Genomic DNA, 144,179 nt, shown 5'->3' on the forward strand with positions numbered 1-144,179 from the left:
GTACAATTTAATTAATTGATTGGCTAATCTATATCTTATTGTACACTGCTTCGAGCTTCAATATACAGTATATGGAGATGATGCGGTATATAAGTGGAAAGATTAGATTAGCTCCAAACATTGCACAGCACCACTGCCACTCCCTGTAATTCCCTCATCAAAACAATATGTAGCCCCTTTTGCTCTGATATTAGTTGTGTGTGTAAAGAGAAGAGCAATGAAAATGATAAAAAGGTTTGGGATGACTTCTCTAAGAGAGAAGGCTAAAGCGGATAGGGCTCTTCAGCTTGGAGAAGAGACGGCTCAGGGGTGATATGATAGAGATCTATAAAATACTGAGTGGAGTGGAAAGGGTAGATGTGAATTGCTTGTTCACGCTTTCCAAAAAATACTAGGACTAGGGGGCATGTGATGAAGCTACTAAGTAGTAGATCTAAAACAAACTGGAGAAAATATTTCTTCATACAGAGTTCAATTTAAATGTGCCTGTATAGTCTTTAAAATTTTACATGTACTATTTGTTTCTTGAATGTCTTTATTTCTAAACACCATGAGATCTTCAGGCACGAGAACAACTCCTATATATAAGCTCTCTTTTCCAACATTAAGAGGAATCAAGTCCATTAGTAAAATTTAACACTCCTTTCCATACTTACTAACTGTGATATGGAATGAATTACCTCCTCAAATTAGATTGGGTTTATCTCTTCAGATCCTTTGCAAAACCTTAAAAAAACACTGGGCTCCTTTTACAAAGCCGCGCTAGCGGTTTTAACGCATACACCGGATTAGCACACGCTAGCTGGAAATCTACCATCTGCTCCACAGGAGGCGGTAGTGGCTAGCGCGTGCGGCAATTTGGCGCATGCTATTCCGCGCGTTAAGGCTGTAGCACGGCTTTGTAAAAGGAGCCCTATGTTTCATTGCTTTTTAGGCTATAGCTCCAATGAATGTTAATGGATTTTTCTTTATTTATGGTTTATGGGTTTTAATTGCATTTACATGTGATCAAAATATTAATTGCAAATCAAGGATCACTCCAAGATAGCGCATCTCAGAAAATTGCAAAACAGTATCCAGAATTTGAACAGGGGCTAATGATAACTCATTTGGATTTTTGGATAATAACATCACTTTTGTTTTTGCTATGTTGAGCCTAAGTCTACTCATATCCATTCAATCCCTTATTCTTAACATGATCTCACTTAATCTTTCACAAGCTTCATCCATTGTACTTTCCACAGAGAGTCGCAGGAATTGTCCGAGAAGTCCAAGATATCTTTCGAAAACCTGCAGAAAATATCCTGCCAATGCCTTGAGTTTTGTGCTTAAAGCATTGTGCATTCTTTCATCAGAAGTAAACATGCCATCGCTTTTAGGGTAGCACTGATAGAACCTGCATTTTTGTTTAAAATACTGTGTTTTAGGTGGTATAGAGCCTATATTTCTGGTGCCTGTGGCTCAGGGTGACTAAAGTAGGGAAAATCCTGTTATAAATCCTGTGTTTTAGGGTAGCACTGATAGAACCTGCATTTTTGTTTAAAATACTGTGTTTTAGGTGGTATAGAGCCTATATTTCTGGTCACTTCACAACCAATCAAGTCACTTCACAACCAATCAAGATGACCTTTATTCTATGCAATCACTTTGGTGCTTTAATTCCAAGACATACTATTTGGAGGCTTAAGGCTTGCCCCATCTGTCTTCAACTTGCCAGTATTAAGGAGGAGCTCTGCAAACTTAAACAGGAATTGAATACAATTAAAGCAGCTTCCATCACTCCACAAAATCATACCAACTTACCACCTCTACCTCAAAGAATAAAACAGCCCAGGAATAAATGGGTCACAGTAGGCTCAGGAAGACTGCGACATGTAACACAGAAACATCCACCTTCACTAATATTACCTCTACAGAATTCCTTCGCTCCACTAGTGCACTGCGATACTCAGGAAAACAGAAGGGAGGTGGGACTGGAACCAATGAAGGAAACTCAAGAGAACAAGAGCACCCTAAGTACAAATAAAAAAGCCAAAAACAGAAAACTATTACTGTTGGGGGATTCCATCATCAGAGGCATTAACCTTGGAACACAGGGCGAGGAGACCAAAATAGTGAAATGTCTTCCAGGATCCTCAGCTACCAGGAGTTCCAGGCAAATACTGACTATAATTAAGGAAGAAACTAAGGATTTTAACACTGATGTTGTTATCCATCTGGGAACAAATGACCTGGCCAACAACTCCACACTTGCAGCACAGAAAGCTTTTCGGGAGCTTGGTGAGGGCGTGAAACCTTTTGTAAAGACTTTAGCTTTTTCTGAAATACTGCCTGCATATGGAAAAGGAGAGCAAAGAGTGAAAAACACAGAGGACTTTAATAGATGGCTCAGAGCCTGGTGTCATCAAGAAGGCTTCAGGTACATAGGAGGATGGGGAAATACATGGAAGGACAAGAAGCTATATTGCACTGATGGGCTACATATTACGACAGCAGGAAAAAGAAACCTTGCAGAGAAATTTAGACAATATTTTTCTAGGCATTTAAACTAGAAGGTGGTGGTGGTGTATGTACGAAGGACAATTATAGAGACCACCCCCGGCAAAAGTAAAAGATGTGATAGTAGTAAAGGCTGCAACATAAGCAATATCAGCAACTCATTTCTTAGTATTGCAACGGAAAGTGAAACGACACAAAAATCCATACGAAAAAGGAGATTATCGCTGAAAAATAGCTGGAAAGCGATGACCACAAATGCTCGCAATCTAAGCAACAAAGTTCATGATCTGCAAGCCCTGATATTAGAGGCAGATCTAGATATTGTTGCTATCACAGAGACATGGTTCAGTGAATCACATGGATGGGATGCAAACATACCGGGATATAATCTTTTTAGGAAGGACAGAGATGGTCATAAAGGTGGAGGAGTAGCTCTCTATGTAAAGATCAATATCCAAGCGACCGAAATGCAAGGGACCTGGGGAGAGGAAGAAGCGATATGGATTGCTCTGAAAAGAGAAGATGGAACTTCTATCTACGTGGGTGTAGTCTACAGACCTCCGACTCAATCGCAGCAAATTGATAAGGATCTGATTGTGGATATCCAAAAGTTTGGAAGGAAAGAGGAGGTTCTGCTCTTGGGAGATTTCAACCTGCCGGATGCGGACTGGAATGTTCCGTCTGCGGAATCGGAAAGAAGTAGGGAGATTGTGGATGCCTTTCAAGAGGCTCTGCTCAGACAAATGGTGACGGAACCCACAAGGGTAAAAGCGATATTGGATCTGGTCCTCACAAATGGAGAGAGTATCTCTAATGTTCGAGTGGGTGCTCACCTGGGTAGTAGCGATCATCAAACGGTTTGGTTTGATATAACGGCTAAAGTGGAGAGCGGCCGCACGATACTTAAAGTCCTAGATTTCAAACGTACGGACTTTAATGCAATGGGAAAGTACCTGAAGAAAGAGCTGTTAGGATGGGAGGACATAAGAGAAGTGGAAAGACAGTGGTCTAAGCTGAAAGGAGCGATAAAAATGGCTACGGACCTTTATGTGAAGAAAATCAATAAAAACAAGAGAAAAAGGAAGCCGATATGGTTCTCCAACCTAGTGGCTGAGAAAATAAAGGCGAAAGAGTTGGCGTTCATGAAATATAAAAAAACCCAAGAAGAGGAGAGCAGAAAGGACTACAGGGTGAAACTGAAAGAAGCCAAGAGAGAAATACGTTTGGCGAAGGCACAGGCGGAAGAACAAATGGCTAAAAATGTAAAAAAGGGAGATAAAAATTTTTTCAGATATATTAGTGAAAGGAGGAAGATAAAAAATGGAATTGCTAGGCTAAAAGATGCTGGGAACAAATATGTGGAGAGTGATGAGGAGAAAGCAAATGTGCTAAACAAATACTTCTGTGTTCACAGAAGAAAATCCTGGAGAAGGACCGAGATTGTCTGGCAAAGTTACACGAGAAAATGGAGTAGATTCTGCGCCATTCACGGAGGAGGGTGTTTATGAGCAACTTGAAAAACTGAAGGTGGACAAAGCGATGGGACCAGACGGGATCCATCCCAGGATACTAAGGGAGCTCAGAGAGGTTCTGGCGAGTCCTATTAAAGACTTGTTCAACAAATCTCTGGAGACGGGAGTGATTCCTGGGGATTGGAGGAGAGCGGATGTGGTCCCTATTCATAAAAGTGGTCACAGGGATGAAGCAGGAAACTACAGGCCGGTGAGCCTCACTTCAGTTGTTGGAAAAATAATGGAAGTGTTGCTGAAAGAAAGGATAGTGTATTTCCTTGAATCTAATGGGTTACAGGATCCGAGGCAACATGGCTTTACAAAAGGTAAATCGTGCCAAACGAACCTGATTGAATTTTTTGATTGGGTGACCAGAGAGCTGGATCGAGGACATATGCTAGATGTAATTTACTTGGATTTCAGCAAAGCCTTTGATACAGTTCCTCATAGGAGGCTGTTGAACAAACTTGAAGGGCTGAAGTTAGGACCCAAAGTGGTGAACTGGGTCAGAAACTGGCTGTCGGACAGACGCCAGAGGGTGGTGGTTAATGGAAGTCGCTCGAAGGAAGGAAAGGTGACTAGTGGAGTCCCTCAGGGTTCGGTGCTGGGGCCAATCCTGTTCAATATGTATGTAAGTGACATTGCTGAAGGGTTAGAAGGAAAAGTGTGCCTTTTTGCAGATGATACCAAGATTTGTAACAGAGTAGACACCGAAGAGGAAGTGGAAAATCTGAAAAAGGATCTGCAAAAGTTAGAGGAATGGTCTAATGCCTGGCAACTAAAATTCAATGCAAAGAAATGCAGAGTAATGCATTTGGGGATTAATAATAGGAAGGAACCGTATATGCTGGGAGGAGAGAAGCTGATATGCACGGACGGGGAGAGGGACCTTGGGGTGATAGTGTCCGAAGATCTAAAGGCGAAAAAACTGTGACAAGGCAGTGGCTGCTGCCAGAAGGATTCTGGGCTGTATAAAGAGAGACGTAGTCAGTAGAAGGAAGAAGGTGTTGATGCCCCTGTACAGGTCATTGGTGAGGCCCCACTTGGAGTATTGTGTTCAGTTTTGGAGACCGTATCTGGCGAAAGACGTAAGAAGACTTGAGCCGGTCCAGAGGAGGGCGACGAAAATGATAGGAGGCTTGCGCCAGAAGACGTATGAGGAGAGACTGGAAGCCCTGAATATGTATACCCTAGAGGAAAGGAGAGACAGGGGAGATATGATTCAGACGTTCAAATACTTAAAGGGTATTAACGTAGAACAAAATCTTTTCCAGAGAAAGGAAAATGGTAAAACCAGAGGACATAATTTGAGGTTGAGGGGTGGTAGATTCATGGGCAATGTTAGGAAATTCTACTTTACGGAGAGGGTGGTGGATGCCTGGAATGCGCTCCCGAGAGAGGTGGTGGAGAGTAAAACTGTGACTGAGTTCAAAGAAGCATGGGATGAACACAGAAGATTTAGAATCAGAAAATAATATTAAAGATTGAACTAGGCCAGTTACTGGGCAGACTTGTACGGTCTGTGTCTGTGTATGGCCGTTTGGAGGAAGATGGGCAGGGGAGGGCTTCAATGGCTGGGAGGGTGTAGATGGGCTGGAGTAAGTCTTAACAGAGATTTCGGCAGTTGGAACCCAAGCACAGTACCGAGTAAAGCTTTGGATTCTCGCCCAGAAATAGCTAAGAAGAAAAAAAAAAAAATTTTAAATTGAATCAGGTTGGGCAGACTGGATGGACCATTCGGGTCTTTATCTGCCGTCATCTACTATGTTACTATTTTACTATGTTTCCTGCTAAACGGCCGTTTCGGGCTGTGGGCTTCGGCCTTCCCAGCACCATACACACCAGACCATCAGATGCACCTATGTGTATAGGAGGAAAAACCAAGAAAAAAGAATTCTGAACCAAATTTTTTTTCTTGATTTTTCCTCCTCTACACAAAGGTGCGTCTTATGGTCAGGTGCATCTTATAGACTGAAAAATACGGTAATCTAGATAAGTTAATAATTTCTTAATGTTATATTTTATATATAATGTACTGTGTTTTGTGGTGCAAATTCGCTTTGTTTTTACAGTTCTTACCTTTTATTGTAAACTGCACTGAACCGTGCGGTATTTCGGTATATAAATTTATTATTATTATATACTGTGACAGGGAGAGTCCTGTCATGCTGGAAGAAACCCTTCAGGGCTCTAAAATTATCCCTAAACCTGCTCCTAGAAGCAGGCAGATTAGGAAAACTGTCCTGAATAATTTATCCCCAGTGAAAGGCAGCCTAAGTGACCCAATTATACTTGCCTAGTTCTAGTGTAGGGAATGCTAAAGGCAAAGAACTACAAGTACCAGCAGGCACCAGGCCGGTGATAGCAAAACCTACAAAGGGATTAGCTCCTGCAATCAGCTCTGCTGGGGGCAGGGCTAGTCAGCAGTGAAGCTATCCAGGCTCATTAGCAAAGCATCAGAGAACCACAGGTGTTTCTAGAGACAATCAGCCCAATGCTAGAGAAAAAGGTGTGGTCTCTAAGCTAGGGAGGCAGCCACAAACTTACAGCATACCTGAATCCTTGCAGAGAAGCAGACCTGTGCAAGCCTGGATTTAGAAGGCAGAGACTGGCACATCCCAAAGCAAGCATATAGAAAACCTCAGAACTGAAGCCTCTAATCATTCTGCTGAAGGTACTGAATATGATATGGAAATGCCAGAAGAAATGTTAGTAAATAATATTGAAATGGAGCCTGAGGAATTAAGCATATTTGAAGTCAGGGTCACAGAGTGAAGTTTGAGGGAAGTAAAAGCTGTTTCTAATAATGTGGTGTTGCCTCACAAAACAAAGTAACAGAAAAATTAAGAATTACTGCTTCTGATTTAACTAAAGGTAACAGAAGAGTTAAGAATCCCATGCTCAGGGTGAGAAAGTTAATCACACCCTGAGAATTGCTCCAGAGGCAAGCTGTTTGAAGTTGCCAGATTTTCTTGAACTGTAAAGTGAATAAGCATGGTGGGCTAACAGGCTGTTTAGCCACCAATGAGAGGTTTTTAAAAAAATGTTTTGAATTGCACTATAGTACAAAGCCAGAAAATAAAAACATCTTAAAATTCACACTAAGCACATGTGCTGGACCTTTTATTTGATGCAGACACCCTTGTACCCTCCATGCCTCATTCAACCGCTTGGCTGAGGCTTGGATGACCCAGGTCAGGACTCTGGCGAATCCAGTCCAGGTCTTACCCGGTCACAATACACAAACATAGCATGGCATACGTAACATGTAATGTAATTTATTTCTTATACTGCTAAACTCTGTTAGGATTCTAAGCGGTTTACAGAAAATAAACAATAGGGTGCATTAAAATTATAAGTAATATAGGTTTACAGAGAAATATACATTAAAGGATACAATAAAAATAAGATAAATAAATATAGAATAGGTACTTTGAAATTCCCTTACTGTCCCGAAGGCTCACAATCTAACTAAAGTACCTAAGAACAAACAAATTAGCAAAATAATAGAGAGGAAAATAAAGATAGAGGAAAAAAATGAGATATGAAGCATCCTAACAAGAATACATTGAACTCTCAAAACCATACTGTTAAAAACAAAACGTACATTCCAAAATAATAATGTAATGGAAAGAAACTAATTAAATAGAAAATAATTTTAAGAATTAAATCAAATATAGAAATGTAAAAAGAAAAATAAACATTAGAAGTGAGGAAAAAAGAAAAGGTAGAGGAAGGCATATAAATAGAATGGAAAGAGAAACAGTTAAACAATAGAATTCTAAGAAATTTTAAATGAAAACTAAACAAATAGACATGTAAATCTGTCTTGGGGGGGGGTTTCAGTGTGCTTCGCCCACCCCCCTTTTTTAGCAGATGCTAAAGCTGTTGGTTTTATTCAGGGGGGGTTTGGAAGGGCCCTTCTCCTTGGGGATGGTCTCTCTTCTCCTGCGCAGGGCCGGGATCCAGCATGGCAAATCTAGTATTCCTTTTATTCCCAGAACTACCTCTAACAAACATTGACAAGATTAAATGAGACTATTTGTGTTTACTGTGTAATTGTAGGAATGCTATTGTTAAATATACACAATACAGTACACATACCATAGCCTGTATTAGATAGTCAGTGAACATTGCAGCTGAGCCAGTCATTTTTCAATCTTTATGGACTCAGAGAACTGAAGTGGTTCTCTCATATAGCAGTTCATGTGGTACGTGCCTTGCATTAACCCTTATCCCTGTCTCTACTGAGATCTTTGCAATTTATTTTCTATCAAAATTCTCACTTTGGAATCCATCTTCTCTGTATCGCAGAATCTGATGCTTTTCTTTCACAAACTAAATTAGTGCCTAACCCAGTTGTTTCCTAACCTAACCTGGTTTCCCAATCTATCCAGTTGTTTCCTAACCTACTCAGGTATTCTGCCCTAACCCCTCTGTACCTGGGTCCCGCGCATGCTCTTTGCTTTCTCTCTAAGCTTGGACATTCCCCCATTTTCCCTCTGAACCCTACACCTTCCTAACAAACTTCTCTCCCTCTGAAATCCAAGAGAGAAATTGCAAGATGGTGCTGGTCCAAGATTCATGATGACATCATCAACTATGAATATTCAGAAGAAATAAGGCTAAATAGGTTCACTTGGCTGCATATTAAAGAGCTTCTTCATGAGCATAAAAAAGTCATGCAGTCTCCGACTAAAGTCCACTAGTTTCATGGACAGTATCCAATCTGGGTCACAAGTATCCAGTAGATCCTAAAATATACAGGTATTTCTCATAGCTCATTTCTAGAATGAGCAATGGCTCTCCCAAATCTACAGTATAGGACTATTATGTTTTATGGACTTTTCTTCCAGGAACTTATCCAAATTTCTTAGGAACTCTGTAATCTTTGCTGCTTTGATCACATATGCTGCCAACCAATTCCACTGCATAATTTTGCATTGCCTAAAAACTTTCTAAGATTTCTTTTCAATTTTCTGGTCATTAGTTTTATGTAGTGTCCTCTTGGTCTTATGTTGTTGGAAAAATAACCATTCTCCATTTAAACCTGTTCACCCACAGGCATTTATGTTTCCTAAAGAAATTCCTTGGGAGTCTGCACCTGAAAGCTCAATTTCTGACCGAAGCACAAAGTAAGCAAATATGAAATACATTTTCCACTTAAGATAACTTGTTTAAAAGTTTTAATGACTATGAAAGATATGTGAATGGAGAATAGCCAGAGCTGAAGCAATCACAACTGGCGCTTCTCTTTATACGTTTCAAACATGCTAATATAAACCTGAGATGGTAGCAGATTAACTGAGTGAACCAAGCAGTTGAGGAGAAACCTCCAGTTCAACATTCATTTATAGCCTGAGTGTACAGAAAACTCATTGGCAGGCAATATGGCCAGTAGGAAAAAGGAGGTACTGATGCCTCTGTATAAGACTCTGGTGAAACCTCATTTAGAATATTGTGTACAATTCTGGAGGCTGCACCTTCAAAAAGATATAAAAGGGATGGAGTCGGTCCAGAGGAAGGCTGCTAAAATGGTGTGTGGTCTTTGTGATAAGGCGTATGGGGACAGACTTAAAAATATCAATCTGTATACTTTGGAGGAAAGCGGGAGAGGGGAGCTATGATAGTATCTAGTACCTAGAAGGATTCCTAATACCTGCTCCCCTCCCTATTGTTTCTTTCCCTTACATGTTTTCTTTTTCTTTACATATTTGTAGTTCTAGCCCTTCTTTCCCTCTTGTCTCTGTAATTTTTTAATTTTTAGTCTTTTAAAGCTAGTATTTTCTCCAGTGTTGTGTGTTTTTAAAATGTATTTTAGTTAATAGACAATTTTAACATTTTTGTACACCACCTAGAACAATGGTTCCCAACCCTGTCCTGGAGGACCACCAGGCCAATCGGGTTTTCAGGCTAGCCCTAATGAATATGCATGGAGCAGATTTGCATGCCTGTCATGTCCATTATATGCAAATCTCTCTCATGCATATTCATTAGAGCTTGCCTGAAAACCTGATTGGCCTGGTGGTCCTCCAGGACAGGGTTGGGAACCACTGGCCTAGAAGGTTTGATTAGGCAGTATAAGAAATTTTAAATAAACTTGATAGAGCCATTTTAAATACCTACGTAATATAAATGTTTATGAGTCGAGTCTCATTTGAAAGGAAATTTTGCAATGAGAGGGCATAGGATGAAGTTAAGAGGTGATAGGCTCCAGAGTAATCTGAGGAAATACTTTTTTTTATAGAAAGGGTGGTAGATGCGTGGAACAGTCTCCCGGAAGAGGTGGTGGAAACAGAGATTGTGTTTGAATTCAAGAGGGCCTGGGATAGGCATGTGGGATCTTTTAGACAGAGAAAGAGATAATGGTTACTGCGGATGGGCAGACTAGATGGGCCATTTGGCCTTTATCTGCTGTCATGTTTCTATATGCTATAGCAGGTAAAGAATGATGCATTATTAAATTTCTTTAATGTATGGATGCATGGGTCACTGCTGGAGCTCAGCCTATGGCTAAGAAAACAGATGGTGAGCTTTCTGGGAGAGCGCAGCCCAATTTCCGAGTTTTGGCATTCTATGAAACACTGCATCACAAAGCTAGTGTTGTTGGCTTTTTATTTTTTCTTTCTCTCTCTCTTTTGAAAGCTTCTGCTCTACACCTGCCAGCTGCAAGCAATGCTAATGATTTCCTCTGCGAATTGCCTTTTACATCAAGGTCAACAAACAAAGATGATCCAGGAAACATGTTGCTCCAATTAGCGATGGAAGCACAAAAGGTGCAGCAATAGGCAGACAACAAAATAATCACACGAGTGTAGCTCAAACTCACCACAGCTCTAGCCAGGTTTTTTAAAAGGCATTTGTTAATTAAAAACAAAACTAAAATTGTCAGTCATTTAGTTTTGTTTGCCATTCATGCAGTGTAGAAACATGCCTAGAGGCATCTAAATTGACTTAGGCACCAATATTACATGTTGTATATTATCTGTTGTGATTTTTTTGTAGTGATTTTATATGTACTTTTGTGAACTGCCTAGATATAATTTTTTTAAATAAATAATATTAAGCCAGGGTTTTTTTTGGCCTAGATCATCTAGGTGCCTACCTGTAGATGCCTTTTATAAAAATCAGGGCCTTAGTGCTTGTCAAATTAGTCACATAGGCAGCGCAAGAAATTTCATCATAGAACTGCTGACAATGGCATTACCTTTCTTCTCTAAACTGCTTCGACTACATGCCTGAACCTGTTCTTCAGTAACCATGTTCTGAACTCTCTGCCAGTATGGTTGGCTTTATGACTTCCTTCTGGAAAACTGGCGCTAGACCAGCTCATTCACATTGCTCACCAGATAATAGATTACACCAATCTAGGATTCATTCTCAACTGTAGTCCAGAATACTCTGTCTCACTGCACCCTTGCTAATCTTCCCAACGTTCCAGCATAATTCCTGATCATCCTTGCCCCCAACATGATTGGAGGACTGTGTGGCGCAGTGGTTGAAGCTACAGCCTCAGCACCCTGGGGTTGTGGGTTCAAACCCTGCGCTGCTCCTTGTGACCCTGGGAAAGTCACTTAATCCTCCATAGCCCCTGGTAGGTTAGATAGATTGTTGAGCCCACCGGGACAGATAGGGAAAATGCTTGAGTACCTGATTGTAAAACCACTTAGATAACCTTGATCGTCAACTCTCTGTTTGACATTGATTTACACAAACGTTCCAACTCAGATTCCCCTCCCTTTGCTGCGAACTTAGCCGACTATTTTGCTACAAAAGTCCTTAAATTGAGATCGTCTCTTGTAGGTGCAAGCATAGATTTACCAATAACTCTAATTGCCATAGAAAAAGAAAGCTCACCTGTCGACATGATCTGGAATCATTTTGAAAATCCAAATTGGAACCAATTTCTCAAACTTTATGCAAACTATATAAATTGCTTATTGGACAGTTGCCCACCGACTATTAGGAAATCAGCTCCCACCCCTTTCAAGGCTGAATTTTTCAATTGGGTCTCTTCATGCATGTGCACTGGCACATCCTTGTGACTCCTCCTATCAAAAATTCTAAGGAGTCTGTTTCCCTGACTGCCAACTACAGACCTATCGCCAACATACCATTTTTAAAAAAACAAATGGAAGATCTGGTTAACATCAATCTCATTAAATATTTAGAGAAATTGTACATGATTCCCAGTCAGGGTTTCATACAAATTACAGCACCGAAACAGTTTTAGCTTCCACGACTGATCATCTTTTCCATTTGTTTTCCCGGGGCAAAAGCGCATTGGTACTGCAGTTTGACTTGAGCAGTGCCTTTGACCTCGTTGACCATGACACTTTGCTTAGATGCCTTGACTCCATCGGCATTTCTGGTCAGGTACTAAATTGGTTCAAAGGTTTCCTAAAAAATGTTCTTACCAGGTTTACAGCGAAGGAACTTTCTTTCAGGCTTGGAGTAACCCCGGTGGAGTTCCTCAGGGCTCCCCACTCTCCCCTTCACTCTTCAATATCTACATGGCATCATTGGGAAATATGCTATCCAATTTAAAATTGAAATCATATATATATGTGGATGACATCACAATAATTATTCCCATAACCTCACTGACCCAAGAGACAAAACAATTCATCTCATCTGTCCTTACACGGGTAGAACAATGGACTACGCAATTTAAACTAAAACTGAATTTGGAATTTGACAAGTCCCAATAACAAGATCACAAACACCTCTCTGAAGCTAAATGGGTCAGACTACCCAATTAACTCTATAATCAAAATCCTTGGTGTCATCTTGGAGCGAAGCTGGACTTTTGAAGATCACACCAACGTTCAGGTTAAAAAATGTTTTTTCACCTTATGGAAATTCTGTACCATTAAACATTACTTCAATTTCCTCTCTTTTCGACTGCTGGTTCAATCTTTATAATCTTAAGTACTCTAGACTATTGCAATATTATATACTTGGGATCTTATAAGAAAACTACCAAATGACTGAGAATCGTCCAGAACGCGGCAGTCTGTCGCATCTTTGGCCTCAAGAAATTGGACCATGTAAGCTCATGTTACAAAAAACTACACTGGCTGCCTGTGGTAACAAGGGTCATCTTTAAGTTTGCTTTCCATAGCAACTGAAAAGGTGGGGGAAGGGGAGAAAAGTTAGGAAGAAAGGCAGGCAGGATAGGATGCCATTTTTTCTGGGCTTTCTGTTGGGGTTGGTAGGGGAAGGGCATAAAGGAGTGGACAGGTGAGTGAATGGGAATTGTATGCTGGTTGAGTGATAGGAAATGTGTACATGAAACAGTAGAGCAAATGTAATAGTTGGGTGGAAGAATCTGGAGAAGAAAAGTGAGGTAGGGGAGGGGGCTGATGTCCAATAAGGGATCATGCATGCAGGGAGAAGGGGACAAAGAATTAAGATCCACTTTAGAGGAGAGAGGCTTCCGACTCTTGGCAGCCCCCTTGCGGGGTTGCTCAGGACTCCCCACTCTCTCCAATCTTATTTAATTTTTATATGACTATTTTGAACATCTTTAAGCCGTCAACTTGGGAAACTTTGTTCACTTATGCGGATGATATATTCATACTGATTGAGATAGATCTGGATACTACTGATCTAGTATCTAAAGTAAATCTTTGTATCTCTAAACTTCAAGTCTGAGCTCAGTCCATTCGGATGAAGCTTTAACACAACTAAAACTAAGTTAGTATGGTTAGGTCCAAAACTGGACTATCTTCCTCTTTCTGTAGCCCTGGTTTCTGGATCCTCTCTACAAATCGAGTTTTCTGCTAAGATTTTGGGAGTCTTTCTTGACTCCTACTTTAGTTCAGTCAATTATATTATCTCGTATGGGCTATTGTAATGTTACCTACCTCAGTATCACAGAAACCTGCCTTTATAGATTACAGCTGATTCAGAATACTGCTGCGAAATTGATCTTTGGGAAATGTAAATTTGATCATGTGACTCCGTTGCTCCAGAGTCTTCAATGGCTCCAAGCTTATTTCAGAGTTCAATTTAAGTGTCCTTGTGTGGCTTTTAAAATTTTATATAGAATTCCTACTCATCTTATTCCTTTATCATGGAATCATGGAGTGTGTGGCGCGGTGGTTGAAGCTACAGCCTCTGCACCCTGGGGCTGTGAGTTAAAATCCCACGCTGCTCCTTGTGACCCTGGGCAAGTCACTTAATCCTCCATAGCCCCAGGTACTTTAGATAAATTGTGAGCCCACCGGGACAGATAGGGAAAATGCTTGAATATCTGATTGTAAAACTGCTTAGATAAGCTTGATAGGCGGTAGATAAAATCCTAATAAACTTGAAACTTTATAGATTCTCTTTTTCAAGAGGTAACCAAAAATTTAAATTATCCCTTCCTTCCAGGAAAGGGATCAAAGGAGTTAAGATTTTCAGTCATGCTTTGAGTTTTAAATTTTTACAACTTTGGAATGACCTTCCATCTTTTTTTAAGAATTTCTGGCTCACTTCAACTTTTTCGTAAATCTTTAAAAATTGTTTTATTTGCCAAACATTTTTAAAATTTACTTTTTCGTAATTTGCTTTTATTTTTTAATGTTCTTATTTGTTTAAGTTAACTATATTGTAAACCGAGTCAAGCTTTCACAGAATGATGACTCGATATGTAAAACCAAGCATTAGATTAGATTAGATTCCAAGAAGCTCTTGTTCTGGGAGACTAGAAGGGAGCATTACATCAGTCATATACAACTAGGCAGCCAACCATTTGAAAAACAAGGGATTGGCTAATCTTAAAATACTTACTTTTAATGTAGACAGGGTACTATTTCAAATCAAGCATACCAGGGTAATGAGGTACTTCAAAAAGGAGAGTTTGGATGTGAAATTTTTACAGTTGGATACTTGGGACTGCTGTAACATTTGCTTGACAAATTACAGCTATACTCGCTTGAGGAGCGCAGAGAGAGGGGGGACATGATCGAGACGTTCAAGTATCTTACGGGCCGCATCGAGGCAGAGGAAGATATCTTCTTTTTCAAGGGTCCCACGACAACAAGAGGGCATCCGTTGAAAATCAGGGGCGGGAAACTACGAGGTGACGCCAGGAAATTCTTTTTCACTGAAAGAGTGGTTGATCGCTGGAATAGTCTTCCACTACAGGTGATTGAGGCCAGCAGCGTGCCTGATTTTAAGGCCAAATGGGATCGGCACATGGGATCTATTCACAGGGCAAAGGTAGGGGAGAGACATTAAGGTGGGCAGACTAGATGGGTCATGGGCCCTTATCTGCCGTCTATTTCTATGTTTCTATGATCCAGTGGAGAAAACTCAATTTTAGTGAACTGTTGATTGGGCACTGTGGATGTGGAACTTCACTTCTTCCTTTGTGAATCATATATTAGTCTTCTTATAAGAGATTCACTTAAGTTTAGCTTATAAAAAGCTGCTCTGTGACTGGGTAGGTGAGTTGGCACTTTCTCCTGTAATGATAGAGGGATGAAAATTTTAGTGCATAAAAAGTTATATATTAAGAACATAAGAATTGCCATACTTGGTCAGACCAAAGGTTCATCAAGCCCAGTATCCTGTTTCCAGCAGAGGCCAAAACAGGTCTCAAGCACCTAGCTAGATCCCAAGTAGCAAAACAGATTCTATGCCAAGCCATCTCAATAATGGCCTATGGACTTCTCTTTCAGGAAATTATCCAAACCTTTTTTAAACCCTGCTAAGCTAACTGATTTCAGCACATTTTCCAGCAATGAATTCCACAGTTTAATTAATCTAATTCTTACCCCCTCTTTTACAAAGGTGGCATTTTAGCGCACGCTAAATATTAGCATGCACTAAATGCTAACGTGTCCATAGACTTATAATGGACGCGTTAGCGTTTAGCACGCATGTATATTTAGCGTGCGCTATATTGGCTAGCGCGCCTTAGTAAAAGGACCCCTTAGTCTTATAAATCAAATCATCTCCTAGATCGAGGTAGAAACATAGAAACATAGAAAGATGACGGCAGAAAAGGGCTATAGCCCATCAAGTCTGCCCACTCTACTGTCCCACCCCACTCTACTGTCCCACCCAATTAAGTCAGAGTGCTGCTCGACCCACGTAGAGATCCCACGTGGATGTCCCATTTATTCTTAAAGTCGAGCACGCTAGTGGCCTTGATCACCTGCACCGGTAGTTTGTTCCAGTGATCCACCACCCTTTCTGTAAAGAAATACTTCCTGGTGTCACCACCAAATCTCCCTCCTCTGAGTTTGAGCGGGTGCCCCCTTGTGACTGAAGGTCCCTTAGGAAAGAATATGTCGTTTTCCACCTCGACACGACCTGTGACGTACTTAAATGTCTCAATCATGTCACCCCTCTCCCTGCGCTCCTCTAGAGAGTAGAGCTGCAACTTGCCCAGTCTTTCCTCGTATGAGAGACCCTTCAGTCCAGAGACCATCCTAGTGGCCATTCGCTGGACTGACTCGGCTCGAAGTACATCTTTACGGTAATGTGGCCTCCAGAATTGCACACAGTACTCCAGATGAGGTCTCACCATGGTTCTGTACAGTGGCATTATGACTTCAGGTTTACAGCTGACGAAGCTTCTATTGATACATCCCATCATCCGCCTTGCCTTGGATGAGGCCTTCTCTACTTGTTTGGCAGCTTTCATGTCTGCACTGATGATTACTCCCAAGTCCCGTTCTTCTGAGGTCGTAGCTAGTGTTTCTCCATTCAAGGTGTATGTTCTGCATGGATTTCTGCTGCCGAGATGCATCACCTTACACTTCTTTGCGTTGAAGCCCAGCTGCTATGTTGAGGACCAGTTTTCCAACTTGATCAGATCCTGCGCCATACCATCCGTGAGATCGCTTTCACCTACTATATTACACAGTTTGGCGTCGTCGGCAAACAGCGCTACTTTTCCCTGAAGCCCTCAGGTTAAGTCCCTTATGAATATGTTAAAAAGGGATGGTCCCAGGACTGAGCCCTGCGGCACTTCGCTAGTCACCTCCGATGTCTTAGAGAGGGTGCCATTGACCACCACCCTCTGAAGTCTTCCACTCAGCCAATCATTGACCCATGCCGTTAGTTTCTCACCTAACCCCATCGATTTCATCTTGTTTAATAGTCTATGGTGTGGGACACTGTCAAACGCTTTACTGAAATCCAAATACACAATGTCCAGAGGTACACGATGAGTTGTCAAAACTGGTGTTCCACAGGGGTCATCCTTGTCTGCCGTGCTCTTTAATGTTTATCTCCGACCACTATGTACATTGTTACGTGATCATGGGGTATCTTACTGGTTATATGCTGATGACATTCAGTTCTTTTTCTCTGTGGAGAGTACAATGGATGAAGCTTGTGAAAGATTAAGTGAGATCATGTTGAGACTAAGGGATTGGATGGATATGAGTAGACTGAGGCTCAACATAGCAAAAACAAAAGTGATGTTATTATCCAAAAATCCAAATGAGTTGTCAATGGCCCCTGTTCAAATTCTGTATACTGCTTTGCAATTTTCTGAGGAGATGCGCTATCTTGGAATGATCCTTGATTTGCAAGTAACGTTTTGATTACATGTACAGATGCTGATTAAGGAAAATGTAGTTCAAGTTGCGACTTGTAAGAAATTTACACTACTATTTGTCTGGTAGTGACTTCAAATAGGTCCTCCAGTCAGTTGTGCTTTCAAGTCTAGACTACAGAAATATAGTGTTTCTGGGTTATGTCCACTATATTAACAGTGTTGTAGGTAGCACAGAATTCTGTTATCCATACATTATTTAGGTTATCAAGGTGCGATCATGTATTAGAGTTTTACATCAAGTTGTACTGGCTTAAGGTAGAGTATAGAGTGAGGTATACATTGCTGCTGCTAACCTATTTAGCAATACATAAATTGTCGCCACGATACCTGTCAGACTTCACTCCTAAAGTTACATTCTGCTGGTAACAGTGATTTGATTAAATCATCTAGAAAGGAGTTGCAGTTGCAAACCATGAGGGCTGTGACATTTTCATGTGCAGGCCCAGAAGAGTGGAATAAACTCCCGGGGTTACATATGTCAGCAAGGGAATCTTGGCACATTTAAATGTTTGTTGAAACATCACCTGTTCTGTCAGATGGAGAGAGAAGAAAATGTAGTTTCACAACTTGAGTGTATAAACGATAAAAAGAGACTGGGGTGGGTAATTGTGGCACTGGAGTAAGTATTGTATGACTGAGTGGGGTGGTTTATTTTTGTGATTTAATTTTATGTAGGACAAGGCAGTTAAGATAAGACTATATTTACACATATGTGTGTATTGCATTTTTTTACTATGTATGTGTTTTTGGAACCCACTTTGTGACTGATGGCAGCCAATCATGGAGCGACGCGGGACCAGGCAGGAAGCGCAAAGGTCACGCTCTTGCCTTATGTGCTGCTCTGCAGTGAGAGAGGCTGCCGTCCAGCAGGAGACCGCACTGGACCACCGCCAGTTAAAAGGTACTGGGGTGGGGGGGGGGAGGGAAGGTGTATTCGGTCTATAAGACGCACCCACTTTTCCACCCCCTTTTTAGGGGTAGAAAAAGTCCGTCTTATGGAGCAAAAAATATGGTATAAATATTCATCAAACAGATAAGTTTTTTAAACTACCTTATAAAGGCCTGGTAAAAAGAAGAATTTAAGATCAAGCCACTAAAACATTTGTTCCAAAGTCCTGCCTGAAAGGATAGGGTTATATTAAGAAATCTTTTCTATACACAACCTTTTATTGAAGAGGAAAAAAAATAAAGTTGTGTTTTGTGAAAAATGTCTGTTTTTTATTAGTTCAAAATGATCTAAAAGGTAACTTGGTATAAGACCATATAATGTTTTATAACAAATACAGGCCAATTTAAAAATTATTCTTGCCTTTACTGGAAGGCAATGCAACTTTTGATAGTATGGTGTTAAATATTTTGATTTTTTTTAGAGTGAAAATTAGACCCACAGCTGTATTTTGGATGATTCACATCCTCCTAATGATTTTTTTTTTTTTTTTTTAAGAACCTAGATAAATGATGTTGCAATAGTCTAAAGCAGTGGTATTCAACCCAGTCCTCAGGGACCACCGGGCCAGTTGGGTTTTCAAAATCTGTCATCCATATTCACTGTGGATATCCTGAAAACCCAACTGGCCAGGTGGTCCCTGAGGACTGGGTTGAATACCACTGATCTAAAGTATTCAGAACACAATCAATTTAAAAGACGAAAAGTCAAAATAAGCTTTAATTGTGCAAAGCTTCCGTAGCGTGAAAAAACTTTACTAAAGCATCAAGTTGAGCATCGAACAATAAGTTTTGGTCAAGATATACTCCCCTTGTCATCTAATCCCCCTTCCCAGAACCAAATCATCCACTATCTCCCCCTTCCCCAAAATTCCTCCTCCCTGCCCCTTACTCTCTATCCCTCAATAACATGTCAACCGACTGCACTCATCAGCATATTTACTAAACATATTTATGTTTTTCCTGTTAAAACATCCAAATCACTATTTTCAAAACCCACATTTTAGACATTTTTCTAGGTTGGTCATCTAAATTCCAAGGGGGCATGTTGAAGGTGTATTTTGGGAGGGCTTAGGGTAAACTTGGGATCTAGCTAGGTACTTGGAACCTGGGTTGGCCACTGATGGAAACAGGATACTGGGCTTGATGGAGCTTCAGTCTGTCCCAGTATGGCACTTCTTATGTTCTTATGTTAACATGTGTGTATTGGTGTCATCTGTCAGACAATTTTTGCCATGCTATCTTCTACCACACTATATCTGAGAGTGTGGCGCAGGATTTAGAGCTAAAGCCTCAGCACCTAAGGTTGTGGGTTCAAACTAATACTTTCTTCCCCATGTCTGTCTACATTCTGCAGCCACTTACTACCTCCCATAGTAAAGCAACAATATTTTTTGGTAGGATAAGTTCTCTAGAAATACTGATTTAATATTTCATTTTTGGGGGATTTGTCAGATATGCCCATTATCTTTCAACAAGCCAAATTTGATTTTCTATGCATTATTTGGGCATATTGGGCTTATTCCCCAGAAAGATGGATAGAAAGACAGATAGCAAGACACAACTATTTTACATAATAGTTTCTGACATTTCTTATGTTGGAAAGCACAAAAAGGCTCATTAATGTGGCCAGTTTTTAAAGGTAAAACTACCATACGGTTGAAATGGAATTGAACCTCCTTACTGTGGATAACAAACAAACTTTACACAGGTTCCAAATGCAATTGTCTAAATACTTTTGAATTATTGAGAATTTTTACTCTTGAGAATAGGAGGGGAAGACCTCAGAAGCCTGCACCATCAAGAATATCAATTCTCTAATGATCGTTCAGCAGGACAGGTTTTTAATCATAGGTCTCATACGCCCCTCCACACCGGTTAACAGCTTAATACTCCGATTATATATTTAAATCCTTTGCTCATTTAGACCGGTGAAAGAATGAAATGCACTTATCTGTGGTTAGAGATAAGAGCCCGACGGGACCCGTTTCGCCACACTCTAGGCTTCGTCGGGGGACTTTTTTTGAGAGCTGTGAAACAACACAGAACAAAAAGACAAGCGCTGTAACATTCCATATAAACAATTGTCTTCATTTTTATACGAAATAGTACTCACTGTGTTCAGTTTAGACAAACACTTCAAAAAATGGCGCCGGTGGCGCTAAGGCGTCTTAGCGCCACCGGCGCCATTTTTTGAAGTGTTTGTCTAAACTGAACACAGTGAGTACTATTTCGTATAAAAATGAAGACAATTGTTTATATGGAATGTTACAGCGCTTGTCTTTTTGTTCTGTGTTGTTTCACAGCTCTCAAAAAAAGTCCCCCGACGAAGCCTAGAGTGTGGCGAAACGGGTCCCGTCGGGCTCTTATCTCTAACCACAGATAAGTGCATTTCATTCTTTCACCGGTCTAAATGAGCAAAGGATTTAAATATATAATCGGAGTATTAAGCTGTTAACCGGTGTGGAGGGGCGTATGAGACCTATGATTAAAAACCTGTCCTGCTGAACGATCATTAGAGAATTGATATTCTTGATGGTGCAGGCTTCTGAGGTCTTCCCCTCCTATTCTCAAGAGTAAAAATTCTCAATAATTCAAAAGTATTTAGACAATTGCATTTGGAACCTGTGTAAAGTTTGTTTGTTATCCACAGTTTTTAAAGGTGACAGAATCTAAAGACTGGGTCATATTTGCTTTGCAATTAGTCATGAAATAAAACGTTTGAAGATGAGATTAACTAAAAACTGAATTGTCATTTTGGCTCCTCTACTTTAGTATTTCTCAGCTTTATGTCCTTAGGATCCCCCGACAGATTCAGTGATCAGGATATTTGCAGTGAATAAATATGATGTAGATTTGTATGTATTTGATCTGAGAACCAGGAAAGTTTCCATATGTTAGTTACCCCGAGGTAAAGGTCAGAGAAGAAATGCATTGCCCTACTTGATAAGCCAGAGCCCACAGTATATTAATAAAAAGTTCATACACTGTTTCATAAGTATTAAATTGTAAAACTATAGAACTGCTTCTTAGCAGTGCTGAATGTTGCTTATTGGTTTCTCACAAGGAAACCTGATTATCCTGTCTAACATCATTAGCATTTGAATGTCAGATATGACAGAAACTTGCCTTTCTTGTAACAAATGTTCCATAAAATGGCACATTTTCTCCCTTACTTTTCTTCCAAAACCATGTGTAAAAATGTGATGATGATGATGCCGCTATATAAGACTCTAGTGCAGGGGTAGGGAACTCCGGTCCTCGAGAGCCGTATTCCAGTCGGGTTTTCAGGATTTCCCCAATGAATATGCATGAGATCTATTTGCATGCACTGCTTTCAATGCATATTCATTGAGGAAATCCTGAAAACCCGACTGGAATACGGCTCTCGAGGACCGGAGTTCCCTACCCCTGCTCTAGTGAGAACTCAATTACGCTGGTTTTTACAAAGCTGTGGTGGAGGTTTCTACCATGGGCTGGTGAGGTAAACGCTCCCACCCTCAACAATTTTGGAGTTGCACTTTCAAAAAGATATAAACAGGTTGGAGTTGGTACAGAGGGTAGCTACTAAAATGGTTAGTGGTCTTTATCATAAAGGCCTCCTTTTGCAAAGGTGCGCTAGTGTTTTTAGCGTACGCACCAGATTAGCACATGCTATAGCGCGCGTTACCTGAAACACTACCACCTGCTTAAGAGTAGATGGTAGCGACTAGCACGCACGCTATTCTGCGCATTAAGGCCCTAACACACCTTTGTAAAAGGAGCCCAAAGTGTATGGGGACAAAATTAAAGATCTCAATATAAATATTTTGGAAGAAAGCTAGAAGAGCAGAGATATGATAGTCATTTAAATAGAAATAATTAAGCAAAAATATTACTAGCCAGTGTTGGGGTAGCCCATGTAGATATACTTAACACACACAATGGTGGAGAAAAAGCCTCATACAGTCATGGATTTCAGCAGCAATCCAAATTGGATTCAAGCTACTCTTTTTTTCCTCATCATTGGCATAAAAAAACTATTTGAGGCTTTTTCTCCATCATTGTGTGTGTTTCATATTGCTACAACAACGACACTGGCACTAAAGAGATAAGTGCCGGTTTCAGTTATTAATTTTGCACAATAGCACTTTATATGAGTTTTAACCACAAAGCATTAGCACTTTTTTGATCAGAGGCACTGAGCTCGATGAAAAATACCTCTTTCCTGCAGAGGCTGTAGAGAAAATCGTTCATGATTTTACAGGGCAGGCATCTGAGAGCACAGTAACCTAAGAATCTAACAACGATTGGAGATAATCATTTATACAAATCTTTTGTTTGGATAATCGAGAGATTAAGTTGACTTGTTTCCATTGTGGAGTAATTTAGTGAATTTGTAGAATGGCATCTCAGTTGAGGTGATGGAGATGAAAACTGTATTTTTAATTTAAAAAAACAACTTGGAACAAGTATACTGTATATAGGGGAAACCTGGACATGTTCTCTTTTTAGAGGACTCTCTGGATGCCTGGATGGATTTTTTTTTTTTTTTTTAAATGGGGAGTCTTTCCAGGTTTAGCTGGCTCTCCTGAGTCCCCCCACCTAACTCCTCCCCAGCCGTTGAAATTCAATCTTCAGGTAGCTGGTGCAGCAATGAGGTGAGCCTGGTGCCACTGGCCTGCCCCGGAAGCCGCCTCTCTGCAGGTCTGGCAAACAGGAAGTTGCTGCAAAGAGGCAGCTGCTGGGGCAGGCTGGTTGCAGTAGGCTCGCCTTGTTCCTATTCGACCAGGGAGGAGGTAGGTGGGGAGGGAGTTGGAGACGTCATGAGGGGAAGCAGCGTTGAAAGTTGGAGGAGAGCTGGAGAAACAGCATTGAGGGAGGGCTGAAGAAACCGTATGGAGGGAGGGAGGGCTGGAGAAACATTATGGAAAGAAGAGAAAGCTGGAGAGAAGAGCATGGAACAGAATAGTGCTGGATGGAAGGGGAGAGGTAGAAACAGCAGGAGAGAAGGTTGGATGGAGTGAGAGAAGGGCACGTGTGTGTGTGTGTGGGGGGGGGGGGGGGAGGAATGAAGTTGGGGATTGGAAGGAGAGAGAAATTGAGAAAGAAAGAAAGAAGCACTCATGAGAGAGAGGGGTTGGAAGGAGAGAGAGAGAAGCACCTGTGGGGAAGGAAAGTTAGAGAGAGGGAGAGAGAGAGAAAAGCACTAAAAGGATACAGAGGATGGGAAGGGGAACCAATGAAATGGGTGAAAGATGGGTGGGACTGTGGTGGAGTGTGGGCAGGGATCTGGGTGGAGTATGGGTGGAATCATGTGTCTTCTTTTTTGTTTTCACAAATATGGTACCCTTACATATTTAGCAGGGGTGTCAAAGTCCCTCCTCAAGGGCCGCAATCCAATCAAGTTTTCAGGATTTCCCCAATGAATATGCATGAGATCTATTAGCATACAATGAAAGCAGTGTGTGCAAATAGATCTCATGCATATTCATTGGGGAAATCCTGAAAACTTGATTGGATTGCGGCCCTCGAGAAGGGACTTTGACACCCCTGATATATAGGATCGCTAAGGGAGTGAGAGAAAGAGTAGATGGCATGGATGGGCAGACTGGATAGGACATATGGCCTTTATGTGTCTTTTTCTCTGTTTCTGATGATCCCATTCAAAGGTGATACTTTTGAAAATACATTTATTGAAGAACTGGACAGATATGACACTTGGAAAGAAAGAGGGAATAGAATGGTGAAAAGACGGAGCAGAGAAGAGTTGATCTGTTATTTGCATACAGATGGACAAGAAGGGGTTACGGTGTTAGTACCGATATGGAATACAGGGAATTTCTTACCATGAATAGTTACAGCCTCATGTTTATAATCTAGTTCATTGTTCAGATTTCTTTCTCCTTAATTAAAATCATAATTTATTCCTGGCAGACTCACATAAGATTGATTTCTTTGTTTGGATTTACACTTAAATACAGAAGTGCAACAAGGGAGAGCAAGCCTGCAATTTGCAGCTTACATTTTTTGCATATTTCCTGTAAAAAAATAGGTGCAGAAAAAATAGATAATTACCATCTAAATTCTATGTAATTTTAAGGAATTCATCTTAATGTTCTCTCCCTAATGATACATTTTTTCCATTGATTTTTCTCTTATTTCTCAAAAATAGATAGTAATATACAGCTGGAAAGCACCAGGTAGTTTAAAAATAAAGGAAATGTTATCATTTACATTACATTACATTAGTGATTTTTATTCCGCTTGTACCTTGCGGTTCAAAGCGGATTACATAAGAAGAGAACTGGACATTTCCAGGATGGTACATGACAATAGAGAATACAGTTTGAGGATAGAGACTTAATAACAGAATGATAGTAAAGACTTAATAACATCGGAAGATGTTTTGGACGGCAGTGTTTTGGTTTCTTGGGGGATGGGGTGAGGGAGGTTAGGTAGATTGTATATGCTTTTTGAACAGCAGTGTTTTGATTTCTTTACGGAATGTCTTGAGGTCTGATGTTGTGGTTAACAATCTGGTGATGGAAGGTTCGAGTTTTGCAGCATGTGTTGCCAGGAGGCTATCATAAAGCTTTTTGCGGTGAGTACCCTTGAGTGGTGGGTATGTGAATGATGTCAGTGTTCTTCTTGTTCTGGTTGGAAGGTTACGGTTTAGGCGGTCATTTAGGTAGGTGGGTGCAGTACCGTTAATTACTTTGAAGAGTAGACAGTATAGTTTGAATTGAATTCTGGCTCGAATCGGTAGCCAGTGTGAGTCTAGGTAGGCATTGGTGATGTGGTCAAATTTTCCGAGTGAGTAAATTAGTCTAAGGGCTGTGTTCTGAACAGTTTGAAGTTTTTTGATCATGTTTGTGGGGCATGGTAGATAAAGGATATTGCAGTAGTCCACGAGACCTAGTACCAGGGATTGTACAATTATCCTGTAGTGTTCTTTGTCAAAGAATTTCCTTATTTTTCTTAAGTTGCGCATTGTGAAGAATGCTTTTTGGGTAGTTTTGTTGATTTGGGTCTGCATAGTGCAGCATCTGTCTATCAGCACTCCCAAGATTCTGAGTGAGGTCTGGATTGGGTATTTGGTTGCTTTAATTTCTAGGTCTGTTTTGGATGGGTTTTTGTCCGTTTCAAGCATTAGGAATTTGGTTTTGTCCGAGTTTAGTTTCAGTTTGTGGTTTGTCATCCATTTTTCTACTTCATCCAGAATTATTTCCAGGTGTCCTGTTGAGGTGTGGTCTTGGATTTCAAAGGGGAGGAGAATAGTTATGTCATCTGCGTAGCTGAATGATGTTACATTTAGGTTGTCTAAAGTGGTGCCGAGGGAGGAGATGAAGAGATTGAATAGAATGGGCGATAGTGGTGACCCCTGCGGGACTCCGCATGGATTTGACCATGGGTTAGATTTCGTGTTGTTTGTCTTAACTCTGTACGTTCTTGTTTTAAGGAATCCTTGGAACCAATTGTAAACCACCACACGTGCTATGTGTTTCTTAGCAAGTAAATCTAGTTGTTAACAAGTTCTTATGGAGGGGCTGCTACAGATCTGCTCTGTTTGCCAACATACTCTTTGCCTTCAGAAAACAATATAACCAGGGATTCCTTCCCTGGAGACCTACTGCTACTATTACTATTTATCATTTCTGTAGTGCTGAAAGGTGTACATTTAACATTCAATAGATGGTCCCTGCTCTGAAGAGCTTACAATCTAATTTAGACAGACAGACAGGACATCTCAGACTTAGGGAATTTCTGGGTCAGAGGAATGATTTATAGGTATCTGACAGTGAGTGGGAGTTGAATACAACTTCAAAATGTGGGCTTTTAACTTGGATTTGAATACTGCTAGAGGAGGAGCGTGACATATTAACTCTGGCAGCCTGTTCCAGACATATGGCGCAGCAAGAAAGAAGGGACAGAGTCTGGAGTTAGCAGTGGAGGTAAAGGGTACAGATAAGATGGACTTACCAGATGAACAGAGTTCACAAGGGGAAACATAGGTGGAGATATGTGATGAGAGATATTGAGGGGCTATAGAATGAATGCACTGGTAAATTAGTAAGATGAGTTTGAACTATTGTTTAAAAAAAACAAACTTCTGTTTTGTGCTTACAAATAAATAAAATCCTTGTAAGTTCTATTTAGTAAATTATTTTTATGTTCTGGATTTTTTTTTCTCATTTTTTGTTAAATTGGTAGCCCCACATTTTCCTTATCATATATATGATATATATACACATTATTATTTTGCTGATGAGTGATTTTTTTTTTTTTAGCCTCTGTCAAAACCATGCCATGTCCAGCAATGACATTGAATATCCAGGTATGTGCGGAAAGCTAGTTAGGGGCCAATATTCGGCCTTTTACTGAATAGGTGAATCCAAACAAAGAGAGGACTGTGTTTTATATCTATTTAATTTATTTTATATCCCATTCTCCTCAACAAGCTCAGAACTGGTTACAGGTTAACATACATAAAATATAGACAACGGGCTACAGGCTAACATACAGAGCAGGTTATATGTTGACATTCATAATATATAGACATAGAGTTACAATTTTCCATACTTATAGTACAGTGTGTTTATCCTAATTCGACATACACAGAGGATCTCATTCAGCATACATTTAACATAGAAACATGACGGCAGATAAAGGCCAAATGGCCCATCTAGTCTGCGCATCCGCAGTAACCATTTTCTCTTTCTCTCTCCGAGAGATTCCCAAGTGCCTATCCCATTTCTTTTGGTTAGGTTACCTTGTCAGCAATTAACCACATAAGTGCCGACGACTCCTCAACTCCATTTTCAGACCATCCACAACATAGCTGGTTTCTGTTTAGGTTTTTACAGACCAATGCTCAAAACTTAGCGCTGTTCCATACAGCACTGGGACATACCGCATTAAACAATGGGAAATTAAGGGGAAGGAATTTGCTTAGCACATGTGCATAAGATCTCTGCAACAGCTTTTTTTGAGAACTAGGACCAGATCTACAGAGACATTCTTCAATAGGATTTCTTGGCCATGTTTGTCAACTTGCCGCTCAAGGAGGTAAATTTTCTTAAGTTTTGCTACAACAACTGGTTTATCTTCAAAGGTCATGATAGCATTTTTGGGCACAATGTTTTAGATTTTCTGAATTTCAGAAAAGATGATTCTTCTCTCTTTAAATAACTCAATGCCAGCTCCAAGGGCATAAGGGCAATGCTTTATGAGCAGTGTTTCTCTGAGCATGAGGCAGAATAGCTGATAGCATTAAAATAGATGCAAATGAGGCTATTTGTGGTTGTCTTTGGTATGTGCATTGTATCCAGTGTTGGTGCCTTCTGAATATCCTGTGCATTCTAATGCCAGCACTAATCAGCTCTTGCACCTACAGCCTGTTTTACAAAGCCGTGTTAGTGGCTGCCGCGCGGCAACAGCCCCAAAGCCCTTTAAATCTCTATGGGCTAGGGGGCCGTTACCGCGCAGCAGCCGGTTGCGCGGCTTTGTAAAATAGGCCTCAAGTTTCTCAAATTTATTAAAAATTTGATATACCGTTTAAAAATTGTCTAAGCAGTGTACAAAAGAAGAATATAAGATCATAAAATCATCACGGTGCTGATGACTAAGGCATGAACAATGACAAAATACATAGAAACGTGCAAAGGGGTGGGGGAGATATACAATTTGCAATAGGATGGTGAAATAAAAAAGGTCAATACAATGAGAGGGATGTTGTTTTTTGGATGGCGAGGTACAAATCGTAGACATCTTTGAATAAAAATGTTTTAAAATTAGCTTTAAATTTGTCGACAGTGGTAGCGAATTCCAAAGAGTTGGAGCTATAACTGAGAAAATCTTTTTTCTGGTGGTGTCATAGAAGAGGTGACATAGGGAAGGAATATTCAAGAGATATTGATTGCTAGATCTGAGTGTTCTGGAAGAGCAGTAAGGAATGATTAACCTGTCAATGAATCCTGGGGAATGTAGAGTTTTCATTTTAAATGTGAGTAATAAGATTTTATAGGTGATTCTGTGTGTAATTGGTAACCAGTGCGATTTTATTAGAAGAGATGTAACATGATCACATTTTTTTGCTTTGCATATTAGTTAGATGGCTGTATTTTGGATGATTTGCAGTCTTTTTAATTCTTGCTGGCATATTCCTTGATACAATGAATTGCAGTAGTCGAGTTGTGAGATCACCAGGGAATTACATTACATTAGTGATTTTTATTCTGCCATTACCTTGCGGTTCAAGGCGGATTACATAAGAATTGTCAGGACATTTATGTAGCAGGATGTTGAGAGATTATGGTTCTAGAAGTGTAAAATTTTGAACATCGGCCTATTAGAGAGAAAATTTAGTGGCATAATCTAGTTAAGTGCTGCTGAAAATCCCCAGATAGCCTTTCACAGGTAATTTCATTGCAGCAGGAGCGCTTATCTAAATAAATCAACAAAAACAACATATTGTTACATAAAAATCCACAGATGCCTAAGGCCCCGCTTATGAGATGTCTGGGCCAATCAGACTTTCCTGATGCATCTGGGGAGGGAACTAAGGCTCTGATTAGCCCATAGGAGGGGCCTTAAACACCATGGGCCAATCAGAGCCTCAGACTCCTCCCCGGTGCATCCCAAGTTTAGATGATGCCCATCTCTGTGTTCAGGTAAGGGGGAGGGGTGCGGTGGAGTCTGGGGAGGGGGGTCACTACTAGTTACAGCAGGTAGTTTAGTGCAGCAGGAGAAAGTGGGCATCTCTCCTGCTGCCGGGGGAGGGGGGGAATGTTTGGGTCAGGTCATAGCAGGATCTCTTTATTATTATTTTTTTTTATTTAGTGCAGCAGAAGAGTGGGCATCTCTCCTGCAGCCTGAGGGGGGGGGGGGGGGCGTGTTCGGGTCAGGTCACGGCAGGATTTTTTATCAAATTATTTTTTTATTTAGTGCAGCAGGAAAGAGTGGGCAGCTCTTCTCCTGCTTGGGGGAGGAGGAGGGGGAAGAAACGCGGCCAAGATGTTAGGGAAGGGGTGTTGTGATGCAGCAAAGAGAATGGGCATCTCGCCCGCTTCATAACAATACAGATGGGTTTTCTAACAGTCTCTGACATTGACCGTCACCCCTGGACCAGTTGCATTTTTTTTTTTGTCGCCAAAAGCCGATCTCCATTTTTTAAAATGGCTTGGCCTAAAGAATCCACCGGAGGGCCACTTTATTGTTGAAGAGCCCATTTGTATGTCAGTGTCGGAGACTGCTAGAAACCTCGCTAAAGACGGAGATAATCCATTTTGATAATCCGCCGCTAAACTGTGTACAGGTTAAACCACTGGAAAATAGTTTAGCGAGGACGTTAAACTTTTGACAATCTTGCCCTCAAAGGCTAGATAGTGTCTTGACTGATATTTGACCTGTTCTTCAGTGTGCATTATAGAGGTTAAAGCCAGCAATTATCAAATAGTTTAAATATGTTTTCTATCTTATTCTCAAATTATGATGCTAGGGAGTTGGGTGTGGGGTGAGCTATATTTGAGGCAGTCGTTGCTGTGCAGTTTGTCAGTTTTGTTAAAATTTTGAACAACTTTCTTAAATCTGGTTTGATATTAACTGTTTTTATACTCCCCCCCCCCCCCCATTTAATTTTTAAAATTGTAAACCACTTAGGCCCCCTTTTATTAAACCATGCTAGCATTTTTTAGCACAGGGAGTGCTGAATGCCCTACGCTGCTTCCGACGCTCAGAGTTCCTGTAAGCATCAGGAGCAGTGCGCAGCATTCAGCGTGGCTCCCGGCACTAAAAACCGCTAGCACGGTTTAGTAAAAGGGGGCTGTAGACTTTACTTCTGCAAATATTTGCGGTATATCAAATAAACTGAACTGTGTAGTAATTTTGTTTTTTGTTTTATTTGTCTGTTATAATATGCATGTCAGTTCCTTCATCTGTCTCTAAGCGCTTGATCTCCTGATTTTCTCCAAGCTCTTTCTAGTTTTTAGACTTTTTATTTCTGCTGATTACCATGGTTTATTCTTGCTTCTAGGCAGTTTTTTCTCTACTAGTGGAGCTATTAATTCTAATGTGATTTCTATTGGTTCTGTCCATTTTTTTATGATTTTGTCCGGGATTGGGTATGTAATTTGTAAAGAGGGCCCTAGCTTTTCCCAGAACATTTAGGCATTGATTTTCCCTTTTTTGGGAACAGGTGTAAATGTTAATGTATAAAGTACATGTATACACACCACCCCATGCTGCATGAGGTTTTGTCCTATCGCAAAGCGAATGACACGGTGGCTGTTACCTGCGGCTAGCCACCAGTAGTTGTGGGTAACCCGCTGAAGTGGTGGAGGGGAGGGGGAAGTGCTCACTGCGGGTACCATCCATCACCCTGTGGAGCAGTGAATGGCCTTGTCTCCGCAGTTAAGGAAGGGAACACATGCGGTCCCCTCCCTCTTTCCTATCTACCAGCCGCATCTATCTCCCTCCCTCTTACCTTCATGGTGCACTTTAACTTTACAGAATAATTTGTTTAAGCCGCCGGAGCCTGCCTGAAGTTGCGTGCATCTATGGGCGGAAGCTTCTCCTCTGATGCAACTGGAAGTTGCGTCAGAGAAGAAGCTTCCGCCCGTAGACGCACGCGGCTACAGGCAGGCTCCAGCGGCTTAAACAAATTACTCAGTAAAGTTAAAGTGCACCATGAAGGTAAGAGGGAGAGAGAGAGATAGATGTGGCTAGTAGGTAGGAAAGAGGGAGGGCCCTCAGGCACATGGGCTGGGTTGGCCCAGGCGCCTAAGGCCTCTCCTATGGACGGGACCTTAGACGCCTGGCCCATTAAGGCCCTAGGCCTGCCATTCAGAGAATGGTAGGCCTGCAGGCCGGACAGGCTTGGGATCCATCCATCCATCCAACTTTAAAGTAAGTTGAGGGGGGTGTCAATCGGGGGGGGGGGGGTGCTCCATGGGCAGGAGGGCCTATGATCCCTTCTGCCCGTATTTGGGGGGTGGGGGTTGCCTTCTGGCAGGAGAACTTGGGCTCCCTCCTGCTGGTATTGTCGGGGGGGGGAGGAGGTTCAGGGGGGGCCTGCGCCTCGGCAGGAGGGCTTGGGCTTCCTCTTGCCGGTATTGTCGGGATGGTTGGGGTGCTGGCAGGAGAGATTGGGCATCTCTCCTGCCACAGTTCACAGCAGTTCGGGGGTGGGGGGGAATCATGATCGCGGCAGGAGAGATTAGGCATCTCTACTGCCACATTGTTGTGGTGGGGGTGGGCAAGTTGCTGGGGCTGCAGAGCTGATTGTGACAGCTGTGATCGGCTCACCGGCCCCTATTCCAAATTATACCTGTTTTGACTTGGTCTAATTCAAAACATATAAGTTCCTACTAGGCAATCTCGTTACAGTTTTGGTTATACTTGCTGTAGGACTAAGACTAGGTCGGCCCACCTCCCACCCTTTCCCCTCCTCTAAAAACACCTCTTTTCGCTCTAGGCGTTCAGAGGCAGGGTAAAGGCCTAAGCTGGTTTTAGATACATCTAAAACCAGCTTTGATGATCAGTACTCGGCTGATCTGTCTTTTTGATCGTCCAAGTACCGATTTCGGTCACTTTTTGAACTTTAAAATTTTTTTTTTATTATGAGCCCCATTGCCTTTTTGTGGAATAACCAAAGCAGTTTACATTTATTAAATGCCCCTCCATGTAGATTAGATTTTCAGCCCACCTAGTCTACATGGTTATCTCGTACATGTCATTGCAGACCATACTCGCACTGTATTAATCTTTGGGACTCATTTAAAAAAAAAATAAAGACATCCATAAAGCAGCATAAAATGGCTCTTGGACATCCTAATTGCTAGGACATTCAAGTGCAGATTTTCAAAACCATATTACTAGATGTCTTGTTAGACTTTTTGCCTGCTGTGCATCCAGAGTTCAAGGGAGCATGTTGTGTGTTATGGATGTCTTGCGGGGATTACTGAACTTTTCCTAGGACATCCAGGATAGAACTTAGATGTCCAGAGCTAGACCAGTTTTAAAGCGTCTAAGTGCTAAAAAGGTACCCAAATTGACCAGATAACCACTGGAAGGATTAAGTAATGACTCCCCTATACTTCCCTAGTGGTCATTGACCCCCTCTTACCACCAGCATCTGGTATAGGAAAACCTAGTCTTAAGCAGCCTGTTGGGTGGGCTAGTGAACCATAGAGAGGAGGACCCAGGCCCATAAGCCACTCTAACCATTACATTTATGGTGGAAAGTTTGAGCCCACCAAAACCTTACTTTGATGCCATATAGGTGCCACCTGCAGCCATAAGGGCTATTGGGGTGGTAGACAGTTGGGTATAGTAGGTTTGGGGGAATCGGCATAAATTATAAGGGGTTATAGTGAGATGTACACCTTGCACCCTTTATGTGATGTTTACAGCAGTGCCCTCTATGGTGCCCAACTGCTCTGTTGGCATGTCTGCATGGCCAGTCCATGACAAGGCTGGCCCTTCCCATGTCCAACTGGTTTGGATTTGGATGTTTTGAACTTGGACACTTTTGTGTTTGAAAATAGCCTAAAAAAGTTAGGCACCCTAAGGTTGGACGTCCTGATGGCCAAGACGTCTAAATAGATGATTTTTGAAAAAAAAAAAATACATTGGAAGTCTAGTGGTTTCAAAAATTGATATTTCTTTGCCACAGCTTTTGGATGTCTTGCGAGAAACATACAAAGTCGGACTTAGATGCACTATTGAAAATGTCCCTGATAATCAAGTTTTGTTGATGTTTTGTATTTTACTACTTTTGATGTCAGGCTAATCCAGGAATCCACATATATCTCAGTTAAAAAGCATTCCTTACATTCTTTGCCCTCTTTCCAATTTCACGACTATCTGTCTGTGTACATATTTTTATTACAGCTTGCTAGAAATGTGAATGCTTCCATCTTATTGCCATGTTCTGTCCTTTTCTAGCAAGGGCATGTTGAAGTTTGTTAATAGCAAGTGAAGAGCAATCACAAATATTCATCAGCCAAGGTTTCTGAAGAGCAAACCTAATGGAATGTGCTTTTCTAATTTTCAATGTAAAACCAAAGGAACTACAAGCATTGAACAATTATCATATAATCTGAGATTGTTCTGTTTTAATTCACTTCCTTTTCTAAAGATCTAATTATTATTTGCATCCTATTCTCCATCCATTGTCATAGATGCAGCTGGCAATAACCTTTTATTTTTTTTAAATATTATTAATAATAATCACTCTGATAATAGGTTTACAGAGAATTGCTTTTCAAAAAATGATCCCAACATGCATTTCAATGAATGTATAAATGCTTTGTTATTAAACAATCAGAGACTTTGGAAATGACTACATAACCACCTTTAAAAGGGGTGACCAAGCACATAACTTACAAGGAGGTAAAATGACTTATGGTCTGTGTGCTTCAGAGTTAGTGGCACAGTCCAAATTTTGTCCAAGCCCTTAACTCCAGGTTAGATGCTTTTACTGTTTAATCTCTTATTATCAGAGATTTATTTCAGAGTATTCCTACAGAGGTGTCAATCATATGGTCCCTGAGCTGTTTCTGGCATACTAAACTAAACATCTGGCGTGCTGCTTCTGTGTCCAGAGTAGATCTTTTGCTTGAATTATTGTGACTTTTCTGACAGCAATGTTCCCCTAATGCTGCATCCTAATTGGATGACTGGCAACCAGTGTTCCCTCTAAGCGGGCGGGTGTTGTGAGCAAACTTTTTTCACTGTGAGCTAAAAATATCGGGCGCCAGCAAGTTATGAGCCAAATAAATATGTTGCTTTCTACCACAGAACTTCCTTACGTTTGTATGGAATCTATCCCCTTTCAACTTTAGAGAGTGCCCTCTCGTTCTCCCTGCCTTAGCTACTAAGTCTATTCCCTTCAGTACCTTGAATGTTTCTATCATGTCCCCTCTCAATCTCCTCTGCTCAAGGGAGAAGAGGCCCAGTTTCTCTAATCTTTCGCTGTACGGCAACTCCTCCAGCCCCTTAACCATACGTGACAAAAAATCAATTCATGTAGCAAATGCTACATTTATCTTTTGGCATGGCCCATCATGTAGCAAATGCTATAACTGATGGGCCATGCCAAAAGATAAATATATATATACTAAAAAATAAAAAATAAAAATAAATATATACTAGGAGTAAAGGGGCATGCAATAAAGCTTTTAAGTAGTAGATTTAAAACAAACCTGGGAAAATATTTTTCATTCAACATGTAATTAAAAAAAGATTTGGATAATTTCCTTAAAAAATCTGCATGACATTATTAAGATGGACTTAGGAAAGCCCACTGCTTATTCCTAGAATAAACAGCATAAAATCTGTTTTACTCTTTTGCACTGTTGTTCTTTCAGCAAAATGTTTTAAACACAAAAACAGAAAATCACATGCACAGGCATTAGGTCACCCAGGCATCTAGAATTAGCAATCTTGCACAGCCAGCCTATGATTGACAGGAGCTGCCAAATCACATTGAAAAGGATGATAAGGAAGGCAGATAAGAGATGGTGGAAGGAAGACAAAACGAAAAGGCAAGAACAAAACTGAAGTAGAAACGAGCCAAACATACAGTATAGCATACAAAAAATGTATGTTTTCCTTTGGCTTCCAAAAACTGATTGGCATCCAAGTTCCCTAAAGTTTCACACAGTCATCTTCTAATAATGTCACCATATACAGTTGGCTTGCCAGAAATATGTTTAGGATGCCACTGCAACTCTACCAACAGCATATTAACTTAACAGTGTAGCTTCAAAATAACTGCATCTCTATCCTTCCCTCCCCCCTGTAGTTTTTAGCATATCTCTCTTCTCATTTCCTCCACTCAGATCTGATCATTCTCTGCTCTCTCTTCCCTTTTCTTCTCTGGTCTTCCTTCTCTATTTTCTGCCTCCATCTAAATTAAATTCTTTCTTACTATTTAGTCCCGTTTCCCTCTTTTCACTGTATCTACACACAGCTTGTCACCCCTTTCCCTCACCCCTCCATTATCTTACTATTTTCTTCCCCCTTTATTTATCTCCTCCTTCCATCCAGTATGTGTTCTTTCCCCACTTCCATTCAGCATCTGCTCTCCCTTCTCAACTGACATCCATCTGCCTTCTGCTCTCTCTCCCTTCTTCTCACTTCCATCATCTGTCCCCTTCTCTCTCTCTCTCATCTCCTCCATTCCATCATCTGCCCCTTCTCTCTCTCTCTCTCTCCCCCCCCCCCCCAACTTCCATCATCTGCCCCCCTTCCCCTCACCTTTGTGGGTCACTTTCTTTCCCCTGAGGGTGGCTCATGTCACAGGGGAAGCTTTGGCCGAGCAGAACCGCTTGATTGACAGTGGAACTTACTTGATTGATGTCGATGCTGGGGCCCGTTGCCGTTTGAAGGAAAAAAAAAAAGGTGGAAAAAAGGAACCTGTAAAGGCGAGAGGAAGGGAAACCTCCAGGACAGCTGCTTTTTGCCCTCCTTCAGCGGCCCAAGAGTTCAGACCAGCAGCAGCAGCAGCTCTGTATGCTTTTAACTTCGGCACAGAGCTGCCCCTAATCAATAGTTTAGCGCGGTTTCATGAGGCAGCCTCGGGGCCTTTGATAGCCGGCCCGCTTCGATGATGCGATGTGGGCCGGCCTAGCAAAGGCCCCGAGGCTGCCTTATGAAACCGCGCTAAACTATTGATTAGGGGCAGCTCTGTGCCGAAGTTAAAAGCATACACAGCTGCCGCTGCTGGTCTGGAGGTGCGGAGACAAGGCAGGAGGCAAACGCGGTGGAAGGCAGGAGTCCCGGCGAAGGCAGGAGTCCCGGCACAGCGACTGCAACAGGAAGTTGCAAGTCAGCTGACGCCGGCCTTTCGTTGCGGCGGGGACCGAATCCTTCGCGGACCGGCAAGATTTTGTTTGCGGACCGGCGGTTGAAGAACTGTGCTCTACACTGTGTGCGCTGTGACGAGAAACTTGTGCGCTGCGAGGTAATATTTTGTGCGTCAGCGCACCCCAGCGCAGCTTAGCGGGAACACTTAACACCTCTGACTCATAGTGGTTTCCACCTGTGGATTTTCTGAGTCATAAAGCTAGCCTGCTTGAAATTCTATGCCCCATGAATGAGCCAAAGTAACTGGTAGCTCTAGTCTAGGCCAACTGACGGTCTGTGCTTCACAAGAACAATACTATGTAATACTGGAGTGTAGGGAGATAGTCTTTGGAAAGAGGATAACTGGAGAGCATCTGAATGTTCTGAATAGATGGTCATACACAAGTTATTGGAGAAGAACATGGGAACGTTCTTTCAGGTGGATGCCACATTGGCTTAAGGGTAGTTTCCTTAGCAAATCAAATGTATATCATAAAGGGAGAAAAAGACCTCAGAGACCTTTATTGTCAACACTGCTTAAAGTTTGTGACTATGGCAGGTCATGTCTCCATCATTGGTCAAAAAACTCCCAACAAATGCATTTCAATATGTGATACATTCTTAAACATCAATAGCATTTAAAGAAAGTGCCAATATTTAATAACAGCACTTATCTGTGAAATGTAGAAAAACGCCACACTTAGGCGCCAGCACTAATGCTTCACCATCTCAATGAGGCTTCAGCAGGGGAAGTGCTGAAATGCCTTCCCAAAACAAAAATGTGTGATGAATAAATTATATACTTTAAATTCTTAAATTTTAAAATGCTTACAGAGGAAACACAAAGGCACCAATAAACTAAGATGCTACTGTAGCTTTTAACCAACCATAATGGGTTGTGTACTGCAGAGTGGAAAAAATGAATTCATTGAATTGGAAAAACTCAATAGAAAGCACTCCAATCAATTCTGTCATTGAGACCATGAGGCTGTAATGATTTCAAATTAAAAATCCAAAATAATTCCCTATGTCTTAGTGCCAGACCGTGGTCTCCACCATGCTGATTTTATTGATGACCTCAATGACAAAGCGATGTAGGTCATTAAACGTATGATGATGAGAGATATAATGCTGGACCAAACATTCTTTTTTTTGAAAATTTCAAAAGAAAATACACAAGTTTACACCTGAAATTAAAAGAAATTGAAAGACAATTACATCATTGAAAATTTTAAAGGAAAACAATTTTCATACCAATTAAGTATCAATGCTTGTCTGAGACCACTATGAAGAGAACCAAAAAGGAGGAAAAAGAAAAGAATAGCAGAGAAAATCTTTTCCAATATGGAAATAAAATACAATAAAGAAAGGGAGGTTAGCTGGTATTCACATCATAAAGTGAGGATATATTAACCAAATACGAGCTAATCTAAGACAGAAGAAATAGCCATTGGAATTGGAGCAATTATACCTTCCCAATTTTAAAAAATGTGATGGTTCTGAGAAAACAAGGAAATTGGAGGAAATAAGTAGCACCCAAGGACAAAAGTTCCTGGCGCAGACTCAAAAAGGTAGTGTTGTTTTGGACAAATCTGGAAAACCAACACATTTGAACCACAGAATTTAACATCCTTATGTCAAAAATACAGTCTCAAAATCCAATTTCTATTGGGTTCTACAGCAAAAGTCACTATCAATGTTAGTCTAGCAGCTATAATCACAGACTGGGAATTTTCTTTAAAAAAAACCCCAACAAAAAAAACCCCTGTCAGATCTAAGCTAAATGTCTCTTTTTTTTTTTTTTTTGTCGTCTTTTTCCTTCTCCAACAAACCAGAGGTTAAGTAAAAAGCCCTGGTTAATGGTGGCATAGAGTCTCTGGGAATTTTTAGAGTTTCCTCAAAGTATTTTTTTAACCATATTCATTGGTGCAAAAGAGGAGTGTTAGGAAAATTTGCAAATCTCAAGTTTAAAGTTCTATTAAAATTCTCTATTGTCTCTAACTTCTGATGTATCTATAATTTATCTTTAATTAAATCTTGCTGACAATCCAAAATTTTTTCTTGGCCTTTTGCCAATTTCTGTAAAATCCCAGAATGTTTATCTAGTTTTTTTGATGTTTTCCTACCTGGTTTTGGAGAGAAAGCAACCCTTCACCAATTTTATCCAAACACTGAATGCTCTAATTTCTCAATAGCTCTACAAACTTCCCCTAAGGAGGTAGTATCTTGCTCAAACCTCTTAAGGGTAATAGATGTTCCATCCAAGACCATGTAATCTGCCGTTAAAATACCTGGGGTCTCTCTTGACCTTACTAGATCGTCTCTGATCTTCACCTCCTCATCACAAGGTACCAAGGGAGATCTCTGTTGCGTCGGAACACTCGGCGGTGATGGGATCCCGCCACCACCAAAAGCCACTGCACTGCCTTCTGCATATAGAGCCTGTGGTGTTTCCTTCAATGCAACCAGCATACCTGGTCTTAGGGGAGTCTCATGTTGTTTGGGACTCATACTAGCCCTCTAAATTTGGGACTCATACTAGTCCTCTAAATTTTTCTCCGCATTTTGCCTCTTCCCTCCACTGGAGTTCCTTTCTACCCTAACTCTTGTTAACTGTGTCGAGCTTTACGAATGTAGAGATGATGCGGTATACAAACATAAGGTTTAAATTAGATTAGATTAGATTAGATTAGCAAAGTTTCTCCAAACACTGCTCTTTGAATCCTCCAAATTCTCCACACCAGCCACAGACAATAAAAAGCTCTGGATTGAAGACTAGACCAAGGCCGGGCCAGCACTTTACCCGGGCGGGTGACTGATCACTTTAACCTGGCCCTTCCTTTTCTTGCCCGTCCTCTCAAACCGCAGACTTAATTAGCGTCTGACCTCCCTGATGCCATTTTGGTTCTCCCCATACCAAAGGTTCTTTAATGATTTTTCTTTTTATATTGGATTTATATTCAAGTAAACAGGTCTTTAATTCCCTCGTAGTCTTGCCAACATATAGTTGATTGGTTAAAAAACTTTTTGACCAATGATTGAGACATAACCTGCCGTAGTCACAAACTTTAAGCAGTGTTGTTGACAATAAAGGTCTTTGAGGTCTTTTTCGCCCTTTATGATATACATTTGATTTGCTCGTGTATATTTTTGTGCTTTCTTGTTCAACGGGTGTTTTTGGTATTTACCTGTTGTATTGTAACACCTGAAGTTGCACTTTATACTGGTTTCCGTAGCCACAGGAATCAGCTGTGGCTGGAGCTGTATTATCAGATACTGAACTATATGCGAGACATTCCCCAGAGCAAGAACTTAATTGGAGTTAGGTTTCAAAAAATATTTTGACTGGAATATGTTGCTTGGCTGAAAGGATGGTTCTGAAATATTATACAGTAGTTATAAAGTACATTAGGACTGTGTTTGCTATCAAAAACTGGACTATCATATTTGCTTGCTGTTATATGAATGATTTATAAATTTAAATACTAGAGTGAAATTAAACTGAACAGCCAAGAAAAAGGGAATGATTGGTGAACCTATATTGATAAAAGAAGTATGAAAATGGAATCAATGAGGGAGTAGAGGGAAGGGGAAGGGATAAGAGAATGAGTGAAGGGGATGTGGTGGGATTGGAAGTTGGGAAGTTAGGGATGCTATGGGGGAAAGGGAGATTGGAAGAATGTAAGGAGGGCAAAATACATGAGAGTACTTGAGGTGTCGTAGGGTATGAGAAAAAAGATAAGAGGAAGAAAATGAAGGAATTAGAAACATTGTGGAGTTAAGTGGATCATCTTTCCCTTTTTCTATACTGAATCCCGGCCTTCCCCAATCTAGGATCCTCTCTTTATCCTTGATCTACATACCCTTATGCCCTTTCTTTGTACTTCCCTCCTTCTTCCTTTCATCCCTTGTCCCTCTTACCTGAGATTCTTTCTTAATTTCATTCCTTAGAGATCTTCCCATATTACTCAGAGCCCTTCCCCTTCCTCTGTTGTCATAATCCCCTCCCTCCCTCCCTCCCATTCTCAAGTGTCAATCACTCCCCATTTGAACTCTGCAATTGAATGTGTTTTATACACCAATGGGTAACTAGTGGAGCATTCTCATTACCAGTATTAATGCAGGATTTATGTTCATTTAGCAGCAATCTAATAGTACTACCAACATAACACAAATTACATGTGGTAAAAAGACTGAGTTTGGACGTTTTGTGAAGTACATCCAAAAATATGGTAGACAAAATGGTCATTTTCAAACTGCAAAACATCTGCCTTTTTTTTTTTTTAAATGACCTTTCTAAATGTGTTCGCCCTTAGGGCCTGTTTTACAAAGTCGCACTAGCAGCTGCCGCGCGGTAACAGCCCCGAAGCCCTTAGAGATTTAAAGGGCTTCGGGGTTGTTTCTGCGTGGCAGCCGCTAGCGCAGCTTTGTAAAACAGGCCCTTAGTGTGTCTATCTTTTGGGACCATTTTTCTTTATATATCTTTATTAATTTTTCAGTCTAAAAACAGTGCAAAAAGGAATACATATAAGTAATTTGAAAAACAGCACTTACATATATCAATAAATATATGAGAAACCATTTTCACCCCCTCCCACCCACCCTAATTCCAATCCTCTATAATAAAACCCTAAACACGCATGCGCACTTACGAGGCTGTGATCCCTGCCGCTGTGATGTGTGCCTCTGTGACCGCATTCCATTTGTGGTGCGTGGGGCGGCTTGTGGCATGTGCGCTGGCTTGGGGCGTGTGCAGAGGATTGAGTATCGGTTTGTCTCAGCAATGGCAGGAGGGTGTCGTGCGGGTGCCGAAGGTGTCCATGCTGGTAAAAATTCTACTACTGCTGCACAGGGAAGTGTAGGGAGAGAAAGAAAGTGGTTGCTTTGGGGGGAGTGGTGTGCTGGGTGGCAGACAGCAATCATGCTTTGCTCTGGGGGGGGGGAGACAAAAGGGGGTCAAGGAGAGACAGGCAGGCATGGTGCAACAGAGAAATACAGGCAGGCAGGGGGCCAGAGAGACAGACAGAAAGAAAGACAGACAGACAGCATCCAAGGAGAGACAAAGAAAAAAAAACAGACCGACAGACAGCAGCCAAGGAGAGAGAGAGAAAGAAAAAAAAAAACAAAACCCAGACAGACAGCGGGCCAAGGAGAGAGAGAGAAAGAAAGAAAGACAGACAGGGGGCCAGAGAGAGACACAGACAGAAAGAATGACAGACAGAAAGAAAGACAGACAGACAGACAGTGGCCAATGAGGGAGAGACAAAGAAAAAAAGACAGACAGCGGCCAAGGAGAGAGAGAGAGACAGAAAAAAATACAGACAGAAAGCGGCCAAGGAGAGAAAAAGAAAAAAAGACAGACAGACACATCTATTTTAGTGCCCGTTAATGTAAAGGGCTTAAAGACTAGTGTATTCAATAAAACCATACAACAGTACATACATGTAATTAATAAACAAATCCTAATATAATATCCCTCTCCCACCCACCCACCCCACTTCCCTGGATGTGCAAATCAAACCGGAAATAAGAGAATAAACCATTTAATTAAAATTGATAAAATTGGTCAATGGACCCCACATCAGTTTAAACAACTTATTATTACCCATTTGTTCAGAATTCATTTTCTCATATTTATAACACAAGCATAATGAATTCCACCAAAAAGTGAAATTTAATCTGTCAAATTTCTTCCAATATTTAGTGACCATTTGCATGGCTACCCCGTCATTATACCAAGTAATCTGCTTTTATGTCTATCTATTGGAGGTGTAGGAGATAACAATGTCCCACAGATTACCGCTTCATACGACAGCAGAACCGCAGTCTCCACAATCTAATTAATATGTTCCCATATAGATTTCCAAAAGTTGAGTATCAAAAGACAATAGAACAACAAATGATCCAGTGTGGAATACTGTGTACAACATTGGTCTCCCAACCTAAAGAAGGATATAAAACTGCTGGAGAGGGTGCAGAGACGAGCAACGAAACTAATAAGAGGTATGGAGAAATTGGAATATGAGGAACGACTCAAGAAACTAGGATTGTTCTCCCTTGAGAAGAGGAGGCTGCGAGGGGACATGATAGAGACGTTCAAAATACTGAAAGACATCGATAAAATAGAGCAGAAAAACAAATTATTTACATTGTCCAATGTGACACGGACAAGAGGACATGGTTTGAAGCTAAGGGGTGACAAGTCCAGGACAAATGTCAGGAAGTTCTGCTTTACGCAGCGAGTGGTGGACGCATGGAATGCTCTTCCACAGGAGGTTATTAAGGAATCCACTGTGCTAGGATTCAAAGGCAAATTAGATGCACATCTCCTTATGAGAGGCATAGAGGGATATGGGTGATTAGAACAATCAGGTGTATACCTGACTGGGCCTCCGCGTGTGCGGATCGCCGGACTCGATGGACCATGGGTCTGATCCGGAGATGGCAATTCTTATGTTCTTATGTTCTTATGTTCCTATTTCAAGATGACAGTGCCAGCATCTATTAGATTTAGAACTATTTAACTTCTGCAAATGAACTGGGGTCCAAAAAATTCTATATAACAGAAAAATCCATACAACAGGGACAGTACAGGAAATTTATGGATGTTTGGGAGCATCAATAAACTTAGTTATCCTATTCAATCTACTATTGGGTGTAACATTGGACCAGAGCCTAACCATGAAAAACCAGGTGGACTCCATAGTCAGAAAGGTTTTTTTTTTAAACTCTCTGGAAGCTTCGGACCATTAGAGCATATTTTGATGTTTCATCATTTAGAATTCTGGTAGAATCCCTTATACTGAGTCAACTTGATTACTGTAATATCGCCTATTTGGCAATTTCACAGAAGAATATTTGGCGATTACAACTGGTGCAAAATGTGGCGGTCAAGCTTATATTTGGGTTGAAGTTCGATCATGTAACACCTTCCTACCGACTTCTGCATTGGCTGCTGATGGAGGCACGTGTGAAGTTTAAGTTTGGATGTTTTTGCTTTAAGGTATTATTCAGTTTAGCCCCTAAATATATAACTGACCTTTTTCTCTTTCTCGACCAACAGACATAAGAGAAGCTCACACTTGAATTTTGTTTCCTCACTGGTTAGAGGATGTAAATTTAAAAGATATTACATTACATTAGAGATTTCTATTCCGCCATTATCTTGCAGTTCAAGGTGGATTACAAAAAAGTTATAAACTGTGGGTTACAATGGAAGATCATTGGTCATTTCTAGAGAAGGTAGAGAGTAGATTAGGTAGTATCTGTGCGGCAGGAAGAAAGTGGGAGAAAGGAAGGTATTTGTGATAAGTCTGTTTCAGGGATTTCTTGAAGAGTATAGTTTATTTCTTTTTGAACATCTTGTAGTCTGGGGTAGTTATCAGTAGATTTGAGATTTGGTTATCTAGTTTTGCTGCTTGAGTGGCTAGGAGGCCATTGTATAGTTTTTTCCGTTTAACTTCTTTGATTGGAGGGTGTGTGAATAGGGTGTGTGGTTTTCTATGTCTGGTTGAGGTAGTTTGGATGAGGCGGTTTTTCAGGTAGGTTGGGCTGTCTCCTTTTAGGGCTCCTTTTACTAAGGTGCACTAGCGTTTTTAGCGCATGCACGCTAAGCGGCTAGAACTAATGCCAGCTCAATGCTGGCATTAGCGTCTAGCGCATGAGGCAATGTAGTGCGCTATTCTGCGCGTTAATGCCCTAATGCAGCTTCGTAAAAGGAGCCCTTAAAGTTTTAAATAGTATACAGTAGAATTTAAATATTATTCTTTCTTGAATTGGTAGCCAGTGTAAGTTGATGTATGCTTCTTTTCTTACATCAGGCAGCTTTATGGGGGTAAAGATCTGGAACAATTGCTTATGTCTACTACTTATGGGGAATTTAAGAAACACCCAAAAACATATCTGTTCCTGAAGTATTTAGGCAACTGACCTGTACAATCACTAGCTTTTAACTTTGTTAATTCTACTCAATTTGTAGCATCTTTTAATCATTGTAAACCACATAGAACTTCACGGTCCTGCGGTATATAAACTTTTATTATTATTATTATTCTTATTGACTAAATTCTGCAAGGAATGATAACTGAATTTATTTTATTGACCTTTAACCATACACATCCAGGGTGGGTGAGTGGGGGGAGGGTTTTGCATTGGAATTTAATTCGGGGCATTTATGGATAGTTTCTTGTAGGTATTTACTTTTTCTGATTATTTGGTGTGGGGTGGGAATAATTATTAATTAATGTCTATAAGTTTAACGTGCTTTTCTTGTAATATTATGTATATTTCAATTGTTTGTTTGCACAATTGTAGTTTGAAAATTTAATAAAGATTAAAAAAAAAAAAACCCCAAAACCCCAAGCTTGGCTCATAGATGCTGACGCTGTACATCTCATCCTCAAAGTCCAAATCCGTGGCCATTGAGTAGCAGAAATTTGATGCTTTATCTCAATGCTCCAAATGTCTCTTAGACTAGTTTTAGGTTTTTTATTCAGATATTCAGCTTTGGGACCATTTTTGAAAAAGAGAACATCCAAATGAAAAATGTATAAAACAAGCCATTGGGCTATAGGAGAGGCCAGCATTTTTAGTAGACTGGCCACAAAGACATCCCAGCAGAGCAGTTGGAAACCTTAGGGGGCACTGCAGTGAACTTTACATCAAAGGTCCCAGGTACACATCTCACCCTAACCCTCTTATGGTCTAAGGTGAGCCCTCCAAAACCTACTGGACCCTATTGCATATGACACCAATATCCCTTATGCCTGCAGGTGTTACCTATATGATGGTACAGTAGCTTTTGGGTGGGTTTTGGTGGGCTCACACTCCACCACAAATGTAGTACTTAAAGTGGAATATGGGCCTGGGTCCCCTTCTCTGGAATCCACTGCACTGCCCACTAGGCTGCTCCAGAGAACTGCTTACTACTTTCATAGGACTAGCCATAACATCTGCAGCTGCCATACAGGTAGGTATGCACTGTTTTATTCACATCTTTAGGGGGTAAGAAGAGGTCACTGACCCCCTTAGGGAAAGTGGGAGGTCATGCTTCCATCCTCCAGCGGTCATCTAATTAGTTTGGACAACTTTTTGAAATTATACATTCCCAATTGATGCATTGGTCTATTCCTATTGTAAACCACTTAGAATATGTTGGTTGCTGCGGTATACAAATAAAGGATTATTATTACATCTATTATTATTATTATTACTTATCATTTTTAAAACAGGTCCAACCCCAAACGTCTAAAATTTGGACATTTTCTAAAGTGTTTGATGATGGCAGAAAAATGTCCAGGTCTTAAGCCCGCCCTAGTTCCACCTAAAACACACATAAGAACATAAGAATAGCCTTACTGGGTCAGACCAATGGTCATCACTAACCCCTCTACTGAAAAAGACCGACCTTGACCCCTCTATTCCCTCCAATTACTGTCCAATAGCAAATATCCCTCTCCTAACCAAGATGTTAGAATCCATCATATCCACTCAACTCTCATCCTACCTAGAAAGATTCTCTATTCTCCTACCCTACCAATTCGGCTAAAGACCCAACTTCAGCACTGAATCCCTATTAGCCTCACTAATCTCTAAGGTACAACAACTTCATTCTCGCAACAAATTCGCTGTACTTCTACAATTCGATTTTTCCTCAGCTTTCGACTTCGTCCATCATGATATCCTAATCTTCCAACTCTCTGAAATAGGCATAAGTTCCACAGTCCTAGACTGGTTCTCAAAATTCCTACGCTTACGCTCCTACACCGTTAACATAAACAGTACCTCATCCCTTCCCTGGAAGCCGATATGTGGAGTCCCGCAAGGCTCACCCCTCTTTCCTATCCTTTTCAATATTTACATGTCCTCTTTGAAACTCCTTCATCTATCCCCTCTGGAAACTCTCTACACCTATGCTGACAATATCCTCATCCTCCTTGAGACCGACTCGAACCTCACTAACCTCGCTGAGAACATATCCGCATGTATAATGAACCTTCAATCCTGGGCACATTCTGTACAAATGAAATTGAACGAGTCCAAAACAAAACTACTTTGGCTCGGCCCAATATTAGGCCCACCTCCATCCCATTATCTTCCGGCTCCACTCTTCAGCTTGAGTTTTGAAGCAAAGTCCTTGGCATCATCATAGACTCCTCTCTCTCCTTCAATGACCACCTCAACTTCTTGGTAAAAAAAATGCTTCTTTAGTCTTCATATGCTGAGGAAAGTGAGATCGTACTTTCATCATTCTCACTTCGTCGTCCTTGTTCAATCCACCATCCTCTCTAGACTGGATTATTGCAACTCCATCTATTTAAGCCTAACTAAAAAAAAACTCCATAGACTTCAGCTAATCCAGAACGCCACGGCCAAGCTTATTTTCGCTAAAGGCAAGTTCGACCATGTCTCCCTACTCCTGTCCAAACTTCACTGGCTCCCAGTTCACTCCAGAGCCCTCTTTAAATGTGCCTGTTTAGCTTTCAAGATCCTACATGGCATCCTCCCTCCCGTTATCCCACTCTTCTGGAACTCCTCTAACCCTAATTCCACTAGATCCTCCCAAAAACTGAAACTATCATTCCCCTCTGCAAAAGGTATATCCCGCGTAGGAAAACTAGGAACATCCCTCCCCTTTAGAACCACAGAACTCTGGAACAACCTCACATCCCTGCTCAGAATTTCAAGCTCCCTCCAATCCTTCCGCAAACACCTGAAAACTTGGCTCTTTTCAAAAATCTAACACCTCCTGCTCTTTGGTACCCTGACCTTCTTTATCTTCCTAGCTCCTTTCCTATAACCCTTCATTGTAGCTCCTTTTCAACTAACCCTGTAAACCGTGCCGAGCTCTACGCTTGTGGAGATGGTGCGGTATACAAACTTAAGGTTTAGTTTAGTTTAACGACCTCCAAATACTTCAATGTAGAATCGGCCCATCGAAGAGGGAAAACCCCCCTCCAAGTGGTACGTAACTCAGGGGGAAAAGGCATGGCAAGAGCAGTGGCGTACCTAGCGTATTTGACACCAGGGGCCCATCATTTTTTGACACCCCCCCATCTATATGAAAAATATGATTTTTAGTAACAATCCACATATCGCACAACAAGAGTGTACCTAGGAAAAAGCAGCATCTTAAACACTGCAGTGAGCACTAGAACACCAACACATACATTGTAAAACTAAACAAGTCAGATCCCGCACAGTCAATTGATCCTGTAGTCAATGCCAACTGAAAACTATGTTCTTTTCATACACACAGAACAGAGATACACCCTCGCCCAATATGGAATAATCACAAACTAAAAATAGAAATATGTAGACAAAAGTTAAACTGAACCGCCAAGAAACCAGACCCTGGATACAATGCAACACCATAAAAACAGTAACATGTCCTCTAATACAGTGCAAAATATAAAGACAGTAGATGTAAATTTGAAAAAACTGATACATAACAATCACCACTTTACAAATTAACAAATAAAAATAAAACAAATAATGAGAAATAAAAAAATACCATTTTATTGGATTAATCCCCGTAAGCTCGGTCCCCATCCCCGCAAACCACCTGATTCCATCCACACAAGCCTTGAATTGTTTATATTAAAGTATAAAAAGAAACAATATTCTGTACAATTGTCAATTTATAAATCAGCGTCTTCTCCCCACTCTCTCTTCCCCATTTCCCTTCAGCGTCCTCAGCCCACTCTTTCTCCATTTTCCTTCAGCGCACGCACATAAAAACAAGCAAGTAATTTTATATCATTTTCATTCTATTCATTCATAGAAATTAAAGTCTAAATAATGCCAGTCACATAACAAAACATGATTTTACAAAAATAATTCCCTGCACAGTCAAGCCTGCAAGGATTACTAGATGTCTTTCAGCAGCTCCCCTCCCTCCCTCCCCCTTACCTTTGTGGCCAAGTCAAAATGATCTACCAACAATAAAATTTTAAAAACACAATGCACGCTGTACGCAGAGAAAATGTTAATTATCATTTATATTCCGCGGGTTTTCAAAGAGGTCAAGGCAGATGACTTTATGCAATGTCACCTCAGTAACAACTATACAAAAATAGACAAATATCCCCCTCCCTTTTTACTAAAACGCGATAGCGGTTTTTAGCGCAGGGAGCTGCACTGAATGCCCCACGCTGCTCTCAACGCTCATAGGATCCCTGCGCTAAAAAACGCTATTGCGGTTTAGTAAAAGGGGGCCATAGTGCAAAATATAGACAGCATATATAAATTCTCAAAACGGACACATTTTGATTACTAAATTGAAAATAAAATCATTTTTCCTACCTTTGATAATTTCATCAGTCTCTGGTTGCACTTTACTCTTTTGACTGCATCCAATATTTCTTCCCTTCTTTCAGCCTCCTGTATGCTTCCTCTCCTCCAGACCTCATTCCCTCCCCAAACTTTTTCTTTGTTTCACCCTGCCCCTTCTTTCTTTTTCTCTCTCTCCATACCCCCTTTCTTTCTGTATGTCTGTTTTTCTCTCTCTCTCTCCGTGCCCCATTTCTTTCTTTGTTTCACCCTGCCCCCTTCTTTCTTTCTGGCTTCCTGTCACCTCCTTTCTTTCTTTCTCCCTGCCCTCCCCTATGCCACCACCATTGGGAAAATGCTGCCACTGCCGCCATCGGGAACAGGCCGGCGCAGAGTTCGCCCTGCTTCTCTTCCCCGTGGGGCCGACCAACTCTCGCCACCCGACGCCAATTCTAACGTCGGAGAGGACGTCAGAATTGACGCGGGTGGCGAGAGTTGGTCGGCCCCACAGGGAAAAGTAGGGAGAACTCGGCGCCGGCCTGTTCCTGATGGCGGCGGTGGCACTTAATTGTTAAAGAGCTGCAGTTTTCCAGCCTAGGGAGAACACTGGAGGGTGGCCAGCTGTGCACCCCTTTGGGGCGTAAACCCGGGGCGGACCGCCCCCACCCCACCCCCCACCTTGGTATGCCACTGTCTGTACCTCCCTCCCTCCCTATGACCAAAAATTCTCCTTTCTTCTATTCCCCGTGTACACAACCATCTCTTTCCCTCCCTTCCTCTCTTCCAAGTTCATGCCTTGTGTCCAAAATGCACTCCCTCCCCCTTTTGTGTTCCGCGTTTGCCTCCCAGCCCATCTTAGCAACTTTCTCAGCAAAATGAAGCTCGAGCCGCGAGGCTTGTCTTCTGTTTCCTGTCTGCCCTGCCATGCACAAATAGCGGACCGGAAGTATTCCCTGACGTCAGCGCTGACGTCGGAGGGCAGGCTTTGCTTAAGCCCTCCCTCCGACGTCAGCGCTGACATCAGGGAAGACTTCCGATCGGCTATATGTGAGGGGCAGGGCAGGTAGGAACAGAAGACGAGCCTCGCGGCTCGAGATGTATTTAACTCCATGGATCCCCCGTCCAGCTCTCTCCTGTGCACCTCCTTGGGGCGTGCACCCGGGGCGGACCGACCCCCCCCCCCCCCCGCTCCTCCCTAGGTACACCACTGGGCAAGAGACTTATCCAGGTTAAGAGAGAGACCGGAATAAAAGCCAAATTCAGAAATGAGGTCTAATGCCAGCGGCAAAGAATCTTCAGGTCTAGTAAAAATCAAAAACATGTCATCCGCAAACGCTAAGGTCTTTAACTCAACCCCATCAACATGGAGGCCCCGCACCTCCGCAAACCCCTGGAGAGTGCAAAACAATGATTCTAAAGAAAGCAAAAACAATAAAGAGGAAAGTGGGCAACCCTGTCGTGTGCCATGCAAGATGGGAAAAGAATCCTTACGCGTCCCATTCACCAGAAGAGAAGCCCTCGGATTAGAATAAAGAGAGCGGATGGCCTGAAGGTAAAATCCTCCCAAACCAACATGGGCTAGGGTGCTAAACAGGAAAGACCAATGGCTTTCAAAGGCTTTAGAGGCATCCAAACTAACCAACAAAGTCAGAATCGGATGGGATTGACAGTGCGCAAGCGCAAAAAGAACCTTACGAACATTGCAAACTGACTGGCGTCCCCGGACAAACCCAACTTGATCCCCATGTACAATTCGGGGAAGATGAGGAGCAAGACGGTCAGCCAACATGCGAGAAAGAAGCTTGAGGTCCACATTGATCAAAGAAATAGGACGATAAGAATCTGGAGAGGCTGCCTCCTTACCAGGCTTCAACAGTAATGAGATGAGAGCTTCATTAGCATAACAGGGAAACAATCCCCGAGCTATAGCAGCAGTGAAATAAGAAAGCAATGGACTGTAGAGATAGGGAGAAAGACGGTAAAATTCACCCATAAATCCGTCCGGTCCCGGGGCCTTACCAGGGTGAAGAGCCTTGATAGCGGAATCCAGTCCATCGGCTCGGAACGGGCTATTGAGAGAAGATGCGATATCTTCCGGTAATCGAGGGAGACCAGAGGATTGAAGATAGTCAGTCATCAATTCCGGCGAGACAGGATCAGGAGCGTCATATAAACGCTGAAAAAAATCAAAAAGAATCCTGCAGATGTCAGCCGTATTCGTCACCAAACCCCCGCTCGGTGTCCGAAGAGACAAAATTGGCTTCCGACAAGTCTCCACCTTCATCAACCGCGCCATAAGACGCCCGGGTTTTTGTTACCAAAACGCTGAAACCGGTGTTTATGAAATGTCCCCCATTTCTGAGAATGGGAATGAAGTAAGGAGTTTAGGGCCTCTTGGGTAGACAGGTACCGTTCTCGAGCCTCCCTTGAGGGATTTGAAGAAAACGACTGCTTAGCCACTCGCAAGGCTCTTTCTAAAACGATGATGCCTCTGTGAATACGCTTGTTGCGAGCACTCATAAAAGAAATGATATGACCCCGAATCACCGATTTGGCTGCCTCCCAAAACAAAATAGGATCATCTACGTGGGTAGCATTAGTAGCAGAGTAATCCTCCCACTGGGCCTGGAGAAAGGTTCAGAATTCCTTAACCTTAGCAAGGTAGAAAGGAAACTTCCAAAATGGCGTCCGATGATACGAGTCGTCCAAAGAGACATCTACCCAAATCAGAGTATGGTCCGATACCAATTTTAAAATTGATCATGCTGTGATCACTCGTCCCCAACGGGACCGTGACCTCTACATCTGTTGTCCTTCCAGTTATGCCATTTAGGAACAAGTTCAAGGTGGCGGTTCCTCTTGTTGGTTCTCCCATCATTTGTTCTAGGAAACAGTCCCCTATCATTTCTAGGAACTTGGATTCCCTGCCACAGTTTGAGGTATTTATAGACCACTTATAGCCTAAGTGGTTTTATATTTAGGTACTCAGGTATTTCTCCCTGTCTATCCCAGTGGGCTTACAATCTGACTTTTTTTTTTTTTTTCCTTTTTTAATCATTTATATTCCGCATATCCTACAATTCTATGCGGATTACAAATTATTCAGGTACTCAAGAATTTTTTCCCTAACTGTCTTGGCGGGCTCCCACTCTATCTAATACACCCTGGGCAATAGGGATTAAGTGACTTGCCCAGGGTCACAAGGAGTAGTGCGGGATTTGAACCCATAAGCTCAGGGTACCAAGGCTACAGCTCTAACCACTGGAGTTTTAAGTGACTTACCCAGGGTTAGAGAATGACACGGTGAAAAAATTGGTCCCCGTCACCGCCCCGTCCCCGTCTCACCATCCTCTGCACCGCCCCGTCACCGCCATTCCCTTCACCGCCCCGTCACCGCCACTGCCACCCCATTCACCACCCCGTCACCGCCACTGCAACCCCATTCACCGCCCCGTCACCGTCACCGCTGCATACATAAAAGCCTCAAACGGGTACGATTTTATATACTTTTCTTTATTTACGTATAAAGGAAACATTCTTTAAAACTTTAAAACTTTAAAAATTAATTAATATTTGTTTCATTTTTAGAAGAGGTCTAGACAGATGACAAAAATATGCAATGTCACCTCTGAAACAACTATAGAAAAATAGACTGATATAAATTCTCAAAACTGACACATTTTTATCACTAAATTTAAAATATTTATTTTTCATACAATTTTTCAATCACTAATCTTCCACCACCCCTGGGGCTAGCAATGCACAGACATAAAACTACACAGTCTTACATGCAAAGGGGTTGGAAATAAAATAATCTTATTCGCTTTGCACTCTGATTAAAAAAAAAGAACCAGCTCAATGCTGCAAGAGTAGCCCAGCCAGACTTCAGCACGGAGCTGGTCCTACTAGAAACCTCTAATGTGGCTTAGTAAAAGAGACCCTAAAAGCAAATAATCTCACCTGCATCAGAGCAAATGAAAATTTCAGCATGAGAATGTGTATGCTATTGGAAAGAGTAGCTCAGCCAGACCTCAGCACGGAGCTGGTTTTTTTTTTTTACACAAACATTCCTTTCCTTACCTCAGCTTGTAACCGACGAAGTTTTCAGGTTTTCAAGAAGCTGCGAAATCCAAATCCTCTGCTCGGCTCCGAAATCACAATCGCTACTGCTGCACTACAAGCCATTAAATATCATGTGCGGCAGTAGCGATTGGTCCCCTACTTTGATCTGACAAATGAGGAGCCAGTATATTGGGGGGCGGAGTCAATGCGGCAACGTGCAAGTTGGATCGAGAGTTGGAGGAGACAGACAACATGGCGGAGACATCAAACACCCGGTCACGAACACGGTGAAACACAGGTAAATAGCGGTTCCTAGAAGGGGGTACATTGGCCTGCGGGGACAAATCTTTTCACCGTTTTTGCGGGCGGTGAAAACTTTTGTCCCCGTGTCTGCGGCGATTTGGCTTTGGAGTCTCCATAACCCGCAGCCACGCCGCGGCTCCCTGTGGGGATCGCTCCCCGTGTCATTCTCTACCCAGGGTCACAAGGAGCAGTGCTGGGCCTGAATCTGTAACTTCTGGGTACTGAGGCCGCAGCCCTAGCCTCTAGGCCGCTCTGATTCTCTAAGCCAGGATTCAGCTTCCTAAAATAAAAATTGAAAGCAGAATGGCAGCAGATCCAAGGAGAATAAATGAGAAAAACATGCACATAAAAATATGCTGCCTGACAATACTGTACATTGAAGGAACCGGCAGGTTGACAATTGTTTGCTACAATAATCATCGAGAGGGGGATTTTTTAGGTTGTTTTTTTTTTTTTTTTTAAGATAACCTAATTACGGCACAAGCTTTTCAAGAGGGCTAGCTGCAGTACTGTACAGAGACCAATGAGTAACTGATGTAAAATGAAATTTAGAAAAGAGCAGAACCATGGTTTCAGCACTCATATAGAATTTGAGGTTGAAGTCATTTAGTAAAAAAAGAAAAAGCAATATGTTTTATATGGATGCTATCAGTGTGGCAACAATTTAGATAAAATAGCATTTCGATAAAGAATTATTTAGGGCAGCTACAGGGCAAGGCTAGACAATTCTGCATTTAAATGGCAACAAAAAGATTGTCTGGGAATATCATTTTCTTCACAGTAGGAATCATTACTAAATTTGCATTTATATGCAAACTCTTCTATCAGACTAGTGTCAATCTAAAAAATGGTTTTACCAGTGGGCGTCTGGAGTAGTGTCTGCTCTAATAGAGACATATCATATGAATCTTAGCAGTATATTGCCTTAAAATATACACTTTTGCTTCTGGAAAAGCATAATGGTTATTTAATACTTAAAAATTAGTCCTCAATAAAAGAGATGGCACGAACATTACGGCATTCTGTTAAGTATTAGTCTCCTGGCATTTCCTTATCATATTTTTTATTACCAGGGAAGTGCATACATACATATATTACTATTCTGCCTCCAGAAGCAGAAAGATCAAATGTTTTGTACAGTTACTTCTTTCTTTTATATGGCCTTAGGACCATAGGGACTATCATCATGATATTTTTTGAACACTTTATGATTATCATCTAATCTAATCTACAATTTGTGGATCGTTCTTAGCCTAAAGAGGATCAAGGTGATTTACAATGTTAAGAGACCCATACAAATCTTAGGGAGAATGCAAAGAATAGGTTGTCAGTAGAACAATGAACTAATACATAATTTTAGATGGAAGCACTAGCAAATTACAGTCTAAAAAGAATCATTGTTGTTCACTCTAAGGAATAAAAGATTATACAATAATGTGGTGGTAGTAGAGAGGTTATTAATCCATGTAGACAGTTATGTATGAGGGATCTTCAAAAAGTTTCCACACTTATTTTTTAAAAAACACTATGGGGCTCATAATCGAAGGAGAAAAATGTCCAAAACCAGCCTAAGTCGGCACTTTGACGAACATTGTCCAAATACGTCCATGTGCCGATAATAAGAACGACCAAAGCTAAACGGGGCGTTTCAGGAGGAGTGTCGAGGGTGGGCGGGCTGGCTTAGACTTAGTCGTACAGCATGTATAACCGAAAGTTATACAGCCCAGGATCATTGGAACTTGGACATTGTGACAGACCATTTAAAACATGGTCTAAGTCACAAAAACCCACCTAAAGTCACCAAATAAGCACTGCAAACACATAAAACAGACCCCCCACACACTACCCCAGTGATCACTGACCCCTCCCCCCCACAACCCCATAAAAATCGTAATCACACCTTTAAAATTCAGCCTCCAGACCATCATCACCTGGCAGCCTGGCATAGGAAAGCCTAGTCGTCCAGCACAGAGGTGGCTTAAGCTGCCTTGAGGGTGGTTAGGGACTCGTGGAGAGGAGGACCCATGCCCATAAGTCCCTGTAATCACTGCATTGATACTTAAACATGTGCATTCCCCTATATACCCCCAAAACCCTTTTTTACTGGCATATAAGTGGCTCCTGCAGTCATAAGGGCTATTAGGGTGGTAGATAAGTGGGTCTAGGGGATTCTGGAGGTGGTTTGAGGGGCTCACCATGACTTATAAGGGAGCTATAGTGAGATGAAGACATGGCACCCTTTTTGTGAAGTTCACAGCAGTGCCCTGTAAGGTACCCCATTATTTAGGTGCCATGTCTGGGTGTTCAGTCCATCACTTTGCAAACCCCTCCCATGTCCAAAAGGGCTTGTTCTAGGCGTTTTTGACTTGGACGAAAATGTGGTATAAATATGGACGATTTAGCGACTTGGATGATCATTGTTGCAGGACTTATAATTAGATGATTTTCGAAAGAAAAAAAATTTTGGACGTATTTTTCGAAAATGTGTCCTAGGTTGTTTTGTACTTTGGACGACTTGTGACTTAGACGAAAACGGACTTAGACGTTCCTTTCGATTATGCCCCTCTATTTATTAAATATCGCAAAAGCAAATTACATCACTTTTCCACATAATTACCCTGTTATGCGATAAATTTTTCTCAACATTCTACTAACTTCTTTTTTTAAAATTCTTTATTGATTTTCCAAACTTCAATAGTGCAATACACAAAAATATCACATTTAATAAGTCAATAAAGCACATTCAGCTTACAAATATACATAACCAACCATTTTCTCCCACTCACCCACCCAATAAAACACCGAAGCATAGATTTTCCCAATACCCATACCCTATTTGAATTAGTAATATCCTCCCACTCAACCGAAATGTGAATATTCAAAGACCAAATTAGAACAGAAATAGCCCCCTCACTCTTTCCTGGATGTGTACAAAAATAAACAAAAATTGACTCATAATCAAAGACCCAAACTATTGGCATTCATTTGTTCATATATATAGCTAAAGCACAGATTTACCCACCAGAAAGCAAAATTTAGACAATCAGAATTCTTTCAGTTTCGGGTAACCATCTGCATGGCTATTCCAGTCATGATAAGGAAAAGACGACATTTATAACGATCCATAGGAGGCTTTACATGTAGTAATGTTCCACATATGACCGCGGAGCAACAAAAAAATCCAACCGAATCTGCAGAAAAACCACCAAAACAGAAAAATCAAACAAAAACTGCAGACAATGTACACGATGCAGGCAAGAATTTATTGTACCAAAGTTAAAATGCAGTAATAAAAAACCTTTTTACCAACCAAGAGACCCAACACGGTCCGTGTTTCGGACAACACGCCTTCGTCAGGGGTCCATGGTAAATAAGGTATACAATGTACTGCAAAAAATGAAGGTAACAACAAATTCCTGTGTATTACACCAAGAGCCGCTGCCAAAAACCAAATCACTCTCAAAAGCACGTGTTGGTCTCTTGGTTGGTAAAAAGGTTTTTTATTACTGCATTTTAACTTTGGTACAATAAATTCTTGCCTGCATCGTGTACATTGTCTGCAGTTTTTGTTTGGTTTTCCACATATGACCGCCTCATACGTCAGTGGAATTGATGATTCTAATATGTTGTTACTTAACCCATATTGACCTCCAAAAGTTAAGTATCAAAGGACAATAGAACAACAGATGATCCAGTGTCCCAATGTCTAGTTGACAGTGCCAGCATCTATTAGATTTAGAACTGTCTAACCCAGTGGTCTCAAACTCGCGGCCCGGGGGCCACATGCGGCCCGCCAGGTACTATTTTGAGGCCCTTGGTATGTTTATCATAATCACAAAAGTAAAATAAAACAGTGTCTTGATTTTATGTCTCTTTAGCTATAAATTACAATATTATTATTAAGACTTAGCCATAAGGAAAGATTTTTAAACTATAAAGAGTTTTACCTCATGCAAAACTGTCATTTCTTTAATAAGACATTAACTATTTTTTTCGGAGGCCCTCCAAGTACCGACAAATCCAAAAGGTGGCCCTGCAAAGGGTTTGAGACCACTGGTCTAACCTGTGTAACCTAACAGGGGTCCAAAAAGATCTATGTAACAGAAAAAAACAGGTTTGTCTCATAGATGCTGACGCTGTACTAACTTCTTAATGCCATCAGAAAAGAATGTTTTTGGTTGAGCCCGTGGAAATATGAAAGTGCGGAAACTTTTTGAAGAGCCCTCATAATGTTGAGAGATTTGTCCAGGCAACTGACCACATAGAAATGTTTTCAGTTTTTTTCTGAATATTAAGTAGTTTGTTTCCTTCCTGGTGTTGATGGGTAGGTTGTTCCAAGTTTTGATGGTGTGTAGAAAGATTTACGGGTCACTAATCAGTTATATAAACAAATATGTGCCTGTTAGTTTCTAGGGAAGACTATAATCTCATCCAGGTTCAACTCTCTTTGCCTATTTACACGACACAAGACCAAGGCTAATGAGAAATACTTTTATTATGAAAATAGAAAAATATAATTCACAAGCCAGCAGCAATATCTAAATATTGTTCACAAAATATCTGATTACATATATGAAACTCAATACATAATTATCACCACACACTTGCTAGATAACTATGTAAAATTACTTCTTACACACACTAAACAATTCTTTATAAATAATAATTATTCCTGATTAGCAGCAAACTATTACAGTTATCACCAAAAGTAGCTTTACAAGCCTTATCCTATAGCACAATCGGATGCACTATCTAACCCCAGCTGGTAAGATAATAAGTTTCGTATCCTCACCATCCAATTATGCTTTGGCACAAAATTAGGTGAAATGGAATACGTCTCCTCAGCTTAGCAGATGTAGAAATCCTTTGGTTACAGGAACAAGTGTTCGTCAGCCATCGGTAAAGCTGTAATTTATTGGCAGCAAAAGTTTCCTTGAAGTGATGGAATTCAGATCTGTTTTCCGATTCACTCTCTCTCAGGCAGAGAGTCACACAAGGTAACTGTTCAGGTCTTAATTATTGTAAAAGAGATGCGTGCAGAACACCTGTGATGAGATGTGAGTTCATCCACACCTAAAACACAGACTAATTCTAATTAGCATCTTTTCACTCGGATTTCGTCAGATGACTTCCTCGGACCAATCCAGAAACAGAACTTAGATGAATAGCCTTTCTGTGTAAAGTCTCATACAGGCTAGGAGACACAGGCGCCTTTCAATAGATAAGCACAGCATAGGAGTATAACTCCCCCAAGATTCACACAGTCTGAGCATGAAGGCATTGATGGATGTCCTTGACTAGAATACCATTCTGGTACATACCCAGAATGCATCAGGCAGAAACAGCAAAGATGTGTTCTTCTTTCTCTTCTTGCCAAGGTTCATGCTGGAAAGATTTCTTGCAAACAATGAGGAACGCAGAGAGAGAGAGAGAGAGAGGAGACATGATTGAGACGTTCAAATATGTCACGGGCCGTATCAAAGCAGAAGAAGATCTCTTTTTTTCTTAAAGGACCCACGGTAACCAGAGGTCATCCGTTGAAAATCAGGGGAGGGAAATTCCATGGCGACACCAGAAAATATTTCTTCACCGAAAGGGTGGTTGATCGCTGGAATAATCTTCCACAACAGGTAATTGAGGCCAGCAGCGTGCCAAACTTTAAGAAAAGATGGGATTGGCATGTGGGATCACTTCATGGGCGTAGTTAGAGGGTGGGTCATTGGTGTGGGCAGACTAGATGGGCCGTGGCCCTTTTCTGCCATCATTTTCTATGTTTCTATGTTTCTATGATGATGTCAGAGAGGCCTAACCTTCAGGTGCAAATAAGGAAACACCCCTACAGGTGACACAGGCGAACAGAAAGAGAGGAGAATCATCAGTGAAGCATTGGAGATTTGGGCTGATGAGAACAGGTGGATTTACAACATCTGAGGAGTTAATGTTGCATGAGTGGAATATTATGCAAGCTATTTTGAAAGAGATCTGTGAGGCCATAGTAGCCAGTGCAGCTTGTGTTAGTATTCTGTTATAGAGTCAAATTTCTTGAGTCTGAATATCAGTCTAATTGCAGTGTTTTGGATGAGTTGTGGTCTGCATAGTTGTTTGCTGCTTACACCTGTGTACGGAGAGTTGCAATAGTCCAGTTAGGAGAATCGAGCATCTGAACTAATATTGCAAAGTGGTATTCATAAAAGAGGGGTCTGATCAGACGGAGACATTTCATGCTGTATATGGTTTATTTTTTTCCAGAAGTTTGAAATTTGTGGTGCATAAGAGAGGTTAAAATCTAAAATAAAACCAAGGACCTTAGATGAGTTGTACACAGTGAGTGTTGTTCTTGATGGAAGGGTAATAGAGTTGTAAACACACTGTTGAATAATGTGAAACCAGAGTAGTTTGGTCTTAGATGTGTTTAATTTCAGTTTGTTGTTATTTGCCCAGAAGGAGATTTTATTTACTCCATCTGCAATTTATTCAGGGATATTTATGATGGTTGAGAGTGAGACGCAGTGATTAAAGCTACAGCCTTAGCACCCTGAGGTTGTGAGTTCAAGCCCACACTGCTCCTTGTGACCCTATGCAATTCACTTAATCTCCCCATTGCCCCAGGTACATTAGATAGATTGTGAGCCCACCAGGACAGACAGGGAAAAATGCTTGAGTACCTGAATGAATTCATGTAAACTGTTCTGAGCTCCTCTGGGAGAATGTTATGGAAAACTGAATAAAATAAATAATAAATAAATATTTGACTAAGAAGAAAGATATGATCTTCATAGATTAGTAATTGTTCTCCATTTGAGAACATGATTTCTCCAAATGAGCTCATGAATAAATTGAACTGAATTGGGGAAAGAGGGGGTACCCTGAGGAACCTCCAGCTTTGGGAGAAGGTGTTATCTGTCCACACAATATATTTTCTGTTGGTTAGGAAGGACTTAAACCAGTCTAGCACTGGCCCTCCAAGTTCAAATTCACTGAGTTTTGTTAACAGAAGATTATGGTCAATGGAATCGAAGGCTGCTGAGATGTCGAATTGTAAAAGTATTTCTTTTGCCTTTCTTCCATTTATTTCTGCCCATCAACTCAGATTTCATTTATATTATCTAGTCTTAGTTACTGGGCAGACTTGCACGGTCTGTGTCTGTGTATGGCCGTTTGGTGGAGGATGGGCTGGGGAGGGCTTCAATGGCTGGGAGGGTGTAGATGGGCTGGAGTAAGTCTTAACAGAGATTTTGGCAGTTGGAACCCAAGCACAGTACCGGGTAAAGCTTTGGATTCTTGCCCAGAAATAGCTAAGAAGAAAAATTACAAAAAAAAAAATAAAAAATTTAAATTGAATCAGGTTGGGCAGACTGGATGGACCATTCGGGTCTTTATCTGCCGTCATCTACTATGTTACTATGTTCAAACTCTCTCTTTTTACTACATCTACCTACAGCTTTCCAACTCGTTCAATCACTCTGGCCCTCCCATTCTCTTTTCTCTTTTTCCCTAGCTCTTTCCCCTCTCTCCCTGCCATCCAGCATATCCTCTCTTTTTGTTTCTATCCCCTGCCATCCAGCATCTTCTCGGTCTCTTCCTACATTCTGCTGTTTATCTTTCACCTCTAGTCTTGGAACGCCACACCTGTGGCTCATTCAAATTTCCTTCAGTTGCCCTTCCCAGCTGCCTTACTATCTCAGTTCTCCCTCATTTTGCAGTTGACTCCAGATGTAGCCTCTTACAGTCATTCAGTTCCTTCCAGTCTTCTTCAGTGTGTCCTTCAGCAGCCTCTCAATCTCTCCAAATTCTTATCCCTTAGACTTGGTTCCTCCCTTTCCTCAGATTCTTTCTGTCAGATTTTCCTTCAGCATATAGACTTCTTGAAGTTTTTTCCTTTATCATTTCAGAGGTGCTGCATTCAGAAAGGTCTCTAGGAACTACAGTTACATTCTCTTTCCACTGACCTGTGTTACGTAACCCAAAACAAAATGGAGATTGAAAGCTAAGAATTCTGGATTGTGCTACATTAAGACACAGCTGCCCGAGGAAAGAAGAATTATATCTTACTAATTGGCTCAATGATCTGAAAAAGTGTCCTCATTTCAGGCTTAGAAGGAAATGCAGTCATCCTCACTAATTAGCTCCAAAACCTTGAGAAATATTTCATGCTTTATTTCTACTGTCTTAACAATTTGGAATCAAGTTTTCAAAACAGCAGAGGTATTTCCACACTTCACTCTTTATACACCCCTTCTGGCAAAAAAATCATAAGAAACATGGGAAGGACCCCTTTCCAAACCTCAGAAAATTGAGAATCCTGTCCACTCTTTGCACAGTTGTTAACAGGTCATAGTTTTCAGGAACAAACTTTTCTATTAAAGAAATATAATTTGTCCCTTAGTTTGTACAGCTATGAGGGTAAATAAAAAAGTAAAGGCAAAACACATTTAATGGTTTTAATAGAAGTAACTGTGAGCAATTGAACATATCACGTTTCCACATAGTCCCTATTCAATATCATTCAAATAGCTTCTGCATTCCTGCAGAGAAGTTTTTTGGCTGCTCTTGAAACGAGGTGAGCACCACTTTCTTTACTTCATCATGCTTTGTCTTTTGCACTCCAGGTCGCTATGACCTTTTCCAATGGCGGGGTATCAAACGATTAATAAACAAACATTTCTCATTGCCAGTGACAATTCTCTGCAGAATACTTGGATCTTCTTCATTCCATCTCAGGAACTGGGTCGCAACCTCCACAACTATTGCTTGTGCAGATCAGTAAGCAGTTTGAGAACCCATCATGTGCAGGTCCATAACTGATATCCAAATTTGCAGCCAATTGAGCCACTGTTATCTGCTGGTCTTCAAGTTTCAAGTTTTATGATAAATTTTATGCAAATGCTTAGAAATATTTCTAAGCGAGATGCAATGCTAAAATGGGGAACACAATAACATGCCTGTACCGATACAAATAAACTGACAAAAATAGACTGACTCAAAAATCTTGGAAAAGGGGGAGGAACTACAATGGCTATATAATAGAAGAACATCCATTACTGTTTCCTCCCTCAGATAAACTGGTGAGGAGTTCCAGATTTGGGGGCTGTAATTGAGAAGATGTCAGTGCGCTGTATACTAATGACCTTTAAGGATGGGATAGAAAGGAGGTGTTGCTCAACAGATCTTAGTGGTCTGGATGGGGTGTAAGGTATAAGGAGCCTATCAAGAAATACGGGTGAGCTGAACAATTGAATTAAAAAAATTATTAGGGCTATTTTATAAATAATTCTATAAGAAATTGGGAGCCAATGTGCGTTTCTCAGGAGGGGCGTAACATGATCAAACTTTCTTGATTTTATAATAATTTTTATTGCTGTATTTTGAATTATTTGTAACCATCTTAGTTCCTTTTGTGCAATGCCTTTATATAGAGAATTACGAGATTACGAGTCATGCCCTGTCAATGTGCTCTTCTGTGCTTGATGTTGATGAGCGACCAGAATGACCTTCATTGCTTACACCTGTTCTTCCTGCTTTAAACCATTTTTACCACTCATAAACCTTTCAATAATTCATGGTGCTATGTCCATACTGAGGCCTAGATGCACTAAACGCTCCGATCGTGTACTGATGGTTGATAGACTGACAGATCTGCCATATTTTTCATTTTTTTTTTCAATGGGCACAGATGGCATGTGTGTGTAACACACGTACAATATCTGCCCCATTTAAAAAAAAAATGCTGTGCCATGCCGGCACCCTCCCATGATGATGACCCAGAACAAAAATAAGTCAGGAGGGATGCCCATGCCCTCTTGCCTTTACTGTCCTCCTGCCTTTGCTGCCACAAAACCCCCATTGCCGCAAACTACCTAAGACAAAAAAATCAGCAGGAGATGCCCACTCCCTCCTGCTGCAGCAAAAGCCCCTGCTGAACCAACCCCTCTGCCAGGAACCCCCTCCCCTCCTTGTACTTAGAAAAAATCAGCAGGATGCCCACTCCCTACTGCCACCCACAAACCGCCCCACAAAACTTACCCCCCTGCCAGGATCCAAACCCATCCGATCCCCCCTGCCAGAACCCCCTCCTCTCCCTTCCCCCACTCCCCATTCTTAAAAAAAAATCAGCATGAGGGATGCCCACTCCCTCCTGTCTCAGCCCCCCAGCTTTTCTCACATGGGGGGTGTGGGGGGAGCTGTGGGGCTGAGGCAGGAGGGGGTGGACATCCCTCCTGCTGATGACAGGAGGGATGACCAGTTCTTCCTGTCCACAGGCCCGCCACTCCAAAATGGTGAGCTTTTCCCTTCCCAGTGAAATCCTGATGGACAAGGCCAAAGCAGCCTGTTTAGTATGCTGCTGGCCCACCGCTGCTTCAGTTAAAGGTATGGCTCACTCGTGGCCGTCAGAGGTTCAGCTGCATGGTGGGGGCAGGGTGGGGGGATTCTGCTGTACAAGGGATGGGGGGGGAAGGGAAGGATAGAAGCTGGGCAAGGGTTCTGCTTCCCGAGAGATGGGAGGGTGGAAAGGATAGAAGCTGGGCAAGGGAGAGATGAGAGGGAGGAAAGGATAGAAGTTGGGCAAACTTCTGCTGCACAGGGGGATGGGAGGGAAGGGAGGAAAGATGCTACACATGGGGGAGAGAAAGGAAAGAGGAAGAATTGGGGTGAAGGAGAGGAAGGGAGAGATGATCATGTGTATACCCTGAAAATAAGACAATGTCTTATACTCATTTGGGGCCCAAAAAAGGCACTAGGTTTTATTTTCGGGGAAATACGGTAGTTACTGGTCTCCAGCCGAACAGAATAGTGATGAGTTGAGTCACTTTGACTAATAATAACTTAATTTTTGTATACCACAATACCACAAACAGTTCTAAGCAGTTTACAAAGGAAGAGACTGTATACAGAAACCGGAATTACAAAAAGTTCCAAGATTACGACATGATAAGATTCAGACAAATTCATCAGGAAAGGTTCAGAGAAACTTCAGTTTAGATTTATAATCAAACAAATGTATTAAAAATGTAAGTTTTAATTGACTTTCTAAAGGTTTGGTAAGAAAATGCATTTGAGATATATTCAGTTAAACATTTATTCCATTTACCAGCTTGGAATGGTAATGTTCTATCTAGGAATCTCTTATAGATACAACCCTTCAAAGAAGGAAAAGAAAACATAAAGCATCAAGAAAAATGTGGACTAGCTTGTAAGTTTCATGACTCCAGATCATTCTCTTCTTGGTTGGGTTGAGAACTTTTCAGCGGCCCCTCATATGTTTCTATCACAACAGGCTACTGGTTATTCCATGGAAAATTTTACATTGGGGTAACTGTTCATTGGTTTGAGAGTCTTTAGAAAGGAAGTCTATTTGTCTGGCCTTATGACTGAAGGGTTCCCACCCATTTGCTGATCTTGAAGATATTCAAGCAGAGTTTGCCATCAGATGAAAAACTGTTAGAATAACAAACAACTTTGTGAAAGCTTTCTTTGTAATTAGACAGCATGACAATGATAATGAAGATGAAGATGCAAGTAATGAATTAGCACTACTTCTAATGCAGATGACAATAATGATGATAAAGCATTCTTTGCAGTATGGCAGTCAAGTGCTTCAGAGATTCCCTCAATCAAAACCTTCAGACCCAGTTCAAAGATATTAGCAATATTGCAACCTGGCTTGATTTGAAGGAACTTTTTTTTTTTTTTCAAAAAAAAAAATCAGACTGGATAATTCGCTTTCTGTTAGAGCAGTTGTTTAACAGTTAGAGCAGTTGTTTAAATAATCTTTTTATTTGTGCTGGGTTAATGACTCAGAAGCGCATTCACATAAATATAGAAACATAGAATATGATGGCAGAAAAGGGCCACGGCCCATCAAATCTGCCCACTCTAATGACCTTCCCCCCTAAGTTCTTCCTTGAAGTGATCCCACATGCTTATCCCATTTTTTTTCTTAAAATCTAGCACGCTGCTGGCCTCAATTACCAGTAGTGGAAGATCATTCCAATGATCAACCACCCTTTCGGTGAAAAAATACTTCCTGGTGTTGCTATGAAATCTCCCACCCCTGACTTTCAACGGGTGCCCTCTTGTTGCCATAGGTCCTTTGAGGAAAAAGATATCTTCTTCAACCTCAATACGGCCCGTGACTTATTTGAACGTCTCAATCATGTCTCCTCTCTCTCTGCGTTCCTCGAGTGAGTATAGCTGTAACTCATGTAGCCGTTCCTCATATGGGAGATCCTTGAGTCCTGAGACCATCTTGGTGGCCATTTGCTGAACCGACTCAACTCTCAGCACATCTTTTTGATAATGTGGCCTCCATAATTGTACACAATATTCCAAATGAGGTCTCACCATGGATCTGTACAATGGCATTATAACTTCGGGTTTCCGGCTGACGAAACTTCTTCGGATACAACCCATCATTTGTCTAGCCTTGAATGAAGCTTTCTCCACTTGATTGGCAGTCTTCACTAATGATCACTCCTAAGTCCCGTTCTGCTGTAGTTCTTGCTAAGATCTCACCATTTAGGGTGTAAGTTCTGAATGGATTTCTGCTGCCAAGGTGCATGACCTTACACTTTTTGGCATTAAAACTTAGTTGCCAAGTTGTGGACCAATGTTCCAGTAAGAGTAGGTCCTGCGCCATACTGTCGGGCAATGTGCTTTTGCCTACTATGTTGCATAGTTTAGCGTCATCGGCGAATAATGTAATTTTACCTTGAAGCCCCTGAGTCAGGTCCCTTACGAAGATATTAAATAGGATCGGACCCAAGACCGAGCCCTGCGGCACTCCACTGATCACTTCCGACGTTTCGGAGAGAGTACCATTTACCACCCCCCTCTGAAGTCTACCTCTGAGCCAGTCTTTAATCCATGCAATTAATGTTTCTCCCAATCCCAACAAACTCATCTTGCTCAATAACCTACGGTGTGGGACACTATCAAAAGCCTTACTGAAGTTCAAGTACACGACGTCCAGGGACTCTCCCATATCCAGCTTTTTTGTTACCCAGTCAAAGAAACTGATTAGATTGGATTGGCAGGACCTTCCCTTTGTGAATCCATGTTGGTGGGGATCTCATAGATTCTCATCTTTCAGGATCGTATCTAATTTGTGTTTGATTAGCATTTCCATAAGTTTACTCACTATCGATGTGAGACTTACCGGTCTGTAATTTGCAGCCTCCATCCTTCAACCCTTTTTGTACCAAAAAGTCATGCGTTGGGATAAAATTGTTAACAATAATTGCATTCATTGTACTTATGGTACTTTTATTTTTTACTCAAAAAGTTTATCCCCTCTTTTATCAAGCTGGCAAGCAAAATGCCAAGCCGCCCATTCTAATCCTAATGGCGGCTCAGCATTTAGCTCATGCTGCTTGGCAGAGTGGCTTGATAAAAGGGGGGTATATATTAGGCATGACCTTTTATACTTTCATTTAAGTAAATTTTTAAATGTATTCTTCACTATGGCCCTCTTTTATGAAGCTGCGTTAGGATTTTTTATTGCCACCTGCCATAGGAATTCTATGAGCATCGGAGCTTTTACCACTGTGGCCGGTGATAAAACAGGCTAACACAGTTTCATAAAAAGGGGGAGGGGTTTACTTTTTATACATTTATTTTTACTTTTACTTAAGCATTTTGACTTAACATTTTGAACACTGCTCTTATAAATGATAAATCAAAGCATTGTATTCTCCGAGTTTCAGCTTATAGGACCAATGTGATATGACAATGGATTTTCTTTCACAGATGGTGACTGATAGCCTTAAAGTTTCAATTGATTGAAAATATGAATTTTCGCTAACATAAAATAGAATAACATGCTGTACTTTTGTAGGTCTGTTTTTCTGTAGTTTCAGTAAGATAACAATGATAGGTCTATACCTTAGATTTCTTGTGTCATCAGACTTTTATCAGGGTAATAAACTTTCTGCTACTGAAGCATCTGACAGTTATACAGTATAACAACTTTCTTGCCAGAAGGAAGGAAGATAACCAATGGGACACTGTCATACTGGGGTACAAACGATATCACAACGATAGGGTGGATCAAAGTGGAAAAGGCATAGTGGAGTAAACTTTCTACAGGATCAGAAACACAACATGGAATCCCTATGGGTAGAAACTCCATGTGTAAAGGGAAAAAGGATAGTGATAGGGGTGTACTACTGTCTGCCTGACCAGGATGAACGGACAGATGCTGAAATGTTATCAGAAATCAGGGAGGCTAATAAACTGGGTAACACAATAATAAAGGGTGATTTCAACTACCTCGATATTAACTGAGTAAATGTAACATCAGGGCATACTAGAGAAATAAAATTCCTTGATAAAATCAAGGACTAGTTATGGAGCAGCTGGTTAGGGAACCAACAAGAGGCAAAGCAATTCTAGACCTAGTTCTTAGTGGAGCACATAAATTGGAGCGGAAAGAAATAGTGCTGGGGCCACTTGACAACAGTGATCATAACATGAACAGATTTGATCTAATCCCTGGAATAAGTTCACATAGGAAACCCAATACAACAGCATTTAACTTTATAAAAGAAGACTATGATAACATGAGGAGAATGGTAAAAAAGAAACTTAGAGGAGCAGTTGTAAAGGTCAGAAACTTACATCGGGCATTGTGTTGTTATAAAGGAATAGTACCAGTGATTTTATTATATATGTACTAGTGTTTAAGCCCGTTACATTAACAGGTGCTAGAATAGATGTCTCTCTGTCTTTCTTTCTGTCTCTCTCCCTCCCGCTTCTATCTATCTTTCTTTCTTTCTTTCTGTCTCGCTCCCTGTTCCCGTCTATCTTTTTTTCTTACTTCTGTCTCTCTCCCTGCCCCCGTCTTTCTTTTTCTCTCTCCCTGCCCCCGTCTCTTTCTTTCTTTCTTTCTGTCTCGTTCCCTGCCTAGACCCTCACTGAAGTCGCCTTCCAGCTGTGTCAGCTAAGGGATCCCTTGTCCTTTCCTCAATCCAGCTATGGCCAGCTGTCCACACACACCTGCTCGGCTACACAACAGGCAAATGCGTCCCATCTCCCCTCTGGACCCCGTTCGCTCACTCTTGGTGCTGGATCGCCGCCTGATGCTGCTCTGCAGGAAGATTGCAAATTCTGGGCCATTGTTTCTTTTGTTTCTTTTGGCAGACAGAGAGAGGGCGGGATGGGGGGAATCACTACCGTGGTGATCATCAGTAGCTCGGGCTCACAGCATCACTGAAGGAGAGCGATGGGGGAACCGCACTGGCTCCGGGCTCGCAGCATCGCTGAGAGAGAGCAAGGGGTAAACCACTGCAGGCAGAGTTCTACTCTACTGTGCATGCGGCGGTATGGAAGCATGGACACACAGAGGCACGGAGTTTGAAGTGCGCATGTGCACTAAGGGTTGTATTATGGTTGTTGTTACTTGCACAGAATTGTTGGATATAGCAGAATACAAAATTTTGAAATAAATAAATGTTATTCAAAAATACCATCCTGGAAGCCCAGACTAGATATATTCCATGTATTAAAAAAGGAGGAAGGAAGACCAAATGGCAGCTGGCGTGGATAATGAGTCAGGTGAAGAAAGCTATTACAATACAACTTCTTATATCCCGCAAATTTCAGCATGGAATCATTGCGGCATACAAGTTGCTTTACATTTGTGATATAGCGTTATTAATAAGTAAGTTCAGTGTTCCATGTCATTTTAAGGATGTCAGTCTGTGGGATGAAGAAGGGCTGGGAAGAGTTGAGTCTACTGGGGAAGAGCTATGTCTTTAATCTTTTCCTGAACAGGCAATGCATGGGTAATCATTGTAGATGGACGGGCAGACTATTCCAGATATGTGGTCCTAGGAACTTGAAGGTGGAGTTGAACATCCTCTTTTGATACACTCATTGAGAGGATGGAAATGGTATCTTAAATCGCTGCGTGGTCCTTGAATTATGAGACCGGAATGCTGGCCACTAGTCTGTTGGCGTTTTTTTCCAAAGATGGACTTGTAAATCATACAGGCTAACTTATAGTGGATTCTTTTATTCATAGTGTAGTTTGAGTAGCAATGGGCTAGCCCTCTCCGAAAGGAAGATCAGCCTTGCCGCTGAATTTTGGATCACGTGCAGGTGCTTTAGTTCTTTCTCTGTGGCACTGTAGTAGAGGGAGTTGCAGTAGTCTAGGTGGGGTAGTACGACAGCTTGTGCCACCTTCCTAGAGCTGCTTTGGGACAGGGCCAGTCTGATTGATCTAAGTTGTCTCAATCTGAAGAAAAACGTCTTTGCTAGAGAAGTGATCTGGCCTTTGAAGGTTAGAGCGATAACTCCTAGCACCTTTGCGGAGTTAGATATCTCGAGCGTCTCGCCTGTTGGTAGCATTAGTTCCTTGCAAGGTAGCAGTCTGTGGTTGCCGAACCAGAGCAATCTGGTCTTTTGTTTGTTGATTTTAAAGAAGTTGTTATGGGCCCAGGTACTCAGGCTTTCAACGACAGCTTTTATGAGGTGCAGAATGTCTTCCAGAGATTCTTTAGTTGCACAAAGTATGAAAATATCATCTGTGCAGGAGAATATGTTTGACTGAGGGGAAGGGGAGGCTGTTGCTCATTGCTCTTAGGTAGATGTTGAACATGGAGGGGTTTTAGCTAATTTGCATGGCTGGATCAGAAAATGGGCGATCGAGGGGAAAAACACACGGTGAGCCATTTTGCGCATCGGGTTGGTCAAAGTGATTGTCGCTAAAGCTGTGAAAACAGGTTTAGTGACGATTGCTGACTTTAGTGAATCTAGCCCTAAATGTTTAGCGCTCCCCCCTCCAAATAGATTATTCAATGCCGGTTGCCAGAAATGACCTGGCATTGAAAATCCAGGTTTAAAGCTGGCAGTGGACAGTCAAAGCACTACCCACTACTGGCTGAATACCTGGAAGTATGTTTTTTAAGATGGCACAGCTCTCATTCTACTGATATTTCTTTTTTTACAAAAACCGGCATATGATAATCTCCTCCAACTTCCCTTAACATTTCCATGTTTGGCAAGGGAAATCCGATAACACTGATGGAAACGAGTACACATTTTGTGTGCTGGTGAAAAGACAGATGACTTTGCCAAATATATGCTACAAGCTACTGTTCATGACCCATGACAATCATTGCAAAAAATTGTGAATGTCACTCTTAAATGCTCACAAAATTATTTGCCTCTCACATTACCAGCACACTGAAAGCTTATATATTACTTTTTCAGAGGCAAACTGTTTGTCTTTTGAAAGTCTGAGAACTGCAATATTTCATGCTGCTATCTTTTTGAAGCTGTGCTGTAGCTGTGTCAGGCTACTGAGCTGACAACTTTGATCGAGGTTAGGCAATGTTCTGATTGCTTTGCAGAGATGAAGACTTTCCCATAATCAAAGGTTAGAGTCGGAGTGGGAATGATCTCCACGTAACTTACTGATTGTGCGTTTGCATTTCAGTGTGAAAGTAAGAATGTGTTGTGACCTTGAAGAGAAGAACTACAGAGAAAGTGTTGACTTGCAATATTTCCTTTGTAAATTCCCTTACAAATTTCCTGAACTTGGGTCGTGCAATGCAATGGTGTGCTAATGAATGCCATACAAGTTTGGGACAGCTCCAAGAACAATAGATCTTGAATGACTGAGTGCCATGAATGTAGCCCTAATGCTTGTGTGATGCTGGGATCAACAGAGAAGATGTGACTTCCATAATTTCAGCCTCTGAGTCAACTCATGTTTTTTTCTCATGGCAAAAAAAAAAAGAAGAAGAAAGAATATAAGAGTAGCGCTTAATAATATATCTACCTCAGTAGGAAAGAAAAGAGTTTTCCCCCCCCAAATTTTTCAATATAATCCCCTGATAGCTCCAAACTCTTCATCCATTTTTCCTGCTATGACTTTAACCCCTTTGAAAAGTTTTCTTCTGTTTGACCTTCAAACCAGAATGTCACAGCTTCCTTGATGTCTTCATCACTTGAAAACCGCTGTCCATGGAGATATTTCTTCAAAACTCTGAACAGGAAATAATCTGAGGGAGCCAGGTCAGGACTGTACGTTGGATGGTTCAGCTGTTGAAACCCACATTCTCGGATGACAGCCTGTGATTGTCGTGACATGTGCACCAGTGCATTGTCACGAAGAAACAGCATGCCTGCTGTGAGTTTTCCTTGTTTTTTCTCCTTGATTGATTCCTGCAAAGCAATCATTGTGTTGGCGTAACACTCTCCAATAATGATTGTCTTGTGTGGCATGAACTCCAGAAGCAAAAGTCCTTCATCATCCCAGAAAACAGTTGCCATGACTTTGCCTGCAGATTTTTCTGTCTTGAACTTTTTTGGGAGGTGGGGGATGGCTTGTGCATTGACTCCATTTTGGACACAGGATCTCTGAGATTGACCCAAGTTTTATCTTCAGTCACCAAACAATGAAAAAAATTCACTTGATCTTCACAGAGCATCTCCAAGTTCTGCTGACAGCACTGGAGCCTCGTGGCCTTCTGACATGGCATAAATATTCTTGGAACTCATCTTGCACTAACCTTGTACATACCCAACTTTTCATTAATTATTTTCCAAATTGCTTCCACGGGTCATCCAGTGTGAGGGTCATCTTCAATGGACTCTCTACCCCACTTAAACTGCTTGCTCTAAAATTTTACTTTGTAGGATGATGGGGCAGACTCATCATAAACTGCAGTCATGTGCTCATGGGTCTCCTTTGGCTTTTTCCCTTTTGTGAGAAATTTTAAAACTGAACAGCGCTCCAAATCTAGCAGTTTAGCACGAGGATTCTCCTGACATCCTGTCGCTTGGAATGATAGACTTGCACTGAGTCACAACTGTGCATGAGCAACCTTGAGACATGTCACAACATGCTTGCTACTTTCTTTCATGCTCGGATAGGTACATTATTGAACATCCCTTGTACTATATTCAAATATATGCAAGGAGAGTGAGCATTCTGGTTTTCTGTTGTCTTCCAGTGTTCTTTGATAGGAAATCATTATTTTTTATGAATACTGAATCCTGCTGCATACTATTTACAGGTTACTTTATGGAATCACCTCAATATGGCTGAACTCCAAAACTGTTCAACTGAAATATGCTTGACAGTTGCATGCCACTTATTTTTTATGTTGGCATGCTCAGATGAAAATGCTGACTTACTCTATTTAATTTATCTATCTGGATTTACTGTAGCCCATACCTCTTCAGTGGTAGCTCAAAGTGACTTATATTCAGGTATGGTAGGTATTTCCCTCTCTCAAGCAGGCTTACAATCTAAGGGCTCAGTTTTTTTGAAAGTGTGTTACGTTGTTAGTAAATGCTAACACCATTATTGCACATTATTAGTACAATAACTCCCACTACATAAAATTGGACCTGCAGTAAATAGCATGCATCAACACTTTTTTTCTTAGTAAATCTGGCTCTATGTTTGTGCCCGAGGCTATGGAAGGTTGTGACTTACCCCACGTCACAAAGAATATCAGTAGATTTTGAAATCCTGGCTCCCCTGATTCTCAACCTGGCTCCAACCTCTAGGCAACATATATTTGGCAAGACCATCTCAGAAACAATTTTAGAGATCGCAGGCAGACAAATAGACATCAGAAACCTGGAAATATGCTGAACATGGGAAAAGCCAGCTTTTAAATGGTTATTTTCCTTCTAGGAGTTTACAGCATTAAAAAAACAATTCCCCTGGGAACATTTTCCTGGAGCACTTTGGCTATGTTCAATAGTCACCCTCTGTTCTCCATCATCAATAGAAGTGATGGTTACCATGGTACCAATCGAAATTCTAATATCACTCAGGAAAGGAATTGGTTATACAACCACTCTCAAAGTGGTTTATATAAATGTACTTCAAGCATTTTCCCTCTCTGTCCTGGTGGGCTCACAATCTATTTAATGTACCTGGGGCAATGGAGAATTAAGTGACTTGCCCAGGGTCAAAAGGAGCAACACAGAGTTTCAGCCCACAGCTTTAGGGTACTAAGGCAGTAGCTCTAACCGCTACACCACACTCTCTTCACAAATGCTACTCTGAGTTTAATAACATAAGAATTTGCCACTGCTGGGTCAGACCAGTGGTCTATCATGCCCAGTAGTCCGCTCCCACGGTGGCCCCCAGGTCAAAGACCAGTGCCCTGAGACCAGCCCTACCTGCTTACGTTTTGGTTCAACAGGAACCCGTCCAACTTTGTCTTAAATCCCTGGAGGGTGAAGAAGAACTTCCTTACGTTTGTACAGAATCTATCCCCTTTCAACTTTAGAGAGTGCCCTCTCGTTCTCTCTATCTTGGAGAGGGTGAACAACCTGTCTTTATCTACTAAGTCTATTCCCTTCATTATTTTGAATGTTTCGATCATGTCCCCTCTTAGCCTCCTCTTTTCAAGGGAGAAGAGGCCCAGTTTCTCTAATCTCTCATTGTACAGCAACTCCTCCAGCCCCTTTACCATTTTAGTCACTCTTCTCTGGACCCTTTCGAGTAGTTGCGGTGTCCTTCTTCATGTATGGCGACCAGTGCTGGACGCAGTACTCCAGATGAGGGCGCACCATGGAGTACTGCAAGCAAGGAGGCTCCTTTAGCCCCATGCTTTTGACTACAACTGTGATAAGTGAATGATATACTGAGGCTTCATTTACTAATAAGCACTGTCACCATTTGCAACCAATAGTACATGAAGAAATATTGCAGTCTTGATCATGCATCAGAATTGGTTCTATCATTGTCATTCATAAATTTCTTCAGTCTTTTTAAATAAGTAGGGTAATGACATGAGCAAATTGCTGTTTGTATTACTCTGAAGTACTGACTGATAATTTCACTTGAAATAAGAAGTAACATAATGCCTATTAATATTTATTCTGGTCCTGTTGCATGGGCGCTACAGTGATTATACAGAACATGGTGACAGATGGAGGCAGTAGAGCACCAGGTTGGATAAGCCACTCAAGTACCAAATATTTCAGACTATTTCCCTTTTAATTTACTATTAAAATTCAACCAGGTCATTTTTTCCCCAGGATGAAATATTTCTTAAAAGAAATGTTTGAAATTACTAAGAGGGTAATTTTATAACACCTCATCTATTTTGTATGACAGGAATGAAGAGAAGGAACAGCAGTTTTCAGAACTACTTCTTTTTAAAACTACCCCGTGCAAAGTACCCCCACACATTGACATCGACTCTCAGGCACAGTCACATTTAGTGGGGGAATTCATCAATGGGTGCTACCGCATTAGTGCATACTAACGATTGACACATGATAAACGCCAAGGACGCCAAAGATGCCCATAGGAATGTAATGGACATCTTTAGAGGTTAGCACCCATTTCTGAATTCCCTCTATCGGTTTATTAGACTAGATTATGCACATACTTTATAAAATGCATGCATGCTTGCAACCAACCCCCCACCCCCTACCCTGCAGGAAATGCTTTAAAGCAGGTTGGATAAACTAATGTATATAGACATTATAGGAGCATATCATAGACAATTTTATATAAGATGATTTTTGTACATAAATTGATGTTTTATATACGGAAATGCTTTATTAAAAAAATACTCCCTGAATGGGCTAGAGCAGTGTTTTTAAACCTTTATTGAGATAGGAAACCTTCAGAAGGATGGGAAGAAGGTCAACTCTGTGCAGATTTTGGGATAGTGTTAATCCCCTTGGAACACTCTCAGAATGAATGATCCCTATGAAGCCCACAGCAGCCTTACCCCCCTCAATCATCCGTCTTCAAATGCTCCTTTTCATCATCCTTTCTCGGAGACCTCTACAATCTCAGTTATCTTCTGTGCCCGCTACTAATCTCAACTATCCCTCCTCATACCTTTCCCCAACCTCAATAATGCCCCCTTAGAGCCTCCCCGTCTCAACCATACTCCACTCTGCCTTTACTAGCATTTTGCCTTTACTAGCATTTTCCTCCCCCTCCCCCCCTTAGGTCCTTTTCCTAAACTGCACAACCCAGACTCAGTTTAGCACAGATGTCTCTAAGTGATTTGAGCTGTGTGGTACCCAGGGCTGGTGTTAGGGGAGGGCAAACAGGGCAGCTGCCCTGGGTCCCACAGCTCCAGGGTATACCATTGTCCAGGCATCTCTTCCCTTTGTCAGACCATCTCCCTCTCTTCCCCTTATCTTCACGGCACTTTTCCAAACCAAAGTTTTCTCTCTCAGAGGGGCCCTGATGGAGCAGCCATTTTCACTAGGTGCATGCGGCTGCCCCAAAGCTTCTCCTCTGATGCAACTTCCTGTTTCCACTGGATCACATCAGAAGAGAAGCTTTGGGGATGCTGCATGCACCTAATGAGAACGGCTGCCGCGCCAGGGCCCCTCTAAGAGAAAAAACTTTGGTTTGGAAAAGCGTCCATGAAGGTGATGGGAAGGGAAGGAGATAGCCTGACAAGGGGAAGAGGTTGAGTGGTGCTTTAGGTTTATTGTGTGGAGAAAAACGCTGGATGGATGGGGGAGGAGGATGAGAGAGGAGAGCAGACAGTGGAAGGAAGTGGGGAGCAGACGCTGAATGGGAGGGGGGAGAGAGAGGGGAGGAGATGCTGAATGGAAGTGAAGAGAGAGAGGGGAGCAGACACTAAATGGAAGTGGTGAGGAGAGAGAAAAAAGGGCACATGCTGGATTGGGGGAAAAGGACAGAGTTAGAAACTGGAAGGGGTGAGGGAAAGAGGTAGCAAGCTGTAGGTAGACACAATGAAAAAATGGAAATTGAGGACTGGATAGTAAGAAATAATTTAATCTAGACAGGCAGAAAATAAATGGTATATAAATGGTTTAACAAATAAAGACCAGGAAAGGAAAGGAAGGGAGAGGAGAGAGAGAGATGCCAAAGCATGAGGAGAAGGGGAAGAGACTGATACCAGATCTGGGGGGAGGAAAGGAAGAAAGAGACAGATACCAGATCTGAGGGGAGGAAAGAAGGAAAAAGATATGCTAAAATCCACTGGGAGGGAGGGATGGAAGAGAAGACAGATGCCATACCATGGGTGGAGTAGAGGGAAGAAGTTGGATGCCAGACAAATGGGGGGTGGGGGAGGGGGAGAGATGGAAGGGAAAGGCAGTTTCTGGAAGAGGCATAAAAAGAGAGCAGATGCCATATGGAAGAGGCAGAGAGAGAGAGGGCAGATAGTGGATGGAAGGAAGAGAACGATGAGAAGACGAGGAAAGCAGACACCAGACAACAAAGGTAAAAAATATTTCTATTTATTTTTTGCTTTAGGATAAAGTTGTATTGTAGCTGTGTTGATAAACATTTATAAATAGAAAATGGAAATAAGGTAATCCCTTTTATTGGGTTAATTTTAATACATTTTTTATTAATTCAAAACCCCTTTTCTCAGGTCAGGACAGAGATACTATAAAACAGTATACTTTACTGACCTGAATAAAGAGGTTTTGACCTCTGAAAGCTAATTGAAAAATGTATTAGTCCAATAAAATGGTGGGTACTAAATTTTCTTCCTCCTTCATGTCTAAAACTGGCCCTGGTGGTACCTGAGCTATTATGCTGTTTTCAAAGTCTTGTGAGAACACTGGTGAGTCCAGACAGCATGTCAGTCCAACTCCCTGAAACAGAGTCAGTTTTAGACATGCTGGGCCAAGGGTAGAAATTAAGGAGGGGGACCCTGAACCCCTATCCTCCCTGTCCCCTCCCCTGATTGCCCTACCACACATGAAACAACTTTTAAATGACTTTTTCACATACACAACATAGACATTTACCAAATACAGAACAAGAGATCACAAATAGAAATATGAAGCCCTAAGAAAATAAATTCAGCAAGAACTGCAACTCTGGGGACATAAAAACAGAAATGAACTTCTTTTTTGTACTGAACAGAATCAATGGCATAGCCACAAGGGTCCTGGTCCACGGTCTGGGCCTCCCCAAATTAGCTACCTCAATTGCTGTGGCTGGTGGGGATCCCAAAGGACCATCACCTCTTCCTCATCCCCCCCCCACCTCCTCTGGTCTGTTCTGGTGAAAAAATGAGTTCCTCAGTGATCTGTCCTTTTGGCACTGCTTAGTATCTATATGACATCCTTAGGATAGGTCTTTTAGCACTTGGGGGTGCATTATCGCATATATATAGATGATGTGCAATTCCTTTTTCCTGTGGAATATGGATCAGTGTGGTTATATGATAAATTGATATTATATATGAAGGAAGTTGGGTCATGGAGGCAAAGGAATAGAACATAACATAACATAAGAACATAAGCATAGCCATACTGGGTCAGACCAATGGTCCATCTAGTTCAGTATCCTGTTTTCACAGTGACCAATCCAGGTCATAAGTACTTGGCAAAAACCCAAATAGTAGCAACATTTTATGCTACCAATCCAGGGGAAGTAGTTGCTTCCCCCATATCTATCTCAATAGCAGACTATGGACTTTTCTTCCAGGAACTTGTCAAAACCTTTTTTAAAACCCATCTATATTAACTTCTTGTTACCACATCCTCTGGTAACATGTTCCAGGGCTTAACTATTATGAGTGAGAAAATATTTCCTCCTTTTGGTTTTTAAAGTATTTCACTGTAACTTCATCAGGGCAAACTGGGGAAATCCCTTCTCTTCAGAATCACAGGTCTTTGGAACGACCTTACTATCCCGCTGCGGAACCTGGGCTTCCTTCAATTATTCCGCAAGCAACTGAAAACCTGGCTTTTCACTAAAATGTAATTCTATCCCTCCTTACTCTTCTCTTCTAAATAAAAGTTCATGTAAACCTTTTTTTTCCTTCTCTTCCTATATTTTAAGTTCTTGTAAACCGTGCCGAGCTCCACATCCGTGGAGATGATGCGGTATATAAACTTAAGGTTTAGTTTAGTAAGTGTCCTCTAGTCTTTGTAATTTTTGATGGAGTAAAAAATCAATTCACTTGTACACTGGCCTTGAACTTATTGAAGACTGAACTGATATTTAATGGAAGAAACCAGAAATTATTACAATTAGATACATTGTTGGTGAGAGAACCAAAGTTACCAGTTAAATCACAGATGTGGTTATTAGGAGTGATTTTAGATTCATGATTGGCAATACAAGATCAGGTGGTAAAATCTTCATTCTTCTACCTTCCCTTGCTTTCTAAATTGAGATATGTTATCTGGAAGTGATTTTAGAAATGTGATACAATGTTTAATAATGCCTCAGATAAATTCTTATAATGCTTTTTACCTTGGAATTGTGATTTCTATAATTCATGCATTGCAAGTGGTCCAGAATACTGCTGTCAGAATGATAAGGGAACCTCTTGGTTTATATTATGTTAATCAGGTTTTCTATTCCGCCTTTACCTATTCAGTTCAAGGTCAGATTACTTTACAAGAGGTTGGGTCAGTTATCCAGGAAGTTATAATGGACAGTTTGACACAGATATTCAATGGAAGTACAGGTAGATCAGTACAATTATGAATAAAGCTAGGTCATATCCTATGTTCGCCAGTGAGTGGAATTAGACAAGCTGAAGATAAAGGGGATAGAATGGCTCCCTATAAAGAGAAGCTGAACAGATTGTGGCTCTTTAGCTTGGAAAAGAGACATTTGAGAACAGATATGATGGAATGGACCTGATACATAGAGAATGGTTGTTTACCTTTCACATAATGCCAAGATGTGTGGATACCCTATGAAACTATTAGGTAGAATTTCTAAAACAAATAGAAGTTGATGGTTGGGGTGGTTTTTTTTTTTTTTTTTTCATACAACAAATAATGAAGCTGTGAAATTTCTTTTGCCAGAAAACATGGCCAAGGCATAGTTCACTTAAACAAAGGTTTAGACAAATTCCTAGAGGAAAGGTCCATGCAACATTATCATCCATGTAGCCTTGGGGAAGTTACAGTTTATCCCTTGGGGGGGGGGGGGGTAAGCAACATGGATTCTTGCAACTTTTTTTTTTTAAATTCTTCCTGGTACTTGTGACTTGGATTGGCCACTGCTGGAGACAGGATGCTGGATTTGATAGATTTATGGTCTGACCCAATATGTTCATAGTAAATATACTGAGAATTTGACTGACTGTAGAGTCAGTAGTACAGGTTTAAGGACTGCTGAGCTCAGGAAAAGAGAGATAGTGAAAGAGTGGGTATGTAACATACAGGGTCAGGATGAAAGGAAGTGAGCATAAATATAGGGTTCACCACTAACACCCTCTACTACAAAACTGCGATAGCAGTTTCTAGCGCAGAGAGCTGCCCACGCTGCTCCCGATGCTCATAGAGTTCCTATGAGCGTTGGGAGCAGCGTGGGCCATTCAGCGCGGCTCTCTGCGCTAGAAACTGCTATCGCAGTTTCCTAGAAGAGGGGGTAAGAAAGCTGCTAATTTGAATCATTCTGAAATTGTAGCAGACTTTAAAAAAACAATTTTACTTAATTTACAATAGAAGTGCTAAATAAAAAAGAAGTTCATTATAAAAACACACACCTACTAAGAGCAAAAAGAATTGCTCTAAAGTAATTATTGGTACTTGTTTCTCCACACACTCTCCCTTCCCCCTCACTTCAACTCAAGAAAAGGCATTTTATTGAATTCACTGAAAGCCTCAACTCATCCTGTGTCAATGGGATTAAAGAAGCACTAAAATAAATGGAATCAATAAGGCAGAGGGGAAAAAGCTATAGCTGAAATCTTGCCACAGCCTGCTATGAGCTGTTAAACTGGTTCTCAGAATGAATCCTCAATCTTCTTTTGCAGAAGTCTGTCAGAGGGTGTAGGCTAGAGAAATGGAGAAAAGAAGGGGAGAAAAACCAATTTATAAATCCAAGCCTTGTCAAACGTAACTCCCACTGAGAGACCAGTTTTGAACCACCAGCATTCTTTCTGTTTGATTTCGAGTGATTAGGTACTACAGATTTTTTTCCCCTGTCCTTTCTTAGTTTTATTTTTACCTGTGCATCCAGGGCCTGTTGGAATCATATAATTTTCTATCTATTTATTTATTGATATGCTGCAGCAATCTCCAGGGTGAGACAGAAAAATATCTGGTTTTAGCCCAGTAATTGGGTCCTGAGTAAAGCAAAAGCCCTAAGACCCTCACCAGGTGACTTGGCAAAAAATATCTCCATTAATATCGTATAACATAGCCCATCCGCAGGATCTGCTATCTTCTCCTCTCCCTAAGAGATCCCACGTGCCTGTCTCACGCTTTCTTGAATTCAGCAGTCTTTGTATCCACCACCTCTACCAGGAGACTATTCCACGCATCTACCACATCTACTATGGTGCATGAGCTTGTCGTGCCACTGGGGCTTGCATGCATCTGAGAAGCTAAAAGATTTCAAGGTTTTATTAAAATTTGATTTGATCGCTTATCCAATTTCTAAGCGAGTTTACAAAAGACAAAAACATTGGCATTGTCATCTTGATATAGGGACACTGGATCATTTGCTTTATTATTGTCCTTTGATTCTCAACTTCTGGAAAACCATTCGGGGTCAAATTATTGTGTTATTGGAAGTTCCACTATCACTATCATATAATATTTGGAACGATATTGTTAACCAAGAAACCTATAAATGCAAATCAGAATAAATTGCTCCTCATCATGACAGGAATGGCCATGCAGATGATAATGAAAAATTGGGATAACTTGAATTACAGTTCTTGGTGGGAGTCCATTTGTCAAATTTATAAGTTTGAAAACATTTAAGAACATAAGAACCGCCATCTCCGGATCAGACCTTAGGTCCATCAAGTCCGGTGAACCGCACACGCGGAGGCCCAGCCAGGTATACACCTGGCGTAATTTTAGCCACCCATATCCCTCTATGCCTCTCGTAAGGAGATGTGCATCTAGTTTGCTTTTAAATTTAAGGAAACTTGGGGCCCATTAACAAAATATTGCAAGTTATGATATATTAATATTATTTCCCTTTGGTTTATGAAAGATTGTTATACACATCCGAGGGGGGAGGGGGAGAGGGAGGGTGGGAGGTGGGATTTAATAACTGTATAGTATTTGATTGAAACAGAGTGCAGTTTGTTATATCACTTGTTTGTTCATCTGTTTGCACTATGTATTTGATTTTAAAATGAATAAATAATTTTTTTTTAAAAAACAAAAAAACAGAGCATGAACATAATAAAAATGCCATTAATAATACCATTAACACATACAGAAAGAAAACAGTTGCAAAGAAACATCAAATAATACTTGGCATATTAAAAGGGGACAAATGAGACAGACAGACAGACAGACGGGAGACAAAAGCTATGCCATCGTTAGTTTCACTACCAGAAGGGCCTCCCAGGGTGGACAGGTTTCAGCGAAGATGTCAGATTAACAATGTACCACCCTTCTTGGCAGCAGCAGGTGGGCAGTGTTGGAGGCGGATGATCACGTTTGATGCAACAACGGCGACAACATTGAATTTATACATATGATAGGCCTGGCAATACACTGCATTCTGCCACAAAAACTTGATGATGTTCAGCAAGTCGCTAGAACTCTAACACAAGTCGACGGCACCTAACCACTCTTTCTGTAAAAACATAATTCCTTAGATTACCACTTAGTAGTATGTTTTATTATATAACTTTACTTTTCCCAATTTTACAAAATGGAAACCACCAAAAGCATTTGGAAAATCAGTTTGTGGTATCTTAAAATTCTCTCTAGCTTCATTCAACTCGGAAAAAATCCTTCTTTCTGCGTGGCTGGGTGTATCACTCTCTGCAGTTATCTGGGCCACTTTCTCATGACTAGAATCTCCTCCTTTCTTTCCTTCCTGCGGATCTAAAGGTGGAGTACCCCTGATTTCCCACTATTTAATCTGAAAAACTCTCCAAAAATGCACTCCAGAGTCTTTCTGATATTTGGTTTTAAGCATCGGTGTCTATGCCATGGATCCATTGCTCCAAAATACAAGTTCATACAGCAAACGTAGGTGCCCTTAGGGAAAGACACCATTGAAATTTCTTTAATGACCCAAAGAGAAAATGATCACAACAATTAATTGTCTGCTTAATAAACACTGTGGTATGATTCTTAATATTGCAATCTGGACTTTTAAAGATAGGAAATGAGAGGAACCCTCTGGACAGTGGCATAGTAAAGGGGGGGGGAGTGGGCGGTCCGCCCCAGGCATCTTGGTGGGGGCACCGGCACCCATCTTCCTCTCCCCGCATGCCTTCACTCCCCCCTGCCCACCGTACCCGTAGCTTTTCTCTGGCGCAAGCAGCAACTCCACCATGCTGCTCGCGTCAGAGTCGGCTTTCTCTGATGTCACTTCCAGGTCCAACGCCTAGGAAGTGTCGTCAGAGAGAGAGCCAACACCGATGCGGGCAGCGTGTTTGTGATGTTGCTTGCACTGGGAAAATTAAAGAGGTACAGGGGAAGGGAAAGGGTGTGCATGGCAGTGGGTGGGGGGGGGGGGGGAGTCACTGCCCCGACCACCACTCATCCTTGAAATGTCACTGCCTCTGGATCCCATCAACTTTATTTTTTTAAGTATTTATATACCACTTATAGCCTAAGTGGTTCGCATTCAGCTACTCAAGTATTTTTCCCTGTCGGTCCCGGTGGGCTTACACTCTGTCTAATGTATCTGGGCCAATGGGGGATTAAGTGACTTGCCCTGCATCACAAGGAGCAGCATAGGATTTGAACCCATAACCTCAGGGTGCTGAGGCTGTAGCTCTAACCACTGCGCCACACACTTCTCAGGAAATATGTAGTATCTAGCTGAGCATTGGTTGACTTCTGCTACTCTCTCTCTTTCTCATTCACTCACTCTCACTTACTCTCTCTCTCACTCTCACTCTCTAATCAGGCTGCTTTGCAGCTTTCTCTTCTCCCTCCAGGCATTCTGTGTGCTGCATTACTGATGACATCATCAGTGATGCGGCAGAGAAATGCCCGGGAGGGAGAAAAGAAGGCTGTGAAGCAGCCTGATTAGATTTTTGCCGACGCTGCCATTTGCAAGGTATATCGGTCTCGCAGTTGGCGGCGTTCTAATGGGAGGGAGAGATGAAGTGTCAGCTGGGGTTTGGCTGCGCACGGGGGTGGGGGGTGGGAGGAAGGGAGGGATTGAAGCTATGCATGGGTTCTGCTGCACAAGGGATGGGAGGATGGAAGGGAGGGAACGCACAAGGGGATGGGTAAGATGGGAGGAAATATGCTGCACTTGGGGGGGGGGAGAAAGAGGAAGAATTGGGGGTGGAGTTGAGGAAGGGAGAGATGACAATTGTATATGAAAAAAGAAGACCTACCCCGAGAATAAGACCTAGTATGTTGTTTGGGCCCAAAATTAATATAAGACAGTGTCTCTTATTTTGGGGGAAACATAATATGTGCAGTGACCAATACAGATATTGTGGATACCTTTTTCACCTCCTAAATAGGAAACATGAAAAGTATCCATACTATTAATGCATTTACCATATATTAACTGCTTAGAAAGATGCAGGAAATACCCCCAATAGTTTTCACTCAAGCTTTGCAGGTATTCTACAGAAATTAGGACACTTATAACACCCTGAGTGCATAACTTTGCTTCCTCAGTTTTCCTCAACTGTGGTAGTGGTTCAATCCAAAACTCAGTATCTTGCACAGATTCAGTCTCATATCTCCAACACGGCTTGGTACACTAAACTTGATCATGACCCTTCTCCTCAAGTACAAGCCACCATCGTGCAGGTTGTTCAATCTGCTTGTGAGGACAATATTATCACCAAAGGAGAGGCTAAATTTTTGACCCAAACCCCCAGCCATTCTCCGTCCTTTTATACTGTTCCTAAAATACACAAAACTCTTTCCAACCCCCTGGGTAGACCCATTGTCTCCCTTAGGGGCATCATTTTGGAACCTTTGTCCAAAATGGTGGACCACTTTTGTAAACCTCAGGTTGTTTTGGACACTTCATTTTCTTAATCTTAGTGAACCTTTAGTGGTCTCTCAAACTGATTTATTGATCACCATGTGTCTCGAGGCTTTGTACAGTAAAATTCTGCAATTAGAAGCTTTGAGGATTGTAGATGCCACTCTGTCAACATTACTTGATGACACCCGTATTACTAAATCTTTCTTAATGGTGTTATCCGGGTTGGTTTTGCAAAAAACATTTTTGAGGTTCAAGGTGACTTTTACCTTCAAACACACGGGGTCGCAATGGGTACAGTGATGGCACCCAGTGTCGTCAACTTATATGTGACTGACTTTGAGGAGAAGCATCTCCATCCTTCGGCTTGGATGGCGAGTATTGTGATCTGGTTACGTTATATAGATGACGTTTTCCTTATTTGGACTGACACTCTAGGAAGATTTCATGAGTTTTTACAATGGCTCAACTCTTTGGATATCCATTTGAAGTTTTCGGCTACAGTGGATGTTTCAACCGTCACTTACCTTGACACCGTGGTGACAAAATCTTCCTGTAAGTTGGTGACCACAGTCTTCAGGAAATCTACTCATTGCAATACTTACTTGCATTACTCCAGTTGTCATCCTTCCCATCTGAAGCAATCTCTCCCCATAAGTCAGTTTCTTAGAATACGACGCATTTGTTCTACAGTTGCTGAATTTAAAATCCAAGCTAAAATCCTTACTCAGCGATTCAAGACTAGGGGTTACCCTGAGTGGACCATCAGATGGGCTTACCTTAGAGCCTGCTATGCTAATCTCCAGCTGCTCCGCACCACAACATCTAATAAAAACTCTGATCGACAGATATGTGTTCTCTTTTATACTAACCAAGTGCACACAGTCGCCAAGATTATTAAAAAAACACTGGCACATCTTGGATTGTCAAACTACACTCAAGGAGCCTCCTCGTATTGCCTTTTCCCGCCCCAAGAACTTGAGTAATCTATTAACTTCTACGACCTCCTGGCCCAGCACTGGTCTGGGCAGCCACAGGACATGTGGACACCGCTATATGTGTCAGAATACGCTTTTTATCCTAGTTGGCAACATCCTCAAACGCAGCGAGTTTATAATCTGAGACATCACACCACCTGTGACTCCCAATGGGTCATTTACGTTATCATCTGCCCATGTAATCTTATTTATGTTGGGCGCACCAGTAGGAAAATCAGGACTAGATTGACAGAACACAAAAGCAGGCTCAACACCAACACCTTGTCTGCTCCCCTAGTCCCTCATTGCCTGGATAAGCGCCATGAATCTCATGATCTTACCTGGTTTGTTCTTGAACAACTTTATGACAATTACAAGGGTGACAAAATGTCTCACGTCCAACTCCTTCCAGCCAGCTTGGATTGTTTTCCTGCATGGCTTCTGTTTTCAGCTTTCCAATCCTAATGGGTTCCTGACGAAGGGACACTTTGTCACCGAAACCGGGCTTGGTTGAACCCCGCCTGAAGAATAATTCTTTGAATCAGTTATTCTCTGGAAGCAGAATGCATGCAGCAGGAGGAGACGGGGAAGGAGCATATGGCAGTGGGAGGGGGTGGAGAATAAGGTGGGGAGGGGTGCCACTGCACTAGACACCTCTCTCCCTCGTTACACCACTGCTACCAAATACAATTCTTTCCTATTCAACTAACCATGTCAGCCATCCACAGGTTCCAACTTGTGTATACAGTATAAATACACCAAACCAACCAGAGACCTATATTTGTACTTTTCTGTATCATCAGTTTTAGAGACCTGCTACATACACTGTAGGGGGACCTGCAGATTTCTTATGCGAATCCATGCTAATTATTTCGTTTCTCATTCCAAATTTGTGCTCTGGGAAATACTAATAAAGTAAAGTACATTTCTTCTCAACAGGCACTAAGCAGCAGTTTTTCTTAGAATTCTAGGACTGTTAAAAGAAAATAATAATAATAACAATTTAGATACCACAGGACCGTGAAGTTCTACGCGGTATACAATGATTAAGAGTTCCTTTTACAAAGTTGCGCTAGGGCCTTAACGCTCGGAATAGTGCGCGCTAGATTGCCGCAAGCGCTAGCCGCTACCGCCTCCTTTTGAGCATTTATTCAAGGAGGGATGTGTGGTTTTTTTTTCTGTTACAGCCCCTCAAATTTGGAATTCGCTCCCGATCAACATAAGAGAAGAAAAATTAATTAGCAAGTTTAAAAGTCTCCTAAAAAGTTGGCTTTTTAAGGATGCTTTTAACTGATTCATTTAAATTTTATGATTTTACAGTGGACTAGGAGTACTGCTAAGTGAAAATTAAGTGGGTAACCTTCCCCAACCTCTTGTTTCATTACCTATCCCTTTTTATTTGTTTTGGAATTGTATTTAATCCTCTTTTTTTCGCCTCCCTTTTTCAAACGTATTATTTTATTAAAATTAGTACTAATTGTCCTGGTTTTTTTATTTTTAATTTTAATCTAATTTTTAACTAAATGTAAATCGCATTGGATTTGGATTTTGCGATCAAATCAAATATTGTAAATAAACTTGAAACTAGGGGGTCCTTTTATCAAGCCGCGCTTGTGGGGTTAGCATGTTGGATATTTCATCATGTGCTAACCCCCGTGGCAAGCAAAAAAACTAATGCCTGGTCAATGGAGATGTTAGCAACTAGTGCGGTAGGCGGTTTAATGCGCGGTATTCCACGCATTAAACCCCTACCGTGCCTTGATAAAAGGACCCCTAGATTTCCGGCTAGCCCGCGCTAATCCGGTGCGTGCAATAAAACCGCTAGCGCGGCTTTGTAAAAGGACCCCTAAAAGATGCTACAAATTGAGTAGAATTAACAAAGTTAAAAGCTAGTGATTAATAGCTCTAGAGATCAGTTATTGTGGAATAAGATGGTACAGGTCAGTTGCCTAAATACTTCGGGAACAGATATGTTTTTAGGTGTTTCCTAAATTCCCCATAAGTCGTAGGCATAAGCAATTGTTCCAGATCTTTACCCCATAACGCTGCCTGATGTGAGAAAAGATATTGATGATGTCTTTTAAATTTACCTCCTCTAAGCGGTGGGGAAACAAAATTCAAGTGTGAGCTCCTCTTAGTTTTTCTGGGGGACAAAAAAACTGCCAAGTATTTAAGTAACTTATGCCTGTCACTGTATTTGAAGAGCAAAGTTCAGAGACAGAACTTTATAAACACTTCATGTAGAATGAATGGAATCACAGAGCAATAACCTGTCCACAGCCTAAACAGGATTATAGATATTGCTTCTTTTTCTTAAACTATAAATTCTATTTCCAGGCCATACCAAAGAACACAAATTACATTTCACCAGTTATTTGATGCAGGGATGGCTCTGAATCTTTCTTCTACACTCTTCTGAAGTAGTGGTGTAAATTCTGAACAAGCAGCTTTCATAGTACAGGAGACCCAGAAGACCCAGTGGCCCCACACTGAAAGGCAGAGTGTGGCAAACATCATTTACTTTATGTAACTGTGAACATAAGAATTGCCATATTGGGACAAAATGAAGATCATCAAGCCCAGTATCGTGTTTCCAAAAATGGTCAACCCAGGTCCCAAATAGTAAAACAGATTTTATGCTGCTTATCCTAGGAATAAGCAATGGATTTCCCCAAACTATCTCAATAATGGCCTATAGACTTCTCTTTTAGGAAATTATCCAAACCTTTTCTAAACCCCACTAAACTGATCTCACCACATTCTCTGGCAACAAATTCCAGAGTTTAACTACACAGTGTGTGAAGAAATATTTTCTCTGGTTTGTTTTTAAATCTACTACTTAGTATCTACCTTGCAAGCCCCCTAGTCCTAGTATTTTTGAAAAGAGTGAACAAGTGATTCACATCTACCCTTTTCACTCCTCTCATTATTTTATAGACCTCTATCATATCGCCCCTGAGCCGTCTCTTCTTCATGTTTCATATTTATTCAAATTTGATGCAAATGCTTATAGCTTCAAAGCGAATTACAAATGTAAAAAATGGGGTAACAAAAACATTTAGGGCCTCTTCTAACAAACTGCGCTAGCAGTATGTAGCACGGTGAACTGCGCTGAATGGCCCGTGCTGCTCCCAACGCTCATAGGAACTCTAACATAGTAACATAGTAGATGACGGCAGATAAAGACCCGAATGGTCCATCCAGTCAATTTAAATTTTTTTAATTTTTCTTCTTAGCTATTTCTGGGCAAGAATCCAAAGCTCTACCCGGTACTGTGCTTGGGTTCCAACTGCCGAAATCTACGTTAAAACCTACTCCATCCCATTTAAACCTTCCCAGCCATTGAAGCCATCTCCAGCCCATTCTCCCCCAAACGTCCATATACAGACACAGACCGTGCAAGTCTGCCCAGTACTGGCCTTAGTTCAATGTTTAATATTATTTTCTGATTCTAGATCCTCTGTGTTCATCTCACGCTTCTTTGAACTCAGTCACCGTTTTCCTCTCCACCACCTCCCTCGGGAGCGTATTCCAGGCATCTACCACCCTCTCCGTAAAGTAGAATTTCCTAACATTGCTCTTGAATCTACCACCCCTCAACCTCAAATTATGTCCTCTGGTTTTACCATTTTCCTTTCTCTGGAAAAGATTTTGTTCTACGTTAATACCCTTCAAGTATTTGAACGTCTGAATCATATCTCCCCTGTCCCTCCTTTCCTCTAGGGTATACATATTCAGGGCTTCCAGTCTCTCCTCACACGTTTTCTGGCGCAAGCCTCCTATCATTTTTGTCGCCCTCCTCTGGATCGCTTCAAGTCTTCTTCCGTCCTTCGCCAGATATGGTCTCCAAAATTGAACACAATACTCCAAGTGGGGCCTTACCAATGACCTGGAGTATTGTGTTCAGTTTTGGAGACCGTATCTGGTGAAGGACGTAAAAAGACTTGAAGCGGTCCAGAGGAGGGCGACGAAAATGATAGGAGGCTTGCGCCAGAAGATGTATGAAGAGAGACTGGAAGCCCTGACTATGTATACCCTAGAGGAGCAATGAGCATTGGGAGCAGCGCGGGCCATTCAGTGCGGCTCACCGCGCTATTAACAGTTTGTTAGAAGAGGCCCTTAGTTGTACATACATTGACACAAATAAACAGACTTACTGACACCAGTAGGAAAGCAGGTGGAAGTACAAAATTTTAGAGAAAGGCAACATCGAGGGTTCACATACTAGGCTTTAGCCTTTCCTCATAGGGAAGTCGTCCCATCCCTTTTATCATTTTCTTCTCTGTATCTTTTCTAATTCCTCTATATCTATTTTAAGATACAGCGACCAGAACTGCACACAGTATTTAAGTTGCGGCCGTACCATTGAGCGATACAAGAGCAATATAACATTTTCATCTTTGTTTTCCATTCCTTTGCCACCTTCCTCTGCCTCTCTCTGTTAAAGGTATTGTTTCCTAACAACCAGAGACACAACCAAAATCACTTGTAATAGCCTCCATCGAGGGCTCTCAGCAAAATTTTGTTTCGAGGCCCTTCATTTGAATTTATGCTACCATTTTAGGCAGGATTTGATCCATTCACTTGTTATATTGTCTCGCACAGCAAGGTTTTCAATAATGTAGAGATGCAGCATAATTAGATAAAATCTTACATTTACAAGATAAAAGAATACAAATTAAGACCAAAATTCCTTCCACCCACTCATCCCTAGCATATCAGAAACAGTCTATTCTGTAAAATTTAAAAACATAGCAACCTCCCTTTTCCAACTTGTTTCATTTCCACCCATTCATCAGACATTATCTTTCAATGACCATCTCTTTAGTATTTAAATCTGTACGTTTCTCTGCAACAAAATTATACTAAAGAACTGATGTTCACAATACATAATTCTGCATGAAAAGTTATATGGTCTAGGTTTTCCTAGAAAGTAGGGAGTTGATATTCAGCAAGGTTTAAGTGGGTAGGTGTGACCTAGTGGATAGAGCAGCTGCCTCAACACCCTCAGTTTGTTAGTTCAATCCCAGCCCTTCTCCTTGTGACTCTTAGCAAGTCACTTAACACCTGGAATACTGCATCCAGCACTGGTCGCCATACATGAAGAAGGACACAGTACTACTCGAAAGGGTCCAGAGAAGAACAATTAAAATGGTTAAGGTGCTGGAGGAGTTGCCGTACAGCGAGAGATTAGAGAAACTGGGCCTCCTCTCCCTTGAAAAGAAGAGACAGAGGGGACATGATCAAAACATTCAAGATAATGAAGGGAATAGACTTAGTAGATAAGGACAGGTTGTTCACCCTCTCCAAGGTAGGGAGAACAAGAGGGCACTCTCTAAAGTTAAAAGGGGATAGATTCCATACAAACGTAAGGAAGTTCTTTTTCACCCAGTGAGTGGTGGAAAACTGGAACGCTCTTCCGGAGGCTATCATAGGAGAAAACACCCTCCAGGGATTCAAGACAAAGTTAGACAAGTTCCTGCTAGACCTGTGGCCTCCCCTGTTCCAACACCTATAGTGTCTTTAACAGGACAGTTATACATTGAAAGCATCCTTAAACAAGTAGGTTTTTAATTTGGACTTGAAGTACGTTAAAAAGGTTTCTTCCCATAAATGATTTGGCGTAGAGTTCCAGAGGGATGGTGTGCTAACCAAAAAGATATTTGAATGCATCGAATTGATATGTCTCAGAGATGGAATGGAAAGTAAGTTTTGGTGGGTGTATGGAATATGAAGTCTGTTTATGAAGTTGGGAAGATTAGTAGTATGGGTTTTAAATGTTAGTAAAAGGATTTTATAGCCAGTGAGCTTTAATTAATAATGGGGTAATGTGATCGTATTTCCTTGCATTAGTTATAGTTTTAATTGAAGTATTTTGGAGTGCCACAGGGATTTGTACTGGAAGCAGTGCTATTTAACTTATTTATAAATGATCTGGAAATTGGAACAAGTGAGGTGATTCAATTTTCAGATGACACTAAACTGTTCAAAGTTGTTAAAATGCATGCAGACTGTGAAAAATTGCAGTCAGACCTTAGGAAATTGGAAAACTGGGCATCCAAATGGCAGATGAAATTTTAATGTGGACAAATGCAAAGTGATGCACATTGTGAAGAATAACCCAAATCATAGTTATCAGATGTTAGGGTCCACCTTGGGGTCAGCATCCAGGAAAAAGATCTGGGTGTCATTGCAGACATTACGCTGAAACCTTCTGCTCAATGTGCAGTAACAGCCCAAAAACCCTAAACAAACTAAATGCTAGGAAATATTAGAAAAGGGATGGTAAACAAGTCTAAGAATAGCAGAATTAGAACATGTTCAAAGAAGAGCAACCAAGATGATAAAGGGAATGGAACTCCTCTCATATCAGGAAAGACTAAAGAGGTTAGGGCTCTTCAGCCGGAGGACGCCCCATGCTAACATACACCCCCCCATGGACCTCCCCCCCCCAACTAACCACTAATTGTTGGCTGGCCAGACGGGTCTTGCTACCGTCCTTCCAGCAGGCCCACCTTGTCGAAATGAGGCAGACCCGCCCCTTTCCAGCCCATCCCCGCTAAGCCTAAGGCCTGATTGGCCCAGGCTCTAGGAGCCTGGGCCAATCAGACCTTAGGCTTGTCAGGTCCGCCCATCCATGTCCATGGACGGACCCAATGAGCTTAAGGCCTGATTGGCCCAGGCTCCTAGCCTTAGGCTTAGTGGGGATGGGCCGTAAAGGGGCTGGCCCGCCTCATTTCGACGAGGTGGGCCTGCTGGCCGGACCAGAGCAAGACCCATCCGTCTGGCCAACAATTAGAAGTTAGTTGGGGGGTGGGCTGGGCAGTCCAACAGGGGGGTGGGGGTGTCTGGCTGCAGAAGGAGGAGACTATTGTAGAGCCCTGTTGGAAAAAATAAACTGACTGTTTAGAGTCTGTGAGGTTGCATAAGGTGGCAAGTTGGACAATGTGAAAGTCAAAGGTCTCTTCAAAGTGGTGTGTGTAGCTAATGCTGAATTGTTAGCATGGAAAAATTAATGATTCTAAAGTTGTGCTGCAACCAAGATTTTGTGTCTTTGCATGTGTGCAAAACAAGCAGAAACTTGTACTCAGGTCTGAGGTCAGCCAAAGGGCTTTCTAATTGACTGATTATCAAGTCCAGAAGCAGGCTGGGGGAAACATCTGCAGAGAATGTTATGTTAGGAGAGATTTTTTCAATTGCAATTTATGGAAAGAAAGTGCAGTATGTCTGAATGACTTTCAAGTAGAATTATTTGGAGAGAAAAAGATTTTTGAAGCTGAAAGTATATGGGACCATCTCTGGGAAATCATGACTAAAGTCACCAGAAACAAAAAAATAAGAAAACGTATACAACAGGAATTTAGAAATCATAGATTAGATACGAGAATGTGTGGGACTCATGATCTCAATTTTGATATTCTGGACCCATGAGATAAAATATCAATATGTTGGATCTGTGACCTTAGCCATGATTTCCCAGCGCATGCTGAAGATTAGTGCGCGCTAACCCTGTGCTACACGAAAAATACTAACGCAAGCTCTATGGAGGCGTTAGCGTGTAACATAGAAACATAGAAATAGAGGGCAGATAAGGGCCACGGCCCATCTAGTCTGCCCACCCCAATGACCCTCCCCTACCTTTCTCTGTGAATAGATCCCACGTGTCTATCCCATTTGGCCTTAAAATCAGGCACGCTGCTGGCCTCAATAACCTGAAGTGGAAGACTATTCCAGCGATCAACCACCCTTTCAGTGAAAAAGAATTTCCTGGTGTCCCCGTGCAGTTTCCCGCCCCTGATTTTCCACGGATGCCCCCCTGTTGCTGCAGGACCCTTGAAAAAGAAGATAATAATAATAATAATTTATTTTTTTATATACCGCCATACTCAGGGAGTTCTAGGCAGTTCTCAACAAATAGATGAATTACATACAGTGCGATTGAAAAAAGAAGAACATAGCAAGGCAATCGAAAGGTCAAAACTAGTTTAGTTTACATTGACAATTTAGGTGAGGGAAGGGCTAATACAGTGCATATACAGTATGTACTGTAAGAGAATACAATTGGATTTATGAGAAGGGGGAACAAAGCATATTAGATGAGAGGGGGGAGCAACAATCTTGGAAGGGTGGAGAAAAAGTAAAGGAAGAGGTGGGAAGCGTTGAGGAGGGGGAGGGGAGGGTTAAGGATTTGATCTGTTGCAAAGAAGAGATTTTGATCTGTTTTCTAATGTGGAGAAGGGGAACGTTAAGGCGGAAGTGGGGAGCATTAAGGATTTGGTCCATTGAAAAGTAGAGTTTTGAGCTTTTTTCTAAAGTGGAGGTATGAAGAGGTGTCAAGTATAATTTGGGCAAGCTATGAATTTAGAAGATATCTTCTTCCACCTCGATGCGGCCTGTGAGATACTTGAATGTCTCGATCATGTCACCCCTCTCTCTGCGTTCCTCGAGTGAGTACAGCTGCAACTTATCCAGCCGTTCCTCGTACGGGAGATCCTTGAGTCCTGAGACCATCCGGGTGGCCATTCTCTGGACTGACTCCAGTCTCAACACATCCTTACGGTAATGCGGCTTCCAGAATTGCACACAGTATTCCAGGTGGGGTCTCACCATGGATCTATACAATGGCATAATGACTTCAGGCTTACGGCTGACGAAACTCCTGCGTATGCAACCTATGATTTGCCTTGCCTTGGATGAAGCTTGCTCCACTTGATTGGCAGTCTTCATGTTCTCACTGACGATCACCCCTAAGTCTCGTTCTGCTTCAGTTCTTGTTAGGATCTCACCATTAAGGGTGTAAGTCTTGCATGGATTTTGGCTGCCCAGGTGCATGACTTGCATTTTTTGGCATTGAAGCTGAGTTGCCAGGACCTAGACCAGTGCTCCAGTAGGAGTAGGTCGTGCATCATGTTGTTGGACATTGAATTTATGTCTGTTGTGCTTTTGCCCACTACATTGCTTAGTTTGGCGTCATCGGCGAATAATGTTATTTTACCTCGCAGCCCTTCTGCCAAGTCTCTTATAAAGATGTTGAATAGGATCGGGCCCAGGTCCAAGCCCTGCGGCACTCCACTGATTACCTCCGTCATTTCGGAGGTGGTGTCGTTCACCACTACCCTCTGAAGCCTACCTCCAAGCCAGTTCCCAACCCATTTCGTCAATGTGTCGCCCAATCCTATAGTGTGCATGGCAATGTAGCACGTACTAAAACCGCTAGCGCACCTTTGTAAAAGGAGCCCTTAATGTGTGTTTCTAGGAGAAATAGTGACAGGAGCTATTATTTGATATGGTAAATGAGAAGAAAAACACATGTGGAGGGGCATTTTTGAAAGAAATGTCCAAGCCAGAATTGGAACATTTAGGTTCACTATGTCCCCCAAATTCCATCCATCTTAGAGCAAATCACACCCAAGTCCCGCTCTTCTGTCGTGCATATAAGTTCTTCACCCCCTGAACTGTACCGTTCCCTTGGGTTTTTGCAGCCCAAATCCATGACCTTGCATTTCCTGCGTGATCTTACTTAAATCTGATCATGTTATGATCATTGTTATAAAGCGGCCCCAGCACCATTACCTCCCACACCAATTCCTGTGCTCTGCTAAGAACTAGATCTAGAATTGCTTCACATTTTGTTGGTTCCTGAACCTGCTGCTCCAGAAAGCGGTCCTTGATTTCATTAAGGATTTTATCTCCCTAACATACCCTAGCATTTACCCAGTCAATATTGGGCTAGTTGAAATCGCCCATTATTATTGTGTTGCCAAGTTTGTTTTCCTCCTTAATTTCTGATAACATTTCAGCTTCTGTCCGTCCATCCTGGTCAGGCGGATGGTAGTACACTCCTGTCACTATCCTTTTCCCCTTTCCACATGGAATTTCTACCCATAGGGATTCCAATGAAATAACCTACTGAGGCCCAAGCAGTGGCATAGTAAAGGGGGGTGGGGCGGGGGGGGGGTGGCCCATCCCGGGTGCCATCTTGGTGGGGGTGCTAGCACCTCTCCTCCTCTCTACCCCTGCTCCTTCACACTCCTCTCCTTGCCGCGGTGACGGGATAATCGCGCACCAGATGCCAGCGCGCCGACAATCCAGTGCCGACAATTTGGCGCAAGACAGAAGCACATGGGGGAAAAAGTAATTTTTAAAGAGCTCCGACGGGGGGTTTGGGGTGGCAACTCCCCCACTTTATTGGTTGGTGTTCGCGCTGCCATTGCAGTGGGGTGTGGGGGGTGAAACCCCCCCTATTATAGAGAAAACTGAACTTTTCCTGAAAAAAATCAGAAAATGTTCCGTTTTTGCTATATTGGAGGTTTCCAAACCCCCAAACCCCCTACAACAGCAGCGCGAACACTAACCAATAAAGTGGGGGGGTTGCCACCCCAAACCCCCAGTCGGAGCTCTTTATAAATTACTTTTTGCCCCGCACGCTTCTGTCTTGCGCCGAATTGTCGGCGCTGGATTGTCAGCACGCTGGCGTCTTGTGCGCCACTGACTATGAACCCCTTGCCGCACATGTGCCTTCATTTCCTCCCCACTGTACCTCCAGCTCTTCAGTGTGAGCATAGGGTTACCAGCCATCCGGATTCCCCCGGACATGCCCTCCTTTTGAGGACATGTCCAGGGTCTGGATGGCTTTTCAAAACCTGGCACTTTGTCCGGGTTTTGAAAAGCTATGTTGGGCAGGGAGGAAGTCCACGCATGCGTGGCCGTCATGCGATGACCTCACACGTGTGATGTCATCACGTAGCATCCACACATGCGCAGACATCTTCCCTGCTCCACATGAGTGGGGGGAGGGGCTTGGGGCGGGGCTTGGGGGTCTGGATTTTCCGAAAGGAAAATCTGGCAACTCTATGTGAGCAGCAACCTCAGCCCCCTGCTTGTGCCAGTGTTGGCTCTCTCTCTGACATCACTTCTGGATCCTGTGCCTAGGACGTGATGTCAGAGAGCCGGCGCCGGTGCGGGCAGCAAGTTGGTGATGCTAATTGCGCTAGGGAAGTTAAAAATGTATGGGGGGGAGGGAAGGGAACGCAGGGGGGGCAGGGAAGGAGCGAGGGCGCAGAGAGTAGGGCAGGGGAGTGGTGCCACTGCCTGCCACTGGGCCCAAGTTTACCTTTACTCAAGTTTGAATGCCAGCAGGTAAGATATTCCAATGGAGTTTTTCTTCCCCTTAGCAGATCTTTACTCATCACCTCTTCATGTGTGGAGCGTGGTTAGGACTACAAATCCCAGGGAGTCAACCAAGTTTCCTATCAAACAGTTCTGTAGGAGGGGCTAGCAATGAGACACTGTGAGCCAATCAAATTCTACTGGAAACCACCTTTTCTCCAAATATCCCCAATAAATATAGCAGTTTCTTCTGCATAATAAACCATCTGTAAGTCTTAAAGCTACTTTCTTGCCTAGGATTTTGAACACAATTCAGGAACCAAGTTAGGAAATTTTAGAAAAGTTAGTAGTATGAAAGGCAGAAAAAAGGAGGGAAAGCTTTGGGGGATTTGTTTGGTTTTTTTCTTGGGGGGGGGGGGCGTCTAGGTTAGAAGAGTATATCACAATATAGATAAACAGTTCAGTTTAACCCAGTAATTAGTCTAGAGAATAGATATCGGGTAGCAAAATCTATAAGCAGACAGTTGAGATATTAAGAATACATCAAAACGCGCTTAGCAATGTTGTGGATCAGGTCCTTGAAGGAGAGCACATGCCACAGTTTTCTTTTTTCCAAGGGGAAAAGGAGGAAAATCTCACTTGCTAATACTTCTCCTACCCATGTTGAGTCACCAGATGCTAAATATTCAAATATTTACTGTCTCCCAGAACAACACTTTATTTGACAAACCTATATTCCAAAATAATAATTTAAATTTTTTTGTATGTGTTCTCCGCAGCCTGTGGCCATTTCCTACCAAATGTGAAGTATAAAAGACACCCCTTTTCAATCATTGCACTATTATGATTCCATAAACAATCCAAACAGTAATCTTGTTGAAATAATGTACTTATCTTTATATATTCACAATTCGTCAATCCAGTTTGCAACACTTCATGGTGCAAATTTCATTATTATGTCCAATGAATAAAATGAGATATTATAAAAGTCCCAACTGGGACCCCAGTTTTGCCATAGTCCCACCCCCCCCCCTTTTACAAAACTGTGAAAGCGATTTTTAGTACAGGCCAGCGTGCTGAATGCTCTGTGCTGCTCCTGACATAGAGTTCCTATGATCATCAGGAGCATCATAGAGCATTCAGCGTGCCGGCCTGCGCTAAAAACCACTTTCACAGTTATTTCCCCAGGAGGTTTATTCTACAATACAAAATAAATCATATTCACATTGATTCACAATTATCTTGTAAAAAATCATTTACATGACTCATTAATGAGACTCCCTATAGTAGACCATTGGTTACAAGTCCAACATAGTTTGACGGACTTGAAGTTCACGGTATTGACTCCAAAGCCAAAGGGTGGAGATATTGCTACTCTTTTACTGAGGCAGGAACAGCATTTCATCTTTCAATGGAACTTAATTATACCCCTTGGCTTAAATAAGGAAGTAGATTGGATCAACTTATGAATTGTTGTGCGAGTAGAAAAAAAGGGAGGGGGAGGGAAATTTGAGCGAATCATTCAAGTAAGGATACTGAACATGCAATGAAATGAGTCTGCATGAATCAATCTCTGGCTGAGTTGGTGATGGATACCCAATGAATGAACTTTAAGAGAACCAATAAGAAGTGGGAATGGAGATGGCGGTATGGGTGTCCCCATGGCCTGGACCTCAAGATAGAGGATTAAAAAAAAAAAAAAAAAAAAAAAATTATTTCTAGATGTATGGTAGTTTGCTTTTCGAAAATAGGCATTTTCATACTGCTGACTTTAGATGTCTATCGCCATACGTCCAAATCGGACTTAGACGAATGTTTTGAAAATGCCCTTCCATAGGTGTATTAAAATGTTTTATTATATTGTGTTAATATTGTAAAGTGGCATAGTATGCCATACCTTGTATTGTCTATCACCTATATTTGATTTATTCTTGCTCATCACCATTTTGAGTGAATTCCTTCAAAAAGACAGTAAATAAATCCCAATAAATCAGTAAGAGAAGAGTTCAGACCTATATCTAGGCACCTCCCTTTAGAATTTCTCTTTTATTGCTTTTTCTTTTCTTTCATCTCCACATCTAGATTTATTGCAGTGGAGTTCATCATAGATTATTGCTCTTCCAAACTGTTCACTGTTGCTTGTCACTTCTGCGCTTCTATTTTGATTCCTTTCTTTAGACTTTATTGGTTTGCTTTCACCTCAGCTTTTAGATTTATTGCTTTACTAGCTGATGCCCCGGCGTTGCACGGGTATTTAATTATAGCAATAACACTGTAAATGGATTCAAATAAAGATACTTTATAGTGGTGAATGAAATTATTTTTTACAGCTTTATAAAAAGTACAATATTCAAATTATAATGTGAAATATTTGACAAAATGAATACAATACAACAAACACAAAACTTGATTATAAACAACATTTTTAGTTTCACCTCCAGGAGCAAGAACATATAAATTCTTGGGTGAAGAGACCCCCAGAACATATCACCCCAGGTAGTGAGGGATCTGCATACCAAGTTTCGTTCAAATCGGTCAAGCCGTTTTTGCGTGATCGCGGCACATACACACATACATACCTCTGATTTTATATATATAGATTGTGTGCCATGGATCATTAGCCATGAAAGTGAGCAGTATTTTTAACCTGGATCCCCTATCCTCTCGCCATTTTACAGTTAGTATTAAATCATTAGTAACAGCTCACTAGTACAGTAACTTTGTGTTCCCACACATTGATGGAAGTGGCACTGCTCTATATTACACTCTGGATATCAAAGTGCCTGTTTCTTAGCTCTGTTTCCCCTCAGCTATGTTAGCCTAGTTATCCATTGTTTATGATATCCATTGAAATGCAAGTTTAGATGATTACTCCTCCTTAGTTTTAGGGATATTGAATTAGTATTATATTTACTATGCTGTAGTGATGTATAGTAATGCTTTAAGATGCATGATATAAGCTGCTGTAGGTCATAAGAACATAACAACATAAGAATTGCCATACTGGGACAGACCAAAGGTCCATCAAGCCCAGCACCCTGTTTCCAAAAGTGGCCAACCCAAGTCTTATGAACCTAGCTAGATCCCAAGTAGTAAAACAGATTCTATGCAGCTTATTCTAGGAATAAGCAGTAGTTTTCCCCAAGCCATCTTAATAATGGCCTATGAACTTCTCTTTTAGGAAATTATCCAAACCTTTTTAAAACCCTAAGAACATAAGAAATGCCTGCACCGGATCAGACCTTAGGTCCATCTAGTCCGGCGATCCGCACACGCGGAGGCCCAGCCAGGCCTACCCTGGCGAATACCTTAGTTACTCGTATCCCTCAATGTGTCTTTCAAGAAGATGTGCATCCAACTTGCCCTTAAATCCTTGAATGGTGGTTTCCTCCACAACCTCTTCCGGGAGAGCATTCCAGGCGTTCACTACTCGCTGTGTGAAGCAGAACTTTCTGACATTTGTCCTGGCCCTGTCCCCCCACAGCTTCAGTCCATGACCTCTTGTCCGAGTCACCTTTGACAATGTGAATAAAGTTGTTTCCTGCTCTATTTTGTCGAATCCTTTCAGTATTTTAAAATTCTCTATCAGATCCCCTCGCAGTCTCCTCTTCTCGAGGGTGAATAATCATAGTTTTCTGAGGCGATCTTTGTAGCTCAAGTTCTCCATACCTTTTACAAGTTTCGTCGCTCGCCTCTGCACCCTCTCCAGTGGTATTATATCCTTCTTTAGGTAGGGAGACCAATGTTGAACACAGTATTCCAAGTGTGGTCTTACTAAGCTAACTGATTTCACCAACAAATTCTCCTTTGGAAAAAAAAAAGTATACAAATAAAACTAGAAATAGTGACTTTTTAAAGTTTTTTTTCATCATCACTCTCATTGCTAGGAATCTAAAGGCTTCTTTAACAAAGTCACGGTAGTGGCTGCTACCTGCGGTAATTGCCAATGCTCCCTTTAAGGATTGGCCGGGTGCATGCGACAAGTTCTAAAAAAAATTTTTTCAAAACCAATAATTTTCCAGATTTGCAAGTATTTTTGTGAGCGACCATGCACCATCTGTGAACAATGCTTCTAGAATTTGTGAGTGATTGCTCATGTGCTCAGCTTACAGGGAACATAGGACTAATTGCTCCAACGCCCACAGGGATTGAATGGGCATCAGAGCATTTGCTGTTTGGCAGCCGCTGGGGGGGGGGGAGTAAGTAAACTGGAGTGGAGATGAGCCTTACCAAATCTGCACACAGCTTTTACCATTTACAAACAGGTAAAGTTTGTAAACAGATGTCACAGGCAATAAGACCTGGTAGCAGTGGCATAGTAAGGGAGGGGGGTGGCCCATCCTGGGCACCCTCTTGATGGGAGGTGCCAGCTCCCATCCTTCTCCCCACCCCCTCCATTCCTTCCCCACCCCCCACTACCACTCGTTGCTTCTTTTCCCTTCCACGTACCTCTTTAACGTTCGCGGCGCAAGCAACAAACCCAACCTGCTGCTCGTGCCAGTTTCGGCTCTTCTTCTGACATCACTTCCTAGACCCCCGTTTAGGAAGTGGCGTCAAAGGAAGAGCTGATACTGGCGCCAGCAGCAGGTTGGGGTCGCTGCTTGCGCCGCGAATGTTAGAGGTACGGGGGAAGGGAAGGGGTGCACGTGTGCAGCAAGAGCGGGAGGGGAAGGGGCAGATGAGGGTGGGGGAGAGGCGCTGCCAATCCAGGTGCCTCTCACCCTCGCTACGCCACTGCCTGCTAGTATTCCACAAAACAGCGCAACATAGCTTGTGAGCAGGGTTAAGAACATAAGACTAGCTTTACTAGGTCAGACCAATGGTCCATCAAGCCCAGTAGCCCGCTCTCACGGTGGCCAATCCTGGTCACTAGTGCCTGGCCAAAACCCAAAAAGTAGCAACATTCCATGCTACCAATCCAGGGCAAGCAGTGGCTTCCCCCGTGTCTTTCTCAATAACAGACTGTGGACTTTTCCTCCAGGAAACCGTCCAACCCTTTCTGAAAACCCTTTCTGAAAACCAGCTGCGCTATCCACTCTCACCACAACCACAACCTCAGGCAACACGTTGCAAAGCTTAACTATTCTCTGAGTGAAAAAATATCTCCTTCTATTGGTTTTAAAAGTATTTCCCTGTAACTTCCCTAAAATGTTAATATAATACAATACAACACTGGAGGGACTTATATTCTCTATCTTACCAAAAAGGTTTAGTTCAGATCACAATAAAATCAAGCAGATGTCCCTGGAAAAACAAAACTTCAATTAATTAATATAAAAATAGTTTAAAAAGTTTAAATTTTCAAGAACTTATTAAACAAAAAAGCCTTTAATAATTTTCAAAATATTAAGCAAACAGGAGCACCTAAATGATGGTGTGCGGCTGGTTGGAGTTGTATTATCTGCTCTGCTGTTTGCCGGCTCTGCTTTTTTAAGCATCAGAGTGGCTCTGCCGGACTACTCATAAGAGCTTTCAAACTCACACTGAGGGTGCTTCTTCACTCAAAAATTTTTATTATTTAAACTTTAGCTTATTTGCTGCTTTCTAGTGTGGAGACCAGGGATGTATGTAATGTAATGTCCCAGGGCATATCCTGTTTATATTATGTAGCCATGTAGCATGTAGCCGTTCATTCAGAAAATGGGAAAATTTGGCTATTTTCTGGCTGTGGCAAAAGTGGCCTTAGAGTGCGAGAAAACTCCGCGTAAGGGCTGCACCAAGGCCACTTTTGTTGCAGCTTTAGTAAAAAGGCTCCTTAGATTTGAAAATTCTAATCTTATTCCCATGGGCATAATCTTATTCCTATGCCAGGGTACAAACTCTATAGAAGAGACAGGACCCACAAGAAGGGTGGAGGAATAAAAGACACCGTTCCCTCGTCCGGAGTGGATATAGAACCAAAGGTGGAAGGATTGGAGTCATTATGGGTTAAATTACCGGGAAAAATGGCCTTGACATAAGATTGGGTCTGTTCTATCGTCCGCCTGGACAAACGGAAGCAAATAACAAAGATCTGGCAGCAGAATTGAGGCGGGAAGGCAACAACAGGAACGTGAAAGTAATGGGAGATTTTAACTACCCCGGTATAAACTGGAGTATTGGAAACTCGAACTGTGCGAGGGAAACAGAATTCTTAGAGGCTGTGAGGGACTGCTTTATGGATCAGCTTGTCAAGGAACCAACAAGAGGGAATGCCACTCTTGACCTAATCCTCAACGGACTAGGGGGACCTGCAAAAGAAGTGGAAGTAGTAGGACCACTAGGAAACAGTGATCACAACATGATCCAGTACAAATTAGAAGTAGGTACAGCAAAAGGGAAGAGAACCACAGTGACAACGTTCAACTTCAAGAAAGGGAACTATGATGCTATGAGAGCAATGGTAAGGAAAAAACTCAGAAACAGCTCAAAAATAACAGAAACCGTAGAGCAAACCTGGTCTCTATTCAAGGGCACAATGCAAGAAGCACAACATATGTACATCCCCAGATTTAGAAAAGGGTGCAAAAAAAATCGAACAAAAGACCCTGCATGGATAAACAATGAAGTGAAGAAAGCGATAGGAGACAAGAAAAAATCATTCCAGAAATGGAAAAAGGACCAAACTGGGGAGAACTGGAAGGAACACAGGAAACACCAAAGAGAATGTCATCAAGTGGTTAGGAGACCAAAAAGGGAATACGAAGAGAGGCTAGCCAGAGAGGCAAAAAATTTCAAACCGTTCTTCAGATATGTTAAAGGGAAGCAACCGGCGAGGGAGGAAGTACGATCGTTGGATGATGGAGACAGATAGGGAGTGATAAAGGAGGAAAAAGAGGTAGCCGACAGGTTAAACAAATTCTTCTCATCAGTCTTCACAAGCGAGGACACATCCAGTGTACCAGAACCCGACGCGATCTTCCATGGAGACCAAGAAGAAAAACTGTCAACAATAGAGGTGAGCCATGAGGATGTCCTCCAATAGATAGATAGAAAAGCGACAAATCACCAGGCCCGGACGGAATCCACCCTAGGGTACTAAAAGAATTAAGAAATGAGATAGCGGGAATACTCCAACAAGTTTGCAACCTATCCTTGAAAACTGGCGAGATCCCGGAGGACTGGAAGATAGCAAATGTTACACCTATCTTTAAAAAGGGGTCAAGAGGAGACCTGGGAAACTACAGGCCAGTAAGTTTGACATCAGTTCCGGGCAAGATGGTAGAAGCACTGATAAAGGACAGCATCTGTGAGCACATCGAAAAAAATGGGCTGATGAAAGCGAGCCAACATGGCTTCTGCAAGGGAAGATCGTGCCAAACAAACTTACCGCACTTCTTTGAGGGGGTAAACAGCCAGTTAGACAAAGGGGAACCCATGGACATCATTTACCTCGACTTCCAAAAGGCCTTTGACAAGGTACCCCATGAGCGGCTACTTAGGAAGCTGTGGAACCATGGGGTGGAAGGGGACGTACACAGATGGGTCAAACACTGGTTGGCAGGCAGAAGGCAGAGGGTTGGAGTGAAGGGTCACTACCTGGACTGGAGGAGGGTCACGAGCGGAGTTCCGCAGGGGTCGGTGCTCGGATCGCTGCTGTTCAATGTATTTATTAATGACCTGGAAACGGGGACGAAGTGTGAAGTTATAAAATTTGCGGATGACACTAAACTCTGTAGAAGGGTTAGAACTGCGGAAGAGTGTGAGGACCTACAAAGGGACCTGAACAAACTGGAGGAGTGGGCGAATAAATGGCAGATGAACTTCAATGTAGGGAAATGCAAGGTCATGCATATAGGGAGAAAGAACCCGATGTTCAGCTACCAAATGGGGGGATTAGTATTAGAGGGAAGTAACCTTGAAAGAGATTTAGGTGTACTGGTGGACACAACAATGAAGTCAACGGCACAATGCGCAGTAGCCGCGAAGAAGGCAAACAGAATGTTAGGTATTATTAAGAAGGGCATTACGACCAGAACGAAAGAAGTCATCCTGCCATTGTATCGGGCAATGGTGCACCCGCACCTGGAGTACTGTGTTCAGTTTTGGTCACCGTACCTTAAGAAGGATATGACAATACTTGAGAGGGCCCAGAGGAGAGTGACACGAATGATTAAGGGCATGGAAAACCTTTCATACACTGAAAGATTGGAGAGACTGGGGCTCTTCTCCCTGGAAAAGCGGAGACTCAGAGGAGACATGATAGAGACCTACAAGATCATGAAGGGCATAGAGAGAGTAGAGAGGGACAGATTCTTCAAACTTTCAAAACATAAAAGAACAAGAGGGCATTCGGAAAAGTTGGAAGGGGACAGATTCAAAACAAATGCTAGGAAGTTTTTCTTTACCCAACGTGTGGTGGACACCTGGAATGCGCTTCCAGAGGGTGTAATAGGACAGAGTACGGCACTGAAGTTCAAGAAAGGATTGGACAATTTCCTGCTGGAAAAAGGGATAGAGGGGTATAGATAGAGGGCTACTGCACAGGTCCTGGACCTGTTGGGCCGCCGCGTGAGCAGACTGCTGGGCACGATGGACCTCGGGTCTGACCCAGTGGAGGCATTGCTTATGTTCTTAATTCCAGGATTTAACAGCCTGGTATGAAGAGGAAGCAGTGACATAGTAACTTAGTAGATGACGGCAGATAACGACCCGAATGGTCCATCCAGTCTGCCCAACCTGATTCAATTTAAATTTGTTAAATTTTTTCTTCTTAGCTATTTCTGGGCAAGAATCCAAAGCTCTACCCGGTACAGTGAAAAACCTTTTATGATGTGTTTTGGATTCATGAGGAGGTTTGAAGCAAAAGCCTATACCTTGCATGAGAGCACCTAGAGGAAACAGATGGAAAAGAATGATAGCAAATAGGTTGGTGCTAAAACCACGTAATATCCAAACGACAATAGTACAAAGTTTGACGAAACAATGTGTTTGATGCCAGGAAGTGGGTAACCCTTTTCTGGCATCGAGCACCAAAAAGTAGCTTGGCAGTAGTATTTTGTAAAATATGTAAAAAGTCTCTGAACAACCAATATATAAAAAGTTATAGTAATCTATGGAAGATAGCTCATGTAAAAAGTAGTGTAAAAAACACACAAATCTCCCCTAATCAGCTTATTCCGCCGATTTTTCATTTTTAGATTAGAATCCAGAATAACCTCTATGATACATTAAGAGAGTTAAAGTCCAAATTTAACTCAGTTTATCATGATGTTAAAGGAGGGTCAAACCAGATTAACTTAGGGCTTCTTTTACAAAGGTGCACTAGCGTTTTTAGCGCATACATCGGATTAGCGTGTGATACCCAAAAAACTACTGCCTGCTTAAGAGGAGGCAGTAGCGGCTAGCGCATGCTCAAACCGCTAGCGCGCCTTTGTTAATTTTTATCTGGAGTCATTTTCAAATAGGCAGCTGCCCAGTGTGAGCTGCTTAGGAAGACTTGCAGATGTCCCCAAATGGCCATAATAAAACAAACACAGAAGGACCGTGCCAAAACTTTGAAACTGTGGAGAGTGACATCTAGAGAGCTGCATGGGAACGGGGACGACAGGAATCCCGCTGGACCCACGGGGTCCCGCGGGTTCCCCCTTTGGGTCACGGGGATCCCGTGGGGACGCCCCCTAGGGTCGCGGGGTTCCTGCGGGGTTGGATTTACTCGCGAAGCTCGTCTTCTCCCTATCTGCCCTGCCGCAGCACACAGCTGATCGGAAGTCTTCCACGATGTCAGCGTTGACGTCGGAGGGAGGGCTTATGCAAATCCCTCCCTTTCTCTGATGTCAGCACTGACATCGGGAAGACTTCCGGTCGGCTGTGTGCTGCGGCAGGGCAGGTAGGGAAAGGCAGTGGTGCATGAAGGGGTGGGGGGGTGGGGAGGGCAGTTCCGTGTGCAGCCTTAGGGGTGGGGTGCACAGCCGGCCAGGTCCCCTTACCTTTGTGGCGCTTCCCCTGACGACCGACAACAGGCTGGTCCGACAAACTTTCCCTGCCCTGTAGCCGTGAATCTAAATTACCTTCTTACAGCAGCTGAAGGATGCTGAAAAGACATGGGAAAGACAGAGGGGGAGAAGGACGCTGAAAGGACATGGGGAAGACAGAGGGGGAGAAGGACGCTGAAAGGACATGGGGAAGACAGAGGGGGAGAAGGACGCTGAAAGGACATGGGGAAGACTGGGGGAGAAGGACGCTGACAGGACATGGGGAAGATGGGGGGGAGAAGGACGCTGACAGGACATGGGGAAGATGGGGGGGGAGAAGGACGCTGAAAGGAAATGGGGAAGAGAGAGTGGGGAGAAGACGCTGGCAGGAAAGAAGACAGAGATGCCAGACTATGGGAGGAGCGGAGGGAAGAAGATGGGTGCCAGACCAAATTGGAAGGGGGGAGAAAGGGAGAGGTACAGTAACAGAGCAAATGGAAGACGCAGAGAAGAGAGATAGTGGATGGAAGGAATTGAATGAGAACAGGAGGAAAGTAGAAACCAGGCAACAAAGGTAGGAAAAAAATGCTATTTTTTTTTTTTTTTGCTTCAGGATAAAGTATATTAGTTGTGTTGATAAAAATTTATAAACATTAGAGGCTCTGGTGGAAAACCCATTTACAAAGTATGTATTCTTCCCAATTAATATTTCCCAATTAATATAGTCTTTTTGCTTATTTGTAAATGGGTTTCTACCAGAGCCTATAATTCGTAGCATAATTAAATGAAATAACTATTTCTGAAGTTTATAGGGAAGGGCGGGGACAGAAGGGATTCTTCACGGGGACGGGTGGGGATGGAGGGATTCCTCGCGGGGACGGGTGGAGACGGGTGGGATTCCTCACGGCGACGGGTGGGGACAGGTGGGATTTCTGTCCCCGTGCAACTCTCTACCTCTACCTCTACCTCTAACCGCCCAATGATGCTCCTACTGCAGACTGTAAACAGCCCAGCTTAGTGCTGGCTGTTCCTCTCTCTGTATTTCTCCTTGCTAGGTTTTCCTGCTGCTCAGATCCTCATTGCCCTCTTCCTCTCTTCTAGGGAAGGATCAGAAATACCTATTACTTCTAGAGTTCTGCAAAACATGAATCCACCCACCTCTGGTCCCTGTGATCTCAGCTCAGTCCCAGCCTTCATTTTCTAGCCCCTCCCAGGCTGCTAGATTTTGGTCTCGGCAATGTCGGAGAGTAATCCCCGGATTCTATACACTGCAAAATGAAGCATGGGTGTTGAGCAATTTCATTGGGTAAATTGTATGCTATGTATGAAATTTATACATATGTGTCTTATGGGCTGTTTGTAATGCTTATTGTGAATGTGGTATTGTAATCCGCCTTGTTAAAGGGGGGATTTAACTAAATAAACCATAAACCATACTGCGACCAAAGTTGCACACACAAATCTGTGCGCATTGCAGATTTGCCTGTGCAACCTAATTGGTTAACAAACCAATCAGTGCCAATAATTGCCAATTAACAAGCAATTGACACCAATTGGCACTAATTAGAATTTACACGCACAACTTTCTAAAAGCATTCAATAAAATAGTGTGCATAAATTCTAGTGCAGGGGTAGGGAACTCCAGTCCTCGAGAGCCGTATTCCAGTCGGGTTTTCAGGATTTCCCCAATGAATATGCATTGAAAGCAGTGCATGCAAATAGATCTCATACATATTCATTGGGGAAATCCTGAAAACCAGACTGGAATATGCTCTCGAGGACCGGAGTTCCTTATCCCTGTTCTAGTGCATAGATCTCAAAAGGGGGTGTGGTTAGGGAAGGTGAATGGGCCGGTCATTAACATTCCTAAAAGAGGCACACTGTTATAGTATATTCCCCATCCATTCTCAACTTAGGCGCAGGCATTTAAGGCTGGTTTTCATTGGGATAAATGCTTGTGCCTAAATGTTAGTCACATGGGTGCTACACATGATTCTATAAATTGCGCTTAACTCTGGAGGCGGTTTATAGAAAAGCACTATGTGCAGATTTTTTTCACCACTGATTTTTCAGGCATCATCTAGAGAATTTACTCTTATGTGTGTAGGTGCTCTTGCCTCTCAGAGAATCTCAAAACTGAGGTGCCACCTGCAAGATTGAGTAGGAAGTGCACTAGAGAGAGAGGGGAGTGAGAGAAAGGGAAAAGGCTAAAAATGCAAAGGGGGAAGGGATGGGGAGAGAGATGAGAGAAGGAAAGGGGAGGGTGAGAAAAGGGAAGAAAAGAATAGAAGGAAAATTGTTGAGAGAGGACAGGGGGGAAAGGAGTGGAAGTGAAATTGTATGAGTTCCTTGATTAGGAAGAATTATTGGCCACACAAACAGAATCCATAAGATGCAGATGCTGGGCAAAAGAGAATTTCCACAACAATGTCAAAACAAAACCCCATCAAATTGTGGTACAAAATATTTTTTAAAATTTTTGAATTGTACCATTGTGAGTTTTTGATAGGTGCAAAAGGGGAGGCAAGTTTATCTGCCATACCCTCTGTTCCTGTTTGTCTCTTTTTTATTTATTTATCAATTTTCAAATAAAGACAAGCATGCAATACATGAATACAGATTAAGAAATATTAATTCCCACTTAGTTAAATGGTGAAAAAGTTCACCAATTATAAGAAATGATATTAATTATTTAGTCCACAACTTATAGGACCAAAAAAAGGAAAGATTATTCAAAGAATTAAAAAAAAAAACCTAAGAGGACAGCATTGGAGGACAATGTCGACAGCTGGTTCATTTTAAATTATGGGTAAAGCTATCGTTCCTATCATTACAACCCCTCCCCTTCTTTCACCACAATAAAGTCCAACAATTGCTTTGGTTGAAAAAAGAGAACAAAATCCTCCCCCCCCAGTGAGACACAACATTTTGCTGGAAATTTTAATATAAAGGATGCACTCAAAGCTCGAACTCTTGGCCTATATGCCAAAAAGTCCTTTCTTCTTTTCTGTGTCACTTGAGATATATCAGGAAACAAACACACTGATGAACCAAGAAATTGTTCATTAATATGTCTGAAATAAGTCCGAAGAATTAAATCCCAAATTCCAAAGCAAACGTCACTATGAGAGTAGTTCTCTCAGTAATTACTTTTGATTCATCTGTTCTTCATGTCTTCTTATACTCTCACCGTGTTCTCAAAGAACTTCACCTTGAGTATATACCGGGGAATTGATAGAGCCACAGTTTCATAGCATTGTCACTGCTTTTTTGAGATTGGAGTTCATGACTTCGATAGCCCTCCACAGTTCATCCATATTGACAATAGCAGGCTTTACCATCTCTCCAAACTGCATGTCTTCTCTCCTGGTGGAAGAAATCTCTCCAGCCTCCACACAGAGTGCCAATGTCAGGGCTCTAGCGGGGTCCACCTCTACTATCAGTTTCCTTCCTGCTGTTCTTCCATGGCTGACACCTTCTTTCACTCGGTGCTTTCCCTTCCAGGTTGGAGAGGAGCTGCCCCTGAATTGGGTTCAATGAGAACCATCTGGAACTAAGGTTCACTTTTGTATTCGGTGTCCCTCCTGAGGTCGACGTTGCCTCCATCGCGTGGTGATGCCTCCAACGCCTTGGGTTCCCAGCTGCTGGAGGTTCAGGCCAGGTACTTCCCTTTTTCTCCATCACAAAGAGGCCAGCCGAGAAGAAGAAAAGAGGAAAAACATTTAAGGTAAGCTTCGGCGAGCATTTGAAACTTATCAAAGGGAGAGCTCCGTGCTATGCATCCATCCTTGACACCATCTTGAAGTGTTCCTGTTTCTCTCTTAACACAACATTTCAAATCACCAAAAAGGTCATACACAGTTATTCATTCTCTGCTCAAAAAATTCTGAGGTGCTTCCTCTCTCCTCCACTGCTCAAGAAACTGTGCAATTCAAAATGCTTTGCGTGGTCCATCAAAGAGAAAGCTTGGGAGCCTTTGCTTTACAATTGCAAGTTCTATTTTGTAGGGATTAATCCTTGTGGAGGTTAAGGGGGTGTACTTTCAGAGACTTCAGGAAAAATAGCTACTAATTGTAGTGTCTGGAACAACAGGTTCTTAGGATGGGTCTAGCAATAAGGGAAGATCCACTGAAATAGCTCGCCAGGAGTTTTGTTCCAATACCAAAAGAAGTTTACTAATAAAATCACAAATGAAAGTATGGAAAGAAAATCACAAATGAAAGTATGGAAAGAAAAAATGAAAATGGTACAATGAAACCAAATCTTTAATTTCCGCAGTTTAATTCAACAGATATTATTCAGTAATTAAGTACAAAAGTGCATGAACATTAAAAGCCACTTGCCTTCCAAATCTCATATTCTTCAAGCACTCATTGAAACAAAATCATAGGCTACTCACTATTCTTTTGGAAACTTTTCTCTCTTGGGTCTGCTAAAAACTAGAAAGTCTTATCCCTTTTCAAATACAAAGAATCACTTAAGTGTTCCCGCTAAGCTGCGCTGGGGTGCGCTGGCGCACAAAATATTACCTCGCAGCGCACATGTTTCTCGTCACAGCGCACACAGTGTAGAGCACAGTTCTTCAACCGCCGGTCCGCAAACAAAATCTTGCCGGTCCGCGAAGGATTCGGTCCCCGCCGCAACGAAAGGCCGGCGTCAGCTGACTTGCAACTTCCTGTTGCAGTCGCTGTGCCGGGACTCCTGCCTTTGCCGGGACTCCTGCCTTCCACCGCGTTTGCCTCCTGCCTTGTCTCCGCACCTCCAGACCAGCAGCGGCAGCTGTGTATGCTTTTAACTTCGGCACAGAGCTGCCCCTAATCAATAGTTTAGCGCGGTTTCATAAGGCAGCCTCGGGGCCTTTGCTAGGCCGGCCCACATCGCATCATCGAAGCGGGCCGGCTATCAAAGGCCCCGAGGCTGCCTCATGAAACCGCGCTAAACTATTGATTAGGGGCAGCTCTGTGCCGAAGTTAAAAGCATACAGAGCTGCCGCTGCTGGTCTGAACTCTTGGGCCGCTGAAGGAGGGCAAAAAGCAGCTGTCCTGGAGGTTTCCCTTCCTCTCGCCTTTACAGGTTCCTTTTTTCCACCTTTTTTTTTTTCCTTCAAACGGCAACGGGCCCCAGCATCGACATCAATCAAGTAAGTTCCACTGTCAATCAAGCGGTTCTGCTCGGCCAAAGCTTCCCCTGTGACATGAGCCACCCTCAGGGGAAAGAAAGTGACCCACAAAGGTGAGGGGAAGGGGGGCAGATGATGGAAGTTGGGGGGGGGGGGAGAGAGAGAGAGAGAGAGAAGGGGCAGATGATGGAATGGAGGAGATGAGAGAGAGAGAGAAGGGGACAGATGATGGAAGTGAGAAGAAGGGAGAGAGAGCAGAAGGCAGATGGATGTCAGTTGAGAAGGGAGAGCAGATGCTGAATGGAAGTGGGGAAAGAACACATACTGGATGGAAGGAGGAGATAAATAAAGGGGGAAGAAAATAGTAAGATAATGGAGGGGTGAGGGAAAGGGGTGACAAGCTGTGTGTAGACACAGTGAAAAGAGGGAAACGGGACTAAATAGTAAGAAAGAATTTAATTTAGATGGAGGCAGAAAATAGAGAAGGAAGACCAGAGAAGAAAAGGGAAGAGAGAGCAGAGAATGATCAGATCTGAGTGGAGGAAATGAGAAGAGAGATATGCTAAAAACCACAGGGGGGAGGGAAGGATAGAGATGCCAGACCATGAGGGGAACAGAAGGAAGATGATGGATGCTAGACCAAATTGGGGGGTGGGGGGGGGGCAGGAGGAGAGATGGCAGGGAAAGACAGACAGTGAATGGAAGGGGCAGATGCTGGACTGAAGAGACAGAGAAGGTTATCATGCTGCTGTACCGGGCCATGGTACGCCCTCACCTGGAGTACTGCGTCCAGCACTGGTACTTTAAGAAGGACACGGTACTACTCGAAAGGATCCAGAGAAGAGCAACTAAAATGGTTAAGGGGCTGGAGGAGTTGCCGTACAGCGAAAGATTAGAGAAACTGGGCCTCTTCTCCCTTGAGCAGAGGAGATTGAGAGGGGACATGATAGAAACATTCAAGGTACTGAAGGGAATAGACTTAGTAGCTAAGGCAGGGAGAACGAGAGGGCACTCTCTAAAGTTGAAAGCGGATAGATTCCATACAAACGTAAGGAAGTTCTGTGGTAGAAAGCAACATATTTATTTGGCTCATAACTTGCTGGCGCCCGATATTTTTAGCTCACAGTGAAAAAAGTTTGCTCACAACACCCGCCCGCTTAGAGGGAACACTGCCTAGGACTAGAATTTTCTACCTTAAAGGGATGTTCACCCTCTTGGCAAATGTTCAGACAAGTCTACTCATTACTCACTTCAAAAGGCAACTGGAAAAACTCTCTCGAAATAGAAGGAAGAGCCACTTCTCTACCCCCAACTCATTTGGAACTCCCTGTGGCTGGCTCTTGCAGCCCCCTCTGGTCAAGGACACCTGATGAGTCAAATAATCATATTTCACAATCTTACTCCAGCCTTTGAAATAGGCAGCTGATTTACCTCATACTACTATGATTCTCTCCTATATCTTGAAAGTCCTCTCCCCTCATACATACAGGACACAAACCTACAAAGGCTGAGCCCTAGTGTACTGTATTACTGTGTGAAAGAATCCGAAAAGAAGTTCCCATGTAAAGTCATTGATTTTAAGACCTTTTTTTATGGACCTTCTACCTTACAGAAACAAAGAATCATAGAAAAATGAAGGTAGATAAAAGACTATGTGGCCTATCCAATCTGCTCATCCATGCCATCTTCTCTGCTTTTCACTCCAATAGATCTTATGTACTTGTCCCAAACTTTCTTGAATTTAGAAAGTTTTTGTCTCCATTTCTTTTTCTTTGCTTATAAATTTTCTTGTTGATTTTATAAATGGAGCCTCCTTAATTTAATTTTGTGGACAGGAAGTGGTAGGTATGGGCTCCAGAGCTGATATAAAAATCCATGCCAATAATGGCCAAGTAATAATAATAACAACTTTATTTTTATATACCGCAATAACTCAAGCAGTTCAAAGCGGTTTACAAAGGAAGAGATTGTATACAGACAGCGATATTACAAAAACTTCAAAAGTTACATCAGCATAATAGGATTAATCAGATTAGTCTGGAAGCATTCAAAGATACATCACATATATATGGAGTCAGAAAAATTTATTGAAAAGATAAGTTATGATTGACTTTCTAAAGGTTTGATAGGAAAATGCATTTGAGATAAACTTAGGGCTCCTTATACTCAGCTGCACTAGCGGTTTTAGTTCTTGGCGCGTAGCTTAGGGTTACCGTGCATAGCAATGCAGTGTGTGGTACAAAAGCTAGCACACCTTAGTAAAAGGAGCTCTTTGTTAAACATTTACTCCATGCGCATATATTATAGTATGTTATTGATGTACATACTTTTAGCCTTTGCACATGCTCCCCTCATAGTACACCCCTCTGCATTTCTACTGACAAAGTATACACCATCAACATGCATACTTTGGAGGAGAGGAGGGGCAGGGGTGATGACACAGGCACAGTGTCGTACCTAGCATATGTAACACCCGGGGCCCATCATTTTTTGCCACCCCCCCATCTGTACGAAAAACATGATTTTTAGTAACAAGCCACACGTCACACATGAGTACCTAGGAAAAGGCAGCATCTTACATATGCAGTGAGCAGTACATCAATACACCCATTGTAAAACTAAACAAGCCAGACCAGCACAGATCAATCCTACACCGTCAATCCTAACAGAAAACCATGTCTTTCGAAAACACAGAACACAGAAAACACCTTCGCCTAGTATGGAATATGTCATCACAAACTAACCCCTCCCCCTTTTACAAAACTGAGCATCAGAGCTGCTACCATCACGGCTGGCGCTAAAAAATGCTCCACAGTTTTGTAAAAGGGGGAATAAAATAGAAATACATAGACAAAGGTTAAATTGAACCAGCAAGAAGCTGGACTCTGCATACAATGTAATACCACAGAAACAGTGACACATGTCTCCTAAAGCAACAAATAAATAGAAAATTTTTGTTCTACCTTTGTCTTCTCTGGTTTCTGCTTTCCTCATCTTCTTGTTACTCTCTTCCTTTCATCCATTGTCTGCCATCTCTCTGCCCCTATATGGCATCTTCTCTCCTTCTATGGCCTTTCCAGAAACTGTATGCCTTCCCCTTCCATCTCTCCTTTCACCCCCATTGGTCTGGCATCTCTCTCCTCTCCTTCCCTCTTCCACACCTCTCTTCTGCAAACCCTTTCTTCCCTTATTTTCCTTTATAATTTATTTTCTGCATCCATCTAGATTACGTTCTTACTAGCCTCTCATCAATTTCCTTTTTTACTGTCTACCTACAGCTTGCCACCTCTTTCCCTCACCCCCTCCAATATTTCCTTAACTCAATCCTTTTCCCCCATCATGTGCCCTCCTTTTATTTATCCCCTCCTTCCATCCTCTGCCCTCTTCTCTCTCCCCCTTCTTTCCACTTCCATCATCTGCCCCTTCTCTCTTTTCCCCACTTCCATCATCTGCCCCTTCTCCCCACTTTCATCATCTGCCCTCTTCTCTTTCCCCCTTCTCTCCACTTCCATCATCAGCCCCTTCTCTCTCTTTCCCTCCTCCTTCCATCATCTGCCCTCTTCTCTCTCCCCACTTCCATCATCTGCCCCTTCTCTCTCTTTCCCCCACTTCCATCATCTGCCCTCTTCTCTCTCCCCCTTCTCTCCACTTCCATCATCTGTCCCTTCTCTCTCTTTCCCCCTCCTTCCATCATTTGTCCTCTCTCTCTCCCCACTTCCATCATCTGCCCCTTCTCTCTCTTTTCCCCCTTTCTTACATCATCTGCCCTCTTCTCTCTCCCCACTTCCATCAACTCCCCCTTCTCCCCACTTCCATCATCTGCCTCTTCTCCCCACTTCCATTATCTGCCCCTTCTCTCTCTTTCTCCCACTTCCATCATCTGTCCCCTTCTCTCAATCTCTCCATCTACCACAGGCCCATCTTTCTCCCTCACCTTTCCAATTTTGGCAACAAGATCGGCAAGCCCCCCCCCTGCAACGGCACTGAGCGGCATCAGCGCCCTCCCTCCGCGACGGCACTCAGCGGCATCGGTGCCCCCCCTGCCCCGCGACAGCACTCAAGTTCGGCCTCCTTCTCCCGGCATCAGCAGAACTTCAGATCGGCAACAGGTGCTCAGTCAAAAGCTTCCCCTGACTGAACTGCCTGGGCAGAAACAGGAAGCTGAGTCAGGGGAAGCTTTTGACTGAGCACCTGTTGCCGATCTGAAGTTCTGCTGATGCTGGGAGAAGGAGGCCGAACTTGAGTGCTGTCGTGGGGCAGGGGGGGCGCTGATGCCACTGAGTGCCGTCGCAGTCCAAGAATTTTCTGGACCTGTCCGGCTGTGCACCCCCCCTAAGGCTGCACCTGGGGCGGACCGCACCCCCTGCACCCCCCTTGGTACGCCACTGTACAGGCATTTAAATATTTGAAAGGTATTAATATAGGACCAAATTTTTTCCAGAGAAGGGAAATTGGTAAAACTAGAGAACATAAATTGAGGTTGAGGGGTGGCAGACTTAAGAGTAATGTTAGGAAATTCTTTTTCACAGAGAGGGTGGTGGATGCCTGGAATTCCCTCCCGAGGGAGGTGGTGGAGAAGAAAATGGTGACGGAATTCAAAAAAGCAAGGGATGAACACAGAGGATCTCTAACTAGAATATGAATGGGCAAACTTTCACGGTCTGAATTCTGCAAAGGAGATGGTTTGGATGGATTGGAGTAAGCTTCAACAGCAACTCCAGTAGTTGGAACCTATGGATAGTACCGGGTGGACTTCCAAGGTCAATGACTCAGAAGAACAAAAAAGACAATTTAATCATGAAATTGTAATGCATATAGGGCTCTTTTTACAAAGGTGCATTAGGGCCTCAATGCGTAGAATAGCGCATGCTAAAATGCCGTGCGTGCTAGCTGCTACCGTCTCCTCTTGAGCAGGTGGTAGTTTTTTGGGTAGCGCATGCTATAGTGCGCGCTAATCCAGTGCGAGCGCTAAAAACGCTAGCGCACCTTTGTAAAAGGAGCCCATAGTGACAGGGCAGACTGGATGGACCGTTCAGGTCTTTATCTGCTGTCATTTACTGTGTTACTATGTTATATTTTAAAATGTGTATTTTTAGTGTTTAAATCTTTATTGATTTTCAAACTTTGATAGTGCAATACAATTGTTAAATCATAAATACTGCATAAAACGCACTAATAACTATACAATTATAACATTAAATAATCATTTACTCCCATCCTCAGATATGTATTTTTGAGTTCATCGATATTTTATAGGTAGTCATTTATATGCAAATATGGCAACATCTGCATGTAAATGACTACAGTGCCCCATAGTGAATATATACTTTAGCACTTAAAGTATATGCTTCCTTTTAGAAAGTAATTTAAAGATGATGCTAGTATTTAGATGCCAAGAACATGTAAATGACCAAAATTCCAGCATGCTTGTGCCTAAGCACGTAAAGGCTACGTGCTATTCTATAACATGGCACCTAAATACAATGTAGTGTAGCTTGTAGTGCTGTCCAATTCACAATTCAAATCGGTTCACCGATTCACTTCGGGTGAATCGATTCAAATTGATTTAAAACAAATAAACAAAAAAATTGGCCTTCCGATTCGGTAACTGATCCTCCCCTCTCACCCCCTAAAGCAGGAGCGGCAGCGCTGCCTATTGCCGGCCAGCCACTGCCGCACCTTCTTTAGAGGGTGAGGGGGGAGGGTCAGTTGGGAAGTGTTGGTGTCCCTTTTCCCCCCGGCCTCCCACGCACCATTTACCTAATATCAGCAGACTGCAGAGAAGATTGCCAGTGCTAGCGATCTTTGCAAGCTGCCATAGGTTGTTGGAGCAGTTTCCTCTGCCAAGGTCCCGTCCCTCCTCTGACATCAGAGGCAGGATCACGGCAGAGGAAACAGCTCTGAAGACCTATGGCAGCTTGCATAGATCACTAGCATCGGCAATCTTTTCTGCAGGCTGCTGATATTAGGTAAATGATGCATGGGAGGCCAGGGATAAGACGCAGGCCTTCCGGGGGGGTGGGGTGGGGGTGGGAGGGGGGTGCGCAGTCTTTCGGGGGGGGGGGTACAAGCCTTCATGGGGGACAGGCAGGCCTTCAGGGGTGGGATGCAGGCCTTCGGGGGGGGGGGGCCTTCAAAGGAGGGACAGGCCTTCAAGGGGTGATGGCACAGGCCCTTCCCTGAAGTGTGAGCCTGTGGTTTTAACCCATGGGTTTAAAGCGGGTTAAAACCATGGGTTCGTGAAGTAGAAAAAAACAGTCAGAGTAAAAAAAAGTTTGGAAAAAACAGTCAGCTATTAAAAAAAATAAAAGTAAAAAAGCTCTGCCGGGCACGAAGGGCCAGCACATGCGCAGACCATCTACAGTCAAGGAAAATGGTCTGCACATGCTCAAGGATCGCTCTCCAGCGATCCGTGCGGTGGGTGTGGGGGGGGGCGTGCCAACGATCGTCCCCATTTGCATGCAGGCCTTTAGTGAATTCGTCAGCCTGCATGCAAACGCCCACAGATCGGGCACGGAGAGGCAGGTTAGTGAATCTAGCCCATCGTCTCTCAGCTTTCCCTGTGCTGGGGACAGCATAAACTGGTTGCTATAAAAAACAACAATACCCCATCCATAAATGCTGTGAGGTGCTTCTGGCAGCTGGTGCATGCTAAACGCAACATGAGAAAAGAGCATGCATCATCACCCAAAAGAACAAGCGAAATCTTCCCCCTACCCCCATTTCTGAACAATCTCTGGATTTGCTGCAATCAAAGGGGAAGTCCCATTGAATCAGTACAATACACATATTCACGCTTGCTTCTAATGCATCACTTGTTTTTATATCAGTACATATACTGTATAAAGATCTATGGTAGTAATCACCTCGAATATGAAGCATATAAGAACATAAAAATAGCCTTACTGGGTCAGACCAATGGTCCATCAAACCCAGTAGCCCGTTCTCACGGTGACCAATCCAGGTCACTAGTACCTGGCCAAAACCCAAGGAGTAACAATATTCCATACTACTGAAACAGGGCAAGCAGTGGCTTCCACCATGTCTTTCTCAATAACAGACAATGGACTTTTCTTCCAGGAACTTGTCCAAACCTTTCTTAAAACCAGCTACGCTATCCGCTCTTACCACAACCTCTGGCAACGCGTTCCAGAGCTTAACTATTCTCTGAGTGAAAAAATATTTCCTCCTATTGGTTTTAAAAGTATTTCCCTGTAATGTCGAGTGTTCCCCTAGTCTTTGTAATTTTTGACGGAGTGAAAAATCAATCCACTTGTACTTACGCTTTGTTTATTATGTATGTTTTATTGTGAGCCGCTTAGGCATTAAACGGATTATAAATATTTTAAAATGAACAAAGTATGAAAGGTATCAATTTATGAAGCTCTTAAAGCTTAATTTAGCTGCACAGTGTAGTGTAGCGTAAGACCTTTTCCACATGGCTTCCAGTCATTAATTTCAGCTGTTATCGAAAACACAAAGACTAGACCATACATTATTCACTAATAAATTGGCAGTGGGGAACATTGCCCATTTCATTTCGTGCTGAAACCAGCACAATCATTACACTGACAATGGTTCTCTATGGAATGAATGCCTGAGTCATAAAGACTAAGGTCAGGATGTTAGTACTGTACTGAATACTGTACCTATAATACACTTCTATTCTCCCAGCCCTATCAGAATACGTATGGAGGGCAGGGAAACGGTCTCAGGAATTTCTCTTTCATTATACAGAATGTGATAAACACTTTTTTAGGTTCAGATTTTTTTCTGACCTTTTTTATTCCTGGCTGGGAACCCCCCCCCCCCCCCCCCCCCCCGCCACTAATGATTAAAAAAAACCTCAGCTCTTTAAAGATCCTTCAGCATCATTCACTGTATTAATGGCTTTCTGCTAGCCTTCTACACGCTACAGAGAATGTAATTTCAGCTCTACAATTCTCATCAAATTCAGACTTGCGGCGGTCCAACTACACTATATCAATTAATTTTTACATTTCCTTTCTGGCTACAGTGTGGAATTCATTTCCTGTTGCTGAGCTCACACAAATGAAAATACGCAGGTGGCTAGAAATGTAGCATAAATAGATTAGGTTCTGGTAGATATCTCATTTGTAATGTAAATATGAATTTCCCCTATGGTGATGAGACAACTTGATGAACTAGTAAAGTAAAACCTCACTGAAGTCTTCGTTTCTTACTAGTTTGTAGGCAATTTTACTAGTCATCCTCTGTACACTATAACTGAGTTTTTGAGCTACATGTAATGCTAGCAGAAGATTTTATTTCATTACTACCTGGTATTGGACTTAATTTATTTTGTACTAGAAACTTTGGAAAATTGTTGTCAAATGTGCGCTACACTGGGAGAATAAAAAAATCTAAGGAAAAAATGTTATTCGCCAAGTGGTGGAAGCACCCACTGTAAACCATTTACTCAAAAGTGGAGAAAAAGCCTCAACCATCAATAATATAAAGATGGCAACCCAATGAGTTTTTAAGCCGTTCTTATTCTGCATCATGGGCAAAAAACTCCACTATTCACAAAATGTCATTTTCAAAAACAGGAAAACATCCCACCACTGTGCACAGGGAAAAGAAACAGAACAAGAGACCAAAAAAATGTACTTATCTTCACTGATGACCCTTAACTCCGTCCAATATCATGATGTTCTGGTTAATGTACCTACAGCAGTTAAGTGAAGATAAGTAGCTGTATTTCCAATAAGGCTCTTGTTTCGCCAACCTGTGGCTGCATCAGGGAAATTCCACGATGGACGGAACAGGAAAGAACGAGAGCTTGTCGTGGAATTTCCCTGATGCAGCCACAGGTTGGCGAAACAAGAGCCTTGTTGGAAATACAGCTACTTATCTTCACTTAACTGCTGTAGGTGCATTAACCAGAACATCATGATATTGACAGAGTTAAGGGTCGTCAGTGAAAATAAGTACATTTTTTTGGTCTCTTGTTCTGTTTCTTTTCCCTGTGCACAGTGGTGGGATGTTTTCCTGTTTTTGAAAATGACATTTTGTGAATAGTGGAGTTTTTTGCCCATGATACAGAATAAGAACGGCTTAAAAACTCATTGGGTTGCCATCTGCAGTAAAAGACCCTGAGATTGCATGCTGATGAGACAGGGAGGATGAGAGTGTTATCCACCAAAACAGAGAATGTAGGTAGAGGAGAGAAAGGTTTAGAAGGAAAGATAAGGCATTTCGTATTGGCCATGTTTAGCTTTAGATGGTGGTAAGACATCCACATAGCAATGTCAGTTAGGCAGGATGAGACTCGGGCCTGGATCGCCGTAAAAATTTCAGCTATTGGGAGGAAGATTTGCTAGATGATACTGGAAGCTGTGGGAGATCAGAGCTCCAAGGGAAAAGTGTAGATAGAGAAAAGAAGAGGTTCCAGGACAGAGCCCTGAGGTACACCGACTGATAGCAGAATGCAGCGGAGGAGGATCCTCCAGAGCACACGCTAAAAGTGCAACAGGAAAGGTAGGAAGAAAACCATGAGATAAGAGAGTCCTGAAATCCAACATAAGTCAGCAGTTATCTATAGTGTCAAATGCCACAGATAGATCAAGGAAGATGTGAATTGAGTAGTGCCCTTTGGATTTGGCCAGGAACAGGAAATTGGAGACTAGAAGACAGTGACTAGAAGACAATTGGAGACAGTTTATGTAGAATGTAGAGGGTGAAAGCCCAATTGAAGGGGGTCAAGAATAGCTTAAAATGAAAGAAAGTCAAGACAATGGCAGTGAACAGCATGTTCAAGGAGCTTGAATATGAAGGGGACGGGGAGGAGGGAGATAGGGTGATAAGTGGAGGGGCAGGTAGGGTCCAGTGATGGTCTTTTGAGGAGTGGCATATCTACAGTGTGTTTGAAGACACAGATGCAGTTGCAGTAGAGAGGCATAGGTTGAGGGTATGGCAGATAGCAGGGATGATAGTAGGAGAGGTGGTGATCAGTAAATGGGAGGGGATGGGATCAGAGGAACAGGTGGTGAGTTTGGAGGAGGAGAGAAACTGTGCAGTTTCATCCTCTGTGATTTCAGAGAAGAGATAAGTGGCACAGGTCGGCAGAAGGTCGGTGGGGCAGATGGGAGGAGGAAGAGGCAGATGTGATTTGGTCGAGAATTCAAGGATAATCTTGTTGTGGAAGTACTTAGCCATGGTCTGGGTAGAAAATGAAAGAGGAGTGGGAGTTGAGGGCACTTTTGAGAGTTAAGCATGGCAAAGAGATGGTGAGGGTTGATTCCCAGAGAATTAGTCAAGAGGGAATAGTAGTCTTGTTTCACAAGCAAAAGGACAGATTAGAAGGAGAGGCCAGGAGGAATTTGAAGTGAATAAAGTCAGTGAGAGTGTGGTATTTTAGCCAGAGATGTTGTGCAGATTGGACACAGGAATGTAAGTAGTGGATCTTAGAGGTCAGGCAGATCTGGGGGTTGGCACATCTTACAGGGTGTGAAATGAGAGGTACAAGGGTATCAAGGGCAGAAAAGAGAATAGTATTATAAGAAGACAGGTGGCATATCATGAGAGGATGGGAGAGACAGTGGCAGAGAGAGCACATGGGTCAATAGCCTGAAGATTCCTGAATGTATTTGTGAGGATTGGTCGTGTCTAGGGGATGGTGTCAGTCGTGAAAGTTATCAGATGATAGTCAGAGAGCAGTTGAATTGAGGTAGAGAAATTGGCAAAGTCAAAGCAAGGCACTGGCCATTCTGGTATGTAGGGATAGTGGAGCACAGCTGAAGAATGAATGAATGAAGAGCAAGAATCTTTGAGATGTAGGAGTCAGAGATGTTCTTAGCATGAATGTTGAAATCACCAAGGATAAGGGAAGCAGTTGATGGTTCCAAAAAGATGGAGAGCCAGGAGTCAAGGGTGATGAGAAAGGAAGATAGGGATTTTTGAGGAGGTCGATAAATAACTGTTATTTGGAGCAGGAAGGGAGCGAATGGATGGAGTGGACTTTAAAGGCCATTCTTGCTGCTGCTGTTTCTGGTACCCTGCCATCCTCTCCATTAAGTGCTTTGCTGCTTTTGATATCACTGTTCTTTCTGCTTTGCTCAGCATTCAGTGTTTTCCTGGCCATTCCACGAACTTTGCAGAAAATGTGAAGGATGGGGTACATAAATTGCTCTTTCTGCAGAACCTGTGGTGCAGTGGGTGGCGTGGGGGTGATAGGGGAATGTTGGAAAGGATGCTCCTGAATGCCTTAGACTAGTGGTCTCCAACACACAGTCTCAGAGTTGCACGTGGTCCCTGAAGTCCTCCATTGCAGCCCTCAAACAGTTGGCTCAAGCTCTTGCTAGGGGGGAGTGTTCTTTTAATTAACTACCGCCTCACCCTGGATGACATCACTACCTTTCATAACTCTGCTTTTCAGTGTTATTCTCCACCCCTAGTTCCTAATTAAAAGAAAATTCTAAGAGAAAACAATATTGGACTCCAAACTTTCCTAGCACCAGTGGCGTACCAAGGAGGGAGCAAGGGGGGGGGGTGTCTTCCCAGGGTGCACACCCCAAGGGGGTGCACAGTTGGCCACCCACCGGGGAATTGGCTGCCGCCGGGGAAAGGCTGCCACTGCCGCCATCGGGAACAGGCCGGCACTGAGTTCTCCCTCCCTGCTTCTCTTCCCCGTGGGGCCGACCAACTCTCGCCGCCTGACGTCAATTCTGATGTCGGAGAGGACGTTCTGGGCCAGCCAATTGCCTGGCTGGCTCAGAATGTCCACTCTGATGTTAGAATTGATTTCGGGCGGCGAGAGTTGGTCAGCCCCCCCAGGAAAGAGAAGCAGGATGAACTTGGCGCCGGCCTGTTCCCGATGGCCAGTGGCAGCCTTTCCCCGGTGGGGAAAGAAAGGAGGGGGGGACAGGGAGCCAGAAAGAAAGAAAGGGCCAGGGTGAAACAAAGAAAGAAAGAAAAAAATGGGGCATGGGGAGAGAGAGAGAAAGACAGACATAGAGAAAGAAAGGGGGCATGGAGAGAAAAAGAAAGAAGGGGGCAAGGTGAAAGAAAGAAAGAAATGGGGCACGGAGAGAGAGAAAGACAAACGGAGAAAGAAAGGGGGCATGGGAAGAGAGAAAGAAAGAAGGGGGTAGGGTGAAAGAAAGAAAGAAATAGGGCATGGAGAGAGAGAGAGAAAGACAAACAGAGAAAGAAAGGGGGCATGGGGAGAGAGAAAGAAATAAGGGGGCAGGGTGAAAGAAAGAAAGAAAGAAATGGGGCACAGAGAGAGAGAAAGACAGACAGAGAAAGAAAGGGGGCACGGAGTCGGAGAGAGAAAGTAGGGGACAGGGTGAAAGAAAGAAAGAAATGGGGCACGGAGAGAAAGAGAGAAAGACAAACATATAGAAAGAAAGGGGGCATGGGGAGAGAGAAAGAAAGAAGGGGCAGGGTGAAAGAAAGAAAGAAATGAGGCACGAAGAGAGAGAGAGAGAGAAAGACAGACAGGGAAAGAAAGGGGGCATGGGGAGAGAGAAAGAAAGAATCTATCCCACCAAGACAAATATAACAGGGACCAACTAGTAACCAAGTCATCTACAGCAGCAACCAATGCCTCTCAGTTTACTGTAGTTCTAATGAACACTCTGCTATAGTATCAAACCAAACCCTCAAACACTTCAACTTCATGGCCATCCACACTAAAGGGAGTCTTCCAACATGTTCCCAATGGGAATGGACATTAGGCGATATCACATCTGACTTTTCCCAGTTTACATTTTATATCCTGACATGTTGAAAAAGTTCTTCAGAAAACGTGAACTCCATACTGGCCAATTTATTGGCAGTTTGAGAATACAACTCTTTGTCTTGGGTCATAGAAGTACGAAAAATCTGCCATTCTCCAACCCCTCCTCCCATGAGAACCCACACTAGGGCTTTGGAAGAGTGATCAAGGGACTTAGACAGAGTATTCAACATTAGCCCTTGTGACCGGGCTTGGCCGGCTGCACAGGTTCAGAGACCAATATCCTTAGTCACACCAACCTTGGCCGAGCGAAGAGTGAGTTATGGGTAACTTGGTAAGTCTGCAATAATGTTCAAGAATTGTGACCAAACTCTCAGGTGCCCAAAAACTAGTTTTTATTTTACACCAGGCTTGGTGTTCCAAACACAAAACAGCAGAAAACCACACTGACTTTAAATGCAGGCCAAAAATAGCAGTCTTTTTCTTCAGAATGAAGCAGAAGAAAAAAACAAAACTCACTTTGCAATTATTGTCCAGCCTTTTGGCCACTGGCTAGCTCTGTTTTTCAGCAGCTTTCTTTCTGAAGCCTCCGGCAACGCGGGCCCCACCCCGATCGGCAACCCCCCCCCCCCCCCATCAACGGAAAGTAAGACAAGCAAGCAACGCAGGTAAGAAAGGCAACGGGAACTGTAATTGTGCAAGTGGTGCTGCTTGCCCAAAGCTTCCCTCTAACGCAGCTTCCTGTTTCCGCCTGGGCGCATGGTGGGGTGGGGCAGGGCAGGGGGCCCAGTGCACTTGTGTGCCTAGGGGCCCTCGATGAATTAATTCTGCCCTGAGTGTAGGATAGCTTTTCATGTCATTAAAGGAAGGATTTTTAAAATGCCTTTTAGAAAGCATTCAGTTTTGTTTCCACAGAATGTTCTCTATATAAAAATAGCTGAATGTATACATCTCTACTTGTCCTATCATACCATCAAACTAAAAACACTTATGTTGATTTGACAACTGTAATAAATATTATAATCAAGCTGACTAGTCATTGATGCTGGTATTTGCATAAATGATTGAACTTGGCTTTGTGAAGCTAGCTAGCATGTGTTTCAATTGATCTCACATTGTTTTACACAATTCATTGTTACATACTTGCCAGATACATCTAATCCATCATATATATTTTTTTAGGCTGTGGCTATGTGGATATTCTAATATGATGCCTTAAAAAGTAAGAACATTTTTCTATCTTTGAGGTTGTCTGCAGTGGCGTACCTAGGGTATGTGGCACCCGGGGCCCATCATTTTTTGACACCCCCCCCCCCCCCCTCATGGAAAAATTTTTTTTTTTTTTTTTTTGCAATAACCATGAAATGGAATAAATGGTCAGAATAGAAACAGGCAGTGAAAATTTTCTTTTATTGAACCTCATTTATGTAACCATTATTCCAAACATAACATAACATAAATTATGTCGGAATTGTCATGACATCAGAAGTACATATGGAGTAGTTGCAGGTGATGCTTGGGACAGTTCTGATTATGTTAGTTTGGTTTTATGTGTTTTTTGAATAGAAGGGTTTTTATTTCTTTTTTTAAGGTTTTGTAGTTTGTGGTCGAGGTCAATAGGTTGTAGAGTTGGGGGTCAAGTGTTGCAGCTCGAATGGCTAGGAGGTTGTCGAACAGTTTTTTTCTTTTGACGTTTTTGGTTGGAGGGTGTGTGAATGGTGCGTGAGTTCTCCTATGTCTGTTTGAAGTGGATTGAATTATTTAGCTGAAGAAATTAGTTACCCCCCCATTCCACACACATTAATTCTCTTCCATTTTTGTTCCCATTATAAAAAAACACTGATAAGTTCCCAGGAAAAAAATACATTAAAATAAGAAGTGAAAACAAAGGCCCCTACAGATGAGAACATAACATAAGAATAGCCTAACTGGGTCACACCAATGGTCCATCATGCCCAGTAGCCCATTCTCATGGTAGCCAATAGTGCTGCCCGATTCAGAGAAAAATATTTCATTCGATTCGATTCACCCTGTTGAATCGATTTTTCGATTAGATTCACTGTTAATGACACCGCTTTTTAAGTTTAAACAAAGTATAACAATAAATTTCACAACAACAATAAATTTCACAAAGTACTTAAAAAAAAAAAATCACATTTTTCCATTAAAGCAGTTCTGGAGACATTTGCTTGAACAGTCTTTTTTCCCAGTCCATAAGCAAGCAATATGAAAAAGATTTCCTTAATTATCTACTCAAACATTTTTGCTATTTACTTTCATTGTACCTAGACTATTATTCAGTAGAAAAAATTTAGTTTGTTCAATCAAGCAGAACATTCACTCATAGAAGTCCAATGTCCACACAGGATTTGATTGAACAAACCATATTTTTTCTACTGAATAATAGTTTAGGTATACTGAATAGCAAAAATGTTAAAGCCACACAGAAAAGCAGTAAAAGTCAATAGGTTCTCCAAGTGGGAACAACCTGATGTCTCAGCACTTGAGGAAAAGACCACGTAATAATGTTTATAAGATAAATCATATAAATGATTATACTGAAGCAGGGTGTCCTCAGCGTGAGAGGTAAGCGAGAGGAGAGAATTCTCCAGTGCTTTACACAATAAGGCTCCTCTGCCTGCAGTGCACACCATCATAGGACACCTCAGGTGTGCTCAAATTAATCAATGTGATAAATTAAACAGTGATAAACAATTGGTCAATCACAAGAGTGCAAGATCAAACAGGTTGTTCCCACTCAGAGAACCTATTGACTTTACTGCTTTTCTGTGTGAGTAGATAATTAAGCAAATTTCTGATAGCCTACAGAACTGATTCTCACCTTCCATCCCCAGCCCCCAAGACTTACCAGACCCCCCCTGCCGATGCATTTACTTACTGCCTGAACTGGATATTAAATCGTGGGGAAGAGAGGAGAAATGCGGGGAAAGAGCCAGCCAAAACTAGTATTTGTTGCTGCTGAGTGCACCAATCCAGGGCAAGCAGACGCTTCCCCCATGTCTTAATAACAGACAATGGACTTTTCCTCCAGGAATTTGTCCAAACCTTTCTTAAAACCAGCTACGCTATCTACTTTTAACATAACTTCTGGCCACTTCATTTTTAAGCTTAGATCTTTCCTTCCAAACAGAGACCTTGCTAGATGTCAAATACAGCACAAGGTAACTTCACATGGACTTAACTGTGCAGGAAATGAATCTCCTCATACACCCACCATATAGTGCAAAAATGTGCAAAGGTCTGTTTTTTTTCTTTCGATCACTACATAGCCTAATGCCACACAAGCAGCGCTGTTACAAACATATTCTGAAGGTCAATGCTAAGGTTGACAAAGTTTCCTTCCTTGGACCAGAAGGAGATACTGACAAACCACTGGAAGAGATTCTAAAACAACTACCCAGAAATAACACCCAAAGACCCACTCAGTGTGTGAACCAGTTGAGTGGAGTGGACTAACTGGGGGTGGAAATGGGCCCAGAGTTTGCTCAGCAGAATTTCCCAGACTACCTCTTCCTCTCAACACACTGACATGCTACCACCACCACCAACACTAGGAACACCTCACCGAGTATGCCAGCAATGCTTATAAACTTTATAAAACACATTATTATATTTTCTTATAAAGCATATATTTTAACTGAACTCAGCCTTGCCATTCACAAAAATAGAAAAGTTCCCATTTCAAGCTGTCTCATGTACACTTTTCAAATCTAACATATTGTAATCACAAAACAGAAAATAAAATTATTTTTTCTACCTTTTGTTCTCTGATCAATATTCAAATCTTGTTGGTCCCAGGCTCTTGTTGTCTTGCTTGCCAGGGTCTCCTTTCTCCGTGCTAACCATCCGTCTGCCATCTCTGTTCTCCCCTTCCGTTTCCCTTCCTTCTCCCGGAGATCTGGCATCTTTCCTTTTTTTTGTCTCCATCCACAGATTCACCTTTTCTCAACTCCCCACCACCCCAGGATCCACCATCTCTCCCTTTCTGTTCCCAACTATCCTCCTATCCAGTATCTCTATCCCCCCTCCACACCATCCCCTGTTTCCAAGTTCTCTCCCTTTCTGTTCCTTCCCTCCCTAAATCCCATTATGCACCATCTCTCTCCCACTCCTCTGTTTTTAGACCCATTATTTCTAACCCCCAAAGTCTGGCATATGCACGTATCTTTGAACCCCCCCTTCCCTCTCTCCCTCTGTGTACTTTTACACCAGGACCCCCCCTCCCCCGAAGGTCTGTCCCCCCTCAGAAGGGCTACACCCCACCCCTGAAGACCTGCACCCCCCGAAGGACTTTACCTCCCACCCGAAGGTCTGTCCCCCTCTGAACGCCTAAACCCCACCCATGAAGGCCTGCACCCTCCCCGAAGGATTGTACCCCCCACCCGAAGGTCTGTCCCCCCCTGAAGGCCTGCACCCATCCCGAAGGCCTGCACCCACCCCGAATGCCTGCACCCACCCCGAAGGCCTGCACCCACCCCGAAGGCCTGCACCCCCGAAGGCCTGTCCCCCCCCCCTTGAAGGCCTGACCCCCCCTTGAAGGCCTGCCTGCTTGTCCCCCCTTGAAGGCCTATCCCCCCTTAAAGGTCTGCCTGTCCCACCCCCTTGTAGGCCTGTCCCCCCTTAAAGGTCTGCCTGTCCCACCCCCTTGTAGGCCTGCCTGTCCCCCCCTTGAAGGCCTGACCCCCCCTTGAAGGCCTGCCTGCTTGTCCCCCCTTGAAGGCCTGTCCCCCCCCTTGAAGGTTGGCACCCCCCCCAAAGGCCTGCACCCCCTTGAAGGCCTGTCCCACCCCCTTGTAGGCCTGTCCCCCCCTTGAAGGCCTGCCTGCTTGTCCCCCCTTGAAGGCCTGTCCCCCCCCTTGAAGGCCTGCACCCCCCCTTGAAGGTTGGCACCCCCCCAAAGGCCTGCACCCCCTTGAAGGCCTGTCCCACCCCCTTGTAGGCCTGTCCCCCCCTTGAAGGCCTGCCTGCCTGTCCCCCCCTTGAAGGCCTGCACCCCCTTGAAGGTCTGCACCCCCCCCGAAGGCCTGCACCCCCCCGAAGGCCTGTCCCCCCACTTGAAGGCCTGCCTGCCTGTCCCCCCCTTGAAGGCCTGCACCCCCTTGAAGGTCGGCACCCCCCCCTGAAGGCATGCACCCCCCCTGAAGGCCTGTCCCCCCTTGAAGGCCTGTCCCCCCCCTTGTAGGCCTGTCCCCCCCCTTGAAGGCCTGCCTGCCTGTCCCCCCCCTTGAAGGCCTGCAGCTGCACCCCCTTGAAGGTCTGCACCCCCCCCCCCGAAGACCTGCACCCCCCCTTGAAGGCCTGCCTGCCTGTCACCCCCCTCCCCCTTGAAAGTCTGCCTGCCTGCCCGCCCGCCCGCCCCACCCTGAAGGCCTGATGCCCCGACCCACCCCGAAGGACCATTCGCCCCCCTGGCCTCCCCGCACTACCTATGAAGCAGCCGCAGCAGGATCGCGACGTCAGCTATCTTTGCGCTGCTTAGGAGCTGCTTCCTGCGCCGGGCTACCTTAAGCTACTGCCCCCCCCACGCCCGAAGGACCGCTCGCCCCACTGACCTTCCAGCACACCTATGAAGCAGCCCGCAGCAGGATCGCGACGTCAGCAATCCCTCAGCTGCTTGGGCGCTGCTTCCTGCGCCGCGGTCCCGCCCCCTCCTCCGACGTCAGAGGAGGGACGGGACCGCGGCGCAGGAAGCAGCGCCCAAGCAGCTGAGGGATTGCTGACGTCGCGATCCTGCTGCGGGCTGCTTCATAGGTGTGCTGGAAGGTCAGTGGGGCGAGCGGTCCTTCGGGCGTGGGGGGGACTGAGCGGCAAGGCCGGGAACACCCCCTCAGGGCTGGTACCCGGGGCGGCCCGCCCCCCCCCGCCCCCCCCTAGGTACGCCACTGGTTGTCTGCAATACAATTGTTACTAGAATGTGGGTGTGAGTGAGGAGGCCTGATGTTTTAAAAGAGGCATATGTTATAAGAGATTACACTGATAGACCCAAAACTGTGGGTAAATGCTAAATGTTGTACCAAGGAATCTTTAAATTACCTTGTTTATCTATTCTTTGTTTCTGTCATTCATAAGAATAGCCTTACTGGGTCAGAGCAATGGTCCATCGTGCCCAGTAGCCCGTTCTCACGGTGTCCAAGCCAGGTCACTAGTACTTGGCCAAAAGTAGCAATATTCCATGCTACCGATCCAGGGCAAGCAGTGGTTTCCCCCATGTTTTTCCTCAATAACAGACTATGGACTTTTCCTCCAGAAATTTGTCCAAACCTTTCTTAAAACCAGCCATGCTAGCCACTCTTACCACAACCTCTGGCAATACGTTCCAGAGCTTAACTATTCTCTTAATGAAAAAAATTTCCTCCTATTGGTTTTAAAGGAGGAATTTTTTTTCACTCCTTATTGTTCCTGGATGGGAAAGGCTACATTTTAACATTAACATAACATTAAATCGATTTTTACACTGCATAACCAAAAAGTTCAATGTGTTCACAAAAGATTAATTAAGTTTCAAGTTTATTTAAAATTTGATGAATTGCTTAATCGTAAAACAAAGCGATGAACAAGTCTAAAAATTTAAAATAATACATCAACAAATACAGGGTTCAATACAAATAACATAGATAGAACACTTAAACCTAAACAGGACCAAAAGGGAAATAGGGGAAGAAATACAATGTACGTAGCAAACGAGACGGGGATCGGATATGACAATAGGGAGGGATAAAAAATAATTTAAAAAAAGATCAGAGGATGGAGTTAAAACAACATCAGGAAGGGGTACTAGTTGCTTATGAACTTTGTAAACAGATGGGTCTTCAATTGTCTTCTAAAGTGTATGTAGGAGAGGGGGAGAGAGAAAGAAAAGGAGAGGAACAGATATAACACCATTCGGGTAAGAAGATCTGAGAGAGCTGGGCCTATTACGACTTTTCTCTTCAGTTAGTGTTCCTGCAGGACTACTGAGACATTTAGAACGTTTTATAATGTGCCCTGCTGGCTTTTTCTAGTATCGATTCCACTTACTTGCAGAATTTATTCTAGATGAATTAAACTGGATCACATTGGGGCTCTTTTACAGCGCTGAGGTAAGCACTATTGTGGCTTACCACAGGTTAAATTCCACTACCGTAGGCTGCACCCAGGTGTCCCGTAGTTGTTTTGGATCATGTGCTGGCACAAAATCGATTTCTTGTTAGATCTGCAATTCATCAAGTCGTTAGGACTCGAGCATGAGTCGATGACCCTAGATCACAAACAAAAACAAGGGTACTCAATTTCAGGAGTAACTGATAATGTGGAAGCTATGTGGACAACCTTGAAATCGATCCTTCTTGAGGCAACTATCCGCTACATAAAATCGGTAACCAAACAACAAAGAAAAAGGAAACCCCAATGGTTCACAGATGAGGTATCATACCTCGTCAAGGAGAAGAAAAGAGCATTTCTATCATACAAACGCATGGGGGAAAAAGAAGCAAACATTGAATACAGGACAAAGTCTGCAGCGGTCAAAACAGCAGTCAGGGAGGCCAAACTTCGTATGGAAGAAACTCTAGCGAAGAACATCGATAAAGGGGAGAAATCCTTCTTCAGATACATTAGCGACACGAAAAAGAACACAAACGGGATAGTACGCCTTAGAACGCCAGACGGGAATTATGTGGAAACTGACTCCGATAAAGCCAAACTACTGAATGATTACTTCTGTTCAGTCTTTACCTGCGAGGCACCAGGGCATGGGCCTCGACTGGATGCAAAGCAAAGCATGGATGACCCGTTTCAGAAGTTTGAGTTCACACCAGCTGATGTTTACAAAGAAATGTCAAGACTCAAGGTGAACAAAGCCATGGGACCGGACAATCTGCACCCAAGAGTGCTCAGAGAGCTATGCGATGTTTTGGCGGAACCGTTAGCCATGCTCTTCAATCTCTCCCTAAGTACGGGGAGAGTCCCCCTGGACTGGAAAACTGCCAATGTTGTTCCTCTGCACAAAAAGGGTTGCAGAGCGGAGGCTGCGAATTACAGACCAGTAAGTCTCACATCAATAGTGTGTAAACTCATGGAAACTCTACTTAAAGGGAAATTAGACACGATATTGGATGAGGGGAATCTGAGGGATCCCTGTCAACATGGATTCACTAGGGGCAGGTTATGCCAATCCAATCTTATCAGCTTCTTTGACTGGGTGACAGGAAAGCTAGACTCGGGAGAGTCTCTGGACATAGTGTACTTGGATTTCAGTAGACTATTGAACAAGATGAAATCGATGGGGTTAGGTGAGAAACTAACGACATGGGTCAATGATTGGCTGAGTGGAAGACTTCAGAGGGTGGTGGTCAATGGCACCCTCTCTAAGACATCGGAGGTGACTAGCGGAGTGCCGCAGGGCTCAGTCCTGGGACCATCCCTTTTTAACATATTCATAAGGGACTTGACCCGAGGGCTTCAGGGAAAAGTAGCTCTGTTTGCCGACGACGCCAAACTGTGTAATATAGTAGGTGAAAGCGATCTCACGGATGGTATGGCGCAGGATCTGATCAAGTTGGAAAACTGGTCCTCAACATGGCAGCTGGGCTTCAACGCAAAGAAGTGTAAGGTGATGCATCTCGGCAGCAGAAATCCATGCAGAACATACACCTTGAATGGAGAAACACTAGCTACGACCTCAGAAGAACAGGACTTGGGAGTAATCATCAGTGCAGACATGAAGGCTGCAAAACAAGTAGAGAAGGCCTCATCCAAGGCAAGGCGGATGATGGGATGTATCAATAGAAGCTTCGTCAGCCGTAAACCTGAAGTCATAATGCCACTGAACAGAACCATGATGAGACCTCATCTGGAGTACTGTGTGCAGTTCTGGAGGCCACATTACCGTAAAGATGTACTTCGAGCTGAGTCAGTCCAGCAAATGGCCACTAGGATGGTCTCCGGACTCAAGGGTCTCTCATACGAGGAAAGACTGGGCAAGTTGCAGCTCTACTCTCTAGAGTTGCGCAGGGAGAGGGGTGACATGATTGAGACATTTAAGTACGTCACAGGTCGTGTCGAGGTGGAAAACGACATATTCTTTCCTAAGAGACCTTCAGTCACAAGGGGGCACCCGCTCAAACTCAGAGGAGGGAGATTTGGTGGTGACACCAGGAAGTATTTCTTTACAGAAAGGGTGGTGGATCACTGGAACAAACTACCGGTGCAGGTGATCAAGGCCACTAGCGTGCTCGACTTTAAGAATAAATGGGACATCCACGTGGGATCTCTAGTGGGTCGAGCAGCACTCTGACTTAATGGGGTGGGACAGTAGAGTGGGCAGACTTGATGGGCTATAGCTCTTTTCTGCCGTCATCTTTCTATGTTTCTATGTTTCTAACAACAACTCACGTGCTAAAAAGTAGGTTTTATTTCTTAGCACAGTAGGGGGTGGGGGGAATTGTTTGGAGGTGGAGAGTAGATTTACCCTGCACTGAAACCATCTGCCCAAGGTGGGGCAGTGGCCAAAAAAGCAAAAAGGGCTGGTAAATAAGACCAAAAATATTATAATGTCTCTGTATCTCTCCATGGTGCAACTTCACCATGAGTACAAGGGGGTGCTGAAAAGTTCTCAGTCCAACCAAGCAGGGAATGATGTGGAGCCATGAAACTTACAAGTTATTCCACATATTCACCCCTTGGTTCAACACACTTGGCACATTGTACTTAAAGTTTCTGTAACCCTTCCAAAAAATACTCTGATTTCTGGTCACTGAAATACTGCTCCGCAGCTGCAATCACCTCCGAATCACTCGAAAATTGTCGCTCTTTCAAACTCTTTTTAAGGTCTGGAAACAGAAAATAGTCAGACAGAGCAAGATCTGGAGTATAATAGTCCTTTTAAGGACTGTAATGGAACTTCGCTCCTTGCTTTTCATTTTAATCTTTTCTACAAAGTGCTAGATTATTTATTTTTTGTTCCCTCCCTTTTGTTTTAAGAACATAAGAAACCGATTCCGCTGAGTCAGACCAGAGGTCCATCGCGCCCAGCGGTCCGCTCCCGCGGCGGCCCATCAGGCCCATTGCCTGAGCAGTGGTCCTTGACTATTTTTATAACCTATCTCTACTCCTATTCCTATCCTTAATCCTTATCTGTACCCCTCAATTCCCTCGTTCTCTAGGAACCTATCCAAACCTTCTTTGAAGCCATGTAACTTGTTCTGGCCTATCACAGCTTCTGGAAGTGCGTTCCACATATCCACCACCCTCTGGTTGAAAAAGTACTTCCTAGCGTTTGTTCTAAACCTGTCCCCTTTCAATTTCTCCGAGTGCCCCCTTGTACTTGTGCTTCCCCATAATCTGAAAAATCTGTCCCTGTCCACTTTTTCTATGCCCTTCAGGATCTTGAAGGTTTCTATCATGTCTCCTCTAAGTCTCCGATTCTCAAGGGAGAATAGCCCCAGCCTTTTTAGCCTGTCAGTATATGAGAGGTTTTCCATACCCTTTATCAGTTTAGTTGCTCTTCTCTGGACTCCCTCGAGTACTGCCATGTCTTTCTTGAGGTGCGGTGACCAATACTGGACACAGTACTCCAGATGCGGGCGCACCATTGCGCGATAAAGTGGCAGGATGACTTCCTTCGTCCTGGCCGTGATACCCTTCTTAATGATTCCAAGCATTTTGTTTGCTTTCCTTGAGGCTGTGGCGCATTGTGCCGATGCCTTCAGTGTTGTGTCCACCATTACTCCCAGGTCTCTTTCAAGGTTACTTACCCCCAACAGTGATCCCCCCATTTTGTAGCTGAACATCGGGTTCTTTTTTCCTATATGCATGACCTTACACTTCCCTATGTTAAAGCTCATTTGCCACTTTTTGGCCCATTCTTCCAGTGTCGTCAGATCCTTTTGGAGATTTTCGCAGTCTTCCGTTGTTTCAACCCTGCTGTATAGTTTGGTGTCGTCTGCAAATTTAATGACCTCGCATTTTGTTCCCGCCTCCAGGTCATTTATAAATATATTGAAAAGGAGCGGTCCCAACACCGACCCCTGCGGCACCCCGCTCGTGACCCATTTCCAATCTGAATAGTGACCCTTCACTCCAACCCTCTGTTTTCTGCCTGCCAGCCAGTTTGTGATCCATCGGTGTACCTCCCCTTGTTCCCCGTGGTTCCATAGTTTTTTAAGCAGTCTTTCGTGTGGTACCTTGTCGAAGGCCTTTTGGAAGTCAAGGTAAATGATGTCTATGGGTTCCCCTTTATCCACCTGTCTGTTCACCCCTTCAAAGAAGTGTAATAAGTTAGTGAGGCATGACCTACCCTTGCAGAAGCCATGCTGACTTGATTTAAGCTGTCCATTGGTTTCGATGTGTTCACAGATGCTGTCCTTGATCAGCGCTTCCATCATCTTTCCCGGGACCGAGGTCAAGCTCACCGGCCTGTAGTTTCCCAGTTCGCCCCTCGAACCCTTCTTGAAGATTGGTGTGACATTTGCTATTTTCCAGTCCTCCGGGATCTCTCCAGTTTTTAAGGATAGGTTGCATATTTGTCGAAGTGGCTCTGCTATTTCGTTCCTCAGTTCCTTGAGTACTCTTGGGTGAAAGCTGTCTGGACCTGGTGATTTGTCGCTCTTTAGACTGTCTATCTGCCTGAGGACATCCTCTTGGCTTACCTCTAGTTGGGCCAGCTTATCTTCCTGATCTCTATTTACGTTCTCTTCTGGCTCCGGAATGTTGGTTGTGTCCTCCCTCGTGAAGACTGACGTGAAGAACTCATTTAACTTGTCAGCCATCTCTTTTTCCTCTTTTACCACCCCCTTTCTGTCTCCATCGTCCAAGGGTCCCACTTCTCCCTTGCTGGTTGCTTCCCCTTAACGTATCTGAAGAACGATTTGAAGTTTGTTGCTTCCCCCGAAGTTTGTTGCTTCCCCCTTCTCCCTCTCTTTTTCATTACACAAATGTATTTCTACACTTTTCATTTTGTTTCGGTAAGTTAATGTTTGTCTATGTGTTTGACTGTCTATTTTAATAATTATAATTTGTTTTTAATGTATGCCTTTCTACTCTTTGTTTTTATATATTATGTAAAACCGCTTTGAATTTTGATAAGGCGCTATATAAAATTTTTAAATAAACCTGAAAACCTGAAACCTGATCTGGTGAGTAGGGTGGATTGTCTATGCACTGAAACCCCAACTGAGTCGAAGCATCCATCATTTTCCAGCCTTGTGAGCAGGTGCATTGTCTTGCAAAAAGAGAACTGCTTACCGCAGCTTCCCTCGCCTTTTTTCATTCATTTAATTGGCACAGTAAATTACAGTAGTATTCTACAATCTGCATCAACTGTTTGGCCTCTTGGAAGATAGGCAGTCATTAGCACACAGACCCTGCTGCCTTAGGCCTATCCCCATCACCCTTGCCAACATGTATTCCTCCATCCCAATCATCACAGACCAAGGTAGATATGGTGACCTGAGTCACCTTCCCCACAGCAAATCCTTAGCACACACACCCTCTTACCTTAGGAGTATCCCTATCATCCCCCCCCACACCCACACCCACCCACACCCATACCCAATAACCTCAAAATTGCACTGGCAAATGCAAGGTCTGTAAACAACAAAGACACTATTCTAAATGATCTCCTCACAGACAACTGGGACAGCTTCCTAATTACTGAAACCTGGCTTAAAGATAATGGCAGAGCTACCTTGGGTATGTTTTGCCCACCAAGGTACCAAGCAATAGCTTGCTCATGCACCAACAGTAGAGGTGGAGGTGTAGCTATCATCATTAAATCCAACCTCAACCCAAGACTAATAGACACCATCACACTGGACGCGCTAGAGTGCCTTGCCTTCTTGGTGGGTCATAACAGAGACCTAACATTCACCTTGATATAAAGAACACTGCCCTCTTCAATGGCTATCTTAAATGATCTACTATCCATCCTTAGCAAACCTGTCATCACAAACAATCGGGTCATCATACTTTAACTCTGCAAACTATCCAAATCCAACTGGATCCCCAGCAGACTTCATAACTTCACTACCAGACCTAGGCTTCCAGCAAATGGTCCCCTCACTGACTCACTCTGTAGGCAACAGCCAAGACCTAATCTTTATTCAAAAAGATACTCCGCTTACCACAGGAACTCCAGCTGCACCACCAAACCGGTACCTTAGTCTGATCACCATTTGATCACATTCAACCACACCTACACAACAAATCAGCCAGGAGGCAAATCCAGCATATGAAGATATATATCAATTATGCTATGGACTTGGAGCATCTTTCCACAGGCCTTTCCAATCTAGTGGAAACATCATAACCCAATTCTGAATCTTATGACAAGGCTACCGTGGACTGGCACACTGAGGTAAAAACCCCTTTATGAAGGGCTAGCGCCAGTCAAAGAGATCAAATACTATCTCCGCAAGTACTCCTCCCCCTGGAGTACTGACGACTTAGGGCTCCTTTTACAAAGGTGTGTTAGGGCCTTAACACACAGAATAGCGCGCACTAGCTGCTACTGCCTCCTCGTGAGCAGGTAGTTGTTTTTCGTGTAGCGCGCACTAATCTGGTGCTAAAAATGCTAGCGCAGCTTTTTAAAAGGAGCCCTTAATGACTAAGAAAAGATAACTAAGGAAAACAGAAAGGAAATGATTTAAATCGAAGCTTAACAGTGACAGGTCCAAATGGAAGGACCTGCATGAAGAATATAAAAAAGCCACCCTAAAGGCTAAAAAGTGTATTACTCCCAACAACTATTAGATCAAAAATAGATCAAAAAACCTTTTTAAACTAACAAAAAAAGATACTTACAATGTCACAAGGAGCCAACCAATGCCTTAACACCGAACTTGAAAGCAAAACACTCTAAGACTACTTCGCAGACAAAATAGACAAAATACGGTCTCACCTCGACTCCTCCATGCTACAGACATCATCCCCCCATGATTCAGACAAGATAATTAAAACTGTAACCTAACTCACTTCGAAACTATCTCCCACAACTACATCACCGAGATACTAAACACTATGCTCCCTTCCGGCTACAACCTAGACATCTGTCTGCCACACCTCCTGGTGGCTGTGAAAGATCCTTTCTCTTATCAACACCTCCCTATAAACAGCCTGCAAACTGGAATTAGCGGTCATCAGGCTGATCTTGAAAATACCCACATTCAACCCTAACATGCCTGGCAACTTTAGACCTGTCTCCAACCTACCATTCATCTCCAAGATCCTGGAAAAAAGTGTTAAACCAATTATACTCCATCATCGACAAGGAGCCCTATCCACTTTCCAAATGGGATTCAGAAAATTCCACAGTACTGAAACAGTCCTTCTTGAATCATCTACGACTGCTGAAAATTCATGTCCTTCTGGTGCTGTTAGATCTCAGTGCAGCATTTGACACTATGGGTCATCCTCTTCTTGTTGCATAGCTCTCTGAAATTAGAATCCGAGATGCTGCATTATGATGGTTCATCTTCTTCCTGAATAATAGATCCCAAAGCGTACAGCTCAACGATACATTATCAAAACTGAAACCGATCAAATACGGTGTTCTGAATGGGGCTCTGCTATTCCCCCTATTATTCAATCTCTACATTAGACCTGTGCTAGACATAGCCCACAAATACCAAATACAGATTAATTCTTTCATGGATGACATCCAACTATACCTACCGCTAGGAGAAAACCGTGACACCTAGATCGTGAAACTCCTAAACTGCCTCTCAGAAATCAAAACCTGGATGTCCATCAACAAATTACAACTCAGCCTAGGAATACTCCTTGACTCCAACCTATTACTTTCCCACCATATCTCTCAGGTGGTATCTTCCTCATTTTACTACCTATGACAACTCTGAAAAATAAGAAACCACTTTTCTGAGTCTGACTTCACCCAACTACTCTATGCCTTCTACTCTATGGATTACTGCAATGCACTTTTCAACGGCCTCATGGCGAAGAACATATGACGTTTCCAGCATGTACAAAATACATCAATCAGACTCCTATAAAACTTACGTGACCACGACCCTGTCTCCCAGGCTCTATCATCGGCTCGCTGGCTACCTGTAGCCAAATGTTGTATCTTCAAGGGTTTGATGCTAGCATTCAAATCCTGCAAATACAATTACAAATATAAGTGAGGCAATATAAACCATATATAGTTCTAGCTTAAACTCTTTTAATATGTCATCAGATGTGCTTTCCATATATGATAATTTTTATTCCACAGAAATGTGTGCACAGCTTAGGCAATGATTTCATGCACTTTAGTCGTTACCTAGCACTCCTCATTGACCCAATTTTCTACGCTTTATTTATACATTTTCTTCATACATTACTTTACTGCATTTTATTTATTCGCTTTCATATCACATTTTATTATTAATTGTTATCAAAAATTCTCATTTCATAAATGTACTAAAGCACACTTATCTTGCACACTCAGGTTCTAAGCGGATTACATTAGAAGATGGCTGGACATTTCCAGGCGATGACAATACAATTATTTGTATAACTTTACAAACTTTGCAAACCTAACTTTACTTAACTTTTCGTACATAACTTTACATAACTTTACGTACATAACTTTACATAACTTTACGTGGAGTTACTTTGTGTTACTTTACATTATCCTTATGCAAGCACGGTAAGGATAATGTAAAGTAACACAAAGTAACTCCACGTAAAGTTATGTAAAGTTATGTACGTAAAGTTATGTAAAGTTATGTACGAAAAGTTAAGTAAAGTTAGGTTTGCAAAGTTTGTAAAGTTATACAAATAATTGTATTGTCATCGCCTGGAAATGTCCAGCCATCTTCTAATGTAATCCGCTTAGAACCGCAAGGCACAAGCGGAATAGAAATCACTAATGTAATGTAATGTAATGTAATGTTTACTATGTTGGCTGGGTATTGTTTTCCTCTGACATGTTTCGCTTTATCAAGGTTGTCCCCTGCAAAGCATGCAAGATATTATTAAAAACTTTTTATCACCCAAAATGGCACACATTATTTAACTCATGTAAAAACTTATCAGTTCTCATCACTGTTATACCTATCTTCCTTTCTTTCATTAAATTATTTACCTATGAACACCGTTTGGTCCCCTTCTCACTGCCCTCAGTGCAGTTCAAAATGGCCATGACATTTTGTAGAATCACTTTATAGGACATACAGCACAAGTGAACAATCTGATTTCTGGTCAGACACCCAATGACAGTCTCGGTTCCAGGCTGCGGTAGAAACTTGTATGGCAGCTTAGTATAAGGTGCGTGTGTATGTGTGTGTGTGTGTGTGTGTTGGAATCTCCAATCCTGGGCCCTCACTGTACAAATGAAACTGAACGAGTCCAAAACAAAACTAGTTTGGCTCGGCCCCAAATTAGAGCAGCTACCCACCCTCATTTCGCTGTCTTCTGGCGCCACACTACAGCTTGAGTGTTCAAGCAAAGTTCTGGGCATCATCATTGACTCTACACTCTCCTTTAATGACCATCTTAAATACTTTTTTAGCCTTCATATGCTGAGAAAAGTGAGATCCTGCTTCCACCAACAACATTTCGCTGTCCTTGTACAATCCATCATCCTTTCCAGACTAGACTACTGTAACTCCATCTAAGTCTAACCAAGAAAAGTCTTCAAAGAATTCAGTGGATTCAGAACACTGCAGCTAACCTAATCTTCACAAAAAGTATATTCGACAATGTCTCCCCACTTCTGTCCAAACTTCACTGGCTTCCAGTAATTTCCAGGGTTCACTTTAAATGTGTCTGCCTAACTTTTACGATCCTACACGGCATCATTCCTCCCCTTATTCCACTATATTGGAACTCCTCAAGCCCTAACACCACCAGATCCACCCAAAAATTTAATTTATCCTTTGCCTCGTTAAAAGGTGTCATCTTTGCAGGAAAATTAGGGACATCTCTCTCCTTCAGAATCACAGAGCTCTGGAACAACCTTACTACACCACTTTGGAATCTGAGCTCCTTCCAACTATTCCAAAAACATCTGAAAACTTGGCTATTCTCTAAAATGTAACACTTTCTTCCCTCTATTTTCCTCCTCTAACCCTTACTACGGTGTTCCCTCTTTATATTAAACTCCTGTAACCCTTACTATGGAGTTCCTTCTTTTTACTAAACTCCTGTAAACTGTGCCGAGCTCTACGATTGTGGAGATGATGCGGTATATAAACTTAAGGTTTAGTTTAGTTTATATATGTGTGTCATGGGGGTATCATCAGCCCAGAAAGGCACACAATTGAATAGAGGATACAAACAAGGAATGGGAGGCTGAGGGATTACTAGGAGAAGGGCTGCTTTTCCAGTGTTCATCTATCAAACATCTATTTAAAAATTTCTGCATCAGGGCTTTGAAACCTAAAATAAAAAGTCCTGCATTGGGAAAATTCTGTAATCTAGATATTATCATTTATTTATTTATATAGTTAAAATTATTTATAACCCGCCTATCCACAAATCTAAGTGGGGAACAAAAATCACATCAAATTAACACTAATCCCCCTCTTCTACGAAATCGCACTAGCAGTTTTTAGCGCAGAGAGCCACGCTGAGTGGCTTGTGCTGCTCCCAACGCTCATTGAGTTCCTATGAACGTCGGGAGAAGCGTGGGCCATTCAGCATGGCTCCCCGCGCTAGAAACTGCTAGCGGAGTTTCGTAGAAGAGGGGGGTAAATAATACATACAATTACAAAACAGCAAAAGAGAAACAGCATAAAAAAAGAACTACCATTGCTCAAACTGTCACAGGGTTCACTCCAAAGAAGCGCTCAAACAAAACGGTTTTCACCCCTTTTCTAAATTGCCAGAGCGTGTTAGATTGGCGCAAAGATAGAGGTAAGGCGTTCCACAGCACCGGGCCCTGCACAGAGAGCTTGGACTTACGGTTCCCAGAAAGCCTCACTTCTAAACTCTAACTATCTGAAGACTGTAGCTCACGCAAAAGGCATTGCCACTGCAGGAGAGAGCGGACACTCGACGGACAATTATGCTGAATCACCTTAAACATCACACAGAGGACCTTAAATGCGACCCGCATGCCAATTGAAAGCCAATATAGCTCTTGAAGTATCGGTGTAATGTGATTGAATTTCGAGGCGTGAACAATAAGGTATGCCGCAGCATTCTGTGCCAGCTGCAGTGCCCGCAAGACATATTTGGGCAAACCTAAATAAATGGAATTATAATAGTCAAGAAAAGGTGTTATCGTCATCGTGATGACTGTTTAAAAATTATCATCTAAAAGATACTCACGCAATCTGCATGTTATTCTCATAAATGTTTAGAATATTAACATAGATGCTTATATTTGTGCACTTACATTAGAATGTGCTAGCATGCTTCCCTTCCACTATTCTGCAAATACTGCTTAAATTACAAAGCAAATATTTGCAAGTGGGGGGGGGGGATACCCAGGGGATAAGCTTGTGCAAAACTTGGGTGGAGCTCCCACTTAGAAACATAGAAACATAGAAATAGACGGCAGGTAAGGGCCATGGCCCATCTAGTCTGCCCACCCTAATGACCCTCCCCTACCTTTGCCTTGTGAATAGATCCCATGTGTCGATCCCATTTGGCCTTAAAGTCAGGCACGCTGCTGGCCTCAATCACCTGCAGTGGAAGACCATTCCAGCGATCAACCACCCTTTCAGTGAAAAATAATTTCCTGGTGTCACCTCGTAGTTTCCCGCCCCTGATTTTCCACGGATGCCCTCTTGTTGCCGCAGGTCCCTTGAAAAAGAAGATGTCTTCCTCTGCCTCGACGCGGGCCGTGAGATACTTGAACGTCTCGATCATGTCTCCCCTCTCTCTGCGCTCCTCGAGCGAGTATAGCTGTAATTTGTCTAACTGTTCTTTGTACGGGAGATCCACTTATGCATGCAACTTACAGAATAATGTTTCTGCCGCACTGGGGTGTTCACTCTTATGCCATCTCTATCGCTAGTGTAAGTGTGGGTGCTTAATATTAAACATAATGATACTGGGTTACACGTGACTAGCACGTATTCTATAATGGAACTTAGGCACATATATTCCATTATAGATAAGTCCCTACCATACACCCAGTTATAGATTTCTTCTCTGCACTAACAGGTGCTGACTCGTCACTACTACTTAGGGGAAACAGCAGCTGGCAGGCAGCCTTGCATATGACACTATGGTTTGTGTATGTCAAAATGGTCTTAGCATGCAATATGAGCTTTAGTGTATATGCCCCTTTGTCAGTCTTTTAAATCGTTTTTTTACCTTTTGAGTTTTACTTCAAGTCTACACTGATATTCTAGAACAGTGGTTCCCAACCCTATCCTGGAGGAACACCAGGCCAATTGGGTTTTCAGGCTAGCCCTAATGAATATGCATGAAGCAAATTTGCATGCCTATCACTTCCATCATATGCAAATCTCTCTCATGCATATTCATTAGGGCTAGCCTGAAAACCCGATTGGCCTGGTGTTCCTCCAGGACAGGGTTGGGAATCACTGTTCTAGAATATTTGTCAAATATATCCAGTTCACGTGCATGTCACACCTAATTTCAGATCCCCAACATGTAACAATAAAAAAACATTATAAGGTGATAGAACAACATGGATGTACCTTATTTGCAGATGGGTCTATTGACTAAACAAGAGGTCACTCCAGAGAATTAAAATATATTGTGTGCTAAGCCATTTCCACCAAAGCACCAACATGCTAAAAGGAAGATAAATGAGTTGAGAACAGGAAGTGCTAAATAACATCCATAACCTTACCTAAATATAGCTAATGTCAAATGCATACCTCTACAGTACCGTTCTGCTCATCAAAATGTAGAAATCAGAAATAAATTCACTCTAATTTAATATTTAAATGAAGCTGTTGGGTCTTAGAGAGAAATAGTCTATCCCCCCCACGCCTTTATGAAGCTGCGTTAGGCTTTTTTATCACCGGTCGCAGCAGTATTAGCTTCGACGCTCATAGAATTCCTATGAGCGTCGGAGCTAATATTGCCATGGCCAACGATAAAAAAAAAAAGCCTAATGCATCTCAAGAAAGTTGGTCTTGCATTTTCCTGGTGAGTCACACTGTTTATTTGTATGGATAAGGAGAGGTTTGGGGGGGGGGGGAGTTTCGTCGAGGGCAGGAGGGCCTGGGATCCCTCCTGCCTGTATTTTAGTGGGGGGTGGGGGTTAGAGGGTGTCGCGTGCCAGGAGGGCTTGGGCTCTCTCCTGGCCCCATCGGAATCGGCCGGTGAGGGGGTGAGGGAGCCGGCAGGCAGGAGGGCTTGGGCTCCCTCTTGCCCGATTGTTGTAAGGGGGAGGGCTCATCGCTGCAGAAGAGATGGCTCATCTCTCCTGCCGCGATGATGATCGCCTACACCCCTCCGAACCGCGGCACTTCGGGGTGAGCATTGCCGGCAGGGAAGATGCCCTGCCCCGATGCTCACCCCGAAGTGCCACGGTTCGGAGGGGTGTAGGCGATCATCATCGCGGGAGGAGAGATGAGCCATCTCTCCTGCAGCGATAGGCAGGTTGCTGGGGACGCTGAGCTGCAGCGATCAGCTC

General features: G+C 42.6%; 1 long non-coding RNA gene across 2 annotated transcripts; it reads left to right on the forward strand.

Annotated features, from left to right (window-relative positions):
• Positions 1 to 6,547: 6,547 nt before the first annotated feature.
• On the forward strand, positions 6,548 to 115,498 carry LOC117357791. Of its 2 annotated transcripts, none has more exons than XR_004538857.1 (4): positions 6,548 to 6,684; positions 9,075 to 9,145; positions 109,299 to 109,521; positions 115,443 to 115,498. It is a non-coding gene; the product is annotated as an uncharacterized LOC117357791 (long non-coding RNA). The 2 variants fall into 2 exon arrangements; XR_004538858.1 differs by lacking the exons at positions 109,299 to 109,521; positions 115,443 to 115,498 and adding exons at positions 18,349 to 18,475; positions 26,790 to 26,836.
• The last annotated feature ends 28,681 nt before the right edge of the window (positions 115,499 to 144,179 follow it).

Source organism: Geotrypetes seraphini, chromosome 3 (assembly GCF_902459505.1).
Source record: "Geotrypetes seraphini chromosome 3, aGeoSer1.1, whole genome shotgun sequence".
NCBI lineage: Eukaryota > Metazoa > Chordata > Amphibia > Gymnophiona > Dermophiidae > Geotrypetes > Geotrypetes seraphini.